Raw genomic sequence first — 133,919 nt, forward strand, 5'->3', positions numbered from 1 at the left:
AACTAGAGATTACAAAATATTATCAATAGATATAATCATAAAACAAGGTCGTACTTTAACCACTGACTTATGTTTGTTCTTATAGGCATCATTCAGTAGTAAAAAAGGATGAACCTAAATTTTCTAATCAAGATGCCAAAATTCTGATTATGTTACCCAAACACGAAAACCTTGCAGTTTGCAACTGTATATCATAATTATCGATGACGTCTGCTAATTGTATTTATTTACTTTTTAAATATATAACAACAATGTATAATACTACCCTTTTTAATTATAAACATGTTTTAAAACATTCAACGCAATACCAAATTATTATCATAAAAAGTGCCCATTCTTTATTAGTTTTTGTTTGTGAAATGTGCACAAAGCGTGTAAAATATAAAGTTGATTATTATATCTTTGCTAAATTAACTCTTCAATTTTCAAATACTAAGTATATTCTTATGTATCAGGTTTCGTAAAACCAATACAGCGTCAATATATGTTATCATTAGAGATACACAAGCACTGGGCCATTAAGTAAAACATCTAGGCTCATAAGTACAAACGTTAATTTGGGCGTAAATATAAAATTTCAATCCTGGTATCTATGATGAGTTTATTTACAACCACTGGGTCGATGCCACTCCTGGTGGAGATTTATTTCCCCGAGGGTATCACCAGCCCAGTAGTCAGCACTTCTGTATTGACTTGAGTTATCATTGATATATTCATAATTATAAATTAACTGTTAACAAGACTTTGAATTTTTGAAATACTCAGGCTTTTCTATCTCAGGAATAGATTACCTTAGCTGTATTTGGAAAAACTTTTAGGAATTTTTGGTCCTCAATGCTCTTCAACTTTGCACTTTATTTGGCCTTTTTAACATTTTTTATTCGAGCGTCACTGATGAGTCTTTTGTAGACGAAACGCGCGTCTGGCGTTAATATAAAATTTCAATCCTGGTATCTATGATGAGTTTATTTTCCAAAAGTTAACGCTTTGGGGAATGGTTTCGAAGATCTTTCTGGACTTCAAGCATTTTTGTGCTGTGAATGAAGTGCATTCTTTAGCTCAGTCTTCTTATATTATGTCCTTTTCCTAAAAAAAAAAAAACCGATTACAATAGATGTAATGATATTTTGGTAGATGCCTATCTATCTTAGTAGTACATTGGGTCCAAATAAGCCTCCCTATTCATTTGAATAATGATAACTCCTTATATAATAACAGATGCATGTCATGTGCATATGAGAGATGATATATAAGATTACAATTTGATAGTTCTTTATGTTATGAAATTTCCCAAAGGCAAAAACATGAGATACGATACAATGTCTTTAGAAATTTTGAATTATCTTTCTTTAACCGTTCATCAAATTGTGAGAATTCGATAAGTAAAAATCTAACGATAGTTGAACAAAAATACATACATGCACATGATAAATCAAAAGCAGCGTACTAGAAGATTGGATAATACAAATTTAAATCTACTCAGGTCCTTGAATGGAAAGATGCGCATATGGGTATTACATCTATGATATTACTTAAATTTGTTTACACCTTTTAATAAAATTATAAACAGAAGCATTCAATTCTTAACAATTGTGCAATGAATATGCTAAAGCAAGAATTCATTTGCTAAAATGATTACTTGAATATGGAAATATATATGGTTGTCCGTTGGTAAGGAGTCAATTATTGAATTAATGGATATTCCATACCATTGCGGAAACGGGTCCACGTTATGTGTGCTTTTAAAACTGTAGCTTAAATCTGTGTTGGATTATAAAAGCACAATTACTTGCAGACTACGCCAATCCTTAACCTTCACACAGTTACATACTTCCGAACCGCGCGCAAGGATATACATGCCAATATTGCATTGAAGTCAATACTATTGGCTCAAGAATAATTTATTTAGCCTGATAATTTCCTCTGTGCAATACTAAAGATTTTCTACAACATGAATAGATTCTCTTACCTAGATTTGGCAAAACCATTCGGATTTTTGGGCCATAAATGCTTTTTAACTTCGTAATTGCATGTCTGGCGTACAAACTTATAAGCTTGGTACCGGTGTTTTTTATGAGGTTGTTTTTCCTCCTCGCGAGGTCATCGTAGATCCTCAAAATATAAAAATAAATGATGAATATATATTGTTCGGATAAGCTGTCCACCAGTCGTCTTAGATGTGACGACTGCAGTCATAAGCGATAGATTTAGTGTCAAACAGGGTATCTTAAGTAATTTAATTTCGATTCAACGAACGTTAGTTATCGTTTTTATTATCATAATGACAAATTAGATATCCACCAAAGACGAAACATGACAACGTGAATCGTATGTTAACTTACAGTTTTCATTAATAATATCCCCGTGATAAACTGATAGCAGTATCGTCTTCTTATGAACTATTTAGCCATTCCCATTGGATAAACATTGCTGTGAGAGGTAATTCTCGGTAATGAAAGGACAATTTATACTATTTTTTTTGTAAAACTTGAAAAACCAACCTTTGTTTTCAAGGAGTTTCAGTTGCATATTAAAAAAACAGGAAAGCAAATATTGCCACATACGTTTACATGATGACATTAATTGACACATAGGTTCGCATGATGGCAATTATTACCACATGAGTTCTTTTATGGCAATATTTACGATATATGTTTACATGATGGCAAAAATAACCACATAGGTACTTATTATGGCAATAATTACCAAATACGTTTACATGTTGCCAATAATTACCACAAAGATTCACATGATGACAATAATTACCACATATGTTCACATGTTGCCAATAATTACCACATATGTTCACATGATGGCAATAATTACATCATAGGTTCACATGATGGCAATAATTACCACATATGTTCACATGATAGCAATAATTACCACATATGTTCACATCATGGCAATAATTACCACATATATTCACACGTTGCCAATAATTACCACATATGTTTACATGATGGCAATAATTACCACATTTGTTCACATGATGGCAATAATTACCACATATGTTCACACGTTGCCAATTATTACCTCATAGGTTCACATGTTGGCAATAATTACCACATAGATTCACATGATGACAATAATTACCACATAGAATCACACGATGACAATAATTACCACATATGTTCACATGTTGCCAATAATTACCACATATGTTCACATGATGGCAAGAATTACATCATAGGTTCACATGATGGCAATAATTACCACATATGTTCACATGATAGCAATAATTACCACATATGTTCACATGATAGCAATAATTACCACATATGTTCACATCATGGCAATAATTACCACATATATTCACACGTTGCCAATAATTACCACATATGTTTACATGATGGCAATAATTACCACATATGTTCACATGATGGCAATAATTACCACATATGTTCACACGTTGCCAATTATTACCTCATAGGTTCACATGTTGGCAATGATTACCACATATGTTCACATGTTGCCATTAATTTCCTCATAGTTTCACATGATGGCAATAATTGCCACATATGTTCACATGATGGAAATAATTACCACATATGTTCACATGATGGCAATAATTACCACATAGGTTTTTATGATGGCAATAATTACCACATAGATTCTAATGATGGCAATAATTACCACATAGGTTCATATGATGGCAATAATTACCACATAGGTTCTTATGATGGCCATAATTACCACATAGGTTCTTATAATGGCAATAATTACCACATACTTCACATGATGGCAATAATTACCTCATAGGTTCTAATGATGGCAATAATTACCACATATGTTCACATGATGCTGCTTATTCTCGATATTAACAATAATTGTCGTACTTTTTACAAATTCTTAATTCATCGTATCACAAACTTAACATATTCTTCAACAACAAAACAATTCAGAAAAAGAAAACTTTAAAGGTTGAAGGAGTATACATATGCATACACACTTAATTAAAGATTAGTTGATTTATATATTAGTTTACTCACATTTTGTTTTTTATTTGTTTTAAAAAAAAATACATTTCTTTATTATTAACAGTAGGAATAAATAAGTATGCCAAAGCTTTCTGACGTGTACATAGAAGTCCCTATGTGTTTATCAATTGACATGAAGAACGCTAAATGGAGGAACATACAGGATATGGCATATACAGATATAACATGTGATCGTTGAGCGAAAAACCAACATTCGAAAAGGAAGCGTGTGGAATTAAAATTACTTTCAAATAAAAGTGATTAAATAGGACCTTTGCCAATATTTACTGTAATCACAACAAAATCTGAGAGTAACTGAAGCATATGACAACGTCAGTCGGCGATCCTTTCAATTTAATACGTATAACTTACATTAAAATAGATAATGTAAAAGAAATGTATAGCTACTTCGTGGATAAGAAGTCAACAACCCTTGTAAACAGTATACATCAACAATCGGGTTTTTCGAAAATAAAAATAAAATAACACCGGTTTCTCTAGTTTCAATGAAATTTACAAGGTTGGTTCTTTCCATATCTATTTAACGAGGCAGTATCTTGATAAAGTCTGGTTCTAGGAAACATTTCAACGTTCTTGTGCCATGCTCCCGATACGTCATGGAACCTTGGAAAATCTCTTTCGTGGGGTGTAAGTTACCTTTTGCAGGGCTAAATGCCTGTCAGTATCCAAGATAATGTCCATTTCAGTAGCCATTGTAGCATTTCGAATTTCTTGTCCTTCATTTCGGTTGGCCGGCTACATTACAGAACATGTCAATTGTCTGGATTAAGAGTTCGTTTTTTTCAGGGGGTGGGGGGATTTTTGATAGGGGTTGTAGTAAAGTTTTTTTTAATTATCATTTTTTTAAAAGACAGTATTATGACACTCTTCCACGCTAGAAATGTTTGTCATAAAGAGTTAAACAGTATGATAATTTCCAAACTCAAACTAAACGTATTGTAAATAATACTATACAGTGGGGTTGATAAACCACAAGACAGCATGACAAACTTTCTATAAATCTTCCTGTTATTATATCTCTCGTCTGATCTATATTCGAGATATCAGATAATAAAGATTTCTATAGCCTTAGATATCTCTCCCATGGGGTCTACCCCCTAAACACGAAAACTGACACAGGGTAATCTCTGGGTTACTTAGTTAATTTCTCCCTTTTTAAAAGTAAATCTTTCAAAAGATCATAACTTTGAGGACATTTTTGGGTTGCGTTTTAAATGAGTTGATTTAAGCATTAAATATGTCATATACATATTGTTAAAAACCGAGTAAACAAAACTGTTTTGTTACTGCATAATAAGGAAAATATTCGTTATGCTTGTGTAAGTGTTGTCACTGGCTGAAACATACAGTCGTTGTATGTGATATTTGATTCAGTTTCGACGCAGGTGCAATATAGGTAATATGCATTGTGAATAAGCACATTATTTTATTTTGAATCAAACGGTTGCGTTACAATGGATTTCATATTGAACAGGATAGCTGACATTTATGTAATCAAAAATATGGAATAGCGCCAATGTTGAATTGTGTGCTAAAATAGTTGTGTCTAGTACGCTTTAAAGCTGTCGCTCATCCTGATGTGTTATCTTGCGATTGGCTTATGCTCGATTTGTACTTCATCAATAATGCAAGTTTACAAAATTCAGCCGAAGCTACAAGTAGTTTTCAACTTTTGTCTTTAATGCTCAAAGCTGTCGCTCATCCTGATGTGTTATCTTGCGATTGGCTTATGCTCGATTTGTACTTAATCAATAATGCAAGTTAACAAAATTCAGCCGAAGCTACAAGTAGTTTTGTCTTTAATGCTCAAAGCTTTCGCTCACGCTAAAATTTAGTCTTGTGATTGGCTTCTGATATTTTTGTACTACACCATCCGTGTTCCTACGTGTCGGAGATCTTGTTTTTCATACCGTTATTTTGGTCGCTAGAAATACATTTTTTTTCCATTTCAGTTTCCATCTTTAGAGTTTGTTTGTTTTTTAAATCGTTGTTGCGTTACACTGAGTATCACTGACGTATACCTTAGATTTCGTAGTCAAATAACTGATCCAGTTTTTCATTTCTGTAATGGAGTATTAGCTCTTTTTATTGTAAGTGCACGGCATAAATTTCGGAACAAAACATGAAGAAGATTAGAATAAAAAATAATATGCGCTGTTTGAATTATTGTCCTCCTTCTGATTGTGTCATGAATATGTAACACATTTGTTTTAGTTCATTATTTTGTACATAAATTAGGCCGGTAGTTTTCTTATGTGAATTCAGCTGTCTATGCGCTATGAGCTTTGCTGGTTGTTGGAGGTTGTACCAGCATAAGGTTACCAAAAGTAGTCAATTTCTCTGCCATTTGGTCTGTTGTTTAAATTGTCTTATTGGCAATAATACCACATCTACTTTTTATAATAAAGAAAACTAAGTGATACTGAAAAATCGTTCTCTAAGGGCAATAACTCATAAAAGGAGTCTCCTTGCAATTTTTGATAGCTCTCAACATTCATCTAAAGTGATTTTCCCATTTTGATTCCAATTGGCCAGTTAGAGGATTCCAAATGATGAACAAAGCTCTCCTTTTGGGTCAGGTGAGCTTAAAATCGACATTGTTTAAGTGTGGAATGCATTTGGTTTTATGAGTGTATCACATCAATACGTTTTGGCTGAGACTACAATGTTTTGGTGATGCAAACATTGAAAGATTCTCAACCATAAGATAGTTCCTAGTTATATTAGTCTTTTATCTAGTTCAATGAACAGTACATCTGTTCTATTTTTCCATTGGTTTAATATTTGTCCCTTTTTACAGAAGACTTCAAATGATTACAATTTATGAGGGGTTATAAATAAGTTCAAAATGTGTACTAGTTATATTTTTTTGTGCTGGTTGTAGATAGTGAACTATAACTGCTTTTATGTTCTTCATTTGGAGTCTGTCTCACTGGCAATTGTACCAAATCGCCATATTTTTACAATAAATACAATAGATGAAACAGTCTTATTTAAGTCCCATCTAAGTATTACTAGTAGTACAATTCTTATTGTTATAATTAGAATCAATATTTTCATGTCTTTTTGAAGTACCTTATTTTTTACAAAGTAAGATAGCAGAGAAAAAAGAATGTTGTGTTGATGTAATGTTCATCTTATGGCTGTAACTTACTGTAATATCGGAAGAAGTCTACATTTATTTATGAGTTTTCTATAAGCATTTTGATTGTGCTTTGTATCTATATCTTTATCTAAACTAGGGATTTTGGTGCTGATTTTCTACACTGTAAGCAGACCTTGTTTTTTCTTTCCTTGTTTTGTATTATTCATGTTAGCAATAAAAACTTAATTAATTCTTTGAAAGTGTTTCATACTTTCTTTGCAAAGAAAAATGGAAACAAGAAGTTTATATCAAGAAGACAGCATTCCAAAGTAATGTATTTTTTTGTTGTAATGAGCATTCTTAAATCTGTGCACCAATTTCATTGAATATCAAACCATTCTTCAAACTTTTGTGTAACACAATGAATTGAATAATAAACACATTTATTGTTTTATTATTATTTTTAATATTTTTTAAATTCTTTTTTCATTCATTTTCTTTCTGTTGTAATAATATAATACATAATATATATATATTCGTTTAAGACAAATCTAAACTCATGATGATAAAGCAAATGGTATAACAACTCTTTGTCTCAAACCAAAACTAACAAGAAATGAAAGAAAGAATAACTCTTATTTGGAATAAACAGAAAACCTTGTTGTTCACTCCAAAATGTCAGGATAGATAACTCTTTCCAATTTAAGACACCTGCAGGATTTTTTATTATAGCTTTTGGTTTAAAAAGCACCTTGGAAAATTCAATTCATTCAACTAATATAACATGGTTGTTCAGAAATTACTCCGGTTTGCAATGTTTGAAATCAAATTCTTCTAAAATACTGGCCAAAATATATTTAAATAAATGTGTAAAATAATTGTGCATTTAAATAAAAAAAATACAAAAAAGATTTTTATTTAACTACACAATCTGTAACTCTTTGCCACTCTTTTCTTCATTTCTTGAAGCTTGTGTAAATACTGTTATACAAAAACCATAAAATTTTCAACAACAGAACAAGCATTTACACTATATATATAAAAATAAAACGTTCATAACAAGTTTCCATGTCTATAACAGTAAATGATATGATGATGCATGGACATATATGACTCTATCAAATGAAATGATTCAACTTCGAGTTGAAATGACACAAAATGTAAATGGCTAAAAAAAACATCCATTTCTATGGAAATTATGAAAGAATTTCCTATTTAAAACAATAGGAGTTAAAAATGTAGCCCCAGCATAAAATTTAAAATTAAAAAAGTTTAGAAACCTGTTTATCTAACAAGTTTGGTAGTTGGGATCAAAATTTTTCAATAAAAATTATTATTTCGTTTATAAAACTATAAGATTACAATTAAATTTTATGTATATTTAACTTAAAGAAAAAATTAATAAGACTTTATTTAAAATGATATTTTTTATTTCCTGAAGTGGGAATCCAAGGAAAAAATACATTTGTTTTTCATAATCCAAACATTTATGGAAGAAATTTCAAAAATTTCAATTCCTGTCATATATTTATATACATGAAAAAGTTAGAAAAACTTACCAATGACCAAAAAGGAGAATCATAAAATGTTTTTTAATTCAATGGAGAATGGATGAGAGTAAAAGCAAATTAAAATCTTATTTATGAAATTTGAATATGTGATCTTTTGATGGAATTAACTAATCGTGATATATACTGAATCGACGTGCAAAAGTTTTAACTCTGCGTGATTCTATGTAATATAGATGATTAAATGTGAAACTGTATGACCGCTATTATAAGGTGGGAAATTAATTCCAAGTCTGCCAATATATTAAGTAGATAATTATTTCACTTTAATGAAACAAAATACTATATTCTTTCAACTATTTTACGTTCATTCTTGTCAATAAATGGGTAATAACTAGGAATACATAAAAATCGAAGGCTATGCAAAATTGCAATAAATTATAGCTTATCAGAGCCTTTGAAAAACAATTGTACGTTAATATTAAAACTTGAATGGTGTATACCATAAGACAATTAACATTAAGACTTCTTCTAAAATCTTTTGGTAAAATATTCGGCAAAAGCTTTCTTTTTTAATAAATACAGTATAATTAAATATCTCAGAATGAAAATATACACATCTTTTATAAGTTTACTAATATAATATGACAACCCAAATGACGTCCATCGCCTATTAATTCACTGATTTCCCCTATAAAAAAAAACAACCTTTCAGTCCATAATTTTTCCCTTCTTTTCTGAAATATAATTATCTTGTTTTCCCTGTATCTTTTCAGCAAAAAATTTGATTGTTTAAACTTTTATCGTTTTATTATTTATTTATACAGGTTACTCGAATTTGAAATAAAGTAAAAAGTTCATACTTAACCATTGGAAGTGAAAATCAGTAAACTAAAGCCATGTCAATATATGATAAAACAATACATAAATTTGTGTCAACAGATGAAACATAACATATTATATATGATGAGGGTGTATTGTATATTACATATACATGTGATGATAACATCCATTGGCAGTTTACTTTTTAAAAATATACATATTTACAAGGCTACAAGTTTCCTTCATGTTAATAAAATCAAAATCATTATGCCCGATTAGTGAATCTACTTTGCTACATTGGGTTATTTATTTTTTTTCTTCATTTTTTCTCTCTTTTCTAATTTTTTAGCTCCTGTACTATCTTCCACAGATGTTTCCCGCTCCAGGTCTCTAATTGTGAAACACAAAGAGTAGAATGTGTTTATGAATAATATGAGTTGAGATCATAAGCTTTTATTCTTTCAGTATTTATTATGTCTAACTTATCTAAACAGCTTATTACATTGAACCAAAACAGTTAAAGGAAAATTTCACAAATTTAAATTGTTTTTGCTCCCATAGCATGTTGAATGTAAAAAATTGTCAACATAAATATTCAGTTTGGGGAAAAAATTTAATAACATTTTCTGTTTCTAAAATTGGACCCCCAATTAGGCTGCTGAAGTGAATTTAGTGGAAGATATACATTTTTTTTTAAAATCTACTTATTCTAAGTCTACAATAACCTAACTAAATCATCTAACCAGGCAATGTCGTTCAAACAAAGGGAAACTACTCCATTATTGGGGTCCATCCCTTTTTTATGTTAATCTGATCACACCAGAAACTTGTTTTATTGTCACCATGACAACTTGTGATTTAGGAAACTTGTATGCCTATTCTACGAGATCATTTATATAGATTAAATGGCTTTTCTTTTGAGTATAATTGAAAACTTCAATGTACCATTAGTTTTATTTATTTAGTCCATGTTTGCTTGGCCATTATCCTGTATCAGATTTGTTGTTTGCTTCTTTTAAACAGGCAAAGATTTCATAAAAGAACTGGCTTATGTTTAAAAATGCAAAATACTGACATTCTATATATATATAAAATTTATCTACATTTTCACTTTACATAGCAATTGCTGCCCTATAAATAATATGTATTCGAACATTAGTTTCTTTTTAATTGGAAGGTTTTGTATATCATTGTTCTATATATAAAAACATCTTCCAATCCACGTTTCGTATAACATCACAGGATCTAGTTTATAATCTTTGGCAACATCATCTCCTTATCTTATATTACGTTGTCCTCATATTTTTGGTCCATGTGTCATTGATTTGCACAATTTTATTATCTCATAGATATGATTGTTGGATATCCTCGAAAGTTCAATCCATATTTTACGTCATACCATTAATGACTGTTTTTTTGGCATACTGATCTGTATGTACATATTATGTACGAGTGTATGTACAAGTATGTACAAGTGTATGTACAAATTAATAGCACTATAAATCTGGCAGTAAAACATTTGGAATGTGTAGTTCAGTCTCCGTATCACAAGTAATGAACACAGTCAGTAATTTGTTCAGGCTTTAAAAAGTTCATGAACTGGCCTTTCTTTCCCTGGTCCCGGAATTACTTGGAACATGACGTTAGTATCACAGCACTATGTGTGTAATAAAGAACAATTAAAAAATCCTATAAATACACAAGACTACTATACGTATGTTCGGTCCGGAAGTGGTTGCGTTAAGTTAACTACTGTCTTTGCAGGTGCCCCTCCGTTGGGAAGGTTTGAGCCCTTAGGCTGAATGTTCACAAGTAAATTTAATTGTTTTACTGAGTTATTTCGCTCAAGGTCTGAATGATTGACATATCGTGGCTCTTTATTGTCCAGAAGTTTATTTGTATGATTTTTCGTTAGAGTGCCATAAATTTCTCCTGGGTTTGCAGTCATTTGATCCCCCTTTCTACAGGAATGTACTTTGTAACCAGCGATGAAACTGATGATTGAAGACAGTACTATAGCACAAACAATTCCAATTGCAGTGTCAGCTGCAGAAATTGACGATTCTTTTTTCTCTGTCATTTCTTCTTTTCTAGGAACTGTAAGAAAAATGAAAGACATTATTTATTGCAAACAAAAACTAGTAACGAAAATTTCATCAAAGTTGCAAACAACCAATAAAATCTTTGAACCAATCAAGGTTTTTTTAAATAGAGGTTTTAAATGTTAAATTAATTTGAGACAAAAACTGTCAAGATGCATCATTCAACAGGTTTTTGAAGACTATAAAATACAGCTAATGAACTGTTTTATTCCATCATTCCATGCTTTTAGTAATTCTTATTTTAGGTTCTGAACAAAGGTTCAGGAAAGAGAACTAAAACCAAAATATATAACAAATAATAGCAAAATAAGGCAAACAAACTAATAGGAGAAACTATAAGATGCAAATTAATTCATTCAATAAAATAAAACTCATTCGAAAAAATAAAAAAAAAAATAAAAACTAATGCAAAGAAAATTAAACAAGCTATATAAATCATAGACTGGTTAAATAAAGTATATACTGATTATATGAACTGAAATCAAAGCAAGATACCAAACATGCATAATGTTTCATAAGAAATAAGTACAAAAAGCTCTGGAGATTTATAATAATAGGTTCACTACTTTGCTATCTTTCTTTTTAACATTTCACTTAAAATATAATTATCTAAAAACTTTAATTACAATAAAATATGAATTTGAATATTTTTCCAATTTTCCAATTTGATTTCTTGGTTGAAGATTGAAAAGCTATGTCATTATGACTAATGTTTGAATGTACTATTTTTTTCTGTGTAAAACAATAAACAAGTCATTTAAATTTAGTAAAAAAATACCAAAATAAAATTAAAACAAAAGAAGTAAATCAACAAAAACATATTCACAAAAGGACTTCAGGTCAAGTCTTTTGATTTTTTTCCAGAATTTCTTCCTTGAGCTTTGTAGCAATTTCAAAAGAAAATATACATTGTAATACTAGTATATGATACAGCACATAATTATTTAGGAATTTACACAGATAAGCAGGTATGAATGACTTGTATGAAAAGCAGCTAATGACTAGTTAGAAAAGCAACTATTACACTACAGCAGAGAGACAAGTTAGAATAACAACACACGAGTACAGGAAGTGACAAAAGCAAGAGACTGGCGGATAACCAGTCACAAAAGGATTTCTGGTTTTAGGCAGGAAATGAGCTGATGTAATGAAGTGCTTTTGCAGCTGAAGTGACATATAAGAAATTGTGCGAATCCTTACCAAGAGGTTTTTTGTCCCCACGAGATGGTTCCTCAGTGGGGTACAAGGGTTCGTCACTTAAGAGGGAACCTTCATTTCCTAAAAAAATAAAGTCTTTCTTGAGGAAAAATGGACTTATAGATTGGGAAGCAAAATATTTGGGGAAAATAAATTCTTTTGAGACAGATTCAAATAAATAAAACTTTAATTTAAAGGAGTAAAATAAAAGTTTAAATAATATGTCATGCAATAATAAAAGATAACAGAAAGAGATTAATTCACATAAAATACAACAACATTGATCAAGTTGCACATTTACAAAATATATGTATATAATTTGACAAACAGAAATAAGAAGTATTATGTTTATATTTACGATATATATCTTTCTAAGTTAAATAGATAATATATATATAGATATTTCAGCATGGAAAAGGAACGCAAACAGTTGTAGCATATTTTATAATCTCCACTAACCATTTTCTTCAGAAATGTCTGGAACATTGTGTTCTGACTGTAGACCATCCTTTTTAGGGGATTCACACTTGCACTCGCAAGGCTTCTGACTAGTTGTGGGAGGGGCTAATGTAGTGGTAGTAGTTGACTTGGTAGGTACAGTCGTGGTGTCTGTGACAGAAGGGAAAACAAAAACAAATATAAAAACCAAACTCCACGTGTACTACATCAAACCAAAACATGCTTAAGAATTTCACTCAGAATAGAAAATTCAAAAATAAATAATAATCAAACAAATGTTTAAAAACAGAACTTATAAAGGAAATAAAATGAAATGATACATTGTAAAAATCACCATTGTAATTTTGAGAATGATAAAAAAAATTAACCAAAATAATAATTCCCTACAACTCATACCAACCTTCAACTCCACAATTCTCATGATGACCTGTCATTATGCCTTCAAAGCCTCGATCACTGGCCACACATTCATTATTACTCCACGAGCAGTATGGGTCCTGGAGTCCAATACAAGTTCTACAAGTTTTCATCTGTGCACATCTTTGTAGTGGGATAGAAGCTACATTTGAGTTAGACAAAACAATAAGTTTCTTCACACCCTTCTTGTTAAAGATTTTCATGCTGGTGACTGGTGCTTTGTTCTCAAAAACTTGTATGTCCTCTATGATAACAGATTCGACCTTGGCTCCATGTCCTTTGTTTATTGACTTCAGAACTCTTCCGTCATCTGAGAAAAAAAGCAAGAATCAAAATTACATATTTATATATACATGTACAATTAAATAAAATAGAGGATTTGTATCAATCAGTGTTTTATTACATATCTTTGTCTACACATGTTAAAACCAGGACAGATGGTCCTTAAAAAAACCTGTACATTGTCATAATAATGGTAGTGTGACATCAAATTGTTCAAGAGAAAATAATGTTTATAGAATTAATTTAAACTGTTTAAAGGACATTTACAATTCAAATGTTATCATAGCTGACCATTTAAATTTACTTTTGGCGTTATGAATAATTGCATGTTTACAACAGGAAATTGGACCTAATTATTTCCAATTAAACTAAACTAATTTTCAAAAACAGTCCATGTAAATGTTGAAATAATATATTACACTTCGTGTTGTTATTCTTTTGCAAGGAAAAGAAAAGTGAACTTATTTGTAAGGATCAATGCATGATTATGGATAAATCCGATTAGCCCAAGTTTTGTTTTTAAGATTGTTTTTCAATATTTTTCTAACTAGTGAACTTTTTAAAACCTGTTTGACCCATTTAATGCTCTTTTATAAAAAATATTGGCAAGCAGTTTATTATCTAATTAATAATTATAAACATTATTATGAAATCATTTAGCTTTGCAAACAATTAATATTGGATAAATTCCAATAAAAAAAGTTCAATAACATTTTTTTCCTGGCTTCAGTCCAATAAAAATAAAACTTCTAAATCAGTGACAATTTTTTTCCTTAAGTGCAACAATAAATATTCAGAAAGGTTTCATCTTTTACGTAATAAACATAAATTATAGAAATATGTTTACCTCTAAACACATTACATGCCTATTCTACCTTGATATGTATATCCTATATCTTAATAATGGGCACTTATCTTGCATTGAAAAGATTTTTTTTAAATAAAAAAGAAATTTGACACACCTGTTTAGCAAAAAATTTCTATTCACTATTCAAATTTGGTCAATAAATCATTTTCCTAAATTATGGATAATAATTCAAATACAAATAAAATATGGTGATTTTTTTTTCAATTACATGAGGGGTCTCAACGAACTATTAAAAACCTTACCTGTGCCTATAAAGATGATGTCATAGTATCTTCTGTCGGCTGCATGGACCTGCCAATCAACAGCTAAAGCAGTAAACAGGGCACTAAAAAAAGTCAAAAATACAAATGAATGGATGCTTTATTTGGAAATAATATAGACTTTTTCAATTAAACTTCCACAAAACAGCTGTGAAAGTTTATGTTATTCAAACTCATTTATTAACAAAATGTAAATCAATATAACCCTGAAACTTATTTTGTCAACACTGTTACTTGATTATATAATTATATTTATTTGTTAAGACTTTATTTCTTAGAATTTGAATTAAAACTTACTTGATTCCATGCATTGTTACAATGGGGGCGCCACCAGCAGCAGGGACAGCTTTATCCATTAATGTATGACTCTTGATGAAATTCAATGCCTTATCTCCTAACTGATGAGTATCATTTGAGCACTGCTCTGGATGTGGTACTGGTGTCTCTTGTTGTGGAACAGCCAACCAGTTGTGGGACGGAGATGATTGACCTTTGAACTTTCCTTGGAATGTTTTGACAATGTCAGAATAACGGAATGCACAAACAGCTGAACCTCTTACACTGTTAGGATGTGTTTGGAAAACAGCATATACCATGTCTGTTCTATTAGCACTATGAGTTGTAGACATAGGATTTCCCTGTCCAAGGTCAGATGTTGATTCTGAAGGGCAAAACAATATCAATTTTAAACTAAGAAACTAAGAATTTACATATATAAATACAAATCAATTGAATTTTAAATCCTGAAATTTTCTAAAACATTGATGCCAATTTTCTTTCAAGACATCAATATTTAATCTACAATTATCGGAAAATCAATCTTAATTAATCCCCAGTCTATTGATAAAGTAGAAACAAGTAGAAAAGACAATATACTTTATGTCTTATTATATTATTTTTCATGAAGATGATACAATCACATTTAAATACAGGCTACAAATTATTAAACTTACGAATCAGGTCAAAATGGAATGGATATTCCCCTGGTATTGAACAGTTCAATCTAGCCTTGAAAAATGATGTCCATAAGTTCTTCATCAGGTAATTACCTCCCTTGTCATTCTTACAAACTCTAGCCACTCGTGAAAACACAGCCTAAAATATAATGTCTTAAATATACTAAGTTGTCAACAAATTAACGTTTAATTTATAATTTTGTATTGACCAAGTCTATGAAGATCTATGAATAATAACTTCATTAAATGTTAATCAAAACCAAAGAAGTTATCTAATTTAGAAATGAAAAATTAAACAAAAGTAATTAAAACTTATTAAAGGTGTGTAAAACTTTATTTTTATTAATTAAGTTCTTGAGTATCATCAGAAGTTTTTAAGTTCAGGATGATTCAACTTTCCTAAAATAATTAAAATGTCATGTCTCGATATCCTACCTTTCCACAGTTGATATGTTCTACCGCAGTCTCTCTAAAGAAAAAGTAAACTTTATCCCCAATGTCAAACGAACTCACGAAGTCTGGATCTAAAGAAAAGTAATATACACCGTAAGTCAACATATAATTTCCCGTAGAAATTAAGTTAGCTTATCATGATAATCAGTAAAGATGAGAAATATTAAAATAGGTGACTGAATTTTATTCAAAAGCATGATATTTAAGTCAAGACACTTAATATATTAAATGTCCTTTAAAATGAGAGTAAACTGGCTTACTTATTTATAATTTAACAATATCATATGAAATACATAAATCATAAATGTTAATGAGGTCCGTAAAGACATAAATGGTCAATAAATCTAAAATAAAATCTGCTACAACATAAAACTCACCATTGACTACTTTGGAGTCATGTTGCACTGTTCGTACCATTGAACCCTGGTGTATTTTTAGGATTAATGGATCTCTCTCTGATGCATCTGCGACTGTCCCAGAAAATAACATACCATCTATAAAACAGGGAAATAAGAGAATGAAATACAAAATTAAACAAAAAAGAGTAAGTTTTCAGATTGATTACCAGGAGTCATAAGATATTACATTTGTCATCTAATATCTGATATAGATTTACATAATGAGCTATTTTTTAATGGTTTTAAGTTTTATTCTCTTGTCGATATAGAAGTTATGGTTGTGTATCAATCCCTTTACAATTCATTTTTTGTTATTGATACTTCTGACAATCACATAAGAATTGACAAAATAAATGTCTAGAAAAAACTTTTTTCAATCCATAAGCTGATGACATCCCCAATAATTGGTGGATTTACCCATAATATATATTTATATTTCTCCTAGTTCTGTACCTGTATAAACTGCAGTACTATTCTGCATTGGATGAAATGGACTTTTACCAACACCATCTTCCTCTGTCACCATCTTGAAGGAATCGTCCTAAAAATATCATATATATTTGTTGTTACGAAAGGAAGATTTACATATATTTCAATGACAGTAAAAAAATGACAAGATTATAGATTTTTCAACATTTTATTGATCCCGTTTTATTTTTTGGATAAAAAAATCTCCCCTGCACATTCTTATCAAATCCCAAGGAGGCCCACTTAATTTTTTTGTGTAAATAAAGTATTTTTCTAATAATCCCCCAATATATGTTTTATCAGATAAACTGTCGGTATGAATTTTGACCTTTAAACAGTTTCAAACAATCATTCTACTGTCAGGTGTCAAAACAAATTCAAATGTCACATTTATCAAAGGTAGTAATCAGTAAATATACTACTGTGTGTTATTATTAAACCAAGTTGATGCAGTTCAACACTAGGACTTGAATTTAATTCAATTCAAACTTTTTCATGCAAACTCATCATGAGTGATTCAAACTTTGATACTGTTTTTTTTCTTTGGTATTAAAACTGGAACACAACACAGAACTACATGTCAATGTTCACGTAGTCTTTTTCTGAGCAATTTTTATACATGAACTATAGTTAAGAACTTTAGACCCACATACTATTTTGAACTTTTGTATTCAAACAAATACATGTACATACAAATTTGTATTTCAAATAAATGAAAGATTTTTAAAAAAGATTCCAAATTTCTAATCAATTAGTCTTTTTATATAAATATCTATTTGCATATTTTTGCAGTCAGTGAAGTCATCTCCATCAAGAATGTGTATGATACTAACCGGTTGTTTTTTGTAAACTCGACACCTTGGTTTAAATGCATTTGTCCCACAGAGATAGACATCACCATTATCCTTCTTTCCATATAATCTGATGTAGTTCTGACATTGTTCCTGCAAGTAAAAGGAATTTATATAATTCTGTTTCAAACATTCATAAAATTCTAAGATGAGTTTTTATTCTATAGTATTAGATGCTAAATGCCACAAAATAAGTAAAAAAGATACAAATCTACCAAGACAGATAAACAAGACTATAGCCTTAAAAAAGACTAAAAGCACAAATCCACAAACCACAATACAAAAACTTGAAATCCAGGACCAGATAAAGATGTACTTTGTCTACAGAATGATTCAACAACTTTTTTTTAAACAGAAGGCCAACAAGGCTAAAATATGCATGTCACACATATTTTTATATAATGGGAAGATTCATATTGTATTGCGGACCTGTAATTGTTTTGTAACAAGTTCATTTGTCTTCAAATATTTTAAATACCTAACAGTAAAACATGCCTAACTTCTAATGAGGCGTTAGAGATTGATCAAAACCCATCCATTTAACTATTGTTTTGTAATTATCCTTTGGTCTTTTTAGGGGAATTTTAAAGTCATAATAAATAAAATATAAATTTTGAGCTACATGTTGTCTGCCCTTACAGTGTCCAGAATAAAGGTCTAATCGTACTTTATCATAATTACGTCAAATAGATACCAAGTCCGAGGCATATTTGAGTGTAACAGATAGAAGTATGTGGCTTATATCAGGTGTTACTTCAGGTGTGTCACCTTTGATTATCACGACAGACCCGTTAATCCTTTTATCAAACTATGATAGTTGTGTATCTTGTCCATATTCAAATTTAACAAACTTTTATAAATCTTTTTTTGCAATTTTCTTTTGGAAGGTGTATTGATTTGTTTTCGGCAATGACTGTTTAACCTCTAATGTAATTGTTAATTTATAGGAAGCTTGGAGAAGATTGATTCTGGTAATGACTGTTCAATTATTCTCAAGCAAATAAATCAGTGACGGAAAACGTATAAATCAAGAAATGAAAATGTAGTTTCCGACATGATCCAGGATATCAGACATCCCTACTTGTCCTATTACCAGAGGAAGATCCTTATTCTGTTGACACCAATGGTAATCAATGCAGACATTTTCTTCTCATTTCATATAATGAACCTTGCACCAGAGACAATTTTTAATGACTGATATCCTGCAGAGAACATAGACTAAAAGTTATGTTGATTGGAAATCATTTCCCAGTTTAGTTAAAGATCAATATCGACAAATACTTTATACAGTTATTAAAATATTTCTTGCCTTGACAAATTGGTAGTATGCAGCTAAGATAATGTTTAATAAATCATATAATATAAGCTCTGCAAGTTCAGACAAATTGGTCATAAATTGGGGCTGTTGAAGGAAGATATAGTTTCTTATACTAATTTTGATATTTATTCTTTTTTTAAAACTGCATGAAAACGCAAACACTAATGAAATACTAGATATGAGAAAATTGTATATATTTTTCAGAATCTGTAAGCAGTGAGACACTTTTTATTTCCATCTCAAAATTCCCTACATTGAGCCCGAAGATTCTCCTGTTAGGAAGAATGAAATGTATTGGTGTCCCATAACAGCAATCATTGCCATAAATTCTATTTTCTTTTAGACTAATACCATCTTTATTACACGTAATGACAAAACTTTCTGAATGCTTAAAACAAAGCTGAACACCATTAATGGATTTAAACACATAAAAATCGTTTAAATCTTTTTTTTTCAAAACCAGGAACAATTATCCACATAAAAACCATATTAAGAACCATTAATTAAACTGTGACTTTTGATGAAGTGACTTTATATTCTTTGATAATTATACATCGATCTGGCCGTGACACAGGTGGTTTGATATCCTATTACAGGTACTGCCACGCCACTTCAAGGTACAGGTGTCACTGCTTTCGTGTCGTACCGTCATAAAATGGACAAATTGATTTTTACACCTCTGACAAAATCTGACATTTTTATTCCTGGGTCAGTTGACAATGGATATTGCACATGTAAAATGGTGACCATTGTTAGTTGTTTGCTCTAAAGACTTATTAAACTTGATTAGAAGTACGGGATTTAAAAGGACTTTTTGTGTGAAGGAAAGGTTACGAGAACTTCAATGAGAGTAGTTGATGAACAAATATAAATCAGTGTTGTTTTTCTGTGTTTTTTTTCGTTATCCTTATAGCTCTGCACTTTTGTGGCCTACAGCTCAATACTTTACCATTAAAACAAATTTATTTAAGAAAACTGCTTAAAATCAAGTTCAAAATGAGACAAGTAATGATTCCTAGATGTACTTTTCACGATCATGGAAGATTTATGAATTTGCTTGCTCATTTCTATAACAGCTGCTGTGCTGTACAAATGGCTCCCTTCAAATATTACATAATCTACTAATTGAACATGTCAGAAACAGCCTCTCATAACCATCATTATCAATCAGAAAATGTCACAATCAGCCCTCCATACATGACATGAATAGAAAAGTCATCAGAGTCAAATCTTGTATTATTTGAATTGGTTTTCGCAAGAAATTGTTCCATCTGATCAATAAATTTATGTTTGAAAATGACACAGACAAAATTTTAAGATATTTCAAGAAATTTGAAAATCATATTAACAAATGCAGACCCCAACACCAGCAAAAAAATATCTTAACAGTAAAAAAATGTGAGTCAAGCAATGATTAATACAACTTGACCTTTCGTGTTCCTTAAGCTTGAGATAACATTGAGGACGTGTGGCAAAATGTAAATCTAATTTAACATGTAACCAGTGTGTACATGAAATATTAAAGCAAATTTTCTTTTTGACGTTGAACGTAAATTTCCCTGATAAAAACTGTCAGACAAAACAAAGTGCAGTTTACCTAAAAAACATCTGGTATCTCTTTGATAGTTTTTTAAGTTACTATATACTATATTATTATGTAATCTGAGTAAAAGGTTCGTTAACATCTGTGGGGAACAAAATAAGGAGAATTCAACTTTGACATTGCATAAATTTTTAATTTAAGAAAACTTTTGTTTAAGGTTGACCTTGTTGTTTTTAAATACCATATAAATAGACTGAGGAGTCAAAATTGAAAACATCAAATGAATATTATATTAAAACCATCACATCAGCCTCTGGTGTACCTATATAACTGGTATAGATTGGTAAATGATCTCAATTCTGGCATATCATTACCAATACACATTACTGACACAATGTTGCATAACAAAGCACATCAGATTGAATAGATGCACAACAAAATCCCATCTATTATTACGCAATGTATAGGTAATAAAGGACAGTTTATATAAATATGCCACCCAGGAATATATGACATCATATCATGACTTTTATACTTTGCTTAGTACAACAGTACATTGATAAATCTTCAGTTATACGTAAGAAGAGAACGTTTCTGTGAGTAATTCTATTCTTAACATTAATGGAATAAGATTTTTTGCATTTCATGGCAGCTTTTGTTGCAGAAAATCCACACATCATACTCATGGTTTGGGGCGCTAAAATATTGCTTGACAATACTTAACTTATTTTTTAAACAGTTTTAATTATGATCCTTAAATGCACACACTTAAGCAGACTTCTTATAGTACTCATATGATCATTAAAAGTCTGAGGAAAACATATGTAATTATTCTTTTGACTCCACACAAAGATATCGCCATCACCGTGACTCACCTCTGAATTTCTCCTCATTAAACAATATTCTTTATCGTATTGTCTTGGATCCCATTCAATTCTCTGTAAAACATAAGAAAATATGATCTTTCTACGTGCTGATTAACGCTGTTTGAAGTTCTGTTATACAATACGGTGATGTCGTTTTTATAGACAACAAATGTCTTCAATTTCATGTTCTGTAGGAAGTAACCTTTCATTTTTTCACTTCTCTAGACGTTTTAATACAGCTTATTGCATGTTAGTTTTTGTTTCATCATAATTATGAAGCATTTACTGTGTTGTTCTTTTAATTATTGCATATCTTTATGCACTTTGGTTAGAATGCCTTTACATGATATTAGCGAATAAATCTATCAGAAAATGTTGATGTGGTGAAAGAAAAGACTCTTTCTTCAAAGGTGCTATAGTGATTTCCCATTTTTGAAAATGATGTTTAGCTAAATTACCAGTGCAGATTATCTATATTATTACAAAAAAGAAGGAAAAGATACTAGGGAAGAGGGGATTGACTAGTAAAATCAGACAAAACCTTAACTGAAAAAAACCAATAACCAATATTAAACCTTCTAAAGATTGAGCAATGACAGTTTCATCTTCACCTTTTTAAGAGGCAAGATTTATTAATAATATAATCTGGTTCATCAGAAAGAAAGACAATAATTCATGTCAGAAGTATAGTGCAGACATCACCCAGAGAAACCCTATTACTTTTTTCCAATTAGCCAACATTAAATCATAAGACTTTGATTGATGAATCTGTATAGCAATATGACAAGGAAAGTCATCCCTAGGTTTTGTTATTGTGTCTGTTTCGTTGTTTTTGTTTGATAGACCTACACAGTATGAAATGAACATTGTAATGAATGTACTCCATATGTAAACCCCACCCATGATGTGATTCTTTATACTTTTTTGCCTGCAAATTAATTAGAAGTTACCAGATGGGGTAAAGATGTTTCTTAAATGAAGATGGTATTTCTAGCTAGAGAGCTCCTGCTGAATTAATCAGATGCACTTCTGGAGAGCATACTTGCAACATCTGTCTCCAAAGCATACATCAATTTCAAATTCTAGGACTCTATTTTGATTGACCTTAATTTGTGTAAGTTTACATGTGCCTTATGATGTTTCATAAACAATCACTTTCAGATTTTGACATCAATAGATTTCTTTTGCTATGCTATTAATTTATTGGAAACATATATTTTCTTCAATGGAGGACAGAGTTGTAATTCTCTTCCATTATTATTTATTATTTACCTGCAATTCTTCAGTTAAGGTGTTCATACTAAGATTGTAAACTTTGTTTCTGAAAATTAAAATTAAAAACTTTTATAATCAGTGCAAAATCATATATACAAAATAATCATGTGTGCATGCAATTCATAAGTAAATGCACTAAGACTGCTGTTAAATTCTAAATGGGTAAAACAGAGCAAATCATGTCAAATTACTTTGCATGCACCTTGCATTAACTTTAAGTTATAAACCTTTATTGAACAGGAGACCTGCTGTTGAGCAAAGTATATCTTCAGACTTCTTATCATAGATTTCACATGTTAGGTGCAGTCGTACTGATAAAATGTGTATGAATACAGGTTCTGTAAATCTAGTTTTACTTGAATGTTTTTACCAATAAACTGAATGAAATATGTATTTTGTCTATTTTATGATCTTGTCTTATAGTTTGGAAGGGCACAAGCTATGTCATACTAAAAAGACAGTTTGCCAAATTTGATGTCTTGGCACTCGTTCACCATCCCACTGAAGTTTTGGAGCGTTACTGATTTGTAAGATGGTCAATGAACAAACAAAACAATATATTTACCACATTTATTTCTAATTTATGATGATATTTGTCTAATGGTTATTACATTGTGTGTTTCACACCTTTTTAATTTCCAGCTTATGAGACCCAGGAGGTGATATATATGACGCCATACATGTCATTATGACAAATACATTTATTTACATTTAAGTATTGCAATTTATAACTTCATTATACTTATTGTGTGTTTGTCAATTTCTTTAAAAATAAATTCAATTATAGACAGTTTGTATTGTATATGAAAAGTTCTTTCAAACCTTTCCGATGGGCCAAGGATATCTGTATTTGATCTGGGTTTTACCATGTCTCCAATTGATTAAAAATCACCAGCACAAGTATGTTTTGTATAGTATGCACTTTAATCTCTACAATCTTTATTTCTTTTTATCAAAAGATCATTTTACTTCTACTTTTTGATAATCATACATCTCTCATGTAATTTCTTCAAGACTTTACAGTTAAAAAAAGGGACAGAATATACCAAGGGGACATTGGCTAACTTCTTGATAATCATACATCTCTCATGTAATATCTTCATGACTTTACAGTTAAAAAAAGGGACAATTTTGGCTAACAATATGAACTTTCAGGTTCTACTGGGCCACAATTAAAAAAAATTTGGTTTGCCCAAACCCTACCCAAAGGTTGAGAGAGTGGGTAGGTAGGTAGGCATTTTCTTTTTCTTTTTTCAAGAAGAGAAATTGAAGTATCGTGTGTTAATTAGTCTTCATGCCTGTCTGATTAAAAAAAAAATTCTTCAAATCAGGACAATAAAAGAATTTGAGTAGGCAGCTTTTTTCTGGGTAGGTAGCGTTTGGGCAAACAAACCTATTCTTTTTTATGGCCCTGCCCATGCTTTTTACTATTTGCAAAACAAACAAAAAACAATTTTGGTCATGGCAAATACATACTATGAAAGGTTTTTTATGCAGTCTAACTGTTCAGAACTTTTTTGTTGTTCCTGTACAAGTACAACCTCCTGGTAAAGGCTTTTTGATGATCAGCAGAATACATTTGTTCACAGTTTTACCCCCTAAACATTCTAAAAGTAAAGCTTCTCTGTAATTTCTCTGATGCTTAATATTTTTTATATATTTTAAGGATCTTACACATTATTTTTGCGGTGTGTATTGTTTAATGTCTTGTATGATACATACCTTCCCCCTAATAACATCCATTCTTCATTAGTATCTAACACTTTAAAATGGTCAAGAAAATTCTGATCTCCCTCAAATATCTGTTTTCCATCCACATCTGAAAACAGAATAAAAGAATTCAGATATAATTGTTATAATACAAAGTTATGAAATGGATTTTACAAGTAAAAGATACACAGACATTTTAGAGAAGGGATAGGTAGTATGTATTATAATGCAGTTACTTGACACTCAAACTGTTATATTAAACATAAAAAAAAAAAATATTGCCCTCGATCAAAAGACAAAAATTTTGTGGACCTACATTTGTTACATAAAGCCAGAGGCAAATCATCTCTAGTCATGACCGCAAAACTGATAAAAAATATCTTATTACTGGTAATTCACATTCCTATAATTTTTACTTTAAATTTGATCATTAAGATATTTTTTCTTTCATTTTTTTTTAGGGTATTCAATTCAAAGACCTTATTGTTTTTTGGAAAATTGAATTTCCACTTAAAACCAGAATGGCCTCTTAATATCCTGCTTCAGACCAAATTTAAACACTCCTTACAAAATATGATAAACTTTATGAATAGATTTATCATTTCTTATAAAGATTTCATTTTATAACACTTAAAAACAAGTTGAAGCACAGGTAATGCAATAGATCTTCATAAGGACACAGATCACGTATGTGACCTAAAAGGAATAGCGACACACTACGTTGGCAAACTTCCAAACCTAATAAAAAAAAACAGCTGAATCTTTTTACAAAAGTGAGGTCAACCTGTTTTCTGCATTATTCATGACGTTCTTAAGAAAACCTATCGGCAGAAAATCAAATTCGATGAGTTTCTCGTAAACATCTGTGGGTCCTTTATAAAGTTTTATCCCGAAATCTAATCAAAGTATTAAACTTCTACACCGACTTGTCCTTTAATCGACCAAAAGTGTGCTTTTATCCAATTTATAATACAGTTGGATTTTAATGTGGGAAAAAACGGGGAGCTGACACAAAATTACTACAGTTGACACGATGTCGTTTGATACTGACCTTCGACAAAGGGAAATTGTTTAAAAATACAACACACTGTAATAACAAATTTGTTACATCTTGTGCTTATTACCAGTGAAAGTGAACAAGTGTATAGAGCCAATATTTTGTAACACAAGATTAAATTTGTAGGTGAATTTAAACTCTAAACATGTCTAAGTGGGGGTGCAATTAAATTGATTAATAAAGAAAATTTTATGAGATAATTTTACACCTTTTTTGAAGATGATAAAGCAGCTTTCAATATCACATGACTACATAAATAGTGTTTTTTTCTTTTTAAATTTTCCAATGACACAGCAAATGTATTTAAAGTCATCACTTTATCTTTCAATATTGATAATTTATTCAAATTACAGCCTTTAAAATCTTTTTAAATTAGGTTGATTTTTTGACATTCTATCATTCATTAATAGATGTACATATTTCATCAAGGATTGAAATCTTAATGCGAGTTTGTCGTAGTGTCACTGAGCATCCTGTCTTTTTGAGGGACAGAAAAAACCTAGGTGGTCTAAAAATAGAATTCCGTCTCTTTGTATTAACTCTTTTATTTATTGATAAAGCGTAAGTTAAGAAAGTTGTTTTTTGTTTTGTTTTCCTTTTAATGTACATGTATGTACATTGACAACCACCTAAATTCATAACACTCCAAATGAATTGATGTTCCGCTTTAACAACGTGGATACAAAACTATGCCGAGTTCATTTGGTTTCTGCGCACTTTAATCTCTTATTTTTACATCCTAATAACTTGCCTGATATAATTTTTTATTTACTTTTCGTTTTTAATATTTGTTTTCATCTTATTTACTCTGTAAACTCTTTACACTATGCAAAGCCTACAAAGCTATGCTACATGAACTTGTAAGAAATTACGTCAGAGACTTAAAACCCAATAGTCTTTGCTCACGTCAATGAATATATATCCCTAGATATCGACTTTTTTAAAGTGTTGACTAACTCATGATTCCCTGACCACAGAATAATATGATTTTAAGCTACTTGTAGTTTGATAAAAGATTAACTATAAGACTTTGACAACACAAATCTATACACACCTTTCACATTTTTATAAACAGTAAATATATTTAGCAAAAATCTATGAAACATATACATTTTAATTCCAAAAGAACCTTAGGTGGGGAAAAAAGCTTGCCAAATTTTCAAAGAAAAACATTTTGTATACAACTGTTTTCTTATTTTCCTCCCCTTTTCAATTACATAACTGGTTAAATTTTATTGGTTTTAAGATAAAAAAAATAATGGCATCTTTTGTTTAACTTTTTAATATTTTTTTCCTAAACTTTATGACCTACAATAATAACATTATATAATATTCTGACATTTCCTACATGTAAACTGTGTTAACTATTTCCTTTCAGCTGTCTCAGCACTTTTTACAGGCTTTTATTCAATCAAAGTTTACATAAAGTTAAAGCTATAAAGATCTGAAAATATATTCACTTATATGTTTTGACCTCTTTACTGTTTCTTTAAAACAAAAGTTTAAATCATGCAAAAACCTTTCTCATTTAAAAGACACATGCACAGTATAATTTTCTCACATGTAAATATACATGTTAACTTTCCATGTTACAGTTTTGATTCAAATTGAAACATCAAAGACATAACGACCTAGTGAAGATGTATTTTCTAATTACTAGAGTGTTACACCTGGCCTAAGGCATAACGATCTATAACAGGAGTTACTTCCCTTAGGGGCACCTGTCTGATTTGATGTTCTCTCATCAATATTAAAGTTCATTATCCAAGGAGGGATTAATGTTTTTATCTCAATTATCATATTCCATATAATTATCATATTAATTCTATACAGCTAACTTATTAACAATAGGTCAGCCATGGGCCAGGTAAATTAATCCTATTGTTTTCCTAATTATCTATTATAAAAGAGCTTCTCTTTGAAGTTTGCTGGTTTGAAACCAGATGTGCATGATTTTGATAAGGATTTTGGCCATTATTTCAAATATGATACATTTGTGTACATAATGATGTTGTGCTTTAATGATTATGATTTTTATCAAATAGGGTTTTTTGTTAATCCACCCAGCTTTTCAAAGGTGTTGATTAATCGTTACTAACCCTGAACCTTTAATTCATTCAAACCACAAACCTATCTAAATATAGTAAATTCACATTGAAAAATCACCTGATTACAAATAAATTGAAATGACTCATTAGATTAATGGAAAATTAAAGTTTCAAAACATTTCCAACCACTCATGCACTTTGAGACCCTCGTAATGATTAACTGTTCCGTCGCACTATCAGTGAAGCACTGTCCAATAAGTCAACAAAGCAGTAGTCAGAAATACCATACTCTCTAACAGAAATACCATAGTCTCTAACAACTAGCAAGTATTATTGGTAGTTCTATATATTGACATAAGGAACAAACATCAAAACTCTCAACTTTAACTATCATATCCAGTCTGTCATAAATGTCCTAATACTTGTCCCCCATATAGACCATAACTACACAAATAAATATATGGGCTATTTATAAGAAAGCATAGTGTAGTAAAAGTAAAATTATACAAATGGAGTAATGAAAATTCCAGAAAGAGATATATTCATCACTAATGGCCAAAAAGTAAAACAAGAACATGTTTATTGGCATCTAGCATACATTTGTTTGTATGTAAATGTGCATTATGGTTAGGCAACTTAGGCATTTTATTTTTGTTCAAAATATCTTATGCTCTTGCACAGAAAACAAATTATAAACATACAAAATGCATAAAAATGGGAGATATTTGTATCTTCAAAGTCTAGAAGTCATAAGTTAATTACTATAATAAAATTAATAGTCTACCAAAGATATTATTTATGTAATAACGTATAATCACTAACAGTATCTTACTTATAATATCAATAAAATATGCACATTTAATGATATTTTTTTCTCCTATCAAACTTTTCATATGCCATAATTACTCTAGTAACCGACCTAAGTAGACTGTAATATTTTATCAATTTGTAGGTTACTATATCTAATAAAAATACACAGCATTACCGACTCTTTCATAACTTTACAAGAACATCTTACAAAGAAAACAAACACATGTATCTTGTTTATTATTTTGCTATCAGATTATTTGTTGCAATACAATGCAACAGAGACTTTACAAATGGCATATGCAGGATTTTATTGCAATGTAATTGTATTTTAGATAGAAAAGCTGTGGAAATCTGCATCTTATTCTGACATCTGCTTTATTTTTGACATGCATCTAAAATAGTGTATTTTAAATCTTGCAGTTGCCGAAACCTTGTTTTATTCTTCAAAATTTATAGGCTTTTATTGATTTTCAACAAAATGTATAGCTATGTTTTTTTATTTTAAAGTCACATTTCTTCATGTGATTTTTGAACTAAATGTATAGCTATGTTATTCATTCTAAATGTCACATTTCCTAACATCTGGAGCTATTTATACATTGGAATAGAATTGTATTATTGACGATCTTTGTTGCGGGTAACAAGATGTCGATTGAACTTTCTTACAACTTCCTTCTTAACGAGAAAACTAGGTATCTTTATTTAAAGCTTTTATCAGATAATTAGAAAATCTTTACAATTCTGGGTAAGAGAAATGTTTTGACACTACCGACGGAGCTTTACTCCAGGTAGCTTGTCCTTAAGATTTTATTTTAAACTTTAACGTGAATCGACACAAAGCTACGGCTTTAACTACATCTACTGTAATCCTTTCTAACAATCTTTTGACCTAGATACAACCATTCACGTTGAGTCTAAGCAGGTTTATAAAAGATTGTATTAAAAAAGGGGGATATTCAGATTATAGCGTTGTTTGTCCTTGATCATGAACTTTTAAAATTTAAATCAAAACTATCATTTGCAAACTCATACACATCATTACATATTTTAAGTGCAAACTATGTTTTATCTTAGATAAGATGTATGCATGTTTTTTGCTATAAAAGATGAAAAATCAAAAGAAATCTGATGTCTGCAGTCTTGAGTGGTTTGACAAATGTCAAAATTACCGTAATTTATGGATGGTCTTAAGGTATAAAATATCAATTGTATCAGCAAATCTTTATACTTGGTAGACATTATCTATTTATCTACCTTAAATCACTACAGAAAACCCTTCTTTTACCACAATGGACAATTTTCTGATCAACATGTAAAATATGGTCATTTGTAAATCAATTTACTTCTACCATTTCCTCCAATACTATAGAATTTATTTTCTAATTAAAAGTATAATTCCGTCCACTTAGTATACCGGAGAGGTGCAATTTGTGAGTAATGATCTATTTCCTTTATTATTCTTTATTTCCCTTAACAATCTAATTTATACGGATGTACCTACTTCATTTTGACGATCTTTTCAATTTTTAGCCATATAAGAGATTGTATTGACAAAAGCTTGTTTAAAAACTTTTCAAAATTTTAACCACAATCAGAAACGTGGACAATTCATGTGGTTTTTGTGTATTCTGACAAATCAAAGTAAGAGCTTAAACTATTATCATTTTAACAACTTTATCTATAATTCAACTTTTTGATCATTTGTAAAAACCCATTTTATAATTACATAATCACTTTTTTAAAAGAGGTGTTTGAAGTATAAAGTAATTTTACAAGTTAATAAATTATAATAAACACAACCAAATAGTGTGTTGATAAGTATATTTTTAATTGAAGTCAATATCCCTTCCATAGAAAAGTGCCGATATTTGTGTTCTTGTGTCATTAAATAAAGTAGAAAGCAAATATTACCTTACAATATACCTATTAACATGGGTATTGATTAATTGATGATTTACCTGTTCAGGTGTGTTAAAGGCACCTGCCAGTCTTTATGTGCTGCAATTTGTATTACACTATTGACTTCTGCAGTTGCTTACCAGAGGGAGGCATAAATTAGTTTTAAATAGTTTTATGGACAATTTAATGAGCGAACATAATTAAAAATTAATTAAGCTTTTGCTCTGCTGGTTTTTTTAATCAATAGATCATTCAGACTTATAAGATAGGCAACATATTAATGAACAAAATGAACTGAATGCTGACTGGGGTTCCATAAGATCAAGAACTTATAAAAGGCAGTCCTGAGGGATATGGATAGATTAATTATTATGTTCTCTATGTCCAGTGGGAAATATTTCATGTTAAAAGAAAATTTTAGATCTGTGTGGAAAGGAAGCTATCGAAAACAAATTTCTTATAATTGATGTAAATTCTACTGAAAGAATGAAATATGTAGTTTTATAAAAAAAAAAATTAACCAAGATATTTATGTATTATTTTCCTGAATTGCATAATTCACAAAATCATTCTTCATAAAAGTTTATCAACCAGTCTTGTCTACGAATAGACGACAAAAACCGACATATCACCTGATTTTATTGTTCTGTACTTTACATGTATTACCTACTTAATATATATTGCATGGATTAATTATGCACACATAAATCAAAATAGGTACTTGTCATACGAAATGTCAAGCAACTTGATGACAATGACTACTGATTGTCCTCGATCTGCCGATAGACTAACGGTGCCAGTGATCATATGCTTCACTGCTGTTGACAAAAACATTTCATTGTACTCACTTTTACCGATCTCAATCAGAGCTTTGAGCAAGGCCATCTACACACGATCTTATGAATAATTAAATGGCGCTCTTGTTAGCATTTAAAATCAAATTAATCTATACAACTACACAGTACTTAATTTCCCTTCAACCAAAGGACGATTTTTCAATGACAATTCTTGTGGCTTCCGTCAAACTGGGGCCAGTTAATAGTTCTGAACCCCACGTACAGGAGACTTGTCACAGTGGCACCCAGTGGTCAATCCTTACTTAGTGTACGTAGACTTAATTGCAAACCTTTTCAATGTCAGTTCTACACCACACGTCAAGTCATACGATATTCATGTACTTTTAAATGTGCCTTGTGAATATATGATCATAAATTAATGTAAAATTACTGAATTTATTACGAAGAAATTTGATTGAAATTTGAAATCAATCATTATTTTTATGTATCACCTTCATTAACCTTGAGAAAATTTATTTTTCCCCCTTTTTAATATTCATATTATTCATTCTCTTATTCCTTCCTTTAAATCAAATTTTAACAAGCACAATCTTGATCGGAATATATTAAAATTTCAAAATGGAAACTTTAAATTAAAATTGAATGTCAAATTCACAGTATGTTATTTAAGTGGATAGAAAAAAAACCTTTAAATCAGTCGATTTGGACCGTGACACTTGGACAATATCGTGTCCTGAAGGAGAACAGACCATCTGACACTGAAACTGACAATTCTGACGCCTGGTGATGACATATATTACACTATATATTAGCTTTCTGTTAGTGTCAGCTGAACTTGTAACCTTCAAATTGCCTAAGATTTTATAACTGTAGACTTCTCAAATTAAGAGCGACAGACATTTTGTCTATTTCAATTGACAGATGACAATACACAAGAAGATTGTAGCGGATATAATCCAAATACGGGAAAAAGGGAAATTCTGTCAAAACTTATGGCCAGCAAACATTACATGTATTTGAAGGTATATTGGTGTTTACCATGTTTGTTAACTTAAATATTCATTTATTTCTAGACTTAATTGGAAAACCAATTATTTAGGAATAAGACAATACTTTTTCCCCATCTCTACTATCAAATCATTAGGTTACCTTGTAATTGTGTGAATATTTGAAAAAGATGATTGATTTTTGTAAGCGGAATGTCCAGTGGCATTTTTATGCACATTCAGGACAATACTGTTAATCTAGAGAACAGACTGTCATTAGAATATGATGGCATGAAAACAAAAGAACTTTTTTTTTGATGGATTAGTTTTTCATTGGCATCAATTAGTCTGTGTGTAATTAATCTTTAATCCCAGTATGTAATCAGGATGTAACAGATAATTATAGATTACAGTGCCAATATACCTATCCTAGATCACTTTTTTATCAAGTAATGAAGCTCTTTATCAGTGAGGTTCCCGAGGGAAGGGATTATAACTTTGTTGTACAAAACATACGTTAAACCATAACAATGTTTATAGAATGACGAAAGAATGAGTAAATATTAGGTGAGAAAGGAAGAAAGAATGTTTATAGAAAGCTGTCACAACATTTTTTTTCAGCTTTTATTCAATAATACAAACCAGTTATAAATATGAATAAATTAAAATGCTACTTTATGACTTTCTAATTCACACTGTTGACCCATGACAGAATATCATTATCTATCTGTATACATGGAAATATTCTGCTTCACAAAAATAAAGAATATTAAAAAGGTAGATAAGATTCTCCTCATTTTGGCTGGTTGTCAGACTGACTATTTGACTAATTAATCTGTGTAATGACTTCCCATCCTCCAGGCTTCATACATTCCATGGTTGATGAAGATATTCATATGGGTCAGCTAAGATGGTGATAATTTACATGCCTCCTGCCAAAACTTACACCATCACACTAATTCATCCTATAGCTAGTAGAGAATCCCTTAATTCTTTCCAGAATTTGATCTTGACCAATAGTTCTTAGTTGTTGAACCAAAAATGAACTTAGGTTGTCTTTTAGATATTTCAGGTTTTCAGAAAAGGCTACATTTTTAAGACAAGATAAGAATTTTATAAAATGCTGGGTTTATTTTTTCTACAGACTGCAGTCTTAAAATTAAATGACAAAAGAAGTTTTGATATCAGGATCTTAAATCAGGACTTCCCCCCTCCAGATAATTTATGGATATGTATGCATTCATATTTTTTGGCTGGTGGTCAAATGATGATTTACAATTAGATTACTAGTAATTAAACCAGAATATACCTCCTCTCCCATTCATATACTGATGTAGTTGTGATTTACTTGATTTTGGCCACTGGTCAAACAATGACATAGAATTAGATTGACCATAATTAAACCCGATGATAGTGCACTACAGGATTCACACTTTATGATCTTATCAACAAATTACATGGTCAGTTAGTGGTCACTATAGACTTATCTCTGTTGTAATGAGGATTTGATGGCCAGTCAGTGGTCAGGGAATCTGCTTTATCACTTTAGATAAGAGGTCATTGTTTACATAAACCCCCTAAAACTATATCTTACTTAGCACTAGGATAATGAATGGGCTAAGCAGTGGTAACATATGCCCTCAATGTAAAAATATCCATGGTTTAGATTTGAAAAAAAGAATTTTTTGAAGTACTGACTGGGTACATCTTTTTAGAGTATTCAGGAACAAATCTTTCCTGTATTCATTTGCACTCACTCAAGAAATTTCCAACTTCATTTAATTTTTAATTTCACAAATGATGTAATTTACAATGACTTAAAATGACGATTTTATGTTTTAAGATTGTCTTCTTACGTAAACAAGTAAATAAAACTGCATGAAAACTTGATATAGACTGATGTATTTTGTTTGATATTAGATCACATCTGTCTCATAGCTACCATCCCTATAGTGAATGAATAAAACACAAAACATATGCAAAAACATGTCAGTTTTATGAAAATGACAAATGTTCTATTTTGTCAGAATGTCAGAAAAAAAAATCTTCTTATAACAGTAAGCTGGTTAGAAAAGGTGTAAAATTTGGTAATATATTATATGGTAATATGCTAATGAGGTAAGGTGAAAAATAACAAATAAGATATTTATCAAGCCTATCCTAGTAGCTTATTGAAGATGATACGGAGAACAGAATCATAATAGCGTGTAAGATGTGACACTTTAAAATTCATCCTTCACTTCATGCATCAAAGACCTTGAGCCTAAACCAAGTTGTTAAGATATTTACATCTTCTTTTCACCTGAAGTAGAGATTTGTGTTTAGGCAATCAGAAATCCCCCCAATTCATGACTTAAAACTTTGAAACCAATTTAAGGTGACATTTGGTCAACTGACACTAATATTGCTTTTAGTAAAAGCTTATGACTTTTGGTATATACATGTATATCTAAGAAATAATTTTTCTTTTGAGACATGTTAATTAGAAATAACTTTTAATCCTTAATCTCACTTATATTTCTTTTCAATTAGGTATTACGCAACACCCCAAGCTGACAAAATGTTGTTTCATGATTACTTTTACTCTTACGAAAAAATTAATTCTGAAATTTGACATATTATGAAAACAATATTATTTTAGAATTACGTCACGAATAATGATTTTTTTTTTATCGTAAATAAATTTCCAGATATTTAGTTTATTTCTTTTTCTTGTTATGCAAATTTTCAATTGTTTTATTAGTAAAAAAACCCAAAACATCCTGTATCATTTTCATTAACTACTCATCCTTTTTAAAGAAATATATCCTTAAAATAATGTAAAAAGTGAATAACCGTCCAATTAACCGATCGACCTATTAAAGGATCACTAGTGCCGTCTAAGTTTTATTGAACTTTCTATTGATATAACATGTCAACTTTCAAGTGCTTTTATCTAAGGAAAGTTCAAGTAGTAAGGCCAATCCACACCTGTGTCATCAAAATCACTACCCTCAAATATAATGGTCCTAACTTTCAATTGCTATCATAAAATTTTATGGTCTAGTTTTATTTGTTTTGATGAGTTCATATCCCCAATAACTTTACTCAAGTGTACAAAATATACTATTCTCTTTTCAATAGTAAAAAGTGTTCTGCCACCACTCAATATTTTAAGTTCTTAGTGTTCATGTTGTACAATCTTGTACTTTTCTGTGTAAATATTTACAGAAAATTGTTTGTCGTCTTATGAACATTTTGATCTAGTCTCGTGTTTGAACCCTTATCTTTATTCGAAAAGTTGAATAAGTTTTACTATTTTTCTACTAGATGTTAGTATTTAGTAAGCTATACAAACTTTTTCAGTGAAACACATATGTTTAACATTCAGAATTGCAGCATGAGTTACTGCTATTTTTTTTTAATATTCTATAATCGATATAAACTTACCAGTAGTTTTTAATATCAGGTTTGCTGAATTGTCAAAAAATGCTACAGATAGTCCCAGGATAGCTAATAATACTGTTAATACTCCTAATAAATCCATCCTGTTCTGTCAATTAAGCTGTAAAAAGATGTTACTTTGTTAAATCTAAATACCTTTAGACTAAAATCAATATTTTCTCACTAAATATATGTCGTAAAAGTAAAATCCAAATTGTACAATATGAAATATAGAAAACACACTGTTTATGTGACACAGATGTTCGTATCAAAGGTTTCCACTGTTCAGGTAGATGTATAAAGATAAAATTCACTGAATGTCAAATGTTTTACTTGTCAATGCATAATCCATGAATCTACAATATTTGACATTTCTTTTTACAATTATCAAAATCCTTCTGGTAACAAATATTTCCAGTATATAAAAAAACAAGTTATAACTCTAGGGCCATGTGTGATGATTATAAATCTGTTGATAGTAAACTGTTGTTGTATAGTGTAAACCTGAACTGCTCTCTGATTGGCTGACTGTCAAATCATTCCATGGGGCATTCAATGGGGTTAATCAAGCAGAAAAATAATTACACACACTATAAAACAAAACAATAGCTATGTGACAAAGCAAAATCAATTATCTTTTTAATTAGATCATTCTTTGTTTGTAGAAACAGTTAAAATAATTACTTATCATATTTTAATATTGTCTATTGATTTTTATATAACCTTAGGTACCCTCATTTCCCTTTGATTGACAGCCTTAATATGGGGTTTTGTAAACATAAGTTAGTATAATACTTTATACAAAAGTAAACTATTGAAAAACATTTGCCTCTATCAAATCCTTTTTAGCAACTATCACTCTGTGTTTATTTAGTGACCGAAAAGAAAATGTATTTGTTCAAACTTGATAAACAAATGGTTTCAAGAAAGCAAAGGGTCTTTTTCGCTATAGTCTTTACTCCAAAGTTCTTTTTAAATTTTTAATCCCTCATTTCAACAAATCTTTAAAAACTATTGTCAACATTAAAATGGTAAATTAGTCGGAGCTTTTAGTTAGTAATGAATTTTGGAAGTATATCACGCCATATTGAGGTCGACAGTGCTGGGGGTTCAGATTTCACCGCAGGGGACATAACAAGTTTGGTAATGTTTACATACAGAATTACACAAAACAATTAGATTTATTTCACTTTCATTGTCTTAAGTGTATACAAGAAAACAAAGAGTGGAGACACTAGGAGAAGGTTTTGTAATTGATCCCTTCCTCTAGAACAATACCGTTACTAAGTTAAGAACACTCTATAATTAACACTTAATTCTAAAGAAACTGTTTAATTGTATTAGTAACTTACACCTTGGTAATAAAACAAATTAGATGAAACTCACATTTGAAAAAGACTTTGATCTAGAGTTCAAAATGTGTATTTGTTCTGGTTAAACTGTTCTTTTCAACCTTAGAAGTCATGGTACATAAATAATGCATCAATTTTATATGTAAAACAAATATTAAAATAAGTCAGTAAAACTGAAATTGATTAATTAAGAATAAATTCTAATTGACTACAGAATTATGGACCTTTTATAAAAATATCAATATTCTGTTCAAGTACAATAGAATTGTTTTAATGAACTTGAAGTTATTTAAATAATTTAACAAAAAAATACAAATGATGCTAGATAGTTGAAAAAATATAAAAAAAAAAAAAAAGTGAGGAAAAACTGTTAAGGCTTTAAATTTTAGATATTGTTCTTAGTAAACAATTTTTAGATTGGATCTTATATGTCTTATATGTTTGTGTCATAGGATTTTACTAATATAGTGTTTTTCTTTAAAATTTTTGATTGCTGAACTAAAAAATAAATGTCTATAATTAAGTTTAAATAAAGAGTCCTTTAAAATCAGTAGTTTAAATAATTCAGAAAAAAATGATGTTGAAATCTTAACGGTGATTACTTCACGCTGCACCTGATATTTCCCAATGTACGAGTGTGATTTAATTTACCCAATATTACACAAAAGTGTGAGGATTGATAAGTCAACATTTAGGTAGATAACCACCCGTACACACAGGTAAAAAGAGAAGCACTATGAGTCACGATAGCGTCTATTTGCTTACCGGGAAGCAATACTCAAAACTGATCAAGGTCACAAGGACTTTGATCGGTGGTGTAAAACCCTCTGTATGTCTTTAAATACACTTCCTTCAAAATCAAAGAACAAGATAAAAGGTGTCAAAAGTAAGCGAGCCTAAATGATAACAATGTACTTTAATTTTTGTTTCTATTTGCCGCAAGCAAAGTCAAAAATTAAAAACCTACAAAAGGTGATCAAAAATGGTTACTTTGTAATAGTCAATCAATTCTTTAATCGCTCTTTGTGTAAAAAAGTCGTGTTGATGCCCTAGGTACTTAACAACTGTGAAATAATGACTGTAGTAATTACATATTTATATTTGGCTTTGTAAAGGTATTCTATTATTAATATATATATATATTGACTAATATACTAGCCTAGATCAAAAGGCACACATACAAACATGCATTACAAGTCAACCATACAGCCCTACAGAAAACATGATGTAATGTGTGTTATTAACATTTTTGGTCCATATTTAAAACTGAAGGATAAGCCAATATGGAGGAACCGAAAACTTAAAAAGAAATATAAATGCAGAAAAAAATCTAAATCATATTTTATATATTTCCAGATATTTAGTTCTTAAATTTAAAGGTAAATTGAACTTGTTACCTTATAAACTGCCAACGTGCAGATGTGCATACCATTCTAGCTGGTATAGATAATGGGTTTTAGCACCGTATAATTTTGACAATATTTCCATTCAGCCAAATCAAAAACACAAGGCATTACTAAAAATTGTACAAAATGAAAGTTTTGCATTAAGTGATAGCCTGTATTGTGCATAAACATGATAGTAGTAACTTTGCATTAAAGTATTACCAAGTTTGTGATGGTTAAATTTGTGCATACAAATGATAAGAATTTTGTATTTTGTTACTTAGCAAAATGTGAATGCAATTAACTTCATACTTAAAAACAGCAAATCTAAACTTACCAATTTTTAAGTTGACATCAACTGTTGTTTAGTTAGCACCTGAAATGAAAAAAAAGACTACTTTAATGTTTCTTTTGCTACATGAAATATTTGAAAGCTTATATACTGACAGCAATCAGACATTTACAAGGAAGAGTCTACAATTACTTATCAACCTCAGGGATTAAATACTGGGTGACAAAAGAGAAAGCCTTGCTTTTCCATCTATAACTTAGTGTTTCCTAACTGCCCAAATGCACCTTAAAATTGAGAATGGAAATGGGGAATGTGTCAAAGAGACAACAACCTGACCATAGAGCAGACAACAGCAGAAGGTCACCAACAGGTCTTCAATGCAACGAGAAATTCTCGCACCCGGAGGCATCCTTCAGCTGGCCCCTAAACAAATATATACTAGTTCAGTGATATTAAAGTCCAGTTTTATATGCTTGATGAATTTTGCACTTTTGCTAGCAGAACCTAGTGCTGAATGATATTCAGATGACCATTGAAATAAGTTTGACAAATGTCCAGTAAAGATGACCATATGATCTAACAAATGCATGACTCTTTATTAGATAAGCATATTCAGTGAAAAAGATAATTTCCAGGATCACTCAACAATGAAGTGAGATTTACATGGATTAACACTAGTTAGTTTAAATATGACCGTTAAACTTAATAAGAAAATTTAAAGGAAACCCCAGAATACCTCAATGAAACAAAACCACAATGACACAAAAAACAAAACACATCTACAGGTTAACATATAGACTTCAACAATAGTCTATGTGTCTATGTACAATATTTCTAAATTCACCCTAGTATATTAAAAACCTTTAATCTAGCACGGAATCAAGAGAAATTATGCACATGATGCTAGTTTTATATTAACTGTTTGTTTATGTTATGGACTTAATACATACATCTAGCATAAAGTACCTGTATTCACATGTTTTTGAGTCTGCAAGAAGGAAAATTCAAACTAAATAGACTTTAAAAAACATGGTCAAAATAGAAAACAGATATAATGTGTAAGAAAAATTTGTAAAAAGAATGAATTGTTATTAGATATGTTCAGTTCTTATTTTTCTCATTTTTATGAGAAGCTATATTTTTCTCATTTTTATGAGAGAAGCTATTTTTGCAAGTTACAGCACCTGAAGCTAAAGGCTTAACTTATAATTGCTATAAGTATTACATCATTCTTACTACAGCTTCAAAATATTGCATCAGCGACAGGATGTAAATCTAGAGACGTAAGTCGTTAATGCTGCTATTTTAGTTTTTACGTAAGTCGTTAATTCTGCTATTTTAGTTCATGTTGTATTATGTGCGCTCTATTTATCAACTTGACATTAGATCAATTTTTTGCACAGCAATAGCACTTGCGGCATGTTCAATTAAGATTTGTGAAAAGAAACCAATCGCCAATCAATTTTTTCCATTACATCGTCAAGTTTTCAATATGGTGCATCATGCATAAACCCTTTAATCCTTTCTTTACATGCAACATGTTGTATCATAGATATTAATGCTTGCACTTGATGGCATCGACATGCATTAGCAGGTTGCATGCAATAATAGTGTGCAGGTATGTAATTATCAAGGGACAGGTAAACAATCTAATGAACCTGATTACAGGTAAAAAGGAAGCTTACAGCGTACACCTGTAATCAATTGTTAAGAAAACACGTACACCTGTACAAACACGTAATGCTTCAAAGTTTCTAATATTAATGCATATAAGTTAATTTTACCTTACCTTTTTCTGTCACAAAAATTTAAGCAAAATTGTTAAACTCCTATATTTCCAGATTCATTTTTGCTCGCAAAAACTTAAGTAAACATTATAGTATTCTTGATAGTAAACAATTAGGCGGGAATCAGCCAATGGAAATAGCTGGGCTCATTTTCTCCCATAATCCACTTGTTCCCAAACTTCGATGCGATAATGTTTTATAAATCCGATCTTCCTCTCACCTGGATAAGTGTTGATTAAATTTTTACAGGTGAACGAGATTTGATGATTTAGGACGGGTCAAGTTGTCCAACTGTGCTTGACCACAGGGCTATTTTTTACAAATTTTTGGCTATGTCATTATTACAAATCAAACAAAGATTTTTATCCAGTCTATCGCCTGATCTAATGAAAATAATAGCTGATTTTAGGAGACGAAATCTTTCACTGATCATTTGACAAACATTGTAACATATTCTATAAGAAGTTGTAACATTTTATAGCAAACTGAATAAGTGGACATAAATGAAATTATATACGTCTAAATCTAAATAAAATGTAGGACTGTTAACTTAAATCAAAAAGGTTTAGCAAAAATATATATATGTTTTAATAAGGGAAATATAAATGGAACTAAATTTTGTCCAAACTAACAACCAATGTTAAAATTACAATCAGTCAAATTTTAACAGTCATTTTAACAGTCATTTTAACAGTCATTTTTGCCCACAAGACCGAAAAAACTATCTGGTAACAAAAGGGCGGCAGACATCTATGACACCTAATTGTGGTATTGTTAAGGATTGGAAATGTATTCATAGTCACCAGTGACATAAAATATTTATTTCTTAAATGATCTTTTGAGGTCTCAGTAACCTTCAATAAAAATAAATATTCATGTGCACACTATTCTGTTAAATACAAACAACATCTGCAGGTCTACATGTATGCATTAATCATTTGTGTATACTAGGGAAATGTTTTTTGACATGCATGTTTTATTGCAGTAAGTGTCGTTGGTCACACAGTACGTAATTAGTACTTTCTAACTGGTGCAGGTCCTAAGTACAAATTCAATTGCTCAAAATGCAATTACACTGCACAATTTTAACCTTGACTTAATGGGTTACTAAGGTCAAGTTTAGCTCGACCTGATCGTAGGTTTTAAAATAAAGCACTTTTCATAGTTACTTCCAACATGGTCTAATCTCCAGATCAAGTTTGGCTTAATCTATAGAAAGGATTGTTACAAGAATTTACAATGATGTACTAAGACAGCTAAGATTATAGCATAGGAAAATTACAAATTTAAGTCTTTGAATGTATATTTTCAATAGCATTCAACATTGAAGTATTTCAAGATCTGGTGGTCATCTCAAATTTTTGATGGCTGCTTAAACCATAATTTAGAAAGGCCAGTTATATTATCATCTCCCGCAATATATACCCTAGTCTAGGTTTCCTAGAAAATGCTTTTAACATGAATTTCTCATCCTGTTATTGTACAAATCTTTAACAGGAACAGCCATACTAAATTTAAGAATTGCAACCAAACCACAATGTTTTTAAAAATAAGACCATGCATCATCATCTTTGTATAATACATGTATCAATCAATGTCAATTTATTCACAACTTTTCTAGACAAGGAGATTTAGGACTTTATATATCGAATAGCACTTTATTTCCGTCTTTGTTTGGTTATGTTTGTTGTTGCTTTACTTTCTCATTGACAATCTTGTTTTAGTCATAGTATGTAGTCCATTGTTGAGAACCGTATGTTGACCTCTAGCGGTTTTTGGTTTATTTGGAGTTCTTCGAGTTGGCTTCCCATAAATATAAACAAAACATCTCATTTTAGTCATATCCAGAAAAATCTTGACTAAGCTGTAGCAAAGAAATTTGATTGAACTCTCCAATTAATATGACCTCTTTCTTGACCTTAAATGACAAATAAAAGACTTACCATAAATGGTCTTGTCATTTTTCTCCCTGAAATAGAATATAATATTCTGTACAAATCTTCATATACAAAATTTTAATGTAATCACAAATTAATAGTCTTTTATCGTAAAGAACATTAATACAAAATGAAAAATTAAGTAGTCTATTTTTCAACAAAATGAAAAATGAAGTAGTCTTTTTTCTTAAAAGTCTCAACAATCATACCACCATAGAGTAAAACAATCTAAAATAAGACACAATATATCAGAGGGAGCTTTACCTTCAGCCATGTATTAATTCATGTGAATGTTGTCTTGACCTAAGGTAATAGAAGGAAAAGAATAATGTTCTCATATCTACCGAGGATCTTACAGAAAAGCATGTCTTTCTGACTTTGGATTTGCCGTGAGGTGTGGGAGTCACCTCATTCTTGACAACCATGCATTGACATTTGTGATCCTACACGTAAGCATGAGAAAAAGGTAAAATGCAGTTCTGGTATAAATAATTAAGAAACAACAACCTGGCAGCACAATAAAACCAGAAAAGACATATAAAGGTAAACTTGTGGTCTTATATGATAGACCAGAGTCTACAGCATATGGCAAACTCTGTAAGTGACAGATTTAAGAGGTGGACTAGAGGACTTGTTTCCCCTTCTTTGATCGTAAAAAAAACCAAACCCACATTTTCTTGTATAAAATCGTCAAAGACAATTTGACTTCACTGGCCTATTTTCTCTAAACAGATACCATATATCCCCCTGGCCCCAGGAGTCTGTAGAGAAGTAAACAATTTTCACAGAGACTTTTCAAAATTTGCCATTAACACTTTTTTTTTTATAAAGGACACAATTTCTACCATAAATAATATGTAAACAAAGACTACATAATTATGTACATGAAGAGGTTTATATTTTGGTGTCTTTCCAGCTCAATTTTAGATCTTTTAGATAAACAAAATCATTGCCAATTTGATCTATAACTTTAAAGCTTTAAAAACCTCAAAAACATGCACAGACACCAATAAACCATCTCAATTAAAGTCCAAAGACTTGGTCACTATTGTGATATAAGGGTTTGTAAAAGTAAAAGTTTAGACTCATAAGCATCTACAAAACATTTCATCTTAAGAATATACAAAAGTTTGTTGACCAAAACCATTTTACAAAGATCTGTACTTATAAAAACAAGATAAACTGTATTAAGCAATATCACATACAAAGATCAGGATGATAACAGGTATTTTGGAGCATGAAAAATAGTGACTCTTAATTTAGGTCTAGAATTTCTACGAATGTGCTTTGGCATAATAAACAAGACATGTTTAGATGCAATACTATTATGTCAGAAGAATTACTATCTATATTCAGTACACTGTTATTTGTATGTAGCAGATATCTATATTAAGTACACTGGTATTCCGTGGTACTAGATACCTATATTATAAATGCAAATTTAAGTGTCCAGTTGATCATCTTGATTTGCCAATTAGTTTTCTGGCAGACAACATGTAATTACGACTCATCGTAAAATATAATGATACGATTACCACAAATATGATATCGATTTGTTTTGTCAAATTTTTGATGGTGTCGTTAAAATATGATTAGTTATCTATATTCCAATCTGTCAAACCATGACATGGTGTTGTTGTTATATATGTCCGAACTATAATGATTTTTCCCCGTCATCAAATAACTGATGAATATCTTTCCAGGGGTATGACATCAAGATCATAATACGATGGTCCATAAAACTTGGCTGTGGTGTCAAATGACTTTGACCTGAACAGGAAGTGGACTGGGCTAGAAATTGTCAACAGCAGACGACACGTCCAGGGACAAGCAAATATCGAAAGTCATAAAGATGACCACTGATTGACAAATATCTGGAAGGTTTTTGCAATAATTTTGCCCCACACTGCACGATTTGCGTCACTACCTGGTTAATATAAACCTTCCTTGATCCCTCCAATAAATTATGGAAATTTCATAAATGTTTAAATTTCAATTCACTTGCTTTGATAAGAGTTTCTTTATCAAAACTTAGATGATTTTGATGTCACCATAAAGGGTTAAAGTCATAATTTATCCAAGGTTGAAATTTTATATTCCTATGCAGTGGTCTCTTTTTACTATCAGTAAGGTAAAACAAATTTTTTTAATAAAACAAACAAAACTGCACTTAAATCTTGTGGAAAAAATAGTCCAGTTAACTTGTCAGAAATTGCCTCGAGGCCTTGAATCTGAGGTCTTAGTATACATGCATTCATCTATGACAACAAGACAGCTGACAACAATTTACAAATTTATAACTGTACTTTAAAATCTTTATAAAATTTATCATTTTTCTCCTTTCCTAAATAATTAGATGACGTCATATTATACCAACAGAGACAGAATGATATAGTGGTGAATGGATGGCCCTACAATCTGTATAGTAAATCAGCCTTCAGTCCTATTTCAGGGTTGCTCGTGTTCTGATTTCAACCATATACTAACCTCAAAAACAATGAATGAATGATAAGGGAACTGTGATCCCATTTTCATATGACAGTACATGATATAACTTTATCCTTGAACAACTCATGGTTTCACTTATTGCCATTGAATCTGTATTTAAACAATTTTACAGAAGAAAAATCCATTCTAGCAATCATTTGTTTTGCAGGGTCTCTGATAGAACTTCCTGTGATTTCTTAAAAATATATTTTCAGGATTATAAGATTGATAAGAATACCTTGCTAAATTTTCAAAGGCAAACAAATAATCCAAACAAGATTGTCAGATGGAATACCAGTATTTCAATTCTTAATCTGTGTTGCCTGCCATACATTTCATCAGAGTGTAATGTTTATATATTGTTCTCATAAACATGTCACTCTACTGAGCTTTAAAATGCTTTCTACAATAACAGCAATTTCAACTGTATCCAGAATCCAGATAAACTTGAACATAAATTGAGGTATAATTTTGAGACACTCACAAGTGGCATACACCATTCTTGGGGATGATGTATATATCCAACTCATGTAAGGACAGTGTGTTGCTTTAGGAAAGAAAAGGGCTCCTTATAAACATCATTTGAAGGCTCATTTCACATGCATGCCCTGGCTTAATTTCCTACCCTACCCAGATCTCAAAATCCTTCTTTTTACTATCTCATCCCAACTTGATTTGCATTTGCATATTTTTTTTTAACTATTCCATGTCCATTCATTGGGGTTTCTAAGCCAATTATCTAAACCAATCTTCTGTTTTGAATTCAATAATAATATGGTCAGGTTGACATTGCAAATTCAATTTCCCTTTCAATCTATGACCACACATTCTCATATGAAATTGAAAATAATAATCAAGAAATCAGCATCTATTTCTTTAAAATTTGTTGATATTCAAAGCGTTAGAATGTTCCATCAAATGTCATTTTAACTTGTTTCTTGTCAGTTTCTACTTCAAAAACCTCTCAACTATATAACAAACATTGATCTAAAATTAAATTTAACTACAGAACTTCAATCCAGTTTTCTCTTTGCTGTCTCTCCATAAATTTGATTACCAGTGAAACATCATTGAACCAAGAATGGTATTCCAATACAAGTAATTCAATTACAAAACAATAAACCTCTTTTTATTTCTGTCGGAACTTTCAGATAGAGAAATCATCTGAAGAAATCGAGAGTTTTTCTCACACAAAAGAACATTTCCAAAGCAGTAATTATACTAAGGGAGTTGTGTTATTTCAGACTTCAGTAAGTGATAAAAGTTCCGGCACTGTAATTTTTGCCAACATTTGACAAGAAAACAGCCATATGAATTGATATAAATTTGCATGCAACTGTTAATTTTAAGTATTAGCCAAGAAATTCTCATTTTATTGTAAACTTGTGGTGAAGCGATAATTGGTTTAAAAAATCAATACAAAAAAATCAGGATTAAACTATTATATATCATATATAAAATCTTCAAGAAAATTTACACCTGGCTTTTAACATATTCCCAAGTGTAAAGAAATTTAACATCCACAATATATTTTTTGTAATATTGTGTAAAAGTCTTTTGTATGACAATTAATGGAGAGATTTTAAGATTAAATCACGTTTACCAACATGTTCAATACAAATTGGATAGGATTAAATATGGTTTTCTATCTGCTAGATTTGTACCTACTAAACTATACATTATATTGACAAAGATGAACAAAACGGGATCATCATTATTATAAAGATTAGTAAAAGTTACGCCAAAGGCATTTTGCATATTTGATCAAGAGGAAAACAAAAATACTAAAGAAACTGCGGCTGATTACCATTATTTTTAAGATGCTTAATATTTATTACAAAATCATTGTGGTATATTTCAGCTTTTTCTTACTGTTAGGAACAATACTGCTGAATACTGAATTATTTCCCACTCAAAATTTTATAATAGGCCTAATTTACCACAGCAAATAGTTGAACATATGTCAAATGAGTTAAAAAAAAAAATATGATTTTGTTAATAGTATTTGAAATAATATCTCTCAATTTTTGAAAGCAATGTACATGTAAACATAACCGAATGTTTACAAAATCTATAGATGAGAATCTTCCCTAGAAGGCATGTAGCTTGCCACAGAAAGAGACAAAGCCATGTGCTAGCTCTGCCTGACTGAAAGAAAAGCAGACAGGTGGTTTAATTGATGTCAGAGGTGGACAACTTTACCTCTAGTAGCTATGTATGTGGAAGTGATTTATCAGGCTTTACTTGTAATGGACAAGGTGAAGTGTGATAATGGACAGTGTAGATGTGTCCAGGGGACAGACAGTGACCTCTCAGTTCTAACTGGACAGTGCATAGGCGGAATTAGGGGGGCTCTGGGGGGCCCGGGCCCCCACTTTCGTTTGAAAAATTTGGTTGATTATATAGGGAATCACTGAAGCATGACTGGAGAGGCCCCCCCCCCTTTAGGTCAGTCAGCGGGACCCCCTTAGGAAAAGTTCTGTATCCGCCACTGGGACTGCATCCTGATAAAAAGAATAAAAAAGATAAAAAAGAACAATATCAAGCAACAGAATGAAGTATGACTATTCCAACAATCTCAGGTTCACAAAGCTCCTTGATTTTAATAATATGTAGAATTTCTAACAAAGCTAAACACATTTTGTTTTAAGCAACTTGTCATAGTGTGAATATTTTTTTTTAGAAAAATAAAGACTGCTCTTTGGTTGGGTTGTTGTCTCTTTGACATATTCCCCATTTCCATTCTCAATTTTATGGTTCATCCGATTTGTTTTAATATGTGTTAAGTTTAAAACTTTTAAAGATTAAGATATAACACAGAAGAAAATATGTTTTGATATAACATATATTGCCCCTGTTTGAAATGAGCAGATTTAAAAGTTGACATAATACCTAATTTGAAATTAAATGCAATTCTAACTTAAATGTCCGATTTCATTGTTCAATTAGGATTCAAATTTATATAAATATCAATGAATTAATTAGCTAACGTAAAATGTCAGGTAGCTTGGGCACTCTAAACTATGTAAATAACAACCAAATTGTTTTTACAGTAATTTGTTACACTTTTCTTGAAACAGCTTACATACGAAGAAAAAAATGTAGAAAGAAAAAGAAGAGAGACACCCCCTAAAAAAGTAAAAATTGACCTTCCTGTCATAAAATTGATTTTTTTTAATTTGACAAACTCTAATTGATATTTAGAGTCGACAGCTAAGGTCTTTTGGTCTAAAAAGTTATAAATTAAAGTGTATATTTGTAACTCAATAAAATGAAATCTAAAAAATAAAGGGTCAAAATGACCTCTACAATGTCAAAAGTATCCTTGGTCAACTTTTAAAAAACTTTATAAACAGCCACTTGAAAAATTAAAGAATTTCACACCTACATTCCAAATAACATGCCAGAAAATGGCATGCCCCCAGTAAACATGGACATATATGGCCACTGGCTTAATTCAGAGTCTCCTTCACCCTGCAAGTAGAAAAATAATACAAATATACTGACGAAGCAGATTTAATATGTCCACTCAACCAACTAACCAGCTTAATTAGTGAAAAGGAATATAATATCACCTGTTTTAAGGCTTACATCTTACTTAACTATCTGTAATCATTCTCTTAGTCCAAAACAAGATTACTTAATCCATTGTCGTCACTGTATTGCCCACTTTTTAATTTCTTTGTATGTCAAGATGGCTTTAAATTCTTTACAATAAATTCTGATTATATCTTTGTTTTGTTTTGATTTGACACTTGCACTCCTTTCCTATGCAATGTTTCAAACAACAAACTGAAGTGTTTATACAAATTTCAAATATTGTTTATTATTTCTGTTTAGTAAGAAATAAATAACCCAATTTCTTGCTGTGCAGTTGATGTAAATTTGAAATAAACAAACGATAAAAACATTTAAAGTGTTTAGACTAAAAACATTATAAACCTTTCTATACTCTCTGCAGTAACAACAACACAAGAATAAGCATGTAAACAGTCATCCATGTTATTTATTGACAGGTAAAGTCTAGTGTTGAGTATTACTGCTGCAGAAAATGCAGGATGGTTGTTTGGGTAAGATAACGTAAAAATATTTTTTTGAAATAAGTCAGGAATCTGATGTTCAGTTGTAACTTGTTGTTGTCTGTTTTTGTGATTCATAAGTGTTTTTCGCTTCTCGTTTTTATATAGATTAGACCCTTGGTTTTCTTGTTTGAATGGTTTAACACTTGTAATTTTTGGGGCCCTTTATAGCTTGTTGTTCAGTGTGAGCCAGGGCTCCATGTTGAAGGCTGTATCTTGACCTATAATGGTTAACTTTTATAAATTGTAACATGGATGGAGAGTTGTCTCATTGGCACTCATACCAAATCTTCCTATATCTATATTTGTATATGGAATAGTATTTGATTAATTAGACACATAGTATCTAAGAGAGTATGCACAGTTACTGAAAGCTAGTTCAATATAAAAAAGAAGAAGTCATGCCATTACCAATGAGGCAATTCTCCACAATAGACCAAATGACACAGAAATTAACAATTATAGGTCTCCATACAGCCTTCAACAATGAGAAAAGCCCATACCAAATAGTCAGCTATGAAAGGCCCTACAATGCCTATCACAACTAATAAATCAATAATGTTCTCACTGACTAAAGTATCAATAAGTACACATCCAAGGTATTTAGTGATTGTTTTGTGCTCCTATACAATGGTTACAATCATGAGTAGGTGAGATTTATTATGGACAGGGCTGGATTTATTGGGGTTGAAAATAATGAATTTACTTTTAATATCAACATTAAACATGCTGAAGGCCTTCAACAAACACATAAGATCTATACAGATTAAGCTTCTAGAATATTTTTGCATTAACATTCACATCTACTTTATTCATTGATTCAAATATGAATTCAAAAATTAAATGAAGCAAATGAGTACACAGCCTATCACTTCAAACTTGAAATAACTTTTAACAAAAAATACATGCTCAAAAACACAATGAGCATGTCTTATCGAGACATTTACAAGTTCTGATGAACCACACAATTTGGGTCAAATTTGGCATATATTTTAAAAAAAGTTCACATAATAGATATAAGAAGATGTGGTATGAATGCCAATGAGACAATTGAGTCCATCCAAGTTACAATGTGTAAAAGTTAACCATTATAGTTCAAAGTATGGTCTTCAACACAGACCCTTGGTTCACACTGTACAGCAAGCTATAAAGGGCCATAAAAGTGACTAGTGTAAAACCATTCAAACAGGTAAACCAACAGTCTCATCTATACAAAAACAATAAACGAGAAATGAGAAACACTTATGAACCACATCAACAAAAGACCACTGAACATCAGGTTCCATAAACTATGTTCCAAGTTTGAAAAGTACCTTGACCAAAAACTTATGTCTGTTACAAAAAAGAAAGAAAAATACACTGACAGACTGTCAGACTGGAAACATAATGCCATTTATAATCTTATACAGAGGCGGGGTAATTAAATTTCATGTTCATACATTTATTTTTAAAAATTCTTAAACTAAATACATTGGGTGTTTCTAATTGATTTTAACCAATTAATGCATATAAAATATGTTTTTGTCTGATATTTTGGCGTCACTGCTCACAACATGTAAATTATCATAAATTAGTGACAGGATAACACTTAGTATATTTTTATAATTTTGTATAATTTTAACCAAGACATGTGTTTTCTTACTGCGATAGAAATTGAACTGAATAACTTTTTCATTTATAAGGATATAAAAAAAACCTACAATAGTACACATCATAAAGTTTTGATATTAACATCACTGTAAACACGAGTCTATGAACCATATATAGACATTTTATTTCTTTACACATTTATAGTTGTTTTCGTATGGCATGACACATCTTCATTGCTAGTCCACCTACTACTATTGGTGTTCGACACACAAAATACATGAAAAAATCACAATTAATAAATCTAACATTGATATCCTTGGTACGAAGTTGTTAGTATTCACAATCAAGACACATGAATCCAAAATAGAAAGTCGTGGGGATTTATATATATCATTTCTCAAAGTCTACTTAGTACATTTGTATTTTGAAATGATATGCAAGAACATGAATGGAATCTTAAATTGGATTACATCAAAGTTCTTGTACCAATGATTTATTTGTTTTGTGGTCTACTAACCTTAACCTTTGACCTGATATTCGCCAAAACTTTACTTTATCCACAATGAATACTGTTTTTTTTATCTTTAAGATAATTTCAGAAGATTAAAAGTTAAAACTCCTCCAAATAGTATAGAACTCAATCTTTGACTTTAAAACATGAATAACAGAATTTTGAATCTTCAACTGGCTTTTAAATTTCACTTGTTATAAAAAAAAAAAAAAAATTCTTACCCGTTTTATTAATCTAAAACAGTTACGCTTAATTTTTAAGTTTAAAGTTTTTTAACAGGATTCATGCAAAATAATAATTAGATTTCAGTCTGCATGTTTTGTGTGTGTGGCTTTCAGTGTGCAAGTGTGTAGCTATCCATATATCAATTATCAATATCACCCTTTCAGCCATTAATTCTCTTTACAACTCTCTCCTCTCCTCCTTTTGTTACCGTAAGTTTTATTTCACTTACTTTTTTATTAATTTCCTCACCTTTGCTTCTGGCCCGAGACCACAATTAATTCCTCTATCATTTCTTTATAACGTTTTGTCGCATTAAAATAATTTTGCCTATTCTTTTTGTCTAATTTTTTGTGTGTGTAATGTACAGTACAACTCCAAAAATATATGCAATTTTCAGAAAAATTGCATCTTTACATCATACAAATTTGGCCAATACACATCCATACCCCTATAGGCAAGTCAAGAGATGTTCCGAAAAGTGTAAATATAACCTTTTTGCACCTGGCCTAATCACTCTTTCCTTATTAAAATCAGTTAAAATAAAACATCCAAAAGTTTATTTCAGCTCTCTTCTTTCATTTCCAACCCAGAAAAGCTAAGAAATGAATGAGAAAGGGAAAGAAAAAATACACTATAATTAAAGGGAACTATATTCGTGAACAACGAAACGCGGGGTCATTAATTGTGGTCTTGGGCCTATTAGGGGCCAAAAACTTGACCAATTCCAATAAAACTTGGCATGATTTAAGCTTAGTGTATTATGAGTCAGTTTACAAAGTTTCAAAGCCATATAATATATATTATAGAAAATGTGGCATTTTTTATATCTCAACTTTGGTTGCTGAATTGTGACGTTGAAATAGAACAATTTCAACTTTCAAATTTTGGCTTCAAAAATCCAAAAAAAACACCAAATTGCACTTTTTAATGTCTCAATGGATAAGATATTATCTATTCAAAGTTCATGATAGCATACTTAATGTATGAGACTTATAAAAATTTGACAAAAGTTAATTTTATATGTGCCTATGCCAAAAAATAGAGGTTTTCAAATGAAATGAGGCCTTATATGAAATGTAATATTTTCCACTTACAACAATTTTCTGAAGTTGTTAAATTAAAACAAAACATTTTACATATCATAAATGTTCTTTTGATGTAAATATAAGTTTCAAATAGCATAACACATGAGTTTTACATGGTCTTAAGCAATGTCAAGCTTAAAATAACAAGTTGTCAATTTGGGCCGTTCCCTATATTTCCATATTAAATTGCATATAAATGATATTGGAGATGGAAATATGCTTCTTTTTGCTCAAATCCTTGCTGAGATATGATCAAATATGAAGCCTGGATGTTACAAGACTGTTGCTTTTAACTATATATGTAGAAAGTATGGTCTGATGCAAAGTTTTTTCAATTTACTGTTTAAAACCTGCATGAAATTTCAGTCTTAAAATGCCAATATTTTAACCACCAGCCATCCAACAGAAGAAAATAAAGGTATTCTGTGAAACAGACAAGTTTAAACAACCAGTAATAAGTGCTTTTGATATAGATTCAGTGCAATCTGTTTAAAGAAATACAATTTTTTTAAGGAGGCTCGCGGGTATAAGATTTTCAGAAAAAAATTAAACATTAATTTTTCATTACAAATTTTATTGATTACCTTAAGTAGCTGTTACTTTATCATATGGTACAAAAATCATTCCAAAAAATCAATTCGTGTTGGCCCCAGCGTACTTTTAAAATGTAGATGTCATTGAAAAAACTTTAAATTATCTCCCTTTGGTGCAAAAATGCCATTTTTTTGGCATAAAAATTGAAATATCTTTTTTAACTCATCGGTGACCTATATTTTTTATTGTTGTTTTCGAATAAGCTGTACATAGACTAAATAATTGTAAAATTTTAGCGATTTCTGTAATTAAGTTCTTTTTTTATTTTGATATTGCCGCTATTTCTCCTATTAGTTCAACAGAAAAAAAGGACATTAACAAAAATGTATGCTCCTTTCGAAGGCAGATTGTGAGCGTAAATGAACGGTGACCCCATTTTTTTATTTCATTTTTCTATTAAGTATAAGATAAAGTTCATTTATAGAAAAATATAGTGAAATCCTATATTAAATACAAAATTTCATTTAGACCCGCGAGCCCCCTTAAGTGCATAGAACTTCATATTTCACTTGCTTCATAAGGACCGTTAGACCTAGACTATTAAAACAGCACATTTTGCACTCTTTTAATGCTTTTATCCACTTTTCTTTGTGTTCAGAGTTCCCAAATGAGTAAAACACATGGAATAAATACCACAAACACAAATAGATATCAGAAAAAAAAATGTCAGAGAAAAATTAAGGATGCTGCTTTTGCAAAAATATTGAAAAAAGTGAGAAAGCTACTTTTTGGGCATATCAGCTGAAAAGTGACTTTTTTTACAAATTTCTATCAAATAAAAGTGGAAATCATTTCTTCTCATATAGTTTGACAAATCAATACCAATAGATTATTAAGAGAAGTTGTCAAAGTATAAATTCAAAATTTGCTGAAATGCACCTCTTAGGCCCGAGACCACAATTAATTCCTCTATCATTTCTTTATAACGTTTTGTCGCATTAAAATAATTTTGCCTATTCTTTTTGGCTAATTTTTTGTGTGTGTAATGTACAGTACAACTCCAAAAATATATGCAATTTTCAGAAAAATTGCATCTTTACATCATACAAATTTGGCCAATACACATCCATACCCCTATAGGCAAGTCAAGAGATGTTCCGAAAAGTGTAAATATAACCTTTTTGCACCTGGCCTAATCACTCTTTCCTTATTAAAATCAGTTAAAATAAAACATCCAAAAGTTTATTTCAGCTCTCTTCTTTCATTTCCAACCCAGAAAAGCTAAGAAATGAATGAGAAAGGGAAAGAAAAAAAATAAAGAAAAAATACACTATAATTAAAGGGAACTATATTCGTGAACAACGAAACGCGGGGTCATTAATTGTGGTCTTGGGCCTTCTTCATCAAAACCTCACTTTCTTCTAAATGTCCTTTAATTATCTCCCTTTATCACTTTTCCTCCTTATCTTTTCCTTATCTCCCTTGATCAAAATTATTACCAGCATATGTCTACAAAAGATATTTTTATCAACTAGGAAAATGGTTCACAAGATAAAAATGCCTAACAAAACAATATTTTGAAACAAATTTTTCAAAATTTGCTTATCATGCATAATCAACCCTTCATCAGAAACAGTGTAAACAATCAAGTTTGGAGGAAAGTGGCAATAGTTTTAAGGTACCGGTATATTGAAAAAAATCAATGTCCATGCATATATGGCTTTTGTCAGGAGAAAATCTCTTCAGATTATTTTATTGTAACCTTTCTGATTGGCTGTCAAAGCACTTTACAAAATGAAAGCAGTGGGTTAGAAGTAATTGTTTCTTCAATAATTAATCAAATAAAAGAAAATCACTCTAAAATATAATTCCAATTAAGAAAGCACTTAAAAACAAATGTTTGTATTAACACAATTTTAGGTTACATAATATTATCGGCAAGAAATATACAACTAAAGATTTGATAAAAGTTTATGAAAAAAAAGGATGTTAGACCTAAGTTTCAACTCACTTACAAGAAATACACAGGGGGGTATGAATCTATGGTATCAATAAAGTTTTTAGACTATATTTAACTGAAATCACTGTAATACAAGTGGGAAGGTTAAGCCTGCTGCAAAACCTGGTTGAAATCACTGCTTTGTTTGCAAAAGTGATTGTACAATCTTTGCAAATCCTCAGCCTCCCCAATGGAGCTACAAATATGGTTAGTACATAGACATTTAAAAGTCCAGCTCGTGACGTAGACTTGGTGGTTATAGTAAAAAGTTAAATGAAAAAAACTTGTACTCAAGTGAGATGTCCTATCACAACATTTTGTTAATATTAAAAAAAATGAAATGAAAAAAATTTGCACCCAAGTGAAATGTCGTATCACAATATTGATCAGGGAGTTTTCTTTCCCTTTGTGTGTGTGTGCTGAAATGATCGGTATAAAATTAGTATAATTTAGGACATCCATCATACTTAAAAGAAAGAAATATCAAAGATAACAGCTAACACACTTGTTTATATAACATAAACAAAGTTTGTTTAATTTATTATATCATAATCATTTTTATTATTTATACATGTTCAAGCAAAAAAAATGACAAAAACTTCAGTACTTGAAAACATGCCCCTTTGACAAATTGCATATTATTTTCAACAGAATATTCTTTATACACCCTGTTTTTATCTATCGAGTGTCAAAAATATCTTGTAAATGATCAGAAAAAGCTTTGATAATAAAAATATAGTTTATCTTTTTGTCTCCACAAAGAAAATAGAAAGTTTATGAAGTAAAGGTCTTGTGTCGATGTTTTTATGTCCAGAGCAATGACCACTGGCTATTTGACAAGTGGACATAACACATTAAATCCAGGTGTCAGATGTTTATAAGTATACACTCTGGATATTGATATGTTTGGTTATTATCAAACAGGTTCATAATGTTTTATAACTGTAATAATGGCCATATTAATTGTTTGTTGATTCCAAAAAGGGATTCAATCCATTTCCAGAATTAAAGTAAACAATTAATGTTTGTCCAAAGGGGATAATAGAATCTATATTCCAGACCATGAAGAAAGATAATACATAGTTTTATGTCTGGTTCAAATGTCAAGAGTAGGAGGCTTTTTACTTTCTGGGAACATAAAAAAATAACATTAAAGCCAGGCTTTGGTTTGTCTTAAAATAGCTTTGATATATTGTCTATTTACAGCAGTAAAACGTTAATGACCTAGTGAGGTGAATAAGTGCCAGGTAACTGCTATCATAGAATCATGGGTAAAGGGTCTTAAATTGAAGAATTGATATATATTTTGTTCAAAATATGTCGTCTAGAAAAAATGGTATTGTGGGGCAGGAACTGCTTACTCTTGTAGAGTACCTAACATTACTCCCAGTTTTGTTGGTGTTTCTGTTACTTAATCTTTACTCTTCTATTAAGTAGTGTTTTGCAAACTTGTGTCTTTCTTCTTTTGGTCATGGGGTTGTCTGATTGTTTATGACTCATGTTTTTTAACGCCCCATATGTGTCTTCAACCCAATTTAAGTATTAAACCTACATGGTAAAAAAATGCACATTTAAATTGAGCAATTCAGCAAGAACTTGATGAGAACTGTAAACAGACAATTGGTTCAAAACATTACTTGAAAAGTTTTATAAAATAGTTTTCAATCTAAATTATAATAGCATTATTCTTATATATACCTCATTTCTTGAAATCACAATAATAAATGCATGCAAAATTTTCTGAATCTACAGTATTTTTTATTAAAAATAGTTTAGCAAAGACAAGTTTTGCAACATCAGCTGAAAATGTATCTCAAAGTAATATGAAGTGCTCCTTGAGAAATTAATCACATAAAAGGTACAGAAACTGATCTGTTTTGGACAATTCTCTTATTTACTTTGATAAACTGAATGTAATTTACAAGATGATGGTCTGTCTATACAACAAAAAGAGAAGATCATGGCCTGTTTACACAACAAAAAGAAACTTGTTTTCTATCAATTATTTCTGTTTAATTTAATCAGTGTAATCTTACCAGTGTTTAGATTCAACAAAAGAGATATGTGACCAGAATTTGATGTAAAAGCTAATTCTATTTGTGTTGGGATGAGTAGTTTGTGTTTAGTTTGGAGTTGATGGATCTTTTTTAATAAAGGGATTTATTATTTTTCATGCAATCTAAAACCCATGATACTGTAACCAGAGAGATGTCAAGTTTTAGGCTATTATAATTTTAGAGAAACGCCTGCAAATTCATCTATCAAATAAAACATTTTGTTTTCTAAATAGAACACTTGCATATGCAAACATCATAACAGGACTGTTCCATGTTAAATTAAGTTCAATTTCAAAGAAAATTTAAACCTTTTATCTTGAAGGGGAGGGTGTTCTAGTATGTGAAATTAAAACGTCCTCTGAGTATCATTGCCTGCTATTAATTTTTTGGTTGGGTAAATCTAGAACCATTACCTTTATATGTATGTATTAGTCCCACAATGAAAGCACATAAGAGATTAGCCAATTTGGTACACAGAAATATTTCCATATTCATAAAATTTTTAACATTATAATCAATGAAGATTGTTCTGACATATTTGATTTTTCTGTAGACTTCAGTATTCCGTAAAAGTTTGATTCTAAAACTGGTATCGAGGGACAGTGCCCTGGAATTGTGGGTAATTTAAGCTGTTTGTATTACTATAATGTATTAACAGTTTCCGTTTTTGCTGGGTTTTTTTTTTAACCATTTCTTCAACCTGGATATTCATTCAAAACATTTTTTCTTCTAGCATTTGGTTTTAGTAGTACAAATTAGTATACCATTATAATTACTACTTTCAACTGGTGGGGAACAATGACAGACAAGACAAATTATAACATTATGGATTCCAACTCATTTAAAAATTTCTGACATATTTCTGGTCCTAAGTTATAACTATATAGGATCCCAGATGCCCTAGTTATTTACTTCTGATGTGGTTTAGAACATCAAGATGCACTTAGACATATATCTGTACTAAGTACATTGTAATATCAAATCCAACAAGCTGAACCCTTCCTTTAATTGAAATACCCTTCTTACCCAAACCCATTACTAGACAATTATATGACAATTAGTAGATCATTATGTAAGAAATAACATTGTGGAAGAAACAGTCTTGTAAGACCGAATTTTGTGGACAAAAATATTCCATTGACAAGTAATAATTATCCAGTAAGTACCTTGTCATACTGTGGTAATGTTCTTATAAAGCCATTCAACTGATATAGATAATTAAATACATTTACGTAGGTAATAAATCAGGGATCAACATTCAAAATGACCACTGGCTAGATGTAAAACTGGACATTATCTATGTGGTTGTATGTTGTTTTTTATTGTTATCTTAATTAGGTCAGATCAAAGGAATTGGCCATAGTGGACATCAAATAAAAGCAATAATACAATGTTTTAAGTAAACTAATTGTGACAATACAAAGGACACCTCTTGATATCTTGATGGCTATTTAAGATAAGAAATAAATAATAAATAAACAATTTTTCGACCAATTAAAAGCTTTCTAAATCCCTTTAAAGGGTATTATCTCCCTTGTATTGTATAATGTATGAGATTGATCTTTAATTTATTTTCAATAAAGTTAATATAATTTTCAAATAAAACACTGTTGAATGAAGGCGAACAATCAAAGTTCTAAAATTCTTAAGAGGGGTGAGGTGACTTGTGGTTAATTTGATTAAATTTCAAAAGTTGTGGCTATATAGTTCATGTTCAAATTAAATTGTTCCTTGGTGCTATTTCTTTTGAACCTATAGAAAAGATTGATTGTTTTCTTTATCTTTTAATTCATCTTTAATGAATCTAAGGGTAAAAATAGGGCATCAAGAATCATAATCCATGCTACATATCACTGATTAAAGCAGTCACCATAACATTTCCTTTAATACAGCATTTTGTAAGGCTTAGGGCAAAGCCATTCATAATATGTGTGGAAAAGTCTGTCTTTTTAGGAAAATTTTTGAATTATTTAAAAAAAAAATTAAAAAAAATGGGTAACATACAGGAACAGATATTGTTTTAAAACTTAATTTGAATTGCATTTATAATCATTTTTTAAATTTTCAATAGAAACAAACATTTTCTTCACTTTCCCTCTGAAATTATATTTTTTTCATAAGAAATGTAGAAAAAAATTATCAACAAAAAAAACTCCCATACCCCCTCAGAAGATGAAAGGTTAGTGCCTAATTATTCCTGTCCTTCAAAAAAAAGTTAATATTCTTCTGTCAAAAGAATCTGTATTGCCCAAAGTAAATCACTGCTCAACAGAATCTATATCTTTTTTTGATAGTTTAAATTTTTACGATCATTTTTAAGACCTAATTAACAAATTTTCTAAATTCCTCTGATATTCAAACACAAACAAACACTTGTGATTTACAAAGAAATGCTATAAAAATACCATGTATAATGAAGATGCTCCATTATCATACAAAAACGCTACTTGAAAGTTAAATTCTTTTAAGACAGATTCGGTACTTGTATATTATATAACCTAGAGTAAATTCCACAGTTTACATGTTCAATGACTGTTAAGAAATAATTAAATTGTAAGCATAATGTTCCATATTTTTTTTCCATTTTTTAATTTCATTGAAATTTTAACAGTTATTGGCTTTTGTTGTTAGTTGTAATTATGATTTATGCATTTCTTTTGAAGTTGGCAGAAGAATATTTTTTTATTATTCTGCAATTGATTAAAATTTGCATGGTTGCTTTTGACTGAGATACTCTTGTCTGTCTGAACCTCCTGGTTGAGATAGCTTCAGTGATTTCCAAACCCCCTGGATAGGACATCAAACAAATAGCCTTTTTTATAGTAATTTCCAAACCCCTGGGTAAGACAGCATACATGCATGGTTTTCAGTAAATTTCCACCCCCTGTGTCTGATAGCATATGAACATCTTATCTTTTTCAGAGAACTTTAAATTATTTTGAATCTTTTCAAATTGCAAGAATCATGCAACTCATGTATGCATGACTTGGAATTCAGACAACCTCAGATAGGATGTCTAATTATCTATCACTCTGCCTCTGGAGAAACATTCTCAGATAACACCTCATATCATTTCTAACTTAGTTAAACCTCCTCAGAGACTAGCAATCTTATCCTTCAGATTCTTCCTTCTCATACTGAAAATTCTGATTGAGCTGCTGTTTTAAACACACATAATTCATATGTGATGTAAACTTTGAAAAAATCCGACTCCTTATGTTACATTAAGCAGTATCTAAAGGTTAGGGTAAATATGATTTATAAAAGAATATACCAACACAACTTGAACTATATCTGCTTAACTTCTGTTGTTGTGTTGCTGCCTCTAGAAGTTTACCCTGTCTCTATCTGCTACAATTATTTTAGAATAAATAAGGCTGTTGATTTTCTCTTTAAATAGTTTTACAATTTGTTATGTATGGACCTTTTAAAGCTTACTTTTACATTAAGAGTTTTGCTCTGTGTTGAAGGTTGTATGGTTAACTGTAGTTGTTTATATCCTTGGCCTTTGGCTTTTGTGGGTAAAAATTCATTTTTCCCATTGGCAATCATTCAACATTTCCATTTTGCTTATATCTATATTTTCATATTTGTAAGACTCATAACAATTCAAAGGAAGTAGTTGATTCCTTTCTGAAACCAAAATTAGTTTGTAACATTTGGTACCATTTAGAAACAGAACTGTATCAGATAATTTTATTTTCACATCCGCAGAACAAGCTTTAAAAGTTTTTTCATCATACTCCTGACCCGACCTATTTTTTGAGAATCCACTTTTTCAATGTTTCCTTTTCCTCTTCCGCTCATTGTGAAAATAGTAATATAAATGAATGGACCTATTTAAAGTACAAAAGGATATCCTCTCATCGAGTCAAGTATACCCACTTTCCTAAAACAATTGTTACAAACGGACCCAAACTTTATATTCATCATTTTCCTTGAAATAGGAGATCAATTAGATTATAAACGTATGATTTGAGGATTATTGCAATTTCATTTCCGTGTAAGTTTCGGAAATGTACAATGTTTTATAAGATGCATATCATGTTTTTACAGGGGTGTTGCATCACTCCTACTTTATTACTCTTCATTAAGATTGTCGCGTGATTTTTACATGATGTACATGTCACTTCTAAAGTCTTATCTTAAAAAGAATAATGTGTAAATACATGTAGAGATATCCTGTGTGGTCAGATAATGCACAATTGCCCATGCAAGATTTGTCACGGAAAATTTTTCAATTAGCATCAACAAGTTGCACATGATATTGTGTGGTAAGAATCCCCCCACTCTGTCAGAATACCTGGAAACTGAAGAGTCTGCGTGGTAAATCTGAAAATCATTTACACTACAATTCAATTTATTTTTAAATTGTCCATGAAACCAATGAAAATTAATTATCTTTAATACTTTTCCCAATGAATCAGCTATGAAAAAGGACAAAAAAGTGTAACATCAGAAATTTGTTCTATGGCAGATGTGATAATGATAAAGCCTCAAAATAAATGTTTATAGTATTATATCATTGGAAACAAAGTGGTCCTGAATTTATAATATAATTCAGGAACCTGTTTTGCTGTTGGTTGCTGTCTATCATATTTGTTTTTGATTAACTGACTTGTACATAAATGAAGCAGTTCAGTGGCAGATCCAGAACTTTTTATAAGGGGGGCCCGCTGACTGACAGAAAGAGTGGGGGTGCTCCAGTAATGCTTCAGTGATTCCCTATATATACAATCAAATTTTCCCATGAAAGGCCACTTAGGCCTCCTGGATCACCTTAGATCATGCAGTTGGTTTTCTCTTTTGAATTTCTTTACATTTTGTCATGTTGGGTCCTTCTTTAGCTCACTTTACAATTATTATTTTTGCTCACTTTGAAGGCTGTAATGTGACCTATAGCTAAAAACGATGTGCTTGAGTGAATGGTCAACAATGTTCTCACTGCATTTCATGAGCATATTTGTTTTGAGTGGCATATACATGTGTTTTCACTGTTTCAAAGGGTTTTCTAGCCATTAGTAGAAATTACTTTTTTGGTGTATTGTTCAGTTTTTTTCCAATGAGGATATTTCTTTCTTTAAAGATTACCTTCTAATTGCCAATTTTCTTTAATTTTTGAAATCTATCTAGGTATTGCAATTCAATAAAAAAAAAAATGCATTCAAGAAGTTATATCCCCCTTTTTTTTTTCTTTTTTTTAAGGTGTCTTCCTCCCATACATCCTTAAGATACTTAAGATACTTTCTTTGTACAAAATTAACTTTTTATTTCTTTGTATTATTAAAATTAACTTTTTATTTCTTTGTATAAAATCGTTTTTTGATAATGTTTTCTAATGCAGCAGCTCATTCATTATACATGTACGTTAATTCTGGTTAATAAAATACATTGGTTAATATATGATGTATGTAAAAGCGAAAAAAACAGTAAGTACATTAATATCCGTAATATTATTTTCTCCAAGATACGATATTCTGACCATCAACCTATAAAACATGCCTATACAAGTACTCCACCTGCAGATACAAAACCTTTATGTAAAGAAGCACTTCAAGATAATGTGTTTTACCCATAAACTCAAGTCCTTAATATTTACTTAATATTATTTACATTGTGGTTATCTGCAAATATGGTTGTGTATCTATTTGTCGATAATTTTCTACCTGATATTAACAAAAGGTCATATTTAAAGATTACAAAGGGTTACAATTACTTGCAAATGAAACAGGTTAATAACAAATAGTAGCAGACCTCATTGCAATAATGAAGCGGATGTTCTTGTTTCCCCACTACAACAACATCTAATTGATTTAAGCTAACTGTGAACCAATTAAGCTTTGTTCTCTAAGAGAGTTCTTATTACCACTATTTTAAATGACGTAATTGATTTTGCCTGATAAATATTCTGGGACATGACAAGATCAGTCAATTACGGACAATTTACAGTAATTATGACATCACTACTTGTTTACGTACGATTCTCCTGAAAAGTCGTATTGTTGTACCACCATTTACCAAGTTCTATGGACGTAATAACTTGTTTACTTCTTATTAAATCCAATTACCACATCGTACTTGTTACGCAATCTGGAAAAGAAAAAAAAAACATCTTAAGAAAATGTGTTGCTACTTATATACTTAACTGTATAGCTCTTATACAGACAAATCGTGTGATAACTAGAACAAATATACAATAATATGATCATATCACAAATACAATTTGTGACATTTAAAAACATTTGTTTTTCTAGACAATATATATTTTACCCTATAAATACATATAAAATCTCTATTGAGATTCAAAAATATCAATTTTCAATGAAACAGAAATAACTCCATTAAAATATTCCTAGGAAAAAGGATTTAATCATTTAGACAGACATTTTCTTTAGTGAGTGACACCAGGCTTTTGGTTTTCTTGTTTGAATTGTTTCACATTTTGTCTTATAAGTCTTTTTATAACTTACTATACAGTATACAGTATGGATTTTGCTCATTATTGAAGGCCATACAGTAACCTTTAATTGCATACATCTACATCCTTTGGTCTATATAGGTTACATTGACAAACATACCACATTTCCTTAGGGTGCAATCAACAGTTTTTTTCTATGACGTCATATTTTGAGGGACCATGCATAAGTGACCCTTAGTGGTGGACTGATTAATAAAGATACTTGTATAAAACTAGATATCACTGGAATCAGAATGTTCTCTAGTTTATAATGAAACAAAAATAAAGTCTACTTTTAATAGTATAAAAAAGTTTTATCCAGAGAAAATGGTAAAAACATTGCCTTATTTAAGCTTAAAAAACTTAAATCAGGTCATGTGCACACCCATGAAGACATTATGCATGCACATTTTTCATAATCAAAACTGTATGAATTTCATAGATTTTTACCTGGTCTTTCAAAAAATTCATGCTTCAGGGTATGTTTGCCTGCTCCTAAAAGAGCTACAGTGGCTGCAAATAAGTTTTCAATTTTCACTGCCAAAAAAACAGGATGTTTACAGCGTTGTCTCCCCTCAAAACATGTATATTTAATCTAATTTTTTAAATAATTTTAATCATTCAACCTGTTTTAACTGAAGTTAATTAACATATTTTTACAACCAAATACAAAAAACATGATACTTTTTCACCAGTTATGTTGATAAAAGGGGACTTCCTTCCATGTCTATTTTTAGGCGGGGAATAACCCCTAGTTTTTTATACGAAACTGTTTATAGCATCCTTAACCCCTTAACCCCAAATCCCACCTGTAGTGAAGATGGTGACCACCATTCTTTATGGCATGTATGACCTTCCATACTTTTTTAGAACTGCCCTGGCTGAACTTTCTTTGACAGCAGGGACCTAAGATATGGCTAAATCCATAAAGGGTCAACTTAGGAATCTAACAATCCAAATTTTATTAATGAACAAGCGTATATTTACATGAATTTTAAAATCAAAACTGAGATGGAGACACGTCTTAACAATAAAATAAAAGTACATTCAAGGATTTGTATAGTAAATTCTTGGTACATCCAATATTTGGATTAGGATTGATGTAACACAAAGACCAGTCAAAACACCATATCAATAATGTCTCACAAAACTTGATCAATCTCAGTAATTCTTCAATTTCAACAAGCAAAATTTTAACAGATTGGTGCGTTTGACCTCAGCATAATTTCAACCAATCATTTACCACACAACATTGAAATCTTGAATTGTGTCAGAACAAAAATATATAATGTAAAGTGTTGATTAAAAGTCTACAGTAACAATCTGGCTACTGTATAATTCTGTTTCTATCAATCACTACAATTTGAATCAACACTTTCTCATACTCCTGCAAAATGACAACTAGCTTTTAAACCTGTTAGTCTAAATCAATGTCTATCTAAAATAATAATTGTTTTGTTATTAAAGTAAATGAAACATAAAATGATAATTCCAGATGGTTTTTTCATAAATACTGATTTATAAAAGAAATAAGACAACTTTTGTTTTTAATCTATGAAAATAAAACAATTACTGCAATGAAGAAATTATTGGCAAAAGTACTCCTAATTCATCACATCTTTAGTGCATTCTAATATTATTTTACATGTGAAAGATTACATGTAGATAATGAATGTGTATGTGAATCAAGTCAATGAACCTTGATCAGCCCATTTTTACCTGATTAACCAATACCTGAAAAACCTTCAACAAACACTAGAAGAAATAAGACCAAACCAGTATTCAGTGTGATTTTGTCCTATTATTGCCTTCTTTTAGCCCTTTACCTATATGTAGATACAGGAATTTGAAAAAAGGGTCCCACAACTAGATAAAGTTTGGATTGGAACCAGTAAAAAAGTCTGGATTATAAACAATAAATGTAGCTCCTCAGGCACGGATCCAGCCATTTTAAAAAGGAGGGGTTCCCAACTCAGAGTAAAGGGGGGTTCAAACTATATGCTCCCATTCAAATGCATTGATCTGCCAAAAAAAAGGGGGGTTCCAACCCCCAGAAATCCCCCCCCCCCTGGATCCGCCACTGCTCCTCATGGGTAGAGGGGTAGGCAGCAACCAAATAACAAAGAAATCAACAAATGACATCTCAATTCATTCATTTTCACTGAACTAGTACACATTTTTATTTAGGGGCCAGCTGTCTGAGGCCCACCTTCGGGTGAAGGATTTTCTTGCTACATTGAAGACCAATTGGTGGCCTTTGACTGTTATCTGCTGTTTGGTCAGGTTGTTGTCTCTTTGACATTACTGACATATTCCCCATTTCATCTTATATCAAGGATTTATAAAAAAATCCTTGTTAATACATGTATAACTAACCAAAAAAGATGCAGATAGTTCCAGATAGAATTGTAGCAATTAGGACTATCAAAATATAGAAACATGAATTCACACAAAAATTTATCTCCTTTCATTTTGATATCATAAGATTAAAATATCTGGTTGAATAAAACATAACTGCATTGAATACAGTTACATTAATTGCTCTTATGCATATATATCTAAACTGCCTTTGAAAATTTGACTCTAAACATTTTGTGACACTTTGACCTTATCATATGATCACTTTCAAAGTTCTTCAAATTTTACAACAACCTGTCTTCAAATTTCCTTTGATAACAGGCAAGTGTGCTACTTAATTATTGAAAAGGTTGAGTTCTAGCTATTTGCCACAAGATCTAGTATAGGAGGTGTACACCTGGACTCCTGGTACTATATATATGTATCTGATTACAACTTGTATTTTTTTATTATTTTATTTTAAGTTCTTAACTAATTTAGATGAAAGATTTCTTCTGTAAAGTTTGTTCGATTGTTCGTTTGTTGGATTTCCAACACCAGATTCAACAGCATCTTTTTATTTCATGCAAGTAGCCAAAGAGTTCCAGCTGAGAACCATCAACCTTAAGATAGAATAATTGGCAAAATTAGAGACGAGCACACATTAACACCTAAGCTTAGTTCAGACTCACAACCTCAGAGGTTAGAGGCAAGGGGTCTCAAAAGATTAACACCTAGACCTAATATCTACAGAGACCCTCATTTTAATCAAAACACATACCTGATGTCTATTTCAACATTCAAAGCATGTTTTAGGGAACATATAACCTCCATTCAAGATGTATAGTTCAGGAAGACAAATTCATGAGACAAAATGATGTGCATAAAAAGTGCATACATTAAACAGTTGAAGTTGTCTGAGGTCAACTAACTTTAATTGATAGGGTTAAAATTAAGTGTTTAAAGTACAGTTATGTAATTTATCAACTTAACATTTAACAATAACATGTGAACATTGTCAATTTCTCAAATTTTAATGCTATTTTCACATTTTTCAGATCAGTGTGAGAAATATATTTCTCATCGCTATAGAGAAAACCTCTTTTCCTATGAATTGATTGGTCAAAATTTAATTACGACATCAAATTTTATTGATTTCTTCTGAAGTTCCTATTGTGACATCTTGAAACAAGGCAACCATGTCTTATAACGTAACAACTTTCTACATATCTTTAAAAAGAAAGAATAAACTTTATAAGATATCGTTTAAAATTCATAAGAGAAAGAGATTCCACCAAAATATATATCTTGTGTATTACAACTCATTTCTTCCTTCTCCAGAGATACATATTGATAATTTAAAAAACTCGGCAAGCCTCACATTTCTAACTTATCAAGTGGAGAAATATTGCTACACACTTGATGCAGTGTTGGAATCTATACTGTATACCATGCATTAAACAAAATCTAAACCCATTATTAAGTTACGCATTGATCTCATTTCCACAGATATCTGATTATGTAACATTGAGAAATGCTGTGTGCAAGCTGCCATTACTTTAGATCTTCCTTGCTAATCTTCATTCAAATTACTAATTTATAATGGATTGTTGCATCACTGCATATAAAGATTACCAATTTTCTCCTTCTTCGGAAGCAGTGTTTATAAATAACATGCAGCTTCGACAAAGTATTAAGTATTAGTTTGACTTCATTGCAAATCAATATTTAAGCATTGTCCATTTCTATAACAAGACAAAGCCATCGTCTTTGAATTTTTCAGAACTGGAGAGCGATGTTAAAAATTGATGTATAGACAATCCTTTTTTCTGAGGTTCTTTGGGAGTTTGCTAAGTTCAATCTGTAGGTGTTAAGTCATTAGAACTAAAATCATGAAATCAGTCAATGACATATAATACAGACTATTGACATTCTTTACAATGCATCATTCAAATTACAACATCAGATTACATGCAGAAATGAATGAACATGTTAAAATATTTATATGTTCAAAAAAGTAGTCAGGTCTATTTAATTCTATTATTTGCTGTTTCAAAAAGAAAATCAAAATTGAACTTTTGGAACTCTTAATCTTAATCTTTGAGAAAATAAAAAGTACAACAAAAATACTGAACTCCAAGATAATTTCAAAAAGGGGAAGTATAAAAAAAACTGACAAAATCAAACTAAAGCCTACACTAAGAATTACCAGAACCAATGGAAAACAACTAAAGCCTACACTAAGAATTACCAGAACTAATGGAAAACAACTAAAGCCTACACTAAGAATTACCAGAACCAATGGAAAACAACTAAAGCCTACACTAAGAATTACCAGAACTAATGGAAAACAACTAAAGCCTACACTAAGAATTACCAGAACCAATGGAAAACAACTAAAGCCTACACTAAGAATTACCAGAACCAATGGAAAACAACTAAAGCCTACACTAAGAATTACCAGAACTAATGGAAAACAACTAAAGCCTACACTAAGAATTACCAGAACCAATGGAAAACAACTAAAGCCTACACTAAGAATTACCAGAAACAATGGAAAACAACTAAAGCCTACACTAAGAATTACCAGAACTAATGGAAAACAACTAAAGCCTACACTAAGAATTACCAGAACCAATAGAAAACAACTAAAGCCTACACTAAGAATTACCAGAACCAATGGAAAACAACTAAAGCCTACACTAAGAATTACCAAAACTAATGGAAAACAACTGCCATGTTCCTTAGTTGGTACAGGCATTTTCATATAAAAAAAATGGTGGGTAACAAGATAAAATCATTTCACAGGAGTAAAATTGAATAACAAAATAACAATAGTCAAATATCAGACTAAAAATAAAATCAAAATAATAATTTTCAAGGAAATTGTTTGTACAGTTGTGATTTTTTTATAATATAAACAGGAAATAAGCCTACATGTCTCTGTAAAATGTCATTAATTACGTTCCTGACCACATTAACGCCTACCTCAATATAGCACAACCCCTGTAAGAGTGAGTGGAGGTTGGAAATGGAAAAAAAAGGAAAATTAACACTTTTAAGCATTTTAAGGTCAAAATTTATTTATTAATAATAATAAGACACTCCTGGAAATTTAAAATCAGACTAAGTTACATTGCGATGCCAAATAAGGTAAACAATTAAAGAAATATCTGCAGGATGTTGTTTACAACTAAATATTAAATTGAAACTGAAATATGTTTAAAAAAAATTACCGGTACTCAAATTTTATTATACTTAAATCTACATGACTTTTTAAATAATTTAATTGGAATAAATATCAGAGTTGTGCAATTATAATAGAGCCTTTTCATAATATAATTAGTACAGACTAGCAACAGCTGACCCTTCCAGTATCCCAGAGTTCAACACCTTTTTTTAATAGTATTAGTATTTCATATTTTTTGTTTTCTGTGTAGTTTTTTGTGAAAAATGGTGAACTTAAGAACTTATTCATCTTTTTTCATTTAGCGAAGGTTTTGGATATAAATAAATGAAGATAATGAGACAACAAACCAATAAAAAAACATGTTAAAAGACATCTAAAGGGCATTTTTAGGGTTTCTATTGTCCCTTTGGTATCTTGTTAATTTTTTTTTTATATTACAAATCAATGGACAGAAAATTAAATCAGAATATGTGACTCTCTGGAGAAATCATGGCCTTGTATTATTAAACAGATACCTGTCATGTCGGATATTAAATTTCAGTACCAAACAGAAAATATGACATGCTTTGAAACTCCTAATCAATCCTACTTTTCTCAGTTAAATCATCAAGTCTGGGAAAGGAAGGTTAAGTTGTCTGGAAGCTGTAATTGATTTACGATAGCCCCACTCATATAGACAATATCTATAAAAAAAATCTTAAATCAAGTTTTCCAATCCAGCAAATTTCAATTTCATGTTCTATTCCAAGATATTTCTTGGAGTGGTGATAGTCTATTAAAGCTCTTATCCACTGCACTTTAGTGATCCAACATAATGCAGATGTGAGTCATACTTTTTATTTCAAAATTTGTACCAAGTGATCGGAGTTGTTCCATATTCAATTCTGTTCATGTACCTATTATTGTCAATTAAGGAACCAAAAAATCACTAGCGATAATATGAGATTATAGAAAATGCATGATTATGACAATTTGATGAATGAACAAGAGCAAATGATGCAACTCATTAATTATAATAAAAGCAAATAAAAGCTATGAAACCAAAACAGATTTTTAATATAAATTATAGGCCAAAGATACTAAAGGGACAATAAAAAAAACCTTGCAACTTCATGTGGCAAGTAAAAGAGAGACCAACAATATCATGGTAACAACAGTCTACTTAACACTTCACAGAATACCTAGACTGCAGAGCAATACTAAAAACCAAGAAGATCTCAGGTGCCTAAGGAAGGGTATGCCAAACAATAAAATATTATCACAGAGATATGTCTCACTTTTTGGTAATTTCCATAATGCAAATGTTTAAATTAAAATAGCAACAGTCTTTAAGTGAATGTGTAAGATTTGGGAATATTCAAAGTCAATGAACATAATGACTGAAGGTACATGGTAAAACATGGAAATGAGATGTGCAAATGCTAATACAACGCATACCAAATACCATTGACTTATCATAAGTAGTTCGCGTAAAACAAACCTACACAAATAATAATTCATGTAAACTATATAAGCAAAATTTCACAGTCAATAAACCATAACTGAGGGGGTGGGGTTAAATAATCTCAATAGTAATGAGATGTGCCATGCTAATACACATGCATACCAAATAGCATTGACCTACCACTAGTGGATTACCATAAACCGACCTAATCAAAAACTAATACATGAAAACTAAACAACAGTTTCAAAGTCAATAGACCATGACTGAGGGGGCGGGGCCAAATAATCTCCATGGCAATGATATATCCCAATGCTAATACAACTGCATACCAAATATCATTAACTTACCACTACCTGTTCCCCATAAACTGACCTAATCACAAACTAATACATGAAAACTAAGCAAAAGTTTCAAAGTCAATAGACCATAACTGAGGGGGCGTGGCCAATAATAAATAGCATACCTACTATTGTCTCGTTTTGACTCAGTCAAGCGAGACAAAAAACAAGAAGTATGTCTACTTTTTTAAAACCTTGCTCCTATGAAGGTTAACCATGATCAATGCTTAATCAATTAAGTACAACAAGGTAAATGGAACAACCATTTGTAGACCTCATCTGAAAAGAGTAAATTGCATGGAATTATTCATGTATTTAGCATTTTTCCCAAAAAACATAGAAATCACAAGTAAAAGGTACCATTTACCTTCCTAAATCTTCAACCAATTCTGACTTTTATAAAATTTAATAATGTACCTTTATTTTTTTAGACAAAACTGTTTGTGTTTTATCAGTCAAACAAAAATGTGTAAATCATTATTTTTTGACAGCCATGTAATGCAGAAAAATCCTAGCTAAGCATTTGCATAAGCTTAAAATCTAACAATTTTCTGCTCTTCCCTGCAAAATATGATTACTTATAACTATCTGTCATACTGGTACTACTTCTGATGCAGAAAATTAATCATACTTCACAAATTCAATTTATTTGGAAATATTTCCAATTCAAAGATTATAGCCAGACTTATTAAGTTAAGGCCTCCCTTCTGCCCAGTTTAACCTTTCTATTAGGAGATAAAGTCACTTGCTGAACAGACCAGATAATACTAAAGTTAATTCACCTGATTGGCACTCACTTGTAACCGTATAATAGAAATTTACTTAATAGGATGCATTTAACAATCATTATGTATTTTAAACCCTGCTTGTTCAATTTAATAATGTCAACCAAATTTACTAGTAATGAATATGTACTGCTATTATTATTTAATTTTCCTTTAGAGTAGTGACTTCATTTATGGCGACTCTAGCCTATAATTAGTGTCATGTTTGGACAAAGGGGCTGGAGTGTCAGCTCGTCAGTTTATACCAGGTCTGATTTTCAAGGCATAATGGATTTCATAACACTGTAGGAAATGTTCATTAATGTCCATCATAGACCTTGAAAACAAGATTGACTTTAATTTCAACACTCCCTATAAAGTGTGAAATTTCATGAATGAAAAATAAAAAATTCAAGGATGTTTATACTTAAGATACGCATTTCATTAAGTAGAAATATAAGAAAAACAAGTTAGTAGTAAATTGAAAGAAGAGATTTCCAGTACTATATTTCAAGGCGTTTACCAAAACATTATTGAATATAGTGCAACTGTTTCACCTTACAAATGTATTTTTTCTGGCTCAACTATGTTTCTCAAGGTATCCTTTTCTTCTGTTTTTGCTTTTGTCTTTGTCTCCTCTATATGACAGTTTTATAATGCAATTAATATTCAAAAGTATCCTGTTCCGTCTACTGCCAAAAAGTGAACTCAGTTTTTTGTTTGTCTAAAGTATTGTAAGGAGTCATTGTGTTTGAAAAAAACCCAACACTTTACACACATTAAAATGAAGTATAAGGCCTGAGAATAATGTGTGACAGCAACGAAAAGAAATCAAGACGGCATCATTCAGTCCTCAAAATGATACAGTTGTCTATAGAATGCTTTAAATTATCCTAATGTTATCTTTTATAAGAACTTAAATATTTCGAAAAGCTGACTATCCTTGTGATCATGTCTGAAATTTTCTTTTCTTTTCTTTTTTTTAATTCAAACTAGACTGTCTCTCATATTGAACATATCTGTCTGAGTCGGTATCAATTTCCTTTTTCAGATTTACATTTCTAATTGATAGAACTATCAAAAAAGTCAAATTTCAATATTATACAGATCAAATACTCCTTTATTTATTTCCTTTTCCTACATAAGCTCTAGTTATCAATTTAATTGGGTATAAAATGTTACCCGAGAAAAACCTTCAGCAGTTTAAAACTGACCAGAATAAAAGCTTTAGAAACCAAATACATATATGAGGGGGGGGGGGGGGGGGGTGAGACCATTTTCAGGACGCCGGGATTAGCCGATTTTAGCAACGGGAAATTGGGGTTGCTTTGTTTAAAGATCGGGAATTCGGGAAAGAAAAACATCGGGATATGGGAAACCCACTTTTTACCCATGGGAAATCGGGATTTTTATGTTGAAATATAACGGGATTGACAAAAAAACTGTACCTTGGACAGATAAAAGTGCCATTTTCATTATACTTCAATCAGAATCACATCTAGAAACATAGTAGATCCAGATCTTATAGTTATTTTCTGCTCGTTTTTTTAAAGTAACCGTAGCAAGTGCCATAATTAATATCCACTGTACGTGAATGAAAAGCTAATCAAAATTCATGATAAATGTCTAAGCTCCTTGGCATTAGTGTCGCTCTGATTTAGAGGATCAGTATACCCAAAGAGGGTGGTAAAGTTTTTTTTTCGTGCAACATGTTTTGCCATTTTTAATTTCAACCTTCCGTAAAAAAAGTGTGTGCTTCACTGTGAAATTGGTAAAAACGGCAACGTGCAAGCAATTTTTTATTTTTCGTTCATCGTGAAATTGAAATTTTATTTCGTGTTTGTCCGTGAACATAACGCCTCTTTACAACCCTTCCCAAAATTTACTTGATTTGGATATTTTCAATAAGAGTAAGATTATGTAAGACCTAAAAGAAAACACATGTGTTTCCGGTACCCCTATACTAGTATATACCTTCCCTACTTTTAAGTACCTATAATCTAACTCTACTCTTAAAAGGTTTTTGGATGTTATGTGGACAAGCACTTATAAAGTCAGAATTTTTCTCCCATATGAACCAGTCAAAAACGTTTGAAAAAAAAACTATTTTGCTTTCCTACCGATCCTAATTTTTTAGGGGATTTTACCTGAAACACATGTATTTTTTTCTTGGCCTTACTACACAGATAATTTCACAGACACAGTCTTCTCTATGATCATAAAAATTGAACAACGCAAACTTAACTAAAAACCAATGATTTTGTTATGCAGGTAATCTTTTATATATAAAACAAGAATGTATCCAAAGTACGTGGATTCCCCACTCGCACTATCATTTTACATGTTCAAGTGAAATTTGGTAAAAAATCTTATTTGGTATTAAAATTAGAAAGATTATATCATAAGGAACATGAGTACTAAGTTTCATGTTGATTGGAATTTAGCTTCATCAAAAACTACCTTGACCAAAAACTTTAACCTGAAGCGGGACAGACGGACGGACGGACAGACGAACGAACGCACAGACCAGAAAACATAATGCCCCTCTACTATTGTAGGTGGGGCATAAAAAGATGTGGTACGATTGCAATGAGGCAACTCTCTACAAAAGACCAAATAATACAAAAATTAACAGCTATAAGTCTTACATTTATCAAAATATACATACCAAATCTGTTTGCCAACAAATTACATTTTTACTTAAGCTCAGTCTGTTCTACGATAGATACAAATTTGTGCAAATAAATATCTGATAATTAGAACTGTAATCACAGAACCAGTACAGCACAAATAATTCAAAAGTAAAGGTTTCTTATCATTGGCAGAAATAATGAAGATTTACACATCAGGCAAATTGTGTTTATTTGATTAATGGAGAAATTAGTTCTTTTATAGAAAGCAAATAAACCACCATCAAAATGTGTCACTGGTTCAAACACGACTTTCTATTTCTGGTTAATTAGTGTCCCAGCTGCTGTGACAATCCATGACTGGTCTGCAGGGTGACAAAAAGGACATATTGAGCCGGAGAAACTAATGGTCAAGAGTGGTAAGGTTGTGACAGATAGGAACAGTGACAGCATAGCAGGAAAGGTCATTTATTATAACCAAGAGCAGAACATTTACAATGGAAAAATTTGACCAATATACATCTTGACATATAAACATTATATGGTAGATACATAAAATGTTTAATATGAATTTAAATCTCAATGATTTTATAACATGAAATTGTCACAAACTGCAAACCTCTTTTAGGAATTATGTGACAAGATTATTATCAATTAAAACTAACTTTGCTGTATAATGCTTAAGATATGATACAAGTTATACATTAAACTTTATTTTTATACCAGTTCAATAGGACTGAATAATATCATCAGTTATTCTTGAATAAACTTGAGGGCTGTTAATTTCTTCTGTATAATAAATTTAAACTTTTTATATGCTGAAACTTATTGTCTGCTTATTAAAATGTTTCCTTCAACTCCCAGACACTTCAATGACCCTTCGTTTCTTACCCAGGAATTTTTCTCATCCCATATTGAACAAGCATTTCCTTTTATAAATGAGCCTCTCTCACCTTAATTTATCCGATTCTGACCAATTAAGATCATATCTCGCCTGATCATTATTTCTGTAGCAGTAGGTGGTAGATAATTATAGTAACATATGGTCTATTTTTAGAACAAATTTGGATTATTAATTCAAAAAGATGAATTAAAACTTCTTAAATTTACAAAATGTCTGAAGCTAGTATTATCTGATACTATATATGGTAACATATTAATAATACTTTATGATTTAGAATAAAAAACAAATCCGCTTGAATCATTTTTAACAACTTTAAGAAACAAACTTCAGGCAAATAGAAACGCTGGTTAAAATATTATTAATTCTAATCTAATCGTCTTATATACTAAACTGTCTAATCATGGTCTCATTATAAGCAGACAACCTAAAGGCGTAGAAACTAAAAGTGGCCCATATTATAAATATGTTTTTTCTAAACAAAAAACATTATAAATTTATAAGACCATATCATTTTTGAGTCATTAACTTCATAAAACATTAATATATACTGTATCATATTGACAACATTGAATATGTCGTCTATGGTTCCTCGATTGAGTCATTCAATTTCTACATTGTAACATGATGCATTTGTAATGATTCTTAATACAGAATAATTTTTAAATTTAAAATTTTTGATTAATGCATTTAGTTCAAATTTGAGATTTTAACTTTTAATAGATAAAAGACAAGTGATCATGGTTAAATGAACCATTTAAAATCCTCCTTCAATTATAATTTGTCAAATCTGATGGATTATTTTACATATATGATGTCAATTATTAGAAGTTTATGTTGGTTTGCAATAGTTTTTACACAACTACATGTATATTCTTTTTCACAATTAACTTATCTATTTATCAGAATCTTCTGACTCTTGACCTGAGATTTTCTTCTTTTGAACTATTGATGTCATACAACAATCATATTTCCATGGTTGCGTTAGACTTTTTCTCCTATGACGTCAAAATTTTTACCGAACCTTCTGTGAAGGCCAGTAATTGCGACAAATAGAGAGGCGGTGTATTATCCTGATTATCAGGGATAATATAGTATCAGTATCTTATTGCACAGGACTGATCTTTATCATTTGGAGAAACATGTCAGATTGTACCCATAGACTTAATTATATAAAATATGAAAAGAAATTACCACACCAGTACAGACTTAAAGTACTTGGGGTCTTTTCATAAAAAAAAATCTTACGATAAAAATCGATCGCAAGTTATACTGAAATGTTCATGACTTGTGAGTATTTTTTCTCGTAAGATGTTTTGTGAAATCAGTAGTTGATGTTCTGGTGTTATTTGATTACTAGTTACTATCAATTCCAGTATTTATGTAATGTTTTTAGTACAATCCACGCACATTTTATTTTAGTGTGATCGCTTGATTTCTTTAAAAGGAAAATTGTGTTTTATATACTACGATAAAATTTTGAATATCATAGGCTATGGTACTTGAATAGATTTTTGTAAATAACATTTGCTTAACTAGCTTAATAGCAATATGTCCGAAATTAAGTACAAGATCACTTAAGAGATTGTTAATGAAAAATTGCTTTTTCAGCTATAATTTTTTTAATTGACTTTCTTTTGTGTCAAACATTTTAAAAAAAAATCATATCCATTTGAAAATCAGTTGCTAAGTATCAAATTTCAGAAAATGAAATGCAGTTCCATTTTTTAACATTCTGTACCATGGCATTTATTTAAAATCTTTTCATGTCATATTTGATTTTTCGATGTTATATTTTCCAAAGGAACAGTTCAAATAATTTATCTATGTTCAGATTTTTAACACACATTATTTACTTAACAATATTTAAGTCCTCATATGCTTTTATGTAAGTTTACTTAGGTGTTCTTACAAGGACAAAAAGACTAAATATTTAAAATATCTTTACATACTTTAATACAAAAAGTGACACACTTCATCTTTTGGTACAATACATTCACTCCTTCTGATCTGAAAAAAAAAATTCCTTTTATTATACATTTCACAATGTGGTCATGTATTGCGATACGTTTTGTTATTTACACATGAGTTCACATGTCAGCTTCAAGTAGCGAGACAACACACCACAATTCCCACTGTGGGGGAACAATACCCTCATTCAAATCCCGTAAAAAACAAAATTAAAGGCTGGAAACCTTCATTATAATATACCCTTGGTATTAAAACATACCAGTAGGAGGGTATTGAAGATTTCATTTTACGATGTGAATCTTATTCTTCTATTTAATTTCTGGACATCAATCTTTGTCGTCTCTCTGACCCTGAAGAATCAAACTTTAAGAAGTCATTATTAACTACTTTTAAGGTGATAAAACATCGCAGTCTTTTACCCCAAGCATTGGTTAACTATACACACATAGAAAACATTACAGCCTTATACCCCAAGCATCGGTTCACTATACACACATAGAAATAATAAACTTTGAGGTGATAAAACATCACAGCAATATACCCATAGCTTCGGTTCACTATACCCATACGTAAATAATAAACTTTGGCAAGTAAAATTTCAAAAGAAAGTATTATAACTGTTCTTTTCATTATTTCAGTTTACATAAAACACAGAACCATGAAGGAATAAGAATTAATGGTAATTATTTCAATCGTCAGGAAGATGTGACCCTCATAGCAAGACACAAGACAGAAATGGAGTCTCACAGTTAACGACATTGATTTCTTTCCATTGTTTAATACCCTGATCATGACAGCAGATAAATATTCAATTATTTTGTACAAGATTTGAATTCCAGCAAAATCTTTTAGCAAACATTGAATTACCTTGAATCATCTATTGTTGGACACAATGGAAACCATTACAGTGGACACAATAACAGCAGACAGTATTACAGTGGACACAATAACAGCAGACAGTATTACAGTGGACACAATAACAGCAGACAGTATTACAGTGGATACAATAACAGCAGACAGTATTACAATAGATACATTACAGTAGATACTTTCTCAGTCAACACCATTACAGAGGAAACCTTCACAGTGGACACTATTAGGGTGGACACAGTTAAAGGGGACACTATTACAGTGGACATTATTACAGATTACAGAAGCACCATCACAGTGGACACTATTAGAGTGGACAACAATACAGTGGACACCATTACAGAGTGACACTAACACTGTAGACACATTTCTGGACACCAATGTAAACTATTGAAGAGAAAACCATCATAGTGGACACTTTTGCAAATGACATTATCACAGTAGACACATTTAAATTGGACACCATTACCGTGGACACACAAACACTACCACACAGGAAACTAATACAATGAGTGTTGCCTGTTGGAACAAACTATTGGCAAACAATAATTGGCTGCACACTAGTTGTAAAAAATTCATATGCTTCAACAAAAAATAATCATATTACAGACTAAAAACAAAATAATTTCCTTTCATAGAAGAACATTTTGACAAATGTGTTTGTACCCGAGGTCTTTCAAACAGACTGACAGACAAATGGAGGTAATGACAGAAGCAGGCAAAAAAAGCTAGTATACACCAGCTCATGTTAAAGTAAAGTACATCATCAGTGGTTGTCTTTTGTCCTATCTTTATATTTTATTGTCATTTTAGGGGAACTAAGGCTGTTGCCTAGAAATCTAATAGTTTCTCAGTCTGTTATATTTTTCCAATGTTATTCAAGACCCTGCATATTGTAAAAAAAAGAAGATGTGGTATGATTGCCAATGAGACAACTCTCCACAAGAGACCAAAATAACACAGAAATTAACAAATATAGGTCACTGTAAGTCTTTAACAATGAGCATAGCCCATACCACATAGTCAGCTATAAAAGGCCCAGATATGACAATGTAAAACAATTCAAACGAGAAAACTAAAGGCCTAATTTATTTTAAAATTAAACAAAAAACAAATATGCAACACATAAACAAACGTCAACCACTGAATTGCATACAGAATGTGGCGGGTTAAACGTGTGAGCAGGATCCCAACCCTCCCCTTAACCTGGAACAGTGGTATAACAGTACAACATAAGAACGAACTATAAAAATCATTTGGAAAAGGCTTAACTCATCAGATGGACAAAAATACAAGTGGAATTGTGGTACCAGTCTTAATTGTACCAGTCTTAAATTGAAGACCATATATCAATCTCTTGATGTCTTTTAGTTATTTTTTATGTTGGGCAGCTGTCTCACTGATGTATAACTAACTTATTACATGTATTCATATAAAGGTAAATGGATTAGTCATAAGTTTGGCTATCGTCACCAACCACAGGGTAAATCCACACGTTAGTGATATCACATGAACCATTGCTTACTAACAATGTACTCTGGCAAATATAGGAGGAAGCTTGTGCCAAAAAACCTGACTAATTAAAATCAAAGATCTCATTTGATTATTCGGATGTTGAAAAAATGCCATGTGTAAAGATCTGTATCATTCATTATCATATAATTGTCATGAAATTACAAAATACAGCCCCATGGCATCTTCATGATTAGGCTTTTGAACTTCTTGTCTGCCAGATCAACTCACTTTTTTCCCTGTATCCTAAAACCAGAGGTGCAGTGACCCATAATCAAGTACTTAATCAAACAAACTTTTAAAGTACCCATTTTTAAAATGTAAACAGAATGTTTTTACGATGTAAACAAAGTGTCAGCATTAACAATGTTCAAATAGGTTTATTGACTCGTGAAAAATATATAAAAGATCCTTGTTTTCTTAAAATGTATTAATATATATTTTATTGACAAGGAAAGTGTTATGCACGCTTGTTTGGTCAAATTCAATAACACCAATCTAATAAAAAGTTCCGCTGAAAATATCTTAAGTTTGTGTCAAGAAGGAGTTGCATGTCAAAAAGGGAAACAAACATCCTTAATTACCAGTATTAGAGAACTTTCCAGAATATTAATTTTCAAACAGTTGGAATATGACATATTTAACCGTCAGAAGTTAATTATACTTTATATTATATATATAAAATCAAAGGGGATTGCTTACCATAATTTGCTATGGACATTCACATCAACAAATATAATGTAACTATGCTTATCTGAAAAGCTTTTTGCCTTGTCACAAGATCATTTGGCTAAAAGACTTTCCGTGGTGCAGTTTGAAATCATCTCAAAACTAAATAAGCGTTTCCATGGCTTTCATTGATGAATGTAAATGCAGAGAATGTTTTGGTTTTAGCCCCTTGAAATTTATATAGTGTTGTTTTCATATTAATATAACTTGACTATGCACAGTAAAACTATCCAATAAATAATATAACTTGACTATGCACAGTAAAACTATCCAATAAATAATATAACTTGACTATGCACAGTAAAACTATCCAATGAATAATATAACTTGACTATGCACAGTAAAACTATCCAATGTCAATAATATAAGGAATTCATTTGGGGTCAATCAAACCCAACAAATACAGAGACATATATTGCAAACAATTTGTGTATCTATTGGGCAAACTTAAACTTCATTTAATGAAATTAGTTTAAAAAAGGCCGTTAGTTTCCTCTTGTTTTGTTTCACTTTTTGTAAAACAGGTTTTTTTATAACTTACTTATCCTTCTGTCTTTTTGTGGATTGCTTCATTGGTTTATTTAGCAACCAATTTTGATCAGGAAGCTTGCCTCAAATAGTGGCTTTTAAACACTGAAATTAGGTCAACAGATTTTTACCATTATCTTAAAATTAGATTCCTATATATTAGAGACTATACTGCATTTCTTTATTTGTGTTTTACTTTCAGACATATATGACAGAATTGTACTGTTCTTTAAATACGCCTAGTGATCTATGAACATCGGCAATTAGCACACTGACATATATTCTATTTTTACAAAATAAAAATTTCTTTAAAGTAAGGAATTTCTTAAAACAAGTCAACAAAATAGTACAGTTTAGATAACATTGCCCATTTTCTGTTTTGTATTCCTTAATATAACTATATTTGGATATACATGTACAAATTTATTCCCATAAATTCTGATAATAAACAATAGAAGGAAATGATTCATTCTTATTTTACTCTGAACTCTTAGTAATAGAATACAAGGATAACTCTATAAGGCATTAAATTAAATATAGAAATAAGGAAAATAATAGCAGACTGACATAAAACACTCTGAACTCTAAGTAATAGAATACAAGGAAATCTGTATAAGGCATTAAATTAAATATAGAAATAAGGAAAATAATAGCAGACTGACATAAAACACTCTGAACTCTAAGTAATAGAATACAAGGATAACTCTATAAGGCATTAAATTAAATATAGAAATAAGGAAAATAATAGCAGACTGACATAAAACACTCTGAACTCTAAGTAATAGAATACAAGGATAACTCTATAAGGCATTAAATTAAATATAGAAATAAGGAACAAAATAGCAGACAGACATAAAACACTGTGGTATCATATAACTTTTAACTTGATGTCTGGTCAAAACATTGTGTTCAAATTACGGCATTATAATGTAAACATAGATTTACGACAAGGTACAATGTGTTACGAATTCATTTTTGTAGTGTTAGTACAACTAAAATCATACATGTGTTAACCGATTTTCTAGCATCTACCTTATTCTTTTTAAATTGTATACAATAGTTATCAAAGGTACCAGGATTATAATTTAGTACGCCAGACGCGCGTTTCGTCTACATAAGACTCATCAGTGACGCTCATATCAAAATATTATAAAGCCAAACAAGTACAAAGTTGAAGAGCATTGAGGATCCAAAATTCCAAAAAGCTGTGCCAAATACGGCTAAGGTTATCTATGTCTGGGATAAGAAAATCCTTAGTTTTTCCACCAGCAGTGGCACTACAAGTTACCCCAAACAGCTTTTCGGTATCAAAACCAATGCAGCTAGTTTTAACTTATTTGAGTAATTCTGAGCAATTCAGTTTAATTAAACACCTTGAACAGCTGAAACAGTTACACAGAAGAGGATAATTTTCTTCCAAAATAACCAATGTACATGAGCCAGATGTCAAATTTGAGACACCTAGCAAAGTATACAACTCCTGTTCCTAATAACCTGAACAATTACTTCCCTTTCAAAGATAATGGAGGCAGTTATATATCTACTAGGTAAACTTCAGGGCTCAGACTGAGGGAGGCATTGGTGCACTTCCCTTGTCTCCAGAGTAATTACACAGATAATGATATTATCCAACTTCAGACACTAGTTTAACTCTCTAACATACCAAAGGTTTTCTCTTGGAGCAAAACAAGTTACAGCAGAGTGATTTTCCTTTTCAAAATTACAACTTTTTCAGCTTTGACTTGAATCTAGAGACACTGGCAGCCATTTTTTACTAATTTGTTTTAGAGTATACATAGATCTCTATAGTAGCACTCGCCAGATGTTATAAACCAGCATACATGTTCAGCATTGAGCAACCTCCCAATTGACTTTGTCAAAATTACATGCCAGGTCAGTTTCGTATGTCTTGGACAATGTTGTGATTTAATTGTTTGTTATATTTCCTACAAAACGATGAAGCAGATACAGCGCAAAGAAGCGATTTTCTGATAATACAAGATGCGACTCCATTCTCCAGTTCCCTTATCATATGGTCTATGAACGCAAAAAACAATGAGACTTTCCAATAATGTTTTGGTGTGTTTGCAGGGTGATTGGCTCCAGTAGTCTGTCAACCACATCGCCCTGGCATATTTTCAACGATATCAAAGGGTTCTGCTAATTCTAATGTCAATGGGTACATCTCATTCCAAACTGATGAACTGTACACTGTAAAATGTGTTCCAAAACTACATGTCTTAGACTGAGTATTACAAATTCAAATCTTGTAAAAGATACAAGTTATTGTCCGATTTTGACATAATCTTTAATAAAACTTTTATTTTGAAAACAAATGCCGTTATTTAATAATATTTCATCAATTAAAAAAGCAACAACATTGGTGTTTCCTTTAACATTCAATTTGTAAATTTTTATTTGCCATTTTTTTTGCATGCCGAATAGATGTGCACGTAACTGTGTTTTAGCGTATGGGAGCTACGCACCTGACTGAGGAGGATTATTTGTCTTCATGTGGATCTAGATTCTAGTACAAAATAATTGGTATTGTAAAGTGTCATGGCAAAAATTAGTAACACATAAAAAATAGGGTGATACTAGGTGATAATTAGGGTTGTACAAAAGTACTGTTTAGACCTAAGCTGATATATAAGGCATTGAAAAATTTGAATAATAACAAAATCTGATCCTTTTTATAAGTGATGATCTGTGAACATATTAAAGTACTGATCAAAAAGATTTGTGATGACACTCTATTCACAGCAATGACACCATGACTACTATATACTAACTATAGTAGCCAATTTGGCGGCATGTTCTAATATTATACTACTATTGTTCTATGTACTTTAAATACCCTGATTTAGTTACAGTACAGGGGGATAAAATTTCAAAAACAAGACGGGGAAAGTGTCACGTTTAAGTGAAGAAATAGTAATTAGATTGTAGATTGCCCTTTCAATAGTAATATGTAGGACAGTCACATTAGAACAAGAAAACATACAATAGTATAGAATTTGTTGGTAAATCTGCTAAACAATTTTGCTTGTCATAATTGTTCATGGAGCTGCTAATACTGGCATTTTGATGTCCATTTGATTACTGAAATTCAGAAATGCACCAATTGTTAAAAAATATATTATTGCAATTTTCAAACATGCTGAACACAAATAATGCTATGAAAATGTGGTCCGAGTACACAGTTATTGTCCCTTGATTTTCGTTGTCCACGAATATAGTCCCTGTGGACAGTGTGTTACTTGTCAATTTTTTTTATACCCCTTCCAAATTTATTTATTTATGTTTTATGCCTCAAGTAGCAAGAAGGGGGATAAAATTACACTGTAAAAAAATTTGATTCATGAATTATAATAAAGTAGTGATTTGGTCCAGTTGAAAAAGGTCAAAAATTAGCATTTCGGAAGCTGTCAAAAGATTTCAAGCCCCCCTTCACATAAAATTGTCCACATTTTGAGTTAGAGCTGATGAAGTTTTCTATAATTTTGATATAATTTGTCCCAAAAGTAGTACAACACACTGTAAAAATATTATGGAGAAAGCGCAGGTGGGATTTTTTTTATTTTCATTTATTGTCTAAAGGAAATGTACTACGAAATAACTGTGTAATCGGACCATGTGTATTATGATAATGGCTGAGTATCCCATTGCAAATTTTGTAAAAATGAAAAACAATGAAAAAAATAAAAGCTTTAGTTTTACAGCCTTTTCTTGTTTTTGAAAAAAAGTTTAAAGTTTTAAAGTCAGGAAGAAATCATTAAGTCTAAATATCAGTTTTTAGTAGTTTCCTACCATTGTCTGCAGAAGCTTGGCATTTATAATCGTATTCATGTATAGAAAAACATCAACTTGACATTTATGATTTCCAGCATGAACAAAATGTTTAGATTGGCATTTCCTGCTTAAGACTCTATAACACAGTGTGATTTGTAGCAAGACCTTTAATTTGAAAATTTTGCTTGGTATTATATGGAATGTTTTGCTTAAGATTCAAATTAAAAATTCAAATGTACAAATTGTTTAAAGCTTATAAAGAAAAAAGTTATAAATCTTATATACTCTAAATGTTACAAATCAGTTCTGGTACAGTTAACAGAGTGCAGACTGTTCCATATAGGAACCAGTTTACTGCTATGCACTTTTTGACACCATGCTAAATTAATACGTTGACACTGACAGTGACAAACGTAATGCATGAAACTGGAATAAAGCCAAAGAGGAAAGAAAAGGAAAGTTTGCACAAATGATAGTGATATAAATTCAAAATTAACAATGAAACAAGAATGCACATGCTGTAATGTCTACTGATCATGATTGAACTTACGTCCAAAGTCTTTAAGAAAAAGGTTATACAACAAGTATTAAATAAAATAAACATAATCAATGGTCATGGTATATGAGGTCAAGGTCAGGTGAACCATTTCTGATAAATGGAGTTATCCATCAAAACCTAACATTAACCAATGAACCATGGAAATGAGGTCAACCCAGCTAAACAAACTATACACCTCACAAGGATTACATACAAAATTATTTTCACCAGACCTTTACAACTAACACTATGATTCCATACACCAAATATAGTTGACAAATTGACATACTCCTTATAGCATCTGAGATAAGAAATTGACCAGGAAAATAATAAACTTACTATAAGGAAAACAATAATATTTTTCTCCTGATCAAACGATCAGATACATCTTTAGGAAAAAAATCAGAAATTATCAAAATTTAGCATCATAATATATTAATTAACAATTGAGTGTTGACTGATGAAAAGAGCAGAAAAAAGAACCATCTGTTAATGTTCAATAAATGAACAACTGGTCAAGAACTGAGTCAATGCTACAAAAGAATTAGAGAAAGGTATTTTTAGCATTAAAACAATAAAGTACAGGATAATCAACTTTTCCCATATTGGCAGACTCTTAGAAGATACTAAAGCTTCAAGTACTACACAGCAACAGACTAATTGACACCTCTCAAAGTTACCAAAATAACCAGAATTATAATAATAGGATGAGTCTGTACTCAAAACCCAATTACTTCTATTTTTGTGTCCCCCTGTCTGTCTGTGTACACACACTTGATGACATTTTCTGGCAAACTTACTTTGTTTACAAACACTAAAATGTCTCTATCAGATAACAAATTGCTTTTTTGTGTAAGATGTATTAACTGTCAATTTTGTGTACCTTGTTAATTCTAAACTAATTTTATACTGATGAATTTTTGGCTCCTTCAAAGACAATGATCTATCAAAGTAAACATGTATTTTCGCAGTTCATGGATTTCTAAGCTGTTGAAAAATGTTTTATTTGGCTTTTTTGACTTGTGAATAGAATATCTCATTTGCTTTATATATCTAATTTTTCACTAAATCAATTTCAAGGAAACTGTCTTATATAAGTTAATTGCTTTAAGGCAAAGCAAAATAAATGTCAACTCTGAATTGTAGACAGACACAAGGTCATGAAAGCAAATATTAGCTTTATTTTTGATGATGCTTTTTTTAACAATTCTATGTGGGAGCAAGCAATAACCTGCTAATTTTATCTGTTTTTTATATGATTGACTCATATGGTTCCCCACAATTTATAATCTGCCATTCAGCTACTTAGATTTTTAATCAAAAATTTCAACAACAACAAAAAATCAAAACCATGGACAACTTAATGCAGTTTTCTGCTATGTAGCACTCTTTTTTGTTTTAAATTTGCGTTGTTTCCAATTTTTTTCTGTATTGACGTAATTACCTTCATCAAAATCCTGCATCAGTAACAATTTATCAACATATATCGCTGATTTCGTGTTTAACAATCAAATTTCTAATTAACTTTCAGGAACTTTTGCCCAACAACTCCCTGATTTTTTTTAATCATTCAACATTTTATCAGATGATATATCTGCTTACTTGTAAAAGAAGCTTTTAAGACAGCTTCCAAGAACCTGCTTCTAAAAATATTTTTTTTTGTTCAACAATTCAGCAGTATATCAATTGTAATCACTGCTTACTTAATTGTAAAAGTGATTTATTAATTAGCTTCCAGGATGTTTTGCATGAATTATGCCTTCATAATTATTTTCAAACGATTCAACATCCGATGCATATTGCAGGTGCTTTCATTCTAAATGAAGTTTCAAATAAATCTTCAAGAATGTTAAAACCACAAAATCTCAAACTGTTTTCATTTCACAGGTCAGTAAATAGATTGAACAATTGTGCCTGCTTCATAAAATTATAGGGCCTTTTTGTCAATTTTTTTATACGTTTCATCCCAATAGTGCAGTAAATTAACATTAAAACATGATTGATAAAGTCAAAGCCTGATGTATGTAACTTGCATAATCATCAATACCGTTTATATTGTCTTACTGAGGAGCTCAGACAATATTACCAATATTACCAACTACATTAAAACAAAGAATACCATTCTAATCAAGCTCTCAAACCCTTTTATAGAAGCCTCACAGGTATTGAACTGAGCAGTTCAGATAATATACATTTTGTGTATTAATTACCAATATTACCGATAACATTAAAACACAGAGTATTATTCTAATCAAGCTCTCAAGACCTTTTACCTATATATCTACCTTGATTTTTGATACCTATCAATATGTTGGTGCCAGATCGGTGTTTACATACACTTACTGACATTTCACTATCGTTAATTTTAATCTACTATGAACTATTTTGGATCTATTAGTAGGTCAGGGACTTGAGAATTATCGTGCACATGTTATAACATTATTTGATCATCACGTTAATCTGCTTCTGTTTACAAATTATGCATGAAAAAAGAAAATAAGTTATCCGTATGTCATGTTTTTATTGACTTAGTGTCAAAGGCTTATAGATATTAACACAGGTATTATATTGTCTACAGTCAAGAGTCCAAATCAACATACATTATAAGTTTTGGTAAACAAGAGGCCCTGCCCTGGAAGCTTATTTGTATATCATTTTTTTTTTCATATTCAATTTCCAATATGCTCTAATGGAATCTTGATGCACATGCAGTAATCATCAGACATCGCCATAAAATATGGCATTTCTCAATGAGACTTTACATCAAACTTCTCTGGTCTCTATTATGTAAGAGGAGAAAATAATTAAAAATCACCCATTCAAAATGTAGATTTAAGCTAAAAGTATCAAATCTTTAAAATTCATTATACTACAATTATAGCATGGGACATAACATAAACAAAACCAACATATATTATCAATATACAATACTTGAGTACACATTTTGAAGAGTCCCCTGTCCTCATATCTATTGAAGGTCTTAAAATAGAACCAAACTTGTTTTCTTTACCTATAATATCTAAAGATGACAATGTATGTCTTTTGTCTCTATCAGTTTAGTCTAAAACTGTATATTTTGATTATCAAACAAGAGTGCTTAAATGTTAACCTGTTTTACTGTCCACTGTTTTTCCAACGTAGTCGGTATTAGTTTCGGTTTGTGCCCTTTGAACTAAAGGACGCTTCACTATGGCAACAGAATATGCATGCTCGAAAATCCTTTCTGTGATTGGACAAAATGCTGTCATGGTGGGTGATTTGGTTGTGTTTGAAAAAACGTCTCTTTAATTATATCGTGATGGAAAGCAAGTGAAAAACTATAAATATTTGAACTAGATCTTACAAAGATTTATATTTTTATTAAAATAATTGTTTCTCCAATAGCTCTTTGCATCTGTGACAGCTGTTTATTCGGGACAATTATATAATTTTTAATGTAAACTTTGTTGTACTGACGTACATGACTTTTAGAACGCACCTACGCATGTGAGATTTCCGCTGGGTTTTGGTGAATGTAAACAGAAAGATACGAGGACCGAGAATACTGAACACAAACAGAGAAAACATTATTTAAATGGTATCTTTGTGCTTCTGCAGGTTATCGAAATGATAGTTTTAAACATACATGTATACTCAAATTTAAATACGTCGGATATCTTTTTTAAAGATAGTTCTTGTTTTAAGTTGTAAAAGGGCATTACTCTAAATCAATAAAAGTGACACCCCCAAAATTCAAAACTTATCTGTGTTTTGTGGTAATAACCATTGTGTATAAGTGTCATACAATTTGGTTGAGGCAAACTAAAGTAAGAGAATGGAAACGAAAAAAATAAGCAATTTTCCAATTGTAAAGGACCATAAGTCTACAACGTTTAAAGTGATGCCACCAAAATTCAAACTTGATCTGTATTTTGTGGTAATAAATTTTGTGTACAAGTTTCAAAACATCTATTTATGAGAACAGAAACCAACCTTTGAACATATGTTTAGACGTACAGATGGACTAGGGTAAAAATTTGGTCAAGGTCAAGGTCAGATTTTACTTTCCAGACAGACATTTACATCTTACAATCATTACAAACATCAAATATAGTTGACCTACTGCTGATGGTATTTGAAAATTAGACCAAGAACATTGACCAATAAACCATGAAAAAGAAGTCAAGGTCAGTTGATACATTATAGACAGACATGTACACCTTACAATCATTCCATACACCAAATATAGTTGACCTTCTACTTATGGTATTTGAAACTAGAGGCTCTAAAGAGCCTGTGTCGCTCACCTTGGTCTTGTGCATATTAAATAATGGACACGGATAAATTCATGACATAATTGTGTTTTGGTGATAGTGATGTGTTTGTAGATCTTACTTTACTGAACATTCTTGTTGCTACAATTATCTCTGTCTATAATGAACTTAATTGGCCCAGTAATTACAGTGGAAAATATTTTCTACAAATTTACAAAAATTTATGAAAAATGTTAAAAATTAACTATTAAGGGCAAAAAACTTATTTGTAGATCTTATTTTGCTGAACGTTATTGCTGTATACAGTTTATCTCTATCTATAATAATATTCAAGATAATAACAAAAAACGGCAAAATTTCATTAAAATTACCAATTCAGGACAGTAACCTAACAACGGGTTGTCCGATCCATGTGAAAACATCAGGGCAGATAGATCTTGACCTGATAAACAATTAAACCCTTTCAGATTTTCTCTTAATGCTTCGGTTTTTGAGTTATAAGCCAAAAACTGCATTTTACCCCTATGTTCTAATATTAGCCGTGGCAGCCATTTTGGTTGATTGGCCAGGTCACGCCACACATTTTTTAAACAAATTACCCCAATGATGATTGTGGCAAAGTTTAGTTTAATTTGGCCCAGTAGTTTCAGAGAAGTAGATTTTTGTATAAGATTACTAAGATTTACGAAAAAATGGTTAAAAATTGACTATAAAGGGCAATAACTCCTTCAGGGGTCAACTGACCATTTTGGTCATGCTGACTTATTTGTGAATCTTACTTTGCTGAACATTATTGCTGTTTACAGTTTATCTCTATCTATAATAATATTCAAGATAATAACCAAAAACAGCAAAATTTCCTTAAAATTACCAATTCAGGGGCAGCAACCCAACAACAGGTTGTCCCATTCATCTGAAAATTTCAGGACAGATAGATTTTGACCTGATAAACACTTTTACCGCATGTCAGATTTGCTCTAAATGCTTTGGTTTTTGAGTTATAAGCCAAAAACTGTATTTTATCCCTATGTTCTATTTTTAGCCATGGGGGCCATCTTGGTTGGTTGGCCGGGTCACGCCACACATTTTTTAAACTAGATATCCCAAAGATGATGGTTGCCAAGTTTGGATTAATTTGGCCCAGTAGTTTCAGAGGAGAAGATTTTTGTAAAAGATTAAGATTTACGAAAAATGGTTAAAAATTGACTATAAAGGTCAATAACTTCTAAAGGGGTCAACTGACCATTTTGGTCATGTTGACTTATTTGTAAATCTTACTTTGCTGAACATTATTTCTGTTTACAGTTTATCTCTATCTATAATAATATTCAAGATAATAGCCAAAAACAGCAAAAATTCCCTAAAATTACCAGTTCAGGGGCAGCAACCCAATAACATGTTGTCGGATTCATCTGAAAATTTGAGGGCAGATAGATCTTGACCCAATAAATAATTTTACACCATGTCAGATTTGCTCTAAATGCTTTGGTTTTTGAGTTATAAGCCAAAAACTACATTTTATCCCTATGTTCTATTTTTAGCCATGGTGGCCATCTTGGTTGGTTGGCTGGGTCACGCCACACATTTTTTAAACTAGATACCCCAATGATGATTGTGGCCAAGTTTGGTTTAATTTGGCCCAGTAGTTTCAGAGGAGAAGATTTTTGTAAAAGTTAACGACGACGGACGACGATGACGCCAGACGCCAAGTGATGGGAAAAGCTCACTTGGCCGGGCCAAGTGAGCTAAAAATGACCAGGACAAAAACTAACATTGACCAAAAAACCCTAACAAACATAATCTTTCTAAGAGCCTAAACTCCCTAAAATAATGTGGATTGGAACTAATCTTAAAACTTATGACATAATTTTCTTAGATAAACACTACAAAATGTTTTGACTGGTCAAATTATAGAGAAATGTGTGCATGAGAGACCTTACACTTTAGTTATACGTATTACAAAGGGCAATACACTTGAAGTGAATTTTAATCTGCACCATTTTTTTAAAATGACTAGTTACTACCGGTAATATTTATTTTATTCACAAAATGTAGCCTGGACATTTATGAGGTTACTTTTTTCAGTCATCGAAGGATGAAAATGAGGTCAAGGACAAGATTAGACTGCATCAGTGTGCATCATTCAATTATTACATTATAAACATTTTGTTACTGGGTACCTTTTTCCAAATGATAGACCCTAATCAAATCAAACTATAATGTAATAGTGACAAAAAACACCAACATTTAATGTTCATTCAACAAATTATATACAGCTATTTAATTGTATCAACTCTCTAAGATTATAACCACCTTATTAGTCTTCTTTCTCACATCATAGATTTTCCGATTACAAACCAAGTTCAGCTAAGAAACTTCAAAGACTTTTAGATAAACTTTAATCTAGTAATAAATTGAGAAGTTAATTAGGATCCATTTATTTTCTGCATGTCATGTATTGCCATAACATTTTTAAAAATCATTTTCTGTTTGAAGAAATGTAAAAAAAAAATTGCTTATATAATGAAAATTGTTTTTATTAGTTTCTATATGATACATCACAAACTTTTCATTAATATTCAAAACCAGTAGCATCTTAATTGATTGAAACATCACAGCAAGTCTTTAAAAACAAATTTCAATCTATGAGATGTACCCAAGCATAAATGTCAAGAATTGTTTACAATATAACTTTACATGGCTTGTAACTTAATCCAAAATGATAAGTAAACACAAATCCAAAGTGTAATTGAAGGATTTTACAGTAGGCCAACTCTGTTGACAGCTTCTACAATAGTAAAACTGTCCATAATCGCAGTCACAAAACCTGGGACGTTTACCTGAGTTTCTGCCAAACCTGTGCGGTTTTTATCTGGTATCAGACTGGCGACACCTTATCTTGTCCTTTACATACACGGTGAAGCTTAGGTCCCCTACACAGGGTTATAACCATACACCCATTCACTTTATGCTTGGAGTGCTTGCTTTGTGCCAGTCTTTTGAAGTATTGTTTTCACGTCTAATAATAAACCAATATTTGGGTCAATAAAATCTAAATATAAGGTTAATACTTCAATTATAATACAATAAAACACAGATTTGGAGAGTTTGTATAGTCACTGAAGAATGGAGATGGTGCCATGTTTTATTATTACGGACAATAAAAAGAATTAAAATCTGTTCTATTAAAAAAGTAAAGGTTGTAATCCAAAGCAAATTAAATCTCTGAGTGTGGCTATGGGAGGCTGGTTTATAAGCTAAGGTCAATAACGTAAAATCAATATTTTTTTTTTCATATCAAATATGGATTAAATAGACATATATCAGACCATCAAAATTATGAGGCCACTGTCAAACTCAATAAGGGTCAGGTGTTTTCAAAAGTAGGTTTTTTTTTGCAAACATTATATAAAAACAAAATTTTTATGTGGTGGCCTTGACCTTTTGACATAGTGACCTCAAAATCAACAGGGGTTTTCAAATTTTAACTATTTAAAATGAATTTATGCAACAGTAATCCTATCATAGTTTGGGATTAAAATTTTCTTAGACTGTTGTCAGATAGAAAATCTTTTATAATTTTTATTACCAATTCTAAACTTTGAAATAGACAACATGCTTTCTTCTCTGAAAATTTAGAAATGAAACCTCTTGATGAGAAATACTGGTAAGTGATAAACAAATAACACAAACTACAGCAGAAGAAGCAACTTATGAAATGACATGTATCCTGTACAGCCATTTTAATGGTTAATTACAAGATACAACAAGCAAGAAAAGGCAATAACGCTTATCAGCAAGAAAAGGCAATAATACTGGATACTTATCAGAAAATGTCTATGCTAGACTTTCCTATTAAGAGTGACAGAAATTTAAGAAGATTATTCAGACTCAGTTTATTCACCCAGTAACCTGCAATAAACAATGGGATCTCGTCTTTTAACAGGATCCAGTCAAGGTCTGTCATCACGTTATACTCATTTTACAGGCGTTATCTTGTATATTAATGTTCTTTACAGGTTTGTTCAGAAAAAAAACGTTCACACTTTTGACACTATACTATAAATTAGCATACTTAATCAGGATGTTGTGCAATATATATGGTAATAGAGTGGTTTCTTGCTACAAACTTACAATAAATATAGGATACTATATAACTCATACAAAAAGGGATCATTATATGAAAATGTTTATTATATGATATAAACCATAGCAATTTGCTTTGATTTTATCAAATTGTCTGCCCTTTGAATACATTTGCAATGCATTTATGTCAATTTTGACTCTTATTTTTTGCATACATTATCATTATATGATACTAGCTACATGTTAAGGACATGTAAACTGTGATAAAACATCAGCTTTCTTTACCCTTGACACACCTTAATCTTTGTGTTGCTTGATGCATCAATAATTATTAGTAGCGTATAATATTAATAATTCCATATGAAAAAGTTTTAATTTTATTTCTAGAAGATTTGTAATGCATGTCAACAAAAACAGCTAAGATATCACACTATTCAGTAAATAGGAATTTTAGAAAAGCACTAGACAATCTTGCACATTTGTCAACAAAAACAGTTGAGATAGCAGAATTTCATTGAATTGGAATTTTATAAAAACACCATACCAACTTGCACCCTTAAAGTCTTAGTTTTCAACCAAAAAAAATCCTCTTTTCAGGTAAGAATGAAGAGCAAAGGAAAGCCATGTAACTGTACTAAAAGCATATACTAATTTTTTCAATAAACAAAAAAATAAAAATAATGAAAGATGGAAATAATTCAAACAGCAAAGAAATTTAGTATTTTTTTTTATTTTTTATTTTTTAGAAAACTCCACTTGAGGGTCAATAAATGTTAAACCCTACCTTAAAATAGTCTCAGGGTAAAAATAAATGATTTATGTGATGAAATACAGTAAATGGTTCAAATAGAAGTATACATCAAATCCTTTCCAAATATTTTTTTTCAATACTAATGAGTAAATAGGAAACAATGTTGTAAAGGAGCCATCAAACCATAAAATTTAAATAGGGTACATAAATATAATCCCCCCACATCCCCCCCCCCCCAAAAAAAAACCCCTTGAATTCTAAAGGTTGACATTGGACAAATTTGGAAAAACTATCAATAAAATCAAACATCTTTTTACATTGAAAACTTTCATCATAAAATAAAATAAAAAATAGTTTCACATAACATAATTTGAAAAAAAAAATGATATTACATATATGTCAAAGGGAGATAATTCTATGTATCAAAATCACATTGTAAACCATATGTACTTGGCAAAAGAAAAAGTACTTTTTTTAAGGTAGAAAATAAGTACTATAAAAAGAGGTTTCATATTACCAACTACCTGTAAAATTCAATTAAGTTTTTATGACTTGAACACATGAGATCAGATGGGACTTTTAAAAGACAATCTTAATCACATTACATAGGTAGGTCGGTATCATCTTTCCAATAAATAGAAACATGATCTTAATATACAAAATTATGCAGCGTAACTTTAGATTTATTATTAAGGAATATATCTTTTATACAAAAAAATATGTAAATTGACATTCACAAACTGGACCGAAATTTATCTCCAGCGATTTTTTCAATAGATTGATTCAATACACGTTTTTTTTTCTCACCAAAAATATGTCAGAGCCCATACATCTGTCATTATATTTTTGGCAAAACGTAGTTAATGTACCCTGGATACATCATGATTTCCTATAAACATCCACAACTCTCAATTAAACTGCTGATAAGGTATTCAAGCAGCCCCAAAGCTAACTTATCTCATAATTAACCAGAAATTAAATAAGCCTTTGAACATGCATATTTTTGTAACATAATTTTTTAACCAATTTCATGGATGGAATAGAAGTCAGGTGTGCACGCTTAAAATAACTTCAGTTTTTGTTTAATTAGAGTAGAATCTATGCAACAAGTTGAACACTCTTCATAATATTGGGGAATATCTTATCTTGTCACAGCTCAAAACTTCTTAATCGTCCAGAAATGTTATATACCTGTAACCAACATATATATTTTCTTTCTCATTGTTTTTTTTTTGTTTTTTTGTGCGTAAGATTTTCAGTTTTAGCAATGTATGTACAACTTTTATTACTGACTATTTTAACTTTATATATTAATTGATGGCTGCTGGACTGTTCCAGGGATAAATATACGTTTAATTGAGTAAAAGTACATTTGTCTATACCTTGTCAAAATGATGGTTTATTGAGAATAAAGATATATATGAGATGCAAATGACTTCTTAAAACATTGTGAGTTAGAGTGCTGGGCATTACTTTTTTTTTTTTAAACTCACGGAAGAAGCTTGAAGGGGTTGAATAATATTAGATCAAATTGCAGTTTCCAAAATAATGACTTTAAAATATGTATATGTTACAGTAAATAGGTGAAATTAGGAATTACATGTAATTACTAAAATTTAGGAATTACATGTAATTCCTGATGCACTTAGTAAATACAAGTAATTCCTAAAACTGCCCAGTAATTACCAGTAATTACTGATTTTAAAATGAATTTTTACACCTATTTACTAACTGTTAAAACAATGTTGTAATATGGTAAACTGATCAAAAGTTATGGTAATACCAAGGATTTGTATAGTCTTACTAAAGTCTTACTATACAAATCCTTGGTAATACTAATTAGAAAATAAGTGAGTATTCAGCTATCAAAATTTTAAGGGTTTTTCAGAACCCAGTGTCTCGCCTACTTTTGCTGTGAGTCGCAGGCCCAACAAAAATAGGAAAAAAAATATTTATAATTTTCCTCTAGATACTATCTTTTAACTAGTTCTGTTGAATCTTCTATCAAAATTTGTTTAAAATTCAGGATGGTTTATGAAATCTAAACTTTAACTGCAGAGTGTATGTTATGTTAACTGGAAAAAAATAGTCCGTTTAAATAAGAAATATACGAAAAAGTATAATTTTTTTTACAAACTTCAGTTTATTTCTAGATATTATCTTATGATCATAAACAAGCGTCTGTCCAATTTTGGTAGAAATCCAGGATATTTTGAGAAAGTTATCAAAATTTTTAAAAAATTAACCACAGTGTGAATGTAATGTTAACTGGCATAAAAACTAAGTCCCTTTAAAAGTAAAATACGGAAAAACTATTTTATTTTTGCAAAATTTACTTCTTGAAATTTTTCTTTTGATCATAAACAACTGAAGCTTCTGTTCAAGTTTCGTAGAAATCCAGGATAATTTGAAAAACTTATCAATTTAAAAAATATAACCACAGAGCGAATATTTGTGGATGACGCTGGCGACGGAATTATTAGGTTGGTTCGCTATGTCTCGCTTTTGCGACAAAAAACCCAGGCTCGACGAAAAGGAAAAGAATGTCAACATTGAAAGTAAAACAAAAGGGATGGACCATTTTGTTGACTTTTTCAATCCACAAAAAGATCATTCTTATACAGGAAGAAACGATGATAAAATTTTGTTGCAGGTCTTGAAGAACTCATTAAAACACGGAAATATGAAAATGTGACTTTTAACGCCATCACGTCAGCTTCGTCGCAAATGTCTGACAACAGAAGTCAAACCTATTTTGTAAAAGGAATTTAACTCATGTTATTGGCCAAGTTAATATGCAGAGTATGCCTGATGGAGATTTTAATATAACAAAATTATGAGATTTTAAGAATTATCAAGATCATTTAACCAAGTTTGCCATAATCTAATATCTATCTTAAAAAATAGCTGGCTAAGTTGCCTATAAATTTCTCAAAAATGTTTTTCTCAATTTTGGATTTATATCATTGTCTTGCATGCTCAAAATGATTTTTAGGGAGTTTCAAAACTTATAAAACAACCATTTTCCAGTTTCAATTCACAAACACTGAAGTGTATGCACTTTTAATGTGCCTTATAATCCTTGATCCTTAAGTAAGCCCTAAAAATCCCTACCCCTTACTTTCTTATTTGATATCTTGAATTATGTCTTTAATTTTTAAACAAAAATATCAAGTTAGTAAATAGCTGTAAAAATGATAAAAAAAATCAGTAAATACCTGTAATCACTGAAACAACTAGTAAATACATGTAATTACTAAATTGACTAGTGATTACAGGTATTTACTGAAATGTTTAGTAATTACGTGTAATTCCTAATTTCACCTATTTACTGTAACATATATATGCAAATTGCAAATCTCATAAAGAGCATTATCTCCAAATCTGTAAAATTGCAATAAAAACCCATACTACCTATATATCTTCTTTACACTTCTGTGGTTTCCCTTAATAAGTTGTGTCAGAGTATAATGTACTTTGGCACACTACTTCCCCATTAAAAGCCTGATTGTAACATCAACTTGCATCAATACAGGTTTTATGATTCAACTGCAGTTTTATGCCTCTTTCCATGTCAATTTCCTATTTATATAAAGTTTGTTTGTTTTTAATTTGAATTTTAATGTAAACTGTACTGGGAAGACCTATAATTTACAATGAAAGGTCACTTAATGACCTTGTTAAAACTGCTTTTGTTTATGTAATTTATAGTACATTTATATGAAAAATCTAGTGCACTCTTAATGGTTTGACTGTCAAAATAATGACTGCACTTCAGGCAAAGTCTCAAACTGATGTTACATTCTGTTAAATTACAACATTTGAACAACTGCGTAACAATAACTTCTGATAACTATGGCAAATCAGTTTTCAACATGTAGTGCTGGATCCAGGGAGAGGGTTCCTGGGGTTGGAACCCTGCTTTTTTTTATTTTGATGATCAATGCATTTGAGTGGGAACATATAGTTAGACTCCCCCCCCCCCTTTTTTTTATCCTGGGTTGGGAACCCCCCCTTTTCAAAATGACTGTATCCACCTCTGCACATTAAGTCAACAATTTACATAACACCATAAAAATACTGCAACTATGTTGAGAGGGGAAAGGGTTGTATGGGTAATTCCTTTAGTAAACATAAGGATTCAAGTATGGGTTTCACTGATTTCTTTAATAAATATTTCATATAAATGGATTTTGACAGCTTCAGTACTTTTTAGAAGCCACTGAGTGGCCTTTCATTTATATAAATTAAAATTTAATATTTGTACTGAAAAAGTCAAAACTTTCTATATATTATTCATAATTCTAGTCAATTAGTCAGCAAATCAACAACAAGTTCAAAACATCTTGGTCAACATTTTTTTTAAATACTAAAACCTCCCCCTTTTTGCTAAATCAGTGATACAAAAAAAAAAAAAAAGCTCCCAAAAGAACCAACTTTTTAATAAATTATTTTTGTCAGATTATTTTCGTATTTGAATATTTCATGAGTAGTGACACTCATAAATTGGTATCTTAGACTTGAATGATAAAGTTTTAATGATATTTAATACATGTACATATTTAACAAGAATGTGTCCAAAGTACACGGATGCCCCACTCGCACTATCATTTTCCATGTTCAATGGACCGTGAAAATGGGTAAAAAATATAATTAGGCATTAAAATTAGAAAGATCATATCATAGGGAACATTTGTACTAAGTTTCAAGTTGATTGGACTTCAACTTCATCAAAAACTACCTTGACCAAAAACTTTAACCTGAAACTCCCACTTTCATTTTCTATGTTCAGTGGACCGTGAAATAGGGGTCAAAAGTTTAATTTGTCTTTAAAATTAGAAAGATCATATCATAAGGAACATATGTAATAAGTTTCAAGTTGATTGGACTTCAGCTTCATCAAAAACTACCTTGACCAAAAACTTTAACCTGAAGCGGGACAGACGGACGAACGAACAGACGAACGAACGGACGAACGAACAGACGGACGAACGAACAGACGAACGAACGGACGAACGAACAGACGGACGAACGGACACACAGACCAGAAAACATAATGCCCCTCTACTATCGTAGGTGGGGCATAAAAATTTATTCTACACATAAATATTACGTACATTTGTATTATGTAACCATTAAAGGACAAGGTATGATAAGGACCATTTTTGGCCCCCTCTTGAAAATAATCCATAATGGCAGTAATTCAAGCCTAGGGACGTGGCATTTGAAATACGGTAATTTTTTGGTGCTATCACGCGCATGCGCGTCACTGCATGCGCATATGTAAATGTAGTTCTGTATGTTACCTTTTATATCAGATTTCCTTCTGAAGTGAGTTACTGGAATTCAACTTTTGTTCTACTGATCGGATTTTTGCAAAATTTTAACACAATTTATATCTATAGAAGTAAAAGACAATGTTGAATTTATGTTGGGATCAGACAACTTTTTTGGGGGTAAAACTTGATTTTTTATATGAAAATCACTGATTTTGAGAATTATACCATGTATGGCCTGAACTTCGGTACTACCCACCAGCTCTTCTCAAAATCTTATAAGAATGATTAAATAAATCTATTACAGACATCTTTCAAGTTTTATAAATACTTGGTAAGTATTTTGGGTGAAAAAATTGTTTTTTATATGAAAATCACTGATTTTGAGAATTATACCATGTATGGCCTGAACTTCGGTACTACCCACCAGCTCTTCTCAAAATCTTATAAGAATGATTAAATAAATCTATTACAGACATCTTTCAAGTTTTATAAATACTTGGTAAGTATTTTGGGTGAAAAAATTGTTTTTTATATGAAAATCACTGATTTTGAGAATTATACCATGTATGGCCTGAACTTCGGTACTACTCACCAGTTCTTCTCAAAATCTTATAAGAATGATTAAATAAATCTATTACAGACATCTTTAAAGTTTTATAAATACTTGGTAAGTATTTTGGGTGAAAAGGTAGTTTTTTATACGAAAATTCGTGATTTTGAGAATTGCAATATTTCCAGACAAATGGCGATATGGCATCTTTTAAACTTACAAAAAATCTCTGCAAAATACCAAAATGTGTATTTATATGAAATAATGTCACCTTCTTTGAGTAATGTAAATAGAAAAAACGTATTTTCTATGGAATATTGATTTATATACAAAAATGAATAATTTTGAGATTTGTAAGATTTCGAAACATTAGCTTCAGTCTGTTTAACTCGCAAACAACCTCTGAAAAATATCAAAATGTTTATTTGAGTACTTTGTGTCATAGGGTTACTGCATCATTGCTACCAATCTCACATCTCCAGGTTACACGTTATTTACTTTATTCATATAGAATTATTGTTCTGTTTTAGATAAATAAAAAAAGTCTATTGGAACAGTGTTTAATAAGAAGGTTGTGAATTAGAAACATATACTCATATCTAAAAAACTGACATAAATGCAAATGAATTGAAGTTCAACAACTTTGAAAGCCATCCCAGTAGAATTTGAAAAATATATATATATATTAATTTTTGGTTGATAAATATAACAGCTATGGTAATTATTTTTTATGGTAAAAGTACACAATAAAGACAGCAGAATACAGCACAAGGAGAACAGTAAAAATCGTGACAATGGAACATAAGCAAGAGGCATCTACAGGTGACAGAGTGCAAACCTATAGTCTTCTTCGACTTCGTCGGTAGTGGACTTAAAAACTTAACAATTAACCCATGTCATGTAATAAGCTGAGCTATTAATTACACATGACCAGAATCCCATGTGGTGATATTGTCCAATTTCAAAATACATGTTTGGTGATACTCGAACATCGTTCCATTTTAATATTAGTCAATGTCATATATTCTTTAATTATTTGACGCTAATACTAAATACAATACCAGCTATACGTTTCATATAATAAAGAATGGAAAAATAAAAGAATGCCACTTTGATAAAGCAGAAACAAGTAGTTTTGATTTAATAGCCAATGTCTTCCTTTCAGTAAGATTTCTTAAAAAGCTTAAAAAGCCAAAAATATAAATGATGACAAACAAACAGTCAAGAGTCTATGTTATTTCCTGTAATATTTGCAGGGCAATGGGATAAACATCTATTAATTTTACTGGTAGCTTCCCATTACCTTCAGCAAGTCACAAAAACACCAGACTTAACACAATATTATCTCATTTGTAGTATACAATAATAGTTTGGCAACCAAATCAATATACATATAAAAAAGAAGATGTGGTATGATTGTCAAAGAGACATCTCTCCTCAACTGACCAAATGAGACAGAAGTTAACCATATAATGATAAAAATTAAGGATTTTTTGTTTGAATGCCAATGAAAACTATATCCAGCAGTGTATAAACAAGGCGGATTTAAACAACAACATTATTTTCAAATAAAACACTGATGACATTAGGTAAACGGTATACATTTGTTGCTGAAGAATAAAAAGTTTAAATCAAGATGGACAAATAAATTATTTCCAATACCAATTAATACTGTTCATCCTCACTTATATATATACTAAAAAAAAGTTATGTCTGAATGTTTCTTGAAAGTGTTTTTTTTTCTAAATCATTAAAATATTAAGAAGTTGCCACCGAAGCCAATCGACAGCAAGACGCATTGTAGAATTATTCCTCAACAACAGAACTACCGTCACTGTCAGTGTCTAAATCAGGTAGATCTGAGGCATCCAAAACTGACTTCGTAAATCTGGGACTATTAATTGAGGTATTTTGAAGACGGTGTAATCCTAAGTACCAAAGTACACTGGATACGTGGGCGCAACATCCAACAATTCTGGCTCCAACCTTGCAAGTACAGTACCACCCACTTATTTCACCGTCTAATGTATACTGTACAAATACATTGTGGGTAGCACTGTTACTGAACCGAGACTGCAATTTGATTTTAATCAAGTTCTCCTTGATCTTACAAACATACAGCTGATATACGCTGTCCTCACCAATATGCTCTCTAACATATAAAGGGGACTGTTTTAGTTGGTATATGCCCATCGTAATCTGGCGGAGTTTTTCCTCGGATAAGACCGGGAAATCTTTTAGTTGATCCGCTGATGATCCATCAACTAGAGTATATATTACCCTTTTAGTTATCAATCCCTCATTTTCAACAATCGCTTGAACTAAATTTCCTTTCTTGCTTTTATCAAGCATTGCCTCAGCTATCTTGATATCATCTGCATTTGAGCTTGCTATTGCAGGTCGGTATTTGTTACACAATGCACATACTAACCGTAACAATTCTCCGATGAAAGGGATGTAATGGTTCGAAACAACCTTGTCAAAAAACCGCCATTGTTTCAGCCTACCATTAACACTTTCTACGATCCACCGGACTTTTGTTACTAGTCTACTGCTATTTGCCTCTTCTGTTGTATGCTGTTTTTGACCCTTTTTAAGGTACAGTGGCATCTGAACAGAGTAACCCTGTTGTTCAAGGTATTCCACAACATCACGGAAACCTCTATCGACAATACATACATCATCCTGCTGAAGCCATTCATTCATTCCTTCAGCATTCACTGCCACCATATGTTTAGTAATAGCTGCATCGTTGTTTTTACCATTGGATAAGTAGGGACCTAAAACGGAAAGAATATAGCCGTCTGTCCCAACAACTACCATTGGCTTAACCAAAGGACGATGTTTATGCAAGCTATATGATTGGCGTTGGAATTTGTAATCTGAACTTTTTTGGATGTATATGTAGGTGCCGTCCAGTACTATAATAGCTACTTTTTCGTTGTTGCCAAAAAGTGTTTGAGCAGTGGCAGTTGTATGATTCTCAACAAAATCATCATGGCTTATGTGCTGAAACCCTACGTTCTGAGTAACAAATGACTGCAAAGAAGTTCGAGCGCTGTGTATACTTCTTTGAACTTGGCTTTTTGTCAGTGAAAATATAGTTCCAATAATTTGATTAGGAAGACCAGTGCGTAATTTAGTCAAAAGTATTGCCAAACATGTTCGAACAGATCTTACATTAGATTGACGTATTGTTGTAGAGTAAGTTGACAAATCCTCGAACTGCTGCCTTGTTAACCCAGTCAAGTTATAATAATCATCGTCTGTTAGTCTAGATGGATTATCAAAATCCAAAATAGAGGATTTTGACATAGTAAGCCGGACATTTTCTAGAAGAGCTACAATGTCGGTACGACTGAAGAAAGATTTAGTGTATTTAGCTTTCAGGATCATCAGTGATGCTTGAGAAAAATGCAGTTCTTGAAGATGAGACGTGCAACATCTTGCTTTAGAGTCAACAAATATTGCGTTTTGTATAAATGCTTGCGTTCTTGCTTTTAAAGGAACAACGCATAGTTTAACACGCTTATTTCCTTTTTTCTTACATATAATACAGTATTTATGAGAAGTATGCGTTGAAGAAATATTCAGGTGAATTGTTTTTGGGCTTTGGATATCGATTATTGGTGGATTTTCTACCACAAATTCAGAATCACTGTCTTCAGAATGATTGTTGTTCGTCTGTACATTTGTCTTAGCTGATTTGTTAAACATAGTTCTACATTTTCCACAGATAACTTCATCATTTTCTATATTACGTCCTATTATTGATGATACATATTTCTTTAAAGGTGCAGACTTAATAGGACGTCTATCTTTAAGGTGGCACTTCCCACACAAGGAACACTTGTATTCTTTAACCATCTGCAATAGAAATTATTTGACCATGTACTTCTTTGCTACTACAAATTACCAGTCTACATCGTACATCGTACTTAATGTTTCAAATATTTTTTATTTAGTTTTAATGAATTATTATCGATTTTACTTTTTATCCTAGGAGTCGATATTAAGAATTAAACGATGGACAGTTAGTGCGTGAATTTTTCTTGCTACCTGATTGGAAGATATTACGAGACTAAATAATCAAAGTTTATTTATTGGTTAGGAGTTGTTCCCCTCTTATATTTTATTAATGCGTTTCCCTCAGTTTTAGTTTGTTACCCCGATTTTGTTTTTGTCCATGGATTTATGAGTTTGAACATCGGTATACTACTGTTGCCTTTATTTAGGACAATCCAAACCTAGCAAATGTCCTTCAATCCCGTAGAGTATCGGATTTGTCCTCTCTATTTTAGCCATTAGATTTTGCCTGGTCATTAATCATGCATATTCATGATAACTTCTATAAATAGTCGAATCTTCTGGAGCTTCGTAAACAACAACGTTAAACGATATATGTGTGGTAAAATTTGTTGATTGATGCACGTGGCTATTCTAGTAAATGAATTTATCTACAAAGCGAGAGCACTTTCCATTTTCATCAGCTAAGAGTCGACTGGCCCTTTTTGAAAGGCTAATGCTTGTATAATTTTAATCGTCAAATCAAAAAACTTTACAGTATGTTCCACTCCATAACATTACCCATAATCCTACACAGTGTTTTATTTTTTGTTAAAATGTCTTAAAGGGTTTGCGACCAGGCACTAGCCCGGGCTTATTATGTTACAGTAATAAATAAAATGTTCCACAGAGCGCACCTTGATACGACCGCAGCTGAGGTCGCACCATGAACAGTTTTTTTAAGTATTAAACAACATTCATATAGCTCTATTTGTTTTATTATGATTTAATATTATTTTACGCAGCATAATCTTCGGACACAGTGTAAATGGGGCTTAACAACTAAAAATATGAAACTGGACATTTGACTGTGTTTATGGTCAAAATCTAAATTCATGGTTAGATTTAGCATAAAATTCTTGTAAAATTCTGACAAAGTTAAATTTTGAACACTTTGGGCCTTAATGTTGGCTGATTTGATAACGTAGTCCAAATTCTATAAACTATAAACCCAGTTACATTTATCTTGTCATAAAACCCTAAATATTACAACCAAGACTCCTTCCCCTTTTTGATCCTCCAAAAATAATTTCCAAAATACCAATATCAGATAGATTAGCATTAGGATCAGCTGAGGACAACTGTGATACATATTATTTTATTTGGTGAATTAGATTTCGGACTTTCGTTGTGATTCTAATGAACGAACGGATAGGCGAACGACGTACGATTTGGTTTTTTTATATTTTGCATAACTCTTTTTTCTAAATCACCAATTGTTTTATAATTGCTATGTATGTATTCACCTGCTATGACATTGGTTCAAACGTGATATTCTTACAGGTCATGCCATTCTGTCATTCTCTGTGGCATTTGTTAAATATAACTGAAAAAGAGTGGAAAAGTAACTCATTTAAATATCACATCGATCCGGCAATGGTTAACACTATACACCGAAATAGATCTTTTCTACCACGATCTTAAGTCTGTAAATCGATTTGGATCGATAGTTTAAATCTCTGAGTAATTCTAAGGTGCATATTCCTGGTTGTACAAATCCATTACTAAATATACGCTGACGCCGAGATTTCCGATTTTGAATAGATATAAGAAGATGTGGTATGATTTCAAATGGGAAAACTCTCCATCAAAGTCACAATTTGTAAAAGAAAAACCATATTACAGTCAAAGTACGGTCTTCAACATAGTGTCCTGGCTCCCACCGATCAGCAAGCTATAAAAGACCCTTAAAAATGACTATAGTGTTAAACCATTCAAACGGGAAAACCAAGGATATAATCTATATATATATAAAAGAATGTTAAAAAGTTTTTAACGAAATGCGCTGTCCGCTATTTTCTTTCAAAACGCAGATAATTTGTCAATTCGGAAAATACATTTACGTATTCAAATTAACACAGTATTTCGACTAACTGCTTAACTTTATAACTTTTATTTTTAATTCTTGCCGAGTATGTCACGCACGCTACGCAGACACATTTCGAAACAAATACGTTTGTACTAAATATATTCCGCTGTTAAGATTCAAAATGTGTAGGCCCCCTACACATAAAAAAAACAAAAAAAAAAAGTAAATTAATAATCATTATCTGCATTGCACTTGGTGTGTGTATAAGTATTCGAATTTTATATTGCAAAACAAATCTCCAAAAATATTCATGTTATCGAGTCTCGAACTCAGTATCATGAGCATTCCAGGTAAACCGCTAACCTATTAAGCCACGAACGCACAATCCCTAATCGGTAGAAATAAGATGTATTTATAAATGTGGGGTATTTACATGTTATTAAACGTCCTTTTTAAATACCTGTTTAATGTTTTATTTTTAGTGTTTGCATATGTTATATATTATTTATTTGCAAATTTTCTTGGAGTAAAATTCCAATATTTTTTTTTTGCTGTACTATCCTTTTCACCGTGAATTGGCAAATTAAATCATTGAAAATCGTCTGCTACATTAAACTCGGTCGTCTTTTTTCTATTTCCACCCTTTGTTTTCTAAAGAACTGCACATGAACTTCGATTAAATCTATAATCTCAAATAACTTCAGATAAATTTATACTGTCTCTCTCTGAAGATGACCTGAAAATTTGATATGTGGTGGGGTTTTTTCAATTGTCGTTTGAGGGGGAGGGTGGCCGGCTGGGTACATGTTTCGGAACTTCATTTCTAATAAAACATAGCTTGAACGTTAATTAACAGGAATAACAAATAGTCCTTGTCCCACAAACTTTGACATTTAATTAGAAAAGGGGATAAAAGAATGCACAAGAAAAAATACCGGTATTTGGATGCTCGTTTTACTTGAAACCTTTGAAAAAAGTGATTTATATATCCTCCGTTCATAATATTTAACCGTTTTCTTAAATAAAACCATGAATGAATACTTACCACTAAACACACAAACTATTCCTATCCCATTTCGTCGGTAAAAATTAATTTTGTTTCCAGCTCCGTAGGTTCAGCTTTAAGAATGCAGATTCGGAAATGATAGTCCGATCCGGTCCTTGGTTTATATACTTTTATCATCCGTCAAAAAGGCATATTTTTTGGGAGGAAATGTTAGTTTTTAACTATGAGCGGACGCGAGTACCACGATTATATTGAAAACAGTTAATCATATGTGTCAAACAAACAACACACACAAATATCGTCGTGGTACTCGCGTCCCCTCATAGTTAAAATTGTGCTGGAAGGGTAACAAAAATCACGATTTCGATTAAATTCACGAATTAAGAGGAATAGAGCGAGGCATTTAATCATTTTAACACACATTATCATGACAGTTCTGTTGATTTTTTGAAAGATTTGATAATGCGCTTTTAAAATAATGTGATGATGAACAGGTTATACTCATTTTAATTTTGGGGAAAATAGGGGGCCAGTTGCAATAGCTTATCATACCTTGTCCTTTCAAATATTATTATTAATCCACACCCTTTTTCGACCTAAATTGTACATCCTCATCAATGATCATAATCCTTACTATTTTTAGTCCTGCATGTGAAATTACTTACATTAAAAAAGGATATAATACTTATTGATATATCTAAAAGGAAATAATTATAACTGCATAATAATAATCATGAGAAATTGTTAATTATGGTTTCGTAAAGTTACCACATCCTAAACTAATATTGCTTAACGGAAAGTACCCTCAAACTTCCATTTTGTTCTATAATATAAACCATTAGTGTTTGTCGTACTTCTTTCTACATCATAATAAAGTGTACATAAATATGCATTTTATTATCCCTTTTATGATGGAAATTCAACCTTGAACAATGCACAAAATAAAATGAAAAATCGTCAGAAAATATATACATCTCATAAATTTTATTCACATAAATCATGGCTTTAAAACTTTTTAAAATGATAGTTAAATAATCACAGTTATTTTAGTCTATACAGAAAAAAAGCTATTCATTTGTCCCTGAATAACATTAATTTCAACACTTCTTCCTTTCTTTGAGGTGCAATAAAGGTTAAATCTTATGTAAAATTTATTTTGGAATGTAATATTCAGCTGAATTCGTTGGGCCCTATAGAAAATATTCATACTGAAACTTTGACAAATTATTCTCCTAACTTCTTGATTATGATATGATAAAGAAAATATTTTAACACTGAAATAAAACCTTGCAAAGAGGTTTGGCCCTAGAAACCTTGAAATTTATACTCCACAGAAATTCACTTTACAGTATCTAGTATTGAATAATCAAAACTCCAGTGAATTTGTGAAGTTGTGAGCAGAAATGATTAGAACTATGGATTGAATAATAAACTTGTATATCATGAAAAATTTGTTAAATATATACCTTCTTGAGTATATAATTATAAATGTATTCAATGGTCGTTACTTGACAACTTTTCCCCCACAATTTTTGGTATTATCCCTTTTATTTTTATACTTTTGAGGGAACAATTTTGTCTTTCACTGTTTAAAAGAGCCTGAATACTCGAGATATTACCTTCTCATTTAATAACTTACGCATGCGCCAGTATGGTGGCAGTGAAATTTTCTTGTTAAAAAATTTCTTGAAAAAGTTAAATTAATTGGATTTATACAGCATTTATTATGATTTTGTTGGATGTTCTCTCTTGACACAAGTTATGACAAAACGAAGAAGAAACAAGAAACTGAAGCGATCGACACCAGATAAAGGAAATAATTCATCAGAAAATTCTACCTCGGACAGTTCTTTGTTTACAAACAGTACAGTTAAAAGAAAGAGTGACCAAAACAAGGTAGTGTCTACTAAAAATACGTTGAGTACATTTAATAACAGTTCACCAACGAATAGTTACGATCAAATTAATACTATGAATCAAGGTTACAATCAATACACGCCAATTCAGTCCAGTACTCCAAATATGGCATACCCTTTTACGCCTGTACAACAGTTCCAGCAGTACCCACATCCTTTCACAAGCCCGCCTCCCCCTCCAACACCACAGCAGCTTCAAAATACGTGTGATATTGAGTTAATGCTTAAAACTTTATGTTGTAAAGTAGACAATATTGAAATCAAACTCAATAAATTGGATTCTATTGAACACAGATTGAATAATTTTGAACAGAAATTCAGCAATGTCGATACCGAAATAATTACATGTAAAGAAAGAATAAGTGTATTGGAACATAGTGCTGCATTTATGTCAGACATTAAAGATGAACACAAATCGATAATAGCTAAAATTCAAACTCTGACAAAAAGTTTTGAAGTATCAAAAAATACCAGTAATTCAGTGAAGGAGAGATTAGCAGGTGTTGAGGCGCAAAACTTGAGTAACAATCTTTTGTTTTTTGCAATTGAAGAAAAAATAGTCAATGTAGAAATGGAGACGAACGGGGCTCAGGGTAATGTAGATGAAGGTAATATCGGAGAAGGAAAGAAAAACATACAAGAAAACTGTTTAGACATAATTTTAGACTTCTGTGAACAAACATTGAAAATTGAAAATGCCAAAGCGAACCTTAAATTAGAAAAAGCGTACAGACTGGGTAAAAAAAAAGTCGGAGAAAGTAGACCTAGGCCAATAGTGGTAAAATTTTCTAAGTACAGTTACCGCGAGATGGTACGAAAGTCGTCAAAAAGACTAAAGGGGTCAGATTTCGGAATTAGTCCACAATATCCACAAGAAGTGTTAGCCAAACGAAAAAAGTTAATACCGGTAATGTTGGAAAAACGAAAAGAAAAGAAGACTGCGTACTTGGTTGGGGACAAGTTATTCGTTGAGGGAGTTTTATACGATGAATAGGAATTAGCGGGGGATGATACAAATATAAACAGAAAAGAAACCGTTAAATATTCATTGAAAGTATGTTCTTGGAACATCTCTAAAGGTTTGATAAGAAAATTAGCCGACGCCGAATTTCAACATGAAATTGCTGATTATGACATATTATGTTTTAACGAATGTTGGGTTAAATGTCCAAAGGAATTTGAGATAGCAGGTTACGAAAAAAATTATGTGCAAAGGGAGAAATGTAATGGAGGCGGTGTTATTGTTTTTCATAAAAAGTGGTTAAATTCGTATCTTGAGGTCTTAAAATGTTGTGCAGACAGTATGATATGGTTGAAAATAAGCAATAGTATAATGTCTGATTGTAAAGATTTATATTTATGTGCTATATATGTACCACCAGATAAAAATATATTTTACCGCAAATATGACTGTGACGTATTTGAAGTTTTACAGGAACATATAGAGCATTATGGTGCATTAGGTAACATTGCTATAATTGGTGACCTGAATGGACGAATTGGTAAAGCAAACGACTTTATAGGGCATGATCTGTTGAGTACTCAATTACAAAGTGATATAAGTGGTTTAATTGATTACACACCTGATTCACCTAGTGAACGAACTACGGAGGACATAAAGCCTGCTAACACTTTTGGTCGAAAGATTTTGGACTTGTGTAAATCGTCTGGGGTTAGAGTATGTAATGGACGGTTCGGGAAAAGCAGTGGTAAATTTACATTTCAAAATAAAAATGGTTGTAGCGTTATTGATTATGTGTTATTATCTCATGAATCTTTTTCTATAGTAAATAATTTTATGATTGGTAATTTTAATACATTTTCATGTCATGCTCCTGTAATTATTGATTTCAAACTGAAAGGATTATCTTTGACTGATTTTTGTTCATGTAAAATTATAAAATATAATACCTATAACTGGAATGAAGAGTATAAAGATGATATAAAGAGAGACCTTTGTGCAAGTGCAGATAAAATAAGCGATCTTGTGAATAGTATGAATGAAACGGACAATATTGACGATATTGTGGCTGAAACGAACGACATTTTTTTAAACATTACAGAAAAATACACAAAAAGAGAAGTGATAAAAACTGTTAAGTGTGACTATTGTAACGGCAAAAAACGAAATTTAGGAGTAACTGGTTTTAACCGAGATAAGCCGTGGATAAATGACGAATGTAAAGAGTTATACCGGACTTACAAACGAGCATTATCACAGTTTAATTTATGTAGAAGTGAGGAAAATAGACTTTACTTAAACATTTCAAAATAAAGGTTTAAGCGTATGGAAAATACTTTAAAAAGACGTTACAAAACCCAGAGAGGAGATATGTTTAGTTCGATGAGAAGAACCAACCCAAAATACTTTTACAGAAAATTTAGAAGGAAAAGAAAAACACTTAATAGTAATTTAACATTAGATGACTTTGTCACACATTTCAAGAACTTAGTATCGAAAGACAATATTATAGATGGTCAAGTAAATGATGAAAACTATGATGTGGTTTATTCAGAATTAGATCGCCCCTTTACAGAACAAGAAATAGACATATGTGTAAAGAAACTAAAACGTGAAAAAGCACCAGGATATGACAATATTTTAAATGAATTTATTAAAGAATGTAAAACTGTCCTTCTGCCGTTACTATGCAAGCTTTTTAATGTTATATTATGTACAGGATGGTTCCCAGAAGTATGGGTTACTAGTGTATTAGTACCACTATTCAAGAAGGGCTCGATGAATGATACGGGTAACTATAGAGGAATATCACTGGTTTCTCACGTTGGAAAATTATTCACATCGGTGATACATACTAGATTGATGAAATGGTGTAAAGAAAACAGTATTTTGACAGATGCGCAATTCGGTTTCATTCCAGGATATGGTACAAGGGACGCAATCTTTGCTCTTCATTCTGTTATAGCTAAATCTTTACGCAAAGGAAAACGGTTATATTGTTGCTTTGTTGATTATGTTAAAGCTTTTGATAGCGTTTCACATCTTATTTTATGGCAAAAAATGCTAAAGTGTGGAATAACTGGTAATCTATTGTGTTTAATTAAATCTATGTATTCTAAATTGAAAACATGTGTTAAGTTAGATGGTCAGTTTTCAGAATTTTTCAGTTGTAACGCAGGATTGATGCAAGGGGAGTCATTATCCCCTTTTTTATATTCGCTCTATGTAAATGATATAGAAATAGAATTAATCAAACAGGGTATTGAGCCATATGAAGTCAGAATGTTAAATTTATATTTGTTTATGTACGCAGACGATACAGTTCTTTTTAGTGAAAGTGTTATTGAGTTACAAAAAATGATAGATACTGTGAATGAGTGTTCAACACAGTATGGGTTACATATAAATCTAAGTAAGACAAAAATTGTTATTTTTCGTAATAGAGGTAAAATAAAAGATAACGAAAAATGGTATTTAAATGGTAAAGTAGTAGAAGTATGTAATGAATTTGTTTACCTGGGTTTATTGTTTAATTATAACGGTATATTTTCTTTAACACAAAAGACATTAACTGAACAGGGTAGAAAAGCTACTTTCAGCTTACTTAGCAAAACATATGATGAATTTTTTAATATAGAAACTTTACTATCTTTATTTGATACTTATGTTACAAGTATAATGAATTATGCCAGTGAAGTCTGGGGCTTTCATAAAGCCGAAGATATAGAAAAATTGCATTTGTATTATATGAAAAGAATTTTAAAAGTTAGAAAAGGAACTGTTAATAACATGGTATATTTTGAGTTAGGCAGAGTGCCCTTGTATGTAAATAGATATGTGAAAATGGTAACCTACTGGTTGAGATTGTTAGACACAGAGAACTGTATTTTAAAACATGTATATAATGATATGTACGAATCTAGTTGTGTGAAGCCAAATGACAAGCTAAATTGGTCTTGTAAAGTACGAGATTTATTATGTAAATATGGTTTTAGTGATGTTTGGTTTTCACAGAGAGTTAGAAACAGTCAATTATTTTTGAGTGAATTTAAACAAAGAGTAATAGATAATTATATATCTGAAGGTTTATCATATTTTGAAAATTCGCCGAAATGTACTTTGTATCAGTATTTACACGATGGTCACACTATGCAATTTTACCTTAGTCGGCCATTAAACAGTTTGTATAGATCTTACATTACTAGATATAGAATTAATGCTCATGCACTATGTATAGAAACAGGTAGATACTATAGTATAGCCAGAAATGAACGTTTGTGTAGTATGTGTAATAAAAATGCTATTGAAGATGAATATCATTTTATTTTAGAATGTGATAAATATAACGACATCAGATGTAAATATATAAAGAGTTATTACTATGAGAGACCATCTACTTTTAAATTAGTACAACTGTTATCTGTAAGAAATGTCAAAGAGCTAAACAACCTTGGAAAATATTTATTTTTGGCAGAAAAAGCACGTAATGGTTAGTTATTCAAATGTTTATTTTTAGTTTAATATGTCTATATGTCATACTCCGCTTAATTCTTTAATTAATTTGTATAATTTGTGTATAAATGTTATATTATGCTGTATATTATCTATTGGATATTTATATTGTGTAAATCCAATAAGCTGTATTTGCTTACGGAAATAAAGTATTATTATTATTATTATTTAAAAAATATTTTACCAAGGGCCCCTTAAAAGTAAATGATGATTATAAGTCATTTTACAGGTTTTTTATGATTGACGTACATTTGAAACTATAATTATACCCAATTTTATCTATTTTGTTGATCATCTTTCTTAAGTAAGCGAGAACGTAAATACATTTAAATGTCTATAAAGATATTTACATACATATGTTACCAATAACTGTCATTATATTTTCATTCCTATAAAGGGCAATATTCTATAGCATACTAAACTTTAATGTTAAAGTCTGATCATTTTTTGACATGGTATTAAATTCAGTCTTAAATAAAGTCTACAACAAAGAGATTTTAATTTTTAAGTATATATGTCCTACTAACGATCTTCTATCATTAATTTTCATTCTTTCATTTCTGAATGTAGCTTTATGTTGACTTTTTTTTTAAAAGAATATTACAAATTGTTTCCAGGCACTGAACTCTAAAATTTCTATCAACACGACTGATAAGCCATGCTTTACAAAAATGAATCATTCATATTTTGCCGTTCATTATGATCTATATAATACCTAATCCCAATAATTTTAAAGGCACTGAGAGAGTTCCAAAGTCAACAGCTTAGTATATACAAGAGGAACTTTTAAAGCTATCATAGGGAATTTCCATCTGAAAACTTGCAAATTTAATTTCAATAAAAAGGCTATATTGTTTCTTAATTCTTTTTACCATCCTCACCATTTATGGCATTTTGTAAAATTGGGCAAAATTCAAATAACCAGGATGAAATTCTAATAGTTTGTGATACATAAACTGTAATAATTTGTTAACTGAAATGCTTTTCAAATAATATTTTTGAATGCTAGAAAGAAAGCTGATTGCTATTGATTTCAAGAAATATTAGAAAACTAAGGAAAACTAGTCTCCCAAGATATATAAGCTTAAACAAACAACATCCTAAGTACATAATTAGGTACATACCTCTATTGAGAACCAGTCTCACTCTGAAACTTGTCACCATATACAACACTTGTCACCATATACGGTATTGAAAATCTGCAAGAATTATTGAAATGGGTACTTTAAGTAATATTAAATTATTAACAAGTTAAAACTCAATTCACTTTAAGGTGAGAAGTGATAAATGAAAGATCAAATGGTACCTATCACACTGGAACTGCAAACAGATCAAACAGCTAAGTATAAGGTTAAAGAAGTTCCTGCACAACAGCATTTTATCTGCCATTTTTAGATAGCTTAACTATGACATAGACCAAAAAAACATAATAGTGCCATACTTCAAACATACAAGACCAAATTTTTAACTTGCTATCATACAAGATCATGTTCTAATTGTTTGCACCTGTCCAAAGTCAGGAATATGATGTTCGATGTTGTCGTTTGTTGTCGTGGTTCATAAGTGTTTCTTGCTTCTCGTTTTTTATATAGATTAGACCGTTGTTTTCTCGTTTGAATGGTTTTACACTAGTATTTTTTGGGGCCCTTTATAGCTTGCTGTTTGGTTTGGGCCAAGGCTCTATGTTGAAAACCGTGCTTTGACCTATATTGGCTTACTTTTATAAATTATTACTTGGATAGAGAGTTGTCTCATCAGCACTCATACTACATCTTCTTATATCTATTAAATGATGAGAAGCCGAAAATAGTTATGGCATGACTTCTCACAGTTAACACAATAGACAAGAAAGCTGGTTTGTACCATGAGACAAACTAGTCAGCACATATTCATATCAGCTGTGAATTAATATCTTTGACCTACTGCTCTCAATGTCATAGAGTTTTCTCCCTATAAAGGGGCATAATCCATCTAAATTTGGTAAAAATAGAAAATATAATTCAAACTCTACAGGGGGGTTCGTGAGTCTTTAAATGAACAGTCATCAATTAATTGAAAGAAATTGAATAAGTTTTACATTTAAAATTTGGTATTGATAATTAAATAATGTGACAAGGTTATAAACACCCATAATAAATTACAAGTTGCAAAAAGAAAATATTTGGTAATCTTTCCAAATCCTATGTCATAATTCATATTGCAAAACGCTATGTAATGGTGAATGTGTGATTTTCAATGATAATTATAAATCAAACTTAGCAATGGTATCTTTTTCTGACACAAGTAATACTCTGAAAGTGAATATCAGGATAAAATTACAAGTCATATATAACATCTAAAGGGGATCAGTTCACTAAACTTTATGATGGGTATAGGTTACTTTAAATGATATATATATAGTTTTTTTTTTTTAAACAGAAAATTCATAAAATTTTTCACTTATCATTTAATTCGGTAAATACCAGTATAGTATAAAACAATTACCTTACTTGAATGGACAGCTGTCTATTGCTTGTACTTTTTCTGGTGGAAATATCACATTATACAAGAAATCTACCGTACTGACCTGAAAAACATGGCAGACAGGCTGATCTATGAAATATGCTTTTACTAAAAATAGGATAAATTCCATTCCACTCAGCTTTTCATTATTTTATTATATACCTACAATTTTAAACCATAATATAATTGAAGGAATAAGAAATGGTCAGTTCAATATTGCCTCTTCTTAGTGCTATTCAAACACAGACCCAAGATTCCCCTGCTGTAAAATCTTTTCAGATTTGTTTTTGGTTTCAATACCACATAATAAATGAAAGTTATTCTATAAAACAAAATCAAAGAGAGAACACTTTGAATACATAGTATTTGGATCTTATACAAGAACAGATGGAGAGTAGGTCAATCAATCCTTTTCTACTAATGTTAGGCTTTAGAACAATCATGACAATGTCAGATAATTGGCCAAGTACATCTTTAAACCAATAGTTATAAAAAGCAGCTATTATATTTATGTCACAAGTTTCCCTTTTTGTTCTTTTGATAAAACATGCCAACATAATTAGGAATCTATCTCCAGTTACTGTCAAAGAGACAGCAGACAACAATGTTAGAAGACTAACTTGATAAATCTTACAAGATGTCAGACAACTGGTACATCTTTACACATATAGCTATTATAATTTAGTCATGACTTTATATCTTTTTATTTTAATAAAACATGCCAATCTAATAAGAAGTTTAAAATGAAGCTACTGTTGTGCAGAGGTTTATCAAGCAGACACATACTACAATTTGCAATAAATTGCACAACATCAGACAACTGGTGAAATTCATCTTTACGCCTTGGTTATAAAAAACAGCTTTAATATTTTTGACAAGAGTTCCCCTTTTTTTTTATCTTTTAACAAAACATGCAATATGTCAGAGCCTTTTATAGCTTATTATGTGGTATTGGTTTAGATCGTTGTCCATAGCTGTATGGTAACCTGTAGCTATAAACTTGAATAAAACTTCTATATCATTTGGTCTCTCGTGGAGAGTTTTCTCATTGGCAATCATACCACATTTTCTGGTGTTCATAAACCTAGTTCAGAGGCTATAATGCAATTACTGTGGTGTACAAGTCTGTCAAACAGACCCCATACAACAAGGTCATCAGGTTAATTTAATTAATCAGCGATGAATTACACAAATAAACAAAGTGATCAAATATCAATTTAATATCAAACCATCCCAACCAAATCAGGACATATTTCCATTTACCAATTATACCACCTTTGATAGATATAACATAATACATGTATAGATTAATATATCTAAGATCAAATAAGATTTTAGCCTGATCATCGAATCAATACCTTATATTAAATGATTATCCTGATGTTATATTACATTTAATCAGGTAATTGATGTTTTTCTGTCATTATTTCTGATCTTAGTAAATTAATAACTTTTTTTCTGTCGGTTAAGTCTCAAGTCAAGAATACTCTTTATATTTATCGTCTCTTTTTTGTGTAGAATTCCTGTCACTATTTTTCCTCCATTTACTTATATATTTTACTAAATAAATCTCTTACATTAGAACAGAGTGTTTTAAGTGCTTCTTCTACATATAATCCTATTTTGAACCAACACATAGAAAAATAAATTGCTTCACTAAGCGCTGCTGGATACGACCGCAGAGGTCCAACCCTGCACTATTGGGGCAAAAATTGACATAATAATCAAGCTTGATACAGGTTTGAATTTGGATTGTAATTAAATATTTGCCCCCCCCCCCCCCCCCCCAAGTAAAAAAAAACTTCCAAATTTTTTTCACCTCCCCCATTCTTTTTCCAAAAATATAATTTTTTTCCCTCAAGATATGGTTATAATTCTAATTCAAATTTCCATTGGATGCAACCATAATTACCCATTTAAATACATCATAAAAGTCTAATCATAAAAAATTGAAATTCGCTAATCAGCATCAATTTAAAAGTAATTTCTTAAAGTAAATTGACAGCTAATCACTCACGAAAATACAATATTTCTTAATGCATAATTTTAAAGCAGTGTAAGGGAGGTAATCCATCATATCATACTTGGATTACTTTTAGATTACCTCCCTTACACTGCTTTAAAATTGTCTTAATTATCCATTAACCAAGAAACCCTTGTTTTTTTCCCCTTTTTTCATCTAATTCCTAAACAATTTGAGCCATAACCCACAAAAGCCAATCCTAACCACCCCTTTGTGGTATGGAAACTTGTGGTATAATTTCAGAGAGATCCATACACTTAAACGCAAGTTATTGTCTGGAAACAAAAGATATGCCTTATTGGGCCTCTTTTTGGACAATAATTTCTAAACTGTTAGGACCATAACCCCCAAAATTTATCCAAACCTTCCTTTAGTGGTTATAAACCTTGTGTTAAAATTTTATTGATTTTTATTTACTTATACTAAAGTTATTAACCGGAAAACATCTGTCTTCAGACAACACTGACGGCGTGATACCAATATACAACCAATTTTTTTTTAATTTTTGCTGTCGTATAATAAGGAGATGTGGACTTTAATGGTCCATAAGACAACTTAGCTATCCTCCAAAATTCATATGAAGTGAATGTAAGCCATCAAAAGCCACTTAATAAGTTAATAACGGTCTCCAACTATAAGTAAAACTCATACCATATAGTCGTATATGAAAGGCACAGACCTGAAAATGTGAAACAATTCAAACAGGAAAACTAACAGTCTAATTCATAACAAAACAATCTATGAAATACAAATATGACAGACATAAATCATTTCAAGCCATTACCACTGAACTAAGGGCTCCTCACATGGGACAGGCACATACAAAGTTTATTTTAGACCTAATTTAATTTTCCCCACCCTGATCTGCTGATCAGATAGTCTACTATTAGGTAATACCATGTATCTATAGTTAACTGATCATCAGGTTATCATTTTATATGTATTTCAATGTCAAATGTATCGTCAATACCAATTAGTTTAAGACCTTTTATTTTTGCTTTAGAATAAGTAGTCTTTAGACCTTATCAAATTTTAAACCACCCAAATGAATTACTTCTATCTCTCATGCAGTGTTTAGTCTTCTATTATGCAATATCTATTTATAATCTAATTAAATTATCATTGTTTTTGTTTTCTGGTTTATTTTTGTATTTATCTCAAAAGAATCTAAAATCTATGTCGTAATTAATTGGTTTTTTATAATTATCGGCACTTCTATTTAAAACTGTTTCTAAAGTATCCAATCATTTCATCGTTCACGTTTTTTGCCCACGTCAAACACTAAGATATCACCCTCAATTTTGCTACTTGTCCTTTAACCTATGAATTTAAACCAAGACCTTATTAAATTATAATCAGCCAAATAATCTTATCATTAAGTTATTAAATGATGACTAGAGTTTATCGTTTAATATTTAGTCTTCTATCAGGTATAAACAATAAGCTGTTTGTTGTCCCTCTTCCTGACAAATAGGATTTTGGTTCGACACTTTGATAATGGAGATCAATTTGAATATTTCCAACAAACAACAAACAGTTTAAGCTAGTACAGACTCATCATTAGTACTGTTATAATTTGTTTGTACCTATATAGGCCATGCATAAAACAACAAGAATGTGTCCATAGTGCACTATCATTTTCTATCATGTGACTGTGAAATTGGGTTCAAACTCTATTTGACATTAAAATTAGAACGACCATATCCTAAGGAACATGTGCACTAAGTTCCATGTTGAATGGCGGTCCTACTAAAAAGTGCCCGGGAGCGCCCAGGAAAAGAAAAAGCGCCCGGGGAAAAGAAAAAGCGCCCGGAGAAGGAAAATTAGTGCCCGGGAGAAGAAAATAATAATATTTTATAACAATATTTTTTTTCCTTAAAAAATAACTAATCAGAGCTTGTTTTGTCCTTAATATAAATGGGGATATGTACGATGCTACATCTAAAGTGTTGTTGTACTTTTACATTTTAGATTTCAAAATTGTATATTAAAGTAAGTAAATAGATATAAATAAGAGTACAGTATATAGAAGAATGATGAAAGACATTGTTCTCGATCAAAATGTATATTTTGTTACTAAAAATAATCGGTACCTGAGGTCTAATATTTTCGCAACAGCATGGTGAACACTTTTTTATACAGATGCTGAGATAGATTTATTATATCTTTTTATAAAACTAAAACTGTTTCAATGGCTATGGTTATCAGGGTTTTAATGCTTAGACTTAAATTTAAACCGAACTTCTGCTTTTTACCCCCTTGTTTTAATTACGGTACATATCGTTTTTGAAAAACATGTCTTTTGATGTCTTACATGTTATAAATCTCCCGCATAAACTGTGATCCATTATAATCCGTCTTTCGAAATAGTATTCATATATTTTTGTTAAAATTGAAATATTCATACTTGTTTTTGTGCTTTCAACAATTACAAACGTATATATTATCTGAATTGGCAAATTACTTGTCTAAAATTAAAAAAAAATCAATTTTCATAACTGAACAAAGGTGTCTCATGCCAATAAAATATAAATATATTTTCCCCGGGCGCTATATTTTCTTCTCCGGGCGCTTTTTCTTTTCCCCGGGCGCTTTTTCTTCACCCGGGCGCTCCCGGGCGCAATTTAGTAGGACCCTTGAATGGACTTCAACTTCACCAAAAACTACCTTGACTTAAAATTCAACCAAAAACTTGAATCTGAAACGTACAAACACAACAAACAGACAAAAGCACATAACACACAGACTGAAAAACAGAATGCTCCCATGGGTCTAGAACAAATTACAGAAGGGTATAATAATTTGAAATCTCATGCTATTGTACTGCATTAAAATTTATCACCCAATCACTCATAACCAAGGCTTTATTCTCCTAAAGGGAAATAACTCTATCATATGATAAAGCTGAGAGATTCTAGAAATGAAAATAACTGCAAATGTAATGCTAAAGTTAACATGTCATGTGTGTACAATTCCATTTCAAAGTCGATTCCAAATTGTTAGAAAGTTTCCTTATACTTGCATCTAGTTTTAGTGTTTTAGTTTTAGATTTTGTATTATAAAGATCTTTTTAATAAGACTTGCTAAAAAAAACCTTTCCTGTAAGACATAATTTTGGATATCCTTACTTCATTTTAATAAAAGTTAAGACAATTTTAAATAGGAAATTTGAAATTATAATATTGCGAATCATTACACATTTGTTTTCTCTTTCTTCTCAAAACTAAACTAATGATTTTTTTTGCAAATTTAAAACATCAAAATAAAGCTTCTTTTAATTCCATTAAATGTACCAAACATCTATAATCTAATTTATCATTTGATGCTCACATTACAAATTTAATGTCTTTCTTTTTTCTTCACATGCATGTAATCAAATTATTTATTATAGAACCAGAACTTTTCAATAACCGTCAAACAACATTTTCAATAAGGATTGCCTGTCTCTACAAAACAAATGTCATTTTCAAAAATCTTCATCGTTCTAATTACAAATGATGATGGTTTCCGAAGTTTTCAATACACAATGATGAATATAACTTTATCAGTAATTTTATCAAGCCAATAGCAAGATTCATGAACAGAAGTTGTCAGCCATGACACAAAGTGTGAGGAGACATATCAAGCTTGCTTTTGTCAAGCATAAAACTGTCTTAGGGAGGGAGGGGGGAAAGACCAGTAATAAAACATAAACAGATAATCACGTTTTCTTCATATTGATATCGTAAAATAGGTGGCTAAACACAGTATGAAGCTTTTAAGTTTGTTCACTGTGCTCACTTGCCAAAAAGGTTCACAATATATGTGGCATGCAGCTGATATTTTATGATGTCATTGTGAAGAAAACCTGATAATCTTAACTTATTAATGTCCTGGTCAATGCATCATATGTCCACAATAGATCAATACCATGAGTACTTAATGGGATAATATGTAGTAAAATCAGGACAATTTATGATATCAAATCCCTATGGTTAAATTATTTTTTTTAGTAATGAAAATTTTGCAGAAAATATTTTAATTCAAATTGGTGATAATTTTTATTTATGGTACAATGTAACAAATTTTCTCAATCTATTATGGTTTTCATGATTATACCTAAAAACAAAAAGTTGATAAAAATTGTCATTGAAGAAGATGATGGAAGACAAGAGATGATGAATTCCGAGGTGATGTGGCAACCACGAACACTTGTAAGACTAATAGATGCATTTTTACTTCCTTATCTGACGAGAAAGGTAAACTACCAGTAAGAGACTATTATAAGTTTCAACATTCTATCATGTGCAATAAAATTGAAGAAAAGAAAATCTTGATAATATGAGCAACAGGGGCAGATAAAGGGGGAAGGGGTGGGGGTTCAAACTATATGCCCCCATTTAAAATGCATTGGTCGTCCTAAAAAACAGGAGTTCCAACTCCCAGAAACACCCCTGGATAGTCACTGTGCAAACAATGTATAATATCAAGGATTTGTATAGTAAGACTATACAAATCCTTGATAATATAAAAGTTTTTCTACATGTTCTAGCTTCACAATTTTCAAAAACAGGAGCAAGAATCCATGAAAAAAAAAATTTACAATCCCTCGAGCAGAGCTGTTCAGATTATATTGGTGTCTCAAGTTGATACGGATGTGATATTGAGATGTGATATTGAAAAAGACATGATATTCTCTATTTATATTTCAGGGATACTGTATTTGTTAGGGTTGTTGGGAATTAAAAAGCCTGAAATGTCAATTTTAGTTTTTTTAAATGAGAGCTAGGATAAATAGGGTCCGCAGATTCCCTTGCCTAATTGTTAACAATAAATCAAAAAATCTTTACACACAAAAATAAATAAAACTTAGTAAAAACTCCACAGTAAACCAGGAGTGTACTCAGGTGCACTTGACTAAGTTTTAGGTAGCATTCTGGTTTGGCTTTAAAATCAATTTATTACATAAGGTGAAAAAAGAGAACATTCAAAATGTAACCAAATTTGCTTTTTTCTCACAGATTTTAAAGAAATTAACTTTTATAAATATTTCATGAAGATTGGTAGAATCCTGGACCTAAGATATGATGACTCAGCATAAATTCACTGTTTACAGTATGCATAGTTTACTTAAAGTTCTGAATACAAAATTAATTCATAATATTTGCATATATGTAAGTTAAATTGTTAAGAAGTGCTTATATTTACTGTTCGCAGTCATTAAAACTCATAAATTATTCCTGAATATTATTTATGGGGTGTTTGTGTCCTGTCGATAGTCCAAAAGTAAGCTGTAAAACCTAAATCTACATTTTTGTCACCACAGCATAAAAAATACAAGCTAGAAATAAAAAAATATCTCTACATAACTTACAATAGTGTTTTCTATCCTGACTATGTACTTAATATTCCAAATTACTAGAAACAGCAGATTAATTTAGGAAATTAGAGGCCCTAGGGGCAAAAAATATAGGATATTAGCAGCCATCTCTATAACATTTTCAGTGAATTTATGTCTCAGACTGGTATCTGCATACATACAACTATTGCAAATAAGGCTTTATTTGAACACTTCTAGTATATATATTAACTACGGTACATTGTGTCAAATATATGGTAACAGATGATACTGTTGTGTCAAGAATTCTAAATTGACCATTTGAGACAGACATTGACAAATATGCATAAGGTAAGATGTGGACTGGAGACAGAGGCAGGATTGGATACTTTATGTAATCTTGAATGTTGTAACGATTGACTGCTAAACATTACATTTATAGTAGTCTGATATGCTTTCAATATGTAATTAAAATGGTTTTAAACAGGTTCTATGCATTTTATATCAGAAAATATGCAATTAGGGTATGCTGGCAATTATCAAAGTCTTGTTTTCCAATTCTTTTAAAAATTGAAACAGGGTCGGGGGTATAAAATGTACAGTAAAGAAAAACTTAAAGTATATGCAGTGATTTCTTTAAGACTATAATTCTGATTAATGAGTATTAATGTGAGAAAATCTCATTTTAGAGAGTTTTCTATTTGAATAAATGTTTGTATAGGTTGCACTTTGTTAATACAGCTGTTTCTATAACCACACCTCTTTTGGGGAGATCTTGAATATGCATAGAAAATTAATTTTGTTTACATACTGGTTCCCAGTTATGTTCTCTGTGTTCAATCTCACAGAGACATAACTTAGGAATGTTACCAGTAAATATACTTGTGCATATTGTTTATATTGAAATCTATGGTAACCCTTTATTCGAGGTAGTGGTAGTTAAGAAAATTAGTGTTAGTTTAAACTCTGAGAAGTTCAGGGCATAAATACCTTGAAAATATGCTGCACAGCCCTATATTTTGACCATTGAAAAAAATTGTAGTGCATATGAACTTCCCAATTCTAGGATAAGTTTTTTTTCAAAACTTCATAGTAAAAGTGGTACAGTTTAAGTCGTAAAAGGAGTTCCTATGGAAATTGCATTGTCAATATTTACAGAAATGCAACCTACAGATATGATACAATCTGGTTGAGTTACAATTTTTCTATTTTTAATATACTATATGGATATAATAATGGTTGTCTATTAATTAATGTTAATGTTGATATCTCTGCTACTTCTTTTCTATTATTGGTATACCTGAATACATCAGAATGTGTTAATATTGTGACAAAAATAGTGGCTATTCTTATATTGTTATACATGTACTATATATAATTGATGCAGTTAATTGCTGAGTTATTATAAATTTTGTTACAGTCAACTATTGATACTCATTATAACTGCTACCATAACAGATCATAACAAATGTGAATATTGTTACACGTATGAAATTATAAATATTGGTTTGTAAATCCATTAGAAAGTCAGAAGAATACTCTCTGTATGAAAATATGGATTCATTTTTTTTGTTATGTATTTAAGACTTTAAAAAGTCAGTTCCTGGGGAGATTTAAAATTTTATTAAAATTGTTCAAAAACTGTTACATTTCATTATTCTAAAGCAGGCATGAAATTTCATATGCAAACTCTGTTGCTCAAGAAACAAATAATCATATATTGCTGAGTCTGGAACACAAGTGAATCCCATCCAAAGATTTATATGATGGCTTTTAAAATCTTGATAACAACCAAAGAATGTTATAACATACTGAATGTGTTCATTCAAATTCATACTAACAGGTATTGAGAGGGGGCAATAGGGGTCCATTAACAGGTATTGAGAGGGGACAATAGGGGTCCATTAACAGGTATTGAGAGGGGGCAATAGGGGTCCGTTAACAGGTATTGAGAGGGGGCAATAGGGGTACGTTAACAGGTATTGAGAGGGGACAACAGGGGTCCGTTAACAGGTATTGAGAAGGGGCAATAGGGGTCCATTAACAGGTATTGAGAGGGGGCAATAGGGGTCCATTAAAAGGTATTGAGAGGGGGCAATAGGGGTCCATTAACAGGTATTGAGAGGGGGCAATAGGGGTCCGTTAACAGGTATTGAGAGGGGGCAATAGGGGTCCATTAACAGGTATTGAGAGGGGGCAATAGGGGTCCATTAACAGGTATTGAGAGAGGGCAATAGGGGTCCATTAACAGGTATTGAGAGGGGGCAATAGGGGTCCATTAACAGGTTAACAACACCTGGAGTTTGGCTAAAACAGTTTAATAAAAAATGCAGAAATGCTGATAACAGATAACAAAGTTGGTTGAAAACAGTTCACAGCTTTAATTGATCTCAGATAACAGTTAACACCTTGAAAAGGGCCATAACAGGTTAACCTAAAAGGTATTGTCCCCCCTCCTCGGTATTCAAGACCCTGGAAGACATACTATTATATAATATGCTTTACAATCTGTAATCAAGGAGTTACACAACTTTATGGTACAATCTGTAATTAAGGAGTTACACAACTTTATGGTACACAACTGTTTTTAAAGGTTTTTTTTCAACATTTAGTCAACCAGAAAATATAAGATAAGATATTTATTCAACATATTTAGTTGAACCAGCTGCATCAGAATTAAAAGGCAGAAAGTGCCTTCAAAATATTACCAAAGACATCCCTCAACTAAAACATGACTTTTTTCAGTAACATCCTTAAACATTTCTTTAAAATATCATTCAATTTCATCTCAGATGGGGTTTTTTTTGTCATGTGAATATCTATTGTCCCGGCTTCAAATATTTCTCAGATTTTGAAAATAACCATATCTATGGATATGAGTGTAGATATATAGATTCCACAAGTTTACAGTGGTGGAATCTGTTTCTCCTTTCTTTTCAAAGATTTGAGGAAAGTTGTGTACTTTTGATGTGATGTCACCAGACAAGGTCGCCTTTTTTCATGACGTCACAATAAGAAAATTCAGAGGAAACAAGAAAATTTAAAGTCACAATTAAATTTCAACCGTTCATTTGCCGAGAACAGATTCTTCACTAGTGAGGAGAAATATTCTTCTCACACCAGTCAGGAAATATGATCATGAAAATAGCACAAAAATTAGAGAAAACTTAAAACATAACACTACTCCCTAATTAGTAGTAGTGGGTTTATATTTAATTACTTACCTTGCTTAAATCTTTTCACAAACTGCTGCTTTCTACTGTGTCCCTACTGTTCAAGTTGTAAAAGGATTGTTATATGTATTCTGAAAATATGAATTGTATAGCAAATAAATAGTATTATAATTGAATCAATTTCTTGAGTTATAATACAAATGGTGTGTCTAGTGGGTATCTGAGATTTAGAATCCCACCTTTTTGCTTACATTTTCTTTTTTTATTATGTGAATATTTCCTTGTGTTCCAAAGGTTGGTACCTCCTATTTTCAAAATTGATGGATTCACACGCCTAAATACTCTGCTCACTATTTCAAAACAATTCATTGTACTTTTCACAGATAATACTATCATTGTACGTCAGCATATATGAAACTATTTCAAAATCACAATAACTAATCTTGCATTTTCTGTCAATAATAAAAGTACAGAAAGTTCATGAATTTACATATATCTTTTATTAAACATTCATAATTCATTTTAATACATTAACATTTACAATGTCTTGAGCCTTAAGGAGTAAAATTATCTGATTTATTTTAGATTTGAAATAATTAGTTTTTGTTTCACTGAGAAATCACAGAATTTCATTGAAACAAACGCAATTAAAAAGATTCCCTTATGATTCGTGACCTCTTATCCATTTCCTACAAGAAGATATATGTTTCGTATCATGCTGAACAGCTGAACAGAGGGTGATAAAACAAAATACTGTTAATTTGGTTGGTCTAGCCTGAATTTATAATTGTAATTGTGACATTTCTAATCATTATTTGTAAAGTCAATGATGAATTTTCAAAAATATGTGATTTCTTCAATAATCTACAAAACACTAAAGACACATGCTCACCTACACATTTTCTTTTCTTTGTTTGTCAAATTTTGATTCAATTCTGAAAGAATGCAAAAAGCTTGAAAACGTGATGTTAAAATTTGACAGTGGAAGCTGACCTATGACTTTAAAGGTACCAAAGACAAGAACAATGTCTTGCTGGATTTTTTAATTAGCTTTAGAGAATTTTTACAATAAAAGAAACAGGTTAGCCTTATATGAATTGGATATGATCTGTTGAGGTTAACTTTTGCTTTTCAATTTCAATAATAATTATAAACTCTGCAAGGGATTGTTTATAACAATTTGTATTAAAATCAGTTTTTTTCAATAGTAAGGCTTTTCTACCACAGGAATAGATTACCTTAGCTGTATTTGGCAAAACATTTTAGAAATTTTTAAATTTGGTCTTCAATGCTCTTCAACTTCATAGTTTATTTGGCCTTTAACTTTTTTGATTCGAGCATCACTGATGAGTCTTTTGTAGATGAAACGCGTGTCTGGCGCCAATGTAAAATTTCAATCCTTGTATCTATGGTGAATTTATTTACATTGATATCACATAATATCCATGCAGTTATCACTTTTTACAAAACCTATTACAAATGATTTATTTTGGTACCTGTGAAATTATCATAATATGTTTGTGCATTATAAAACATAAACAGTAATTATTTTCCAAATATATACAAGAATATGATAATTACATTCTATGTCATAAATAGTCATTATATCCATACAAGTAATATAAATGAATGCAGTATAGATAAAGCGTGCATCATTATACCACAAGTGAGAAAAAAATCAGCAGAAAATAGATCTACATGTAAAAAAACAACAATTAACTTGGTAAAACTCTATTCAGTATTCGTCATGTTCAATGTCAAATCTTTCCTGTTACCCTTAATTAGTATTTTAATAAGTTCATCTATGTAAACATGTTTAACAAAAGTGCTGCAATGCCAGATCAGTGAAAAATAACACACAAGACTGTGATCAGTACCTTTACCATTCCAAAAAGTGATAGGTACCTTGCTAATTATAATAAAGGAATTTTTTTCAAAGTGTTCTTGGAAGCATACAAATAAATGCTGCTAAAAAATAAGTTCCAAGTCCACAAAAAATGGCTATTTATAGGCAATACAAAACTTTACACAGTATAAAGTCTCCCAACAAACTGCAAATTTCAAGTGCCCCTGTTGTGTTATAAGTATTCCGTAAAAATAAGATATATATAAGTAAATAAATTAAAATTATATCATCTAATTTTTATAAATGTACATGTTACAAAAATAAGTATTGTTTCTGGTTTAATAATGCATGCTTTTTGAGAAAGGATCGAGTGACTGAGCTATTTGATGCATAAAAAATTAGAAGATATATGCCGATAATAGTCTAAGCCACTGCTTATTTACATGTTTGTAGCAGAGGTTTTTAAACACAAAAACAATGTATGATTGCCTTTCAGTGTAGGTTTGTTTAAAATATTCTGTTTGAAGACATCATATTTTCTTTATATAAAAGATTATCATCATTTCCTGTCTGTATGTCAAATGTTTTATTCACTCCACTGTTCAGATGAAGTAGACATTATTATCTCATTCTTCAGTGACAAAAACAAAATGAAATGACCAATAATATTCTGTCAAGGGTGACATTAAAGAGATTGGAAATATTAATTCCGTCTTATTTGGCTCAAGAAAACCATTATATAGCTTCTAAAGAAAATAAACAATCTGGTCATCAGGACTATGTTCACATAAATATTGACAATCAATGTCATGGTTATTTGTATCTATAGAAACTAAATGAATATAAGATGTATTCAATGTATATGTACCATCAAGAAATGAAGAAAACTGTTTTCACTGGAATTTTCATACCTGTTGCAGTTATATAAGTGTATGAGAAATTCTTAATACTATGAACATTCAAATATTATATAAATTAAATTGCTGGAATAAGTAGAGCCTGTGCCATGCGGTCTTGTCAAAAGGAAATATATTGTATTTTTACGGGAAAAATTTAATATAATTAAATTACTATTTGTGCATTTCTAAAATTTCTTGAATATTAAATGAGGAATCCAGATCTGTTTCTAAAATGTAAGAAGATTTGAGCTCTTATCTTTATGATCTTCATCATTTATTTTAAGTCTCATAAACATTGAGAGGCTATCCAACTGATATTTGGTCAAGCGACACCTGCAAAAGTCCTATATATAGGGTTTATCAAGGAAATACTGTACAACACAAACAGCTGTTGTTATCCATGTAGTATTTGACAGGTTCATGTTGTTATATATTTAGTTTAATTTTTTGTGATCTTTTCTTTTTTGTTTGTGTTATTTTTTCCCTTTTGGCGGCGGTGTTCATGGTTTTATTCTATTTTTTGTCTTTGTTTGTCAGTATTATCTTAAAGAGGCTGTAACCTTGCTCCAGAACTATTAAATTTTAAATATGGTATGAAAACTATGAAGTTGACCATGTTGACGGAAGAAAGAGTGTTTAATTTATAAAAAAAAAGTTACCAGTGCTGAGAGACAGCTTGAATGTTTCTTGCTGCCATAGAAAAAAAAACTTTCAATCATGTACCCAAACAGGTTGGAAACAACCCCCCACATGAGGGATATACTTTTAATGAGGAACTGTCCCTTACAGGAGGAGTCCTTTTGCTGTTCTTTGGTGAAAGTTTCTGCAAATAATATAATTGCTAAAGAAGGGGTTGTTAAAGGGGTAGGGCCTTTTTCAGGACTTTGGGGTCAGGTGTTTTTAAGCTTGGAAATGAGGGATTGACCCTTTCTGGATTCAGGATTTCTTCTTTCAAAATTTTCGGGATGTCAGATTTTTTTTTTTTAAATTCGAGACCTTGGGATTTCATGTGTTTGTGCACGGGATTTCAGGATCAGGACCCCTCCAACATCCACACCCCCTTCTTGTTACAAAAACATTTTTTTATTATTTGAAATTTACCCCTCATAAAAGGGGTAGTCATTACATTGAGGAGTTGTCCATCATTTGAGGCATTTATAAAATTGTTCTCAACCTGCTTTTAGGCTAAGCCCCTGTACATGTATTTGATTCATGAAGGAGAGACGAAAGATACCAGAGGGACAGTCAAACTCATAAATCGAAAATAGACTGACAACGCGCTGTCTAAAAATGAAAAAGACAAACAATAGTGACCCCAATCATGCCTGGATTTGCATTTTTTTAAATTTTTTGCTTTTTAAATAAGTTATAAATTTACAGTCGTGCTTGCAATCAAGATATATCTATATGCACTAATTTGTTCTATAAGAGTATTTTTTTATTTGTGTTTTCTGTCATGAGAATGTTTTAATTTCAATGCTGCTTTTGTGTCAGTGATATTGTTGGCTTTTTTCAAAACTACCTCTACCCTTTTTTATTGGGAAAATATGTGTCATTTTTATCAAATTGGGAAATTTATAATAAACCATGAATATGACTGGAACTTCAATTTACAGACCCCCTTTCAAGAGGAAAATCCACATTTGAAAGAAGACCCCTTATACACCTAATCGCTATTCCCGGCTGACCCGTCCGCTTGAACTTTTGACGTCAACAACAATCACTTTTCCATTGTGGCGTCAGACATTTTGTTTTATGACGTCAAAATTTTACGGGAACCTGTGTGATTTCCAGCAATGGCGGACAAATAGCGATAAGGTGTATTGTCAGTGAAAATACACAAATAGACCCTCAAATCTTCACATAGTCATTTGAGGCCATGCGCGTAGCTACGTTTACGTCAAAACGCCCGGGCGTACACTTGAATTTTGAAAATAAAACAAATAATCGACATAGAATAAGAAAAACTGGTCAAAAGCACATCAGCCTTGTGCTTCTTTTTTTAATGAATTGTAATTTTGAATGAAAAGAGACTAAATTTACTCAAATATATCATTTAATATATTTTTTCGAATCTTTTGTAAAAGTCTGAATCCACTATGAATTCTACGTACTTTTCTTATATTAAAAGCAATTCACTATCTGCTCAGATTCGATATGCTGTTTGTATTTTTGTCGAGCCTGTGATTTATGTCCCAAAGAGGCGTAAATATTTAGGTTCCGAATGTGGATAAAGTCTTTTGAATGACTCTCTGTGAAATTTTACGAAAGTTGTACAGAAACCGTTTACGATCAAAAGAATATTCAGAGCAATATACTAATGCAATTATATCTTTTATTTGCCCGCATTTTAAGGACAAAATGTATTTCTTTCTGCAATTAATAAGTGGTCGCAGTTTGGGTTTGGGCTTACATTTTGTTATTTCTCAATTATATTAACTACTTGTCGAACCTTCATCGAAATTTATGAAATATGCCGAAGAAACTTTTTCTTTGACTATAGTGTCTAAAGCTAAAATTTTGAAAGCATTTGTTTTCATTCATTTTTCGGTTCTTTTCTGATAGACAGATAGCCGGGCTCTTCTTTACGCAATTAATTGTTTTACATGCTAAATTTATTAACCTTTATAGATTGTCGTGAAATATTCCAGATTAAGAAAAAATTATCAAAAGAAAATTTTAGAAAATTTTAGATTTTTTTTTAAAAGCCATTTAAAGGAATGATAAATTGTTTCACTTTTTGTGGAAAGAAGTCCTAGGTGTTCCAGATTTTTTTTATACTGCACCTCTTAGAAATATTTTTATTTTTTCATGTTCATTAAGAGATGCTTTTGTTGATTATATGCTCACTCACGGTACCCTTTAAACTTATTTAAAAGTAATATTGATTTGGACGTTTTCTCTAAAACCAATGTACATTAGGCTAGCTTCAAGTTTAACACGATGTATAAGTTAACATATTACAAGATTTAATCAAAAAAATAAACCATTTAGATTTAAAAGTATATATATGTTGTTATCAATGATTTTTTACTGACAGGAATCATTATGGTATCTCATTCTCAATAGCTGTCAGGGGCTTCGTCCCTTTCGAACCCACTACCAACAGGTGCTTTGACATTGAGCGGTTGGCACCCCTCGTATCCCTCGCCAAGGTTCGGGCGTACACGTAAAAATGACCCAGCTACGCCACTGGAGGCATGAAAAATGTTTAAATGAGTATTTTTCAGTTTCTATTCATTCACAATTACTACTGAGACTGCACTGTTTGGGGAAAAAGTTGTCTTTTGGGGAATAACTTTAAGCCATTTTTTTTTAAATTGGGATTTTTCTCCAGGGGAAAAAGCCTTTAAAGGGAAAATTCACGATTTTTTACTTATGGTTTAAATATGTTCATTATGACATAATATATATATTCACAAAGTTTTATCGCTATATGTGCAGTAATAAAGGAGAAATTCAATAATTAATGAAAAAATATCAACTACTTCCTGTAGGTCGTGACGTTTTCTCCTGATTTTTGCATGCCGGGATTTAAAATACAATCATTAAAAGTCTTGGTTTTTAATCATATTTTAACGTAATCGTAAGCGCGCCGATGACTTATGCTTTATCTAATAACCATCCGATAATAAGAAGATAAAACGCACAGACGTTCAATTGTACTCATTCGTGAGATAAATTATCTATGTTAAACGTATATATTCGATTATTTTTGTAGACAACACAAAAAGTTATAAATTTATTTTTAATAAATGCATTTTCGGACTGATAAGGTGAACAAATTAAAGTACAATAATCTGTAAAGACAATATGTTGGTGTACTATTATTGACCTTTTACTATCTCTGCTATGGCTAGGTTTATACGATGTGTGTATTCACGGTTCTGTGGCAATACTCGTAGATGGCTTGTTGAAAGGTAAATTGTTATTTGCACTTCGGTATTTAGCCACGCCTCTAGGGCACACCTTGCCAGGTGTGACTGTCTATTCGGATCAGTGGTAGCATTTAATACACACATTAAAAATACATATTCAAGTTGGTGACAAATCAAAATTGGTCGCCGTGGAATTATTTAATTATATTTGGTGCTATTATTTATTTGAATTCAAATAAGTTAATTTACTAAGAAATACACAATTTTCGGTTAAAGACGGGAAACTTAATTCATATGTCAGAATGAAATGATATACAAGTCTTGTCCTTGATTTATGTCTCATAAAAAAGGGGGACTTAGAAATTAGAAATAGCTTTACTAAATCATTTTTATTTGTCTTTATTAGGCGAAAAAATGTACGAGAACACTTACATTTAGACTTTTGAAAGCCATGTATTAATTAATATATGAAACTATCTGAAGAAAACTCTACCGAAGCGGAATATAATATGTACGAATAAAGAAAAACATATTTTTGTAATGGAATCGAAAAATTACGAATAGATATTCTTTTCAAGTGTGATAAACGTCAACCAAATTTATTCATAATGGGGAACGTCCTTATTAAAATCTGAGACAACTATAATAATCGTCGTCTCCCAACGTATATATATACTTAAATAACTATTTGATCAACGATGTTTAAAATTAAAAGACAACGAATTTAATGTTATCTTTCCCTATTTTTGAATGTTATTATAAGTCTGTTCAACTTGCAAGAATACCCCTAAAGCGGACAAATATCCGACAAGCAGTTTATTCTTTAAATTGCTGTCATTGAATATCAAGAAAGAAAATAAATCCCGAAATTGATACTCAATAGTTTTCCTAGAAAATATTCACATTCCTTG

General features: G+C 30.9%; 2 protein-coding genes across 12 annotated transcripts; both read right to left on the reverse strand.

Annotated features, from left to right (window-relative positions):
- Positions 1-7,528: 7,528 nt before the first annotated feature.
- LOC139518856 (semaphorin-1A-like) lies at positions 7,529-92,452 on the reverse strand. 11 transcript variants are annotated; one of them, XM_071310486.1, is made up of 22 exons: positions 92,274-92,388; positions 77,193-77,250; positions 74,378-74,425; positions 63,155-63,269; positions 48,488-48,573; positions 42,619-42,644; positions 38,934-38,972; positions 35,866-35,980; positions 24,852-24,948; positions 23,127-23,175; positions 21,864-21,926; positions 18,110-18,220; positions 17,262-17,349; positions 16,788-16,904; positions 16,393-16,481; positions 15,955-16,096; positions 15,299-15,662; positions 14,984-15,066; positions 13,575-13,901; positions 13,175-13,324; positions 12,719-12,796; positions 7,529-11,513 (listed from the first exon to the last, which is right to left on the reverse strand). In XM_071310486.1, exons 8-22 carry the CDS (start codon positions 35,960-35,962, stop codon positions 11,125-11,127), a joined length of 2,244 nt encoding a protein of 747 aa, XP_071166587.1. In that variant the 5' UTR covers positions 35,963-35,980; positions 38,934-38,972; positions 42,619-42,644; positions 48,488-48,573; positions 63,155-63,269; positions 74,378-74,425; positions 77,193-77,250; positions 92,274-92,388; the 3' UTR covers positions 7,529-11,124. The 11 variants fall into 11 exon arrangements, with proteins under 11 accessions (XP_071166587.1, XP_071166588.1, XP_071166589.1 ...); XM_071310487.1 differs by lacking the exon at positions 74,378-74,425 and having other exon boundaries at positions 63,159-63,269; XM_071310488.1 differs by lacking the exons at positions 48,488-48,573; positions 74,378-74,425 and having other exon boundaries at positions 92,274-92,452.
- A 9,395-nt stretch (positions 92,453-101,847) lies between these two features.
- Positions 101,848-105,526, reverse strand: LOC139518854 (uncharacterized). Its single transcript, XM_071310480.1, has 2 exons — positions 105,412-105,526; positions 101,848-103,966 (listed from the first exon to the last, which is right to left on the reverse strand). Exon 2 carries the CDS (start codon positions 103,964-103,966, stop codon positions 101,906-101,908), a length of 2,061 nt encoding a protein of 686 aa, XP_071166581.1. The 5' UTR covers positions 105,412-105,526; the 3' UTR covers positions 101,848-101,905.
- Between the last annotated feature and the right edge of the window lie 28,393 nt (positions 105,527-133,919).

This window comes from Mytilus edulis, chromosome 4, assembly GCF_963676685.1.
Source record: "Mytilus edulis chromosome 4, xbMytEdul2.2, whole genome shotgun sequence".
Taxonomy (NCBI): domain Eukaryota; kingdom Metazoa; phylum Mollusca; class Bivalvia; order Mytilida; family Mytilidae; genus Mytilus; species Mytilus edulis.

What these genes read in the sequence shown, in the direction of transcription:
- LOC139518856 (XM_071310488.1), bottom strand. Translation starts at nt 35,962, where the DNA reads ATGGATTTATTAGGAGTATTAACAGTATTATTAGCTATCCTGGGACTA. An exon ending in TGGATGTTATTAGGGGGAAG is followed by an intron (nt 23,176 to 24,851) that starts GTATGTATCATA and finishes TTTAATTTTCAG; the next exon opens with AAACAAAGTTTACAATCTTA. An exon ending in ATTCCATTTTGACCTGATTC is followed by an intron (nt 15,663 to 15,954) that starts GTAAGTTTAATA and finishes TTTGCCCTTCAG; the next exon opens with AATCAACATCTGACCTTGGA.
- LOC139518854 (XM_071310480.1), bottom strand. Translation starts at nt 103,966, where the DNA reads ATGGTTAAAGAATACAAGTGTTCCTTGTGTGGGAAGTGCCACCTTAAA.